Here is a 144179-nt window from a genome sequence, read left to right on the forward strand (position 1 = left end):
TTTAAATGCACCTTGTTCATAATTGCCAACAGTTCGCTAAGCACAAGACGCAATCGACGAGGTGAATCACTGTGTTCAAACTCTAATGTCAGTCCATGCTGAAGCTGTGATACCAGGATGCTCTCTCCACTGCCTCCTCCAAGTTTATGCCTAATAAAGTACAAATGCGTACAATTATGAGAACACTGGCATAAAAATAGCATAAGATTATCTTTTGCTGAAATAATCTACAAAAGAATGTATGAATTCTTTTCATACATTTCATTTTCTGAAATATTATTTAGTTTGCCTATTTCAGGATTTCACAACCTATATAAGACACCAGCTAACAGTTAACACCCATTTACATGAACAGTTGCTCGCTTTTGGATTCACAATGAGCAGGAAAGGACCAAACAACTGTCCAGAATCTGGGGAAATCAATGTAAGCTTAAAAAGCCTCCTGAGTGATTCCAGTAAATACCTCTACTTTTAGGGGAACTTACCCTACCCACTTCCCACTGAGAGCGATTGGCCGAGTCAGTTTAGCATGAATACAACAGTATGTGTAGCCAAACTTCTCTACACAATGTTTTAGCATATGGAATTCTAGAATTTTAACTATAAATAGAAAAGAACTCAGTAAAATGCTCTCCAAAGCTTAGATTCTCAGTCTTTTCTGGGGGAGTGCATCCAATAATAAGTCCTAAAATCTCCAAAAAATATACGATTCCCTCTTCTTTGAGAAATCTGAGTAAATCCCAATCCACACGTTAGATAACACATTACCTAAGCTGCTGTTCTTTGCTGGCATCCTGTTCTAAAGCATGAAAGTCCACTGACAACAACGCAACAATGGAGTTGACAGCTTCCACTCCAGAGAGAAGACGAAGGATGAGTTTTTTATCCTGAGCCCAGCTCTGGCTCTGGTCAGCAGGAGCACAAAGTGCCATTCGCACCAAGCAGGGCAGGAGAAGTCTCAATTCTGGATCACTTAAAGATGCCAACCGAACAACATCCACTTTCTGCATTGCCTCAAAAGCAAAAGGGCTGACAAACTGGAGGCTTGTACACTCAGCCATTACCACTGTTGCTCCTAATGGTAAAAAAAACACAAATGAAAGTAGGCAAATAACTCCTACATGTATGAATGCCCCTCTTTTTAAAAACCCTGAGAAGTGTGGTCTATCTTTAACAGGCCTCTATGTTGGCTGTTTCTGGCACAAGGGAAGGCTCCCTATGTTTCTACTCCCACCTAGAAAATGAAAAAGAAAACAGAGTACATTAATATCTCCTCCAGCCCTCGGGATCTTCTGTTCTAATACTTAGTTTGCAAAGAAGAAATACGAAGTCCAGAGAGATTACATTAACAGACATACAGTGATTACTACTAGCAGCAAAATCCAAGGCTAAACCCTCATCTACTAAATCTCAGTACAAGACTTTCTCCACTGCATCAATCATCTGAGCACCACAGTGCAAATAAAAGTAAATGAGTAGGATAGTTAAGAATGTGTTCCTCCTCCATACCTCTTTAGTTCCTTATGTTTACCCAACAAATGTAAAAAAACTGTTACCCTTCTATTTCCCATCCTCCATGAATCAATAAAAGCACTGCTAAATCTCACTAGGCAGAAGCAATGCCAGACTCAAAGTTCTGTAGGCCCTAACACTATCCTAATGCCCCTGGATTTCCTGGGAAAAAAATTGCTGTGGAGGTGCAATTAGCTATGGGAGAAAGAGGAGATCCACTTGGGCACTTCTCTGTCTTCACTAATCAGAAGCCAAAAAAAAAAGAAAGAAAAAAGGAGGCAGGGAGCAGGTGGCCAATGCCATCCCCTCCAAACCAACACGCTAACAAAATCATGGGTTAACAGAGTCGTGGGCAGAAACGCTACTTTGTTTTTAACGAAGAGGAGCTGGCCTTTTAACACAGGGGCGGGCTGAGGGAGCAGTGGCGCCAAGCAAGACCTGTTTGTGCTCACAGGTCTCGCCCTCAGCCTAACGAGAAGCAACCAGTCCCCCTGGCAGAGAAATGAAAGGCCAGTGACCGACGTGGACCGGGGAATGAGCTGAGGCCTGAGAAACGGAAGTTTCGTACCTCAAGATTTACCCTCCAACCTCCCGGGACTCAACACCGATTCCGCGCCCTAGAGACGGGACACGGTAGAAATCGAGAGCGCGGTCCAAAGTTGGGCCTAGGCGAAAATCCGCGTTCGCCAACCCCAGCTGTGCCCTGAATCGACCCAGGCACCAAAAACCCAGACGCCGGGACCAATGGGGTCGGCAGTGCGATAGGGCTGGATGGGGACGCCGCACAAAGGCAGACGCCGCACTGAAAAGAGGGGAAAGCCGAGAGGACTGTTTCAACCTGCACCCAGCACCTTCATTCATCCCCAGCGTCTGGCTCCCGTCGGCCACCGTACTGGACCGAGAGGAAGGCTGTCTGCAAAGGAAACCCAGAGACGTCCGCGCTGATGCAACGGTGCGCGTGCGCGGTCCCACCTCTTCCTCTCCGCCCCGCGTAACTTCATCCCCGAAGAATTAAAGTGCTGCTTTGGGTTTCTTCTTTCAAAACCTATCACTTTTATCCTTTCCGATTAAATCCTTAAGCTCCTCTGAGCTGCAGTCTCATCATTAAAGGATTTTTGTGGCATTTGAGTGACGTAACGTATGTAAAAGAAACGTTAAAGTTGTTTCTAGTGTCCTTTGACCGGAACACTAATGACTATTTCTATCCTTACCTGTGTCCCCCTAGCACCTAAGTTCTGGAATCCTAGGAATTTTAGGCGAATTTAAAAATCTTTTCCAGATCTTTCGCTCTTGACCTCATACGCTCTCAAGTCACAAGTTAAACATCTGCGTTTCAGGGTTCTATGCCTTCGGGTGCAGGGTTGGGGAATGGGCAAAATGGATGAAGGGGAGTGGGAGGTACAGTCTTGTAGTTGTTGAATGAGTAACTAACTCCGTAGAAATTATAGTCAATTGTATTGTAATAGATGGTAGCTACTTGTACGGTGAGCCTAGAGTATAACATAGAGTTGTCCAGTCACTATATTATACACTTGAAACCAATGTACCATTGTGTGCCAACTGCACTTAAATTTGAACAAAAAATCCAGTCCCATAGACCTTTAGAAAGCGATGGACAGGGTTTCAGGAATTCCCTGGAATCTGCAAAATTGTGAGTGCTTGACACTTCTGGAGAGAGGATCCACAGCTTTCAACAAGCTTTCAAATCTCTTCTAAGCACCCAGAAGAGATTAAAAACTACTAGTCTGTCTATTTTTGTACTGTTTCTAGTTCCTGGTTTCAGCAATGTACATTTAGCACCTTCTGTTTACCGGATACTGTGCTACAAGCTGGAAGCAAAAATATTTTACAGAGAGAACTACAGTTTCATACTATATAGTTTCCAAGGCTTTCAGAGTGATAATCTCCTAATAAAGTCTGCTTTCAACATTAAAAATCAACAAAAGAAGAAAAGAGCTAATGTGTGTTTCAGTGTTTCTCAAACTTCTATCCACCTGACCTACAGTAATACATTTCACATTGTGACCCAGGACACACATGCTCATATATACCCATATTTAAATGGAACAAAATTTTTATGCAATAACATACTACATGCGATACGAACTATTTCATTTCTTTAAATTGCTGGTCACACGGCACACGAATGGCTCAGTTGGTGAAGCATATGACTCTTGATCTTGGGGTTGTTAAATTCGAGTCCCACATTGGGTGTAGAGATTAAAGTTGTTAAAAATTTTTTAAATTTCTGGTCACTACACACTAAAGATTTCAGTCTATTAGGTTACAAATTGTACAATATTGTCATTTTTAATCTGGTATCTATTGAACACTTGCTAGGCACTAGTATTTTATATCTAATTATCTGAAGTAAGTAACAGTCTCTATATTTGTGTGGAAATTGAGACTGAAAGAGGTTAAACAATTTAATCTCCTTGGATGGTCTTTTCACAGGAGGAGCACGAAGAGAATTCAGACTGGTTTGAGGGATGAATAAGAGGAGAATGGGGATGTGAACTAGTGATTTTTAAAAAATCCTTTTATTTATTTCTGAGAGAAAGAGAGACAGCGGGAGCAGGGGAGGGTCAGAGAGACACACAGAATCCAAAACAAGCTCCAGGCTCTGAGCTAGCTGTCAGCACAGAGCCCTACAGGGGGCTCGAACCCACAAACCGTGAGATCATGACCTGAGCCAAAGTCAGACACTTAACCGACTGAGCTACCCAGACACCCCAGTGAACTAAGTTATTTTTAAGATCTCTTCCAACTCAAGGGGCACCTGGGTTACTCTGAGTCCCATGCTCTACCAACTGTGCCACCGAGGTGTCCTACAAAAAAGATGTATTTCATCAACTCTGGTGACTTTTTCACATTTTAACATCTCTGATGTTGCAGTGTCTTAAGATCAGTAATGCTCTGGGGCGCCTGGATGGCTCAGTCAGTTAAGCGTCTGACTTCGGCTCAGGTCATGATCTCACGGTTCGTGGGTTTGAGCCCCGGATCGGGCTCTGTGCTGACAGCTAGCTCAGAGCCTGGAGTCTGTCTTCAGATTCTGTGTCTACCTCTTTCTCTGACCCTGCCCTGCTCATGCTGTCTCTCTCTCTCTCTCAGAAATAAACATTAAAAGAAAACTTTTTTAAAAGATCAGTAACGATCTTTATTTTTTAGTGGTACATATAATGATGTCTTACAATTACTGGTGTTTAGATTCGATGAAACATATTGTGTAGTTCCTATACTTCAAGTCAAAAAAGAACACTCCTTCCTAAGTGAAGTAATTAGTCTCCTCTGACTGACTGACTTTGATTTACCCTTTTCTACTAAACTGTTTTTTAGTTTAGTAGAAGGAAGAGGACAAACAAAAGCAAAGAAAATACAATACTGTGTTTCAAGCACATTAGGTCCTTTTATTTAGATTATTGCCAAGTAAATGAGCTTCAAGAAATTCGAAGACCTAGGTATTTAAAGAAAAACCAATTTTCTTTGGAAATTGACTCACAGAATTTTGGAAGTACAAGGATCTCAGGAGTCACCTAACTCAAGTTTTCTCAACATGGAACTCTTCTTTTTGGACTCTTTTACACTGGCTATCTGCAAAGCAGATCATCTCTTCATTAATTTTATGGGTAAAATACTGAATGGAATTGGGTCCAGCCAAGATTCTATAGTACATTAGAGACATCCCTCCAGGTTGATGGAGACAGCTCCATCAATCAAGCCTTTTTTGGTATGACTGTTCAATTAATTATGGATCATCCCAACTATTGGAACACTTTCCTGCTTTGGGATAAAGTTCATTTTCCTTATGGTGGCACTCGAAAGACAGAGTTTTTCAGTCTGACTTCTTAGCACTGGTTTGGATTCCTGCATTATCTATCCCACCATAATGCCTCTGTTTCAGTCTGTTGGAACTGCTGTTTCCCAAATCCTCCATGCTACTCATGGGCCTTCTCTTCCACTGTTCCTTCAGTCTGAAATCCCTTTATTCTCTTTATGTAGTACCTCCTATGTATCCTTTAAGTCTCACTTCCAGTGTTCCCTCACTAAGAAATCTTTCCCTGACAAACCCCCTATCAAAGTATCCCTCTTCAATGTTCTCAAGGCTCCCTTTACTTCTTACATCATAGCACTTCACATATTGTACTACATTGTTAAAACTTGGTCTCTCCTACCAGAAAGTAAGTACTCGAGGGCAGGAACTACAGTATGGTACTTAATACTAGTTTGTTGAATAAACTGAGACTTCAAGAGGTTCTATATTTTGTCTGAAGTCACCAGCTAAAATGTGGCAAATCTAAGAGCACAAGAATCCTAATCTAGTGATTAACTGTTTCTACTGTGAAAATAGCCTCAAGTAATTAGATTGTACAACCTCATTTGAATTTTTGCAGAACTCAGAATTCAACTAAGTACTATAGTTTGAGGTATTTATCACAAGAAGTCTGTTCACATATTTCAGTGTCCTACTAATGTGCTAGATGTTCTGCTGGATTCTAGATGCATCAGTAAGCAAAACAGACCCAATTTCTGCCATTTATGAGGTCATTTAGTAGGATCAAGTATTCGTACAAACTGTGAAAAACACTGTGAAGACTCCCTATATTATTACAATAAAAGTATATTACTGGGGGGGGGCGCACCTGGGTGACTCAGTCAGTTAACTGACTCTTGATTTCAGTTCCAGTCATAACCTCATGGTTCGTGAGTTCGACCCCCCACATCTGGCTCTGTGCTTTCAGTGCTGAGCTTTGTCTCTCTCTTTGCCCCTCCCCTACTTGCGTTTTCGCTCTCTCAGGATAATAAATAAACTTTAAAAAAAGTATATTACTAGGGGACCTGGTCTGAGACAAGGGTGTATACGGAAAGTGTGAGGGTGTGGAGGAGCCTTAAGGCAAAAATTACCATGGGGCTTTCAAAGAACTCAAATGCCCTAAGAGGCAAGGAGGAAAACACATTCTGAGGCTTGTGGAGAAGGCAGGGGACAGCCATGTTAAGATTTTTGTATTTAGAGCAAGCAGCAGCCATAAAGGGTTTCTGACTACCAAGAAACAAAAAAAAATCACAGGTAATATAAACTGTGAGACAGAATAACTTAAGAAGGTAGAAGTTCCAACAACATACATCTATACGCCTCCTTTTAAAGGATTATTTTAAAACTTTTGCTGGCAAAAACTATTTCAAAATGGACACGATTTTGGGGTTTGTCCTTACTCAGCTTAAGTTTGGACAAAAATATTTTAAATGGCTGCTCATACAAAATATTTTTAATGGAGTGTTCATATCTGAACACTTTGTTTCAAAGACATGTGATCAAAAAAAGTAGGATTGAGCTAAGCTTTAAATATCTGTAGGTAGCTTTGGACTAGAAAACAGATACCAACTGATGAGCCTAAAAGGAATACGTATGTACATATACAATCTTCCTGTTTATTAATCACTAATATGGTTAGAATCTTTTTAAATAAAATACTTCAGATGGAGATATTAAAAGTACAATTAATTTCTGGGTTACCCCTTTGCACTTAAGACAAAAAATACCACTAATTTTTAAGTTTAAAATGGAAATATTTTTAACAGAATGAGACACCACAATGAAGGCTTCATGAATAATTTATTCCATTTGAAGTTTTGTTTTTTGTTTTTTTTTTTTAAAAAGTATAAACCTTTTCATTTCCTCAATCACAATTTGTACAACTCAGTGTTATGGCATTCGGCAGCAATAGTGTTTGTTCCTTATTCTTTTTTTTTGTCACATAAAAAAAAAAAAGCAATTGGACCATATTAAGTGTCACTGCTAAACAACTTTAAAACGCCCCTTCATAAAGTGACCAAGCTATTTTGAGAGAGTTGATGCTGACATGTCCAGTAATGACGTTACAATTTGTAGTTTAAAATCAGTAACTTTAAGGTCCACAAATCCAGTTTACTTTGAAAACTAAAACTATTTTAAAACTTCATGAATACATCAACCTGAGGAGTATTTTAGGTCCCAAATCCAGTTTTTTAATTAATACTCCACAAAAGAGAAAACATATATATGAAAATTTAAACCACAGTTCTGGGCCCATTAAAACGCCAAGAAAAACCGAAGGTTAAGATTTCCAGCTGATTGGATGGGGGAAGGGGGTGAGGGACCAAAAAAAATGTATGTCAAAAACATTTTTCTTTAATTTAGACAAACTAAAATCATATGAGGAAACCCAGACTAAAACATTGCTCATGCAACATTAAATGTATTAATAGACTGGTATGCGATGCCATAGTGGATGAGTAGCAAATTATATGATGCAACAGCATTTAAAAACTTCCTTTTAATGTATTCAATTTGAACATTTTAAATAATGCAACATAGTATTTTGATATTACAGTATTAACATAGTGCTTGATTAAAGATCTGCAAATCTTTGTAGTAACACATTAAGTTAAAAAATTACCTCAGAAGGTAAATATGAAGACGAAAGGAGAATATTTTAATACAGTAATCTGTGCCATACTGACAATTGAGTACGAATACAGCTGAGGATAGTTGACTAAGTAGTAAGAGCTTAATTTTAGTGGTTTAAGAAAAGTTTAGAAAGATTTAAAAATTACAGCTACTTTAAAATTTAAGGATTACATATAAGTACACTTGGTGGCCTTCTGGCCAAACAATAAGGTGTACAGAAATTTATTCATACAGTGTTAATTCACAGTCCTGATAACTGAATGGCTTGCATAAGAAAGTATGGCTAGATGTTTCTTACTGGCTGGAAGCAGACATTATATAACTAATCTTTTTAAATGCCAAAATACTGTACTTCCACCCTGCTTTGTAATGGATAACTGCACAAAAAACAGACATTAGCACTGTAACAAAGAAGTCAAGGTGTTGGTGATCAACTGGTATAAAGTATATATTATTTTGCTTACCATTTAAACAAACAAAAAAAAAACTACCCATACTTGTCTGTGACAGTACATTAGTAAGTCAGATCCATCATCCTGCATAAAAGGCTTAACTTTTTTTCTGAAGTCTCTTGACCTTTTCTAATGGCTATTTAATAATTTTCTATTTAAGTGTGAACTTATATATGAAGGGAAGAAAAAAATCTTATCAGAAAATCTTATATATTTGGGAACTACTTCCTGTTCCCAGATAAAAAGGAATTGTATGCTGGGTTACTTCCTTTATGGCTCCATATAAAAGAAACTGTCAGGGAAAAATTTTCTTAAAATCTATCTTCAAACTGAGGTGTGTTTACTACAAGCTATTAATATTAAACAACTGAGAATATAGCTTTTATTTTTAAAAGTCACTACTGAGCTAAGATTATAAAAAAAGGATACGTTTTATAGAAACTCCAAATAAGCATCTTTTTTCCCTCAAATTTCAGACAAGTTTTTAAAGTATAGAACAAAACATGCCAACATAATCTGTACTGTGCTAGCATAATTTAAAAATGAATGCAGAGATGTGATCTTTAAATTTTAATTTCAAAAATGATGACCCTTGGAATTGCATTATAATTTTGAAGAAGTGATTGAAAACCTTTGTCACCAGTTGTGTGTTCTTTATAGAAAAAACAAGACTTGCTAATGTTTTAATATACACAATCGAAGAAGTTATATTGTTCATAAGAAAGTGATATTTAAGCTAAGCATATAGTATTTACAAAACAAGTTTCAGTCAAAACAAAACAAAACACACTGAATTACAGTTTTGTAAATACAACTGATTTTGTCCTTGTGGAGAATTAGTGAACATACAAATTTGGAATTTTACTAGACTGCTTCCAAGAAAGATTAGGTAGACTTGGTGACTGTGAATTCAAGTCAGCAACACAGGCAGGAAGCTAACTTGGACTCTCTTGTGAGCAGCACTGTAGAAACAACTTTTTAAAGGGGGAAAGCCTGCATAAAAGCATTTATCTTGGCATGTGCAAACAAGAAGGGGGAAAGCTGTATTGAAGGAAGGGGTGAATTAAAGTCCCTAAAATTCAAGTCCCTTCTTTAGGGAGGTGAGATCCTCCTTGGCATATGGCCTGCCTTAATCTGAGCTGTGTTATAGAAAAGTACAGACTCTGGTGTTTGGGACTGCCATCTCCAAACCAAGAAAATTAAATAAATAAAAAAGGCAAAAGGAAACAGGTTAAGTTTAGAAAATGGTTCTTTAACTAGTGGAATAGAGTCTGAATACCAGAATTCACTGAGAATCTATTTACACCACAGTTTGATTGCACACACACACCCATACATATGCATACTCTCACACACATTCCCAATCTTTAATTTAAAAAACAAAAAAAGTCAAACAATCAGAGTGACTGTTCTTAAAATAATTTGTAAAATGCCTAGAGCTGGGCTAAATTTCAACCTTATAGCAGATCCTGAAGATAATTTTCATAATTAATATTCCCATGCCTAGATGTGCCACTGTAAAACTGAAAAAAAACATTTAAGCATGTAACATTAAACACCAAAATTAGTTTAAGCATTCAGTAGCAAATGTTTTTCTTGTAAAACTAAGTTTCTTTCACTGGAAATGGCCTGAAATATTAGTCATAGCCCTAAACCATAGTACAAAATATAACTGAAGAATTCTCATTTTATTCTAAGTTAAACCACCCAACAATATCACTTGTATATTGCCATCATGTTATTCTGTAAAGGTGTGATATATAAAATGCTGTAAGATCCGGTACCTTTTCAATTTATAAACACAGTGAACTTCATTACTGTACATGTACTCTGCAACTACAGCTTAGCTGTAAATCCTCCACACACAATGGTATGGACATTATTTCCCCTCTATCCCCATTAAACTGTACATTGAGACAATACAAATTTACTGTCCCACCCACCCCCTTACAAAAAAATAATACTCTAAAAGCAACCCTACTGCAACTTTTTAATTAAGACGATTACATATATTTTAGACCAATTGCTTTAAAGCAAGAAGGCAGTATAAACCTTCTAGGAAAATTTTTATAAAAGAGGTTAAGAAATATAAGACAATTTATACATTTAAAAACTTACAATAAATAAGAGATGCAGGCATTTTTGAATACTAGATACTATAATCCAATACAAGAACATCTTGATGTTCTGAAGCCATATGTTGAAATTCATTGTTCCTCATGTTTCCTCTCCATGCTTTTAATATTCATTTAACATGACTGGGTACTATGGCTCATTACTTTTCACAAATACTGTGACTGGAAAAAAAAAAGGTTAATTTTGCTACGAAAATGTTATAATACGTTTTGTATGATCAGTCATCATCCTAAAGAGTTCAGTATAGTCAATGAAAAATAGCAGGGTTATAGCCCCTCCCCCCAAGTCAAAACAATATTTGTTGAAGTAATAAGAATTAGACCCCATCACAGATGACTTTCACTGAGAAGATAATTATAACTTAATCTTGCAGTGAAATATCTTTTTTCCTTGTTCTCTTCTTCCACAGTTCCATCCAATGAAGATCACAGCATATTCATGATAAAGTTATATAACTGATTCAGCACCACAAAATGAATTGGGAGACATGAGCGTCTGTCCTGGATTGCAGGGTCACAGGTTAGCCAGGAGAGTGCATTGTACTGTTCCAAAACAAACCTGAAAAGTAAATAAACTATTTAAGTCCCATATGTACTTACACTGTAGATTTTTGGAAAAAGATTCCACCTACAGCATCTAAGATTTAAAGCCACTCTTAAAAATGATAGGAGGTATGGAATAGAGTCCTTGAGGAAATTAAAGAATAATTTTCAAAAAAAAGTATCCTCAAAAGCAGATTACACATGCTAGAAAGAAAAGCACTCATTCTGAATGATGTAATTCATCTAGAAATCCAAGGGTACACAGCTATAAATTATTGACAAATATGAGAAAAATACATAAGGATCATTATATACTCTTTCAAAGTTGCAATGAAGAACCCTTAATGGTATAAAGAGCTATACCTGAGGACATCTGAAGTCTGATTTGAGTCAAGTGGGTGGGAGTGTTTACTGTGAAGCAGCTCGTCAGATTGCACTGAAGGCACGTGGAGGTGCAAAGAGGCCTAAAAAAACAGGTAATGAGTCAGCCAAATGAAAAAGTTCTGTAGGTTTTACCTTATTTTCCAAGGTCTCGTCCTTGATGAAATACATTTTAGACCTATATAATGAATGGGTACCACTATAAAATACTTGTTCTTCTTGCTTAAGTGCATAACTTATATTCAATCTTAATTTTCCTAGGTTCTATTGTTTTTGAGACCACATAATCTTTAAAAAGTTTTTTAATAGTTACTTTAAAAGTTACTTAAAATTATCTATTTTCTGGGTGCCTGGGTGGCTCAGTCAGCTAAGTGACCAACTCTTGATTTCAGCTCAGGTCATGATGTCACAGTTCATGGGATCAAAACCCAAGTCAGGCTCTACACTGACGGTGCAGAGCCTGCTTGGGATTCTTTCTCTCCCTCTTTGCTGCCCCTCCCCTGATTGTTTTCTCTCTCTCCCTCAAAACAAATAAATAAACATTTAAAAAAATAAAGTAAAAAGTAAAAAAAGACGTTTTCTATTTTCTGCATGTAACAGGCCTAGATGTATCAAGTAAATGTTTAAGGAAGCACTAAACTGATAAACCTGAACAGTCTGTCTACAGGTTACACAGAACTTAGACTATGCAAATACACCTAAGTCTAGCACTGAAAAAGTTAACAGGAGTCAGCATATGCAAATATACTACATACAAAGCTACAAATTTTATTTTTTTTTATTTTTTTATTTTTTTAAATTTTACTCATTCTATGTTTTCTTTTCTTTTTTTTCTAGGAGAGAGAGAGACAGCGTGAGCAGGGGAGGGTCAGAGAGAGGGGGAGTCACAGACTGAAACAGGCTCCAGGCTCTGAGCTGGCAGTCAGCACAGAGCCCGATGCGGGGCTCGAACCCATGAACCAAGAGATCATGACCTAAGCGAAAGTCGGACGCTTAACCGACTAAGCCACCCAGGCGCCCCACAAAGCTACACATTTTAAACAAAACTACCTATGGTGGAATTGTAAGCACTCTCATACAGTACACAGAATGCCTTCCTTTGCCCATGCAATTTCATAATGGAGGCTTAATAACAACTGCCACACCCATTTTAGTAAGACAATGAAGAGTGGAAGAAAGGAATGTGGTACTCTCCTTCACACTTCAATTAAAGAAAGTGAATCATTAAGTCTTGCAAAAAAAAGAAAGTGAATCATTTTGTTTACTGAATTAATATATAGAGTGTTAAAAAAACTATGAGAGATGGTGGTATTGACTGCAGAATATTAGGAAACCCCATTCTGTATAATGTAAAAGGTACTATTTTGAATTTAGGTGATCTCTACACTGGAATATATGTTATAAACTCTTGTGTTATATATTCAAGAATATTACCAAAGAAATGTACTTTTTAACTGCCTGTAAACTCTTGATTTATAAGTTATAAACAAGTCCCATATAACAGATCACAACAGATTAAATGAAAATAGTCAGTACCAAAAATTACCATTTAATTTCTAAGATAAAAAAATTTTGTAATCATCTAGGGAACAATCTATTATTTTTTCAAACAAAGAGAAACACATCAGGTGGTTTTATTGCCTATGGTACAGGAAATAAAATGGAATGTATGAAAACAAAAGGTGAACAAAATTATGGTAAATTATGCCTTACCTGGTAATTCAGACCAGAAGTCCTAATCTTGTTACACTGTATCTGAGGGTGAATGCCCACTTTACACTATCCTCTCTGCAAATAAATATTGAGTAGAAAAGAATCTGGATAGTCCCTTGGACTTTTTGTAAAGTGGTGTTTCCTAAAAAAATGTTCCGTGAAACACTAAGATCATGAACTATTAACTGGTGTTACACAATTGCTTTCTTGTGTATTAAAGTAAGTTTGGGAAATAGTAGGTATACAATGTTACTTGCTGCTATTTTTCAGAGACTTTAATGTGCATACATGTATTATAACAACAAAAGGGGGCAGAAAGCATGTGCAACATTTCCCAAAGGACCAAAAAACTCTTTGTTTTATAGAAACACCAAGGACTACTATTTTGCAGAAACACACTTGGGAATATGTTCTTGTAATGAGATCTGTATAGACCACTGTACATATATTGGAAAGAGAAGAAAAGTCATATGATAAAACTTAATTACCTCGGCTGACACTCCCTAAATATATTATTTCATTAACAGTCAATTCAGATCAACAGCTGTTGTATTCTTTTATGTGCTACAGAAGTTCATTGCTTAATCTCAAATGTCACTGACTCAATAATATGTTGGCCAAGAGAATCAAGATTTACTAGCAACAGGCTTAAAAGATAGCAAGCCTATTGGTTCAAGTACCCACTAAAGCACAGTATCCAGCTTTTACCCTACAAGGAAAAATCAACTGGCAAGAAGTTAGGCTAGTATGACTTCTGGAATAAAATCTTCAACTTCTGGTGGGTATATGTAAGAATAAATGAATTAGATCTGAATTTCCTACTTTGGAATAGTGGTAAGCAGTAGCAACAAACTTTGGCTGGATAGGGCTTTCAAATCTCATTTTACCATTTTATGATGTATCTTAACCTTGTTATGCCACTTGCTAATGAACTTGTTTTGATTAAGTAAGTCATTATGGATCTGAGAATCTTAGTACTTGAAACCACTTAGTAGCTCTAATGCAGCAATTTACACAAAGCTAGAAAAAAAATTTTAAGGAGGTAGTAAATGGATCTAAATATCAAATATTCTTACAAAATTATGAATCCTTTAATCCCTCAAATACTGAGGCATAATAGAAATACAGTATGATGTAACTCAAAGAATAACTACATAATCATGAAAGGATCCAGACTGTAATCCTAGTCTACCACCAATTTATGACTACGGACAAATGAGTTTTTCTGAACTTTAATATGCTCACCTAGAAAATGAAAAGGTTATTAGATTAAAAGTAATATAAGTTTTCACCCAGCTCTAACTTCTGTATGTGCAGCTGAAAATAGTAAGAGCAAGGGTCCCAGAAATATGATTTAAGATTAATTAAAACTTCAAACAATATCAATTTAAAAAGTAAAGCTGTTTCATAATTAGATAACTTCTTTGTGATCTTACATTGCAGTGCATTTAAGACCTTAGAAACTTCTATGTTTCTTAAGAATTAAGCCGTCGATTAGCATTATTTAGGAACTGGCATAAAAATGGAAATACCTTAAGAAAAAGGGGACACTGATATTGTGCTTGAGGACATGCTGACCAGAACCAGTCAGGTAACGGACCCGCTTTGGCAGTTGATACAAAGTAACCAAGGGCCAATGGTTGCTGAAGGATATTAGTTACTTCATCATGAGATTCTGTTGACAGTAGCCGATCAGTACCCTGACCCTTTAACAGAGAAAAATTAAAAGTGTGTTAGTTCATTTGATATACTTGGGCACTAAATATACAGAATGGCAATCAGTCTCGTTATCTTATGATGTCAATTTAGAAAAATACTGAAGGATACTGAAAAAAAAAATCAATTGCTATGTACTTGTAAGAAGATCATAATATTAGTACTAAAAGAATGAGTTTTATTTCAAGAGTTGCATAAGGAAATTAATATGCCAACTGTTTAACAAGTTTGTATTATTATGCTGAGTCCATGTTCAGTTTGTGTGTATAAGCCTTTCCAGCCAGCTGAAAAAATATAAAATAGTCAATGAAATTCCTAACTAACACTCCCTCATCTAATTCCTGACCACCACATCTCAATCTAAAAGCTAATTTAAATTAAGCTTTGTTCATCTAACATTATCTATAAACTGTAGTTATATGTATTTTGTAAAGCATTATAGCAACGTCAAGGGACAACTAAGTGATGCTCATATCCTTTAGATTAGTTCATGTATTTCTCAGTATTTACATTAAGGAAATTGTTTAAAAAAATATAATGCAGGGAAGTATTCATTGCCAACATTATCCATGACAGACAAAAAAAAGGAGGGACACCTGGGTGGCTCAATCAGTTAAGTATCCAGATCTTGATTTCAGCCCCAGGTCATGATCTCATTGTTCACAGGATTGAGCCCCATGTTGGGTTCTGGCCTAATGGTGCAGAGCCTGCTTGGGATTCTTGGGATTCTCTCTCCCCTTCTCTCTGCCCCTCCCCTGCTCGCTCTCCTGCACATACTTGCTCTCTCTCAAAATAAACTTTAAAAAGTTTCATCACAAAAAAGAAAAAAAACTTAAATTGTCCAACATTTGGGAATGGCATAACAAATTATGGGAAAACAATGTTTTTTAATGCAGAACCTTCACAGTTCTTTTATGTTTTTATTTATTTTTGAGAGAGAGACAGAGTGTGAGCAGAGGAGGGGCAGAGAGAGAGAGAGAGAGACACAGAGAGAGAGAGAGAGAGGGAAACACAGAATTTGAAGCAGGCTCCAGGCTCTGAGTTGTCAACACAGAGCCCAACACACGGCCTGAATCTACTAACCATGAGATCATGACCTGAGCCGAAGTCAGATGCTTAACTGACTGAGCCACCCAGGCACCCCAGGAAAACAATGTTAAAAAGCTGATTATACTTATTTATACATATTGGAAGCTGTAATATAAATACATGTGAAAGGAAGGGAATTTGATAAAAGTAAATATGGTTTTACTAAAATGATGAGATTTACTGGTGCTCTTCTGTGTGTATGTGTGTGTAGTGTGTATATATATTTTTAATACTCTCACTTTTTTCCAAGATTTTATTTTTAATTAATCTCTGCACCCAATGTGGGGCTCAAACTTACAACCCCAAGATCAAAAGTTGCATGCTCTACCAACTGAAGCAGTTAGGTGCCCCAATAATCTTACTTCTTTCCAACTAAAAAAAAGAAAGGATGCATGGTAAGACGGAGCAAAGATCCTTCCTTATTTTAAAAAGTCAAGCTCTAGGGACACCTGGGTGGCTCAGTCACTTAAGCGTCTGACTTTGGCTCAGATCATGATCTCACGGTTCACAGGTTTGAGCCCCACGTTTGGCTCTGTGCTAAAAGCTCAGAGCCTGAAGCCTGCTTCAGATTCTGTCTCTGTCTGTCTGTCTGTCTGTCTGTCTCTCCCTCTCCCCAGCTCATGTTCTGTCTCTGTCTCTCAATAATGAATATTAAAATTTTTTTTAAAAAAGTCAAGCTCTAAAGAATAAACAATAGGCAAATTCTAAACATATGCATACTATTATAATCAAATAACTATTATATATAATTTCACTCAGATAAAGATGTTACTCAAATGAAGCCCAATTAGTTTTCCGTTCAAACAGAAGTGTTTAGCTGCTTCTAAACACTAAAAATTAGGATGGAGGAAAGAAGAAAGGTGATCCGTGTTTTTTTCTATTCTTATGAGAAAATTAATATTTCTATTATGTTCCTCCTCACAGCCCTGATACGAATGGCAGCTTAGAGCATATAGTATAATCCTCAAATAATCTGGTCTAGCTATACCTGATTAGAAGCTATGGTGAAGTGGAAGAAGGACTAAAGCCAAGAAAACATGAAGTCATGGGCAGCAGAGCCTTAGAGATTCTCTTTATTATCATCAATAGTCAAACTATGGGAAGAGCCCAAATATCCATCGACTGATGAATGAATAAAGAAGATGTGGTATATATATATATATATATATATATATATATATATATACATACAATGAAATATTAGTCATCAAAAAGCATGAAATCCTGCCATTTGCAATGATGTGGACGGAGCTAGAGTGTATTATGCTAAGCAAAATAAGTCAGTCAGAGAAAGACAAACACCATACGGTTTCACTCATATGTGGAATTTAAGAAACAAAACAGATGTTGGGATGCATGGGTGGCTCAGTTGGTTAAGCGTCCAACTTCAGCTCAGGTCATGATCTCACAGTTTGTGGGTTCGAGTCCCACACTGGGCTCTGTACTGACAGCTCAGAGCCTGGAGCCTGCTTAGGATTCTGTTTCTCTCTCTCTCTCGGCCCCTCCCCTGCCCACATTCTGTCTCAAAAATAAACATTAAACAAAAAGAACAAACAAAACAGATGAACATATGGGAGGGGAGAAAAAAAGAGAAAAGGTAAACAAACCCTAAAACATAACAGACTCTTAACAACAGAGAACAAACTGAGGGCTGATGGGAGGGAGGTGAGTGGCGTATGAACTAGATGGTTAATGGGTACACTTGTTATGATGAGCACTATGTGTTGTACGTAAGTGATGAACCACTGAATTCTACTTCTGAAACCAATATTGCACTGTATGTTAACTAGAATTTAAATAAATAAAAATTTGAAGAAAAATATATGCAATTCAAGTATTAACATCTGTAAGACAAAAGTGCATGCAAGTACTATAATTCTCACTTCTTGCTAATTCCCAAGGAAAAATAGTGCTCTATTTCATGTATCAATCCATTACTAAATTAATGAATGACATTTAGATTAAGCTTTTATAACAGGGTTACCTTGCCAGCATCACCTCCATGGGGGTAATGAGATCCTGGAGAATGTACAGGAGACCCCGTTGGAGATGCAGGAAGAATATTGATGATATCAGGGTCAAGATCATCTCCTGTGTCTAACAAATCAAAGATACCCATTCCATCCGCTCCATCTATACAGAAGAAAGAAAAACAAATAAATATTCCACTTTTCACATCCCGTGGTCACTTACAGAAGAGGATTAAAATAATGAATTTTAATCAAAATGGGTTTATTTTAATTAACACCTACTGAATGCCTACCATGTGACAGGTATTATTCCAGGAGCCATATAAACAACTATACATTATAAACAAGCATGTGGTGGTCTGAATAATGCCCTCCCCAAAGACGTCCACATCCTAATCCCAGGAATGTGTGAGTATGTTACCATAAAGAACTTTGCAGATGTGATCAAGCTAAGGATCTTGAGATGGGGAGATTATTCTGGATTATCCAGGTGGGTCCAATGTAATCACATGGGTCCTAATAAGAGGGAGGCAGTAGGGTTAGAGTCAATGAAGGAGGTAAGATGATGCTACACTGCTGCTGCTCAAGACTGAAGACGGGGCCATGAGCAAGAAGTGCAGGTGGTTTCTAGATGTCGGCAAAGGCAAAGAAACAGATTCTCTCTTAGAGCCTCCAATCAGAATCAATCCTGCACACACTCTGACTTTAGCCCAGTTAAGACTAATTTCAGACTTCTGACCTCCAGAACTGTAAGAAAATAAATGTGTATTGTTTAAAGCTACTAAGCACGTGTTAATTTGTTACAACAGCAAGAGCAAACTAATAAAAAACAAACAGCATGCTTGAAAATGTATTTAAAATGAGACTATGTACAATTAAACTCTAATTCTTTATTAACTAAAATATTCAAGTTATTGTATAACACATTAAAAGAAGAGAATAATTAAATACTCCCTACTTGTAACTTTAGAGATGTGCCTTTTCTAAGGTAACTCAGAGCAACAATGGAAATATCATTTATTTTCTCTTCTACTAAAATGTAATCTATTAAGTTCATCTACAAAAGTTATATCCCTACTATGGCAGTTTGTATAAATTACTGTATTATTTTGGCAAATCAACTTATAAAGGAATATAAAATGAGCCACAAAGTCTATGGTCTATGTACAGGTAAATAGCACAGGCAAAACATTTTATAATAAATACTGCCTTTTAAAATAAGTAAATATTTGTGAGATAATTCATAGCACTAGTTCCAGTATCAATAAGATAGAAGAAGGGTTGTATTAGTTTCATACTGCCACTGTAACCAATTACCACAAACTTATTTTTTTAATGTATTATTTATTTTTGAGAGACCGCAAGAAGGGGAGGCACAAAGAGGGGAACAGAGGATTTGTAGTGGGCTCGCACTCGCAGCTGCAAACCCAATGCGAGGCTTGAACTCATGAAGCTCAAGATCATGACCTGAGCCGAAGTCAGATGCCTACGACCCATCCAAGTGCCCCACCACAAACTTAATGACTTAAAATAAAAACACATCTTAAATCTCTATAGTTCTGGGGGCCAGAAATTTAAAATCAGTTTTACTGGGCTGAAATCAAAGTACTGGTTATTAAGCCAAAATCAAGGTACCAGGAGGGCTATGCTCTTTCTGAAGGCTCTAGGGGAAATGGTTTTCTGGTCTTTTCCAGCATCTAGAACTATACTCCGTGCATTCCTTGGGTTGTGGCCCCTTACTTCATCTTCAAGGTCAGCAGCATAGCATCATTTTTCTCTGACTTTGCTTCACTCTGTTTCCATCCCATAGCCTTGTTCTCTATTGTGTATAAGCAAACTTCCTTCTGCCTCCTTCTTGTAAAGATACAGGTGATTGCATTTAGGGCCCACCTGCATAACCCAAGATAACTTCTCCATCTCAAGATCTTTAATCTAATCAACACGTGCAAAGTCTTTTGTGGTCATATAAAGTAACACTCACAGGTTTCATAAACATTTAATTAAAGGATACAGATAGGTCTGGGGAGGAACTCTTCAGCTGAATCAGCCACAATCATCAAGACTTACTTTATATTTTCAGCCCTTTAAAGAATAATTCACCTACCATTGTTGGGATTAAAAGCTAAATCCAAATTTTCAGTGGTATAAGTAGCTGAAGCTACTTGCACAGAAGCAGAAGTAGGGAACACAAGTATATGAGTACATGACGTGTCCTGTGGGGTATTTAGCTGAGATGTCTGCATGTTTAGAGTAGTGCTTCTTCCAAATACAGAACCAGTTGACACAGAATCTGAAAGAGAATTTTTTTTCTTTCAGTAACAGAAGAATCAATCTTACATGATACTTAGAAACACAAGTGCATGAAGAATTAAATTGAACATAAACTAAGGATAGCTAACCTGGCATAATAACAAAAGAGCCTTGGGGTTCCATTGCTACCAAGCAAGCACTGAGAATGCTGGGAGAGTCTGCAGCAGATATACCACACATTCTACACATGTCCTTGAGCCTTTTACTTAGAGACTGCAAGTTTCGACGACTCAGCAAACTGCTCCAATCTGTGGGTATCAATAGTAAAAAAAATAATATCCAAGGTAACAGCATTGTTATCACTCTGCAGAATCAAAGTTAAAACATAATGGGTTTTAAATTAGTGCATCCCTCAAATAGGAATTTGCTGATGTTACTCAACATCATACATTTTAATGTATGTCAACATCAATTCATCTGAACAGATGAGCTGCAATAATAGGCAAAAAGTGGAAAAAACAGAAGACAACAGAAAAAGATAATGGGAATAACACTACCATTAAAGCCAAAATAAAGTAAAATGTCCTTTAAAATTGGAATTAGGCCAATTGTGAACTAGACATATGTGATTCCTCTTTGAAAACACAACAACTAGTTTTTATAACCTCTGCATTTTATTCAGTACATTACCTAGGTGTAGTCTGAACAGTTTATGAATCAAAAGCACAATTTTACCTTTCAATTCTCCATGACCAATCCTTCCTAAGCGGCCAATTACAACTCTCCACGGTAATGAACTCATTTGTACAAGTCCTAAGCACCACTCCCAAAGTTTCTGTAGACCAAACCTTCTAGCAGATCCTTTTTTCCGACGAGCCCTATTATACAGAATACAGGAGACAATTAAGTATTTCTAAAATTCATATGACAACATTCTAAAAGAGCTCAAATCTGTGCAAAACTGGTCTGTTAATTTTAATACTTAACACTTTTTACAGAAGTCCTAAGCAAAAATATACATAAAAATCATAGGTTTGGCAAAAATATTTAACTTAAAATGAAAAGCTGTCCATGAACTATCAAAATTCATTGGAAGCACGGCTCTACACCAGAGACTGACAAACTTTTTCCTTTAAAGGGCCAATGTGTGGGGGCGCCTGGGTGGCTTAGTCGGTTAAGCATCCGACTTTCGCTTAGGTCATGATCTCGCGGTTTGTGGGTTCGAGCCCCGCATTGGGCTCTGTGCTGGCTGCCAGCTCAGAGCCTGGAGCCTATTTCGGAGTCTGTGTCTCCCTCTCTCTCTGGCCCTCCCCTGTTCACGCTGTCTCTCTCTCTCTCCTAGAAATAAAAAAAAATAAAAATTAAAAAAAATAAAGGGCCAATGTGTTAAGCTTTGCAGCCTAGGCCATCAAGATTCTGTTGCAACAATAACTCTGCTGCTGCAGCATGAAAGCAGCCCTAGATAATACTGAAGCAAATAGGTGTGACCAGATTTGGCCCAAAGGCTGTGGTTTGCTAGCCCTTGCTCCATACTTAAGTTGAAGAATATCAAACAAAATACTATACTCCTCAGAACAAACAATGCTGTTGGGTTTTCTCCATATGTGTCCTTTATTAGGCAAGTACATAATGTAAGTACTCTCTGGCTGAGCAATGGTAGCTATGATTGACTGAGAACTTAATACATAGCAAGCATTATGCTAGTCAATTTACATGTAACACCTCATTTCAGCCCAACAACTCTATGAGGCAGATAAAATTATTTTCCCAATTTTATGGAGAAGCTGAAGCTCAGCTGGCTAAAGTAAAGTAATGTTTTCAAGATCACAGAGCCAGTAAGTGGCAGAGTTGGGATTTGAAGCCAGGTTTCTAAAACTCGAGAGTTGGACCTTTTAACCAACTCACTTCTACTTTCAGTGAAATGGCAATACTATCTTTGTACTGGAAAAGTGGTATTAAACTTTCTCTATTATTTCTCATCCTTCACAGATAAGCATACTATTTCCAAAGCTCACTAACTTAGCATTTTAAAAAACCAAATTTGCGGGGTGCCTGGGTGGCTTAGTTGGTTAAGTGTTTGATTCTTGATTTCAACTCAGATCATGATCTCACAGTTCATGGGTATGAGCCCTGCACTGGGCTCTGTGCTGACAGCATGGAGCCTGCTTGAGAATCTCTCTCCTTCTCTCTGTCCCTCCCCGATTTGTACACGCTCACTTGTGCATGCTCTCTCTCTCAAATATAAACAAATTAAAAAAAATAAATTTAATAAAATAAAAAATAAAAATTGTGTCAAGGATATAAGGTATGAAGTATTTCTCTAAGGTTTATTAAGAAATAGTCAATAAAACTTTATAATAACATAAAACTAATGTTTCTACATTCTGCTTCTTCAGCATCACTATAACCTAACACTCGTTAAATATTTCTGCATATAATCAATTTCTGAACTTAAAACTGAACCTTTATATAATAAAAAAATTAATGAAGGACAGAACCAAATCTCAAAATTGAAAATTATTTCATGGACTAGCTTTGAGGTTCTCTTAGACCATGTTCACTAGCCTTGAACCATGTTACTAGAAATGTCTATTAAGTTATAACTTAATATGAGGCTTACCTGTTGTGATCTATTAATTACGACCTTCAGAAATAACTAACCATAAGGGGCAGCACTATCAAAAATAGCCAAAGTATGGAAAGAGCCAAATGTCCATCGACAGATGAATGGATAAAGATGGGTATATACATACACAATGGAGTATTACTTAGCAATCAAATAGAATGAAATTTTGCCATTTGCAACTACGTGGATGAACTAGAAGGTAGTCAGAGAAAGAAAAATACCATATGACTTCACTCATATGAGGACTTGAAGATACAGAACAGATGAACATAAGGGAAGGAAACCAAGAATAATATAAAAACAGGGAGGGGAACAAAACATAAAAGACTCTTAAATACGGAGAACAAAACAGAGAGTTACTGGAGGGGATATGGGAGGGAGGATGGGCTAAATGGCGAAATGGGTAAGGGGCATTAAGGAATCCACTCCTGAAATCACTGTTGCACTATATCTAAATCGATGTAAATTTTAAAAATTTTAATTAAAAAAAAAAAAAAAATTTTGTCAAGAAGAAAAAGAACTAGCCATGATACCTAATTACTACCAAGAAGAATTCTAAAAATAAGGCCACCATTTTCAGAATATACTCTAACATTTAATTTAAAAGGCAAAATTTTCAGGCAACAATTTTATTTTTTTTTTAATTTTTTTTTTTATTTAAAAATTTTTTTTTAATGTTTTATTTCTAGGAGAGAGAGAGAGACAGCGTGAGCAGGGGAGGGTCAGAGAGAGAGGGAGTCACAGACTGAAACAGGCTCCAGGCTCTGAGCTGGCAGTCAGCACAGAGCCCGACGCGGGGCTCGAACCCACGAACCGCGAGATCATGACCTAAGCGAAAGTCGGACGCTTAACCGACTAAGCCACCCAGGCGCCCCTTCAGACAACAATTTTAAATGAAGTTACCTCAGTTAATTAGGAATCATATTTTAGATGGTACATGAGAAAAATAAATGTCCTAGGATGCTTTACTAGATTTTTTTTTTTAATTGCAGAGGCTCTCTCATTCCATGCTTCAAAAATTTCTAGGCTAAAATCATTGCCTCAAACTTTATTGCATAGAATTTAAGTACCTTATTCTCTTCTATGTAACAAAAATCGATTAAAATTATTATTTTTACCTTTTTTAAAATGTTTTATTTTAGAGACAGAGAGACAGAGGTTGAGCAGGGAGGGCAGAAAGAGAGGGAGAAACAGAATCCTTAGTAGGAACCAGGCTCTCAACTGTCAGCACAAAGTCCAATGTGGGGCTTGAGCTCAAATCCATGAACCGTGAGATCATGACCTGAGAGCCGAAGTCAGACACTTAACTGACTGAGCCACCCAGGCACCTTTCGAAATTATTTCTAATGCTCTTAATTGTGAAAAAAATTCACTACCAAAAAGAAAAAAAGTGAAAACCACCCACAATCCCAAAACTTAATGTATATAAACTTCCAAACAGTTTTCTATTCATTGATAATGAAAAACAGTATGTGTGTGAGAGTATTTTTAAATGGATGATATAATGATACACTTAAGGAAACAGAAGTACCTATTTGGGACATCAATGTTAATGATACATGTTTCTAAAAGTTCTCCATATAGATCTGTGCAAGATGCAAGAATCCATCTTTGATCATGTGATAAACAGTAGCCCACAAAAAGAACATTGTATTTCTGTCCAGCTTCTCCAAATGTTTCTCCTAGCTCTGTCTGTTTGTCCTTCACTGGAGCCAGAATAAAAGGTGGTGTATAAAGTCGAATACACTCTGGTCTCTGTAAAATAAAAAATTATGGTACTATTTGGTACTATACATTCAGAAAAATCTTTTATTGAAAATGTAATATATTATCTCTACTCAGTTAAAAGATAATTGTAAAATGAGAAATAAACAGAGGACTGTATTTAGTTTTGTATAAAATCATAAAATGTATAGTCATTCAATAACTTTGGTCATAGAAAACATACTTACATCAGGACTTTTAAGAGCAGTTTCCATGGCTAAACCTGGCCCAAAGCCAGTCAATGTTTTCACATTGGTTGATGTTGGAAGTGGTCTGCGACACTGGGTAAAGGCCGAAAAAGCCAGGGATTTTAAATGCTGGGTATAGATTTGTCTATCTTCGTGTTTCACAGGTTGCAACAGGTACTGACAAGGAACAATCTAAGAATTATAAGCAAATATTACAAAGGTTAAACTTCCAAAAATGAAAAGAACTGTAGGTCTAAATCTCTAAGAACTTCTACTAGAAAATTTAAAACCTAAATAAAACTATGATCTAAAGAATTATATTTTCTTATATAGATTTTTAATAATCAATTTTACTAATAGAGTAAAGTAGAAACTTTAAAATTTCTACATAGCGGTTATATTAATACTGACAATGATTAGTTCTATTATAGTCTATAAAGAAATAATTCAAAATATCTGCAAAGTTAATATCATTATTTTCTACTTTTACTTGAAATCTGTCTTATTTAGAACTCTAGTTTATATAGGCCCATGTTCTAGGGGCACCTGGGTGGCTCAGTCAGTTAAGCATCTGACATCAGCTCAGGTCATGACCTCACAGTTCATGAGTTGGAGCCCCGTGCTGACAGCTCAGAGCCTGGAGCCTGCTTCGGATTCTGTACCTCCCTCTCTCTCTCTCAAAAATAAACAAACATTAAAAAAAAAATTATATAGGCACTTGCTCAAGTCTTCTGTTTAAGCATATGAATTTAAAAATTAGTTTATAAAAGTAACACAAGAGAAATATTTAATGTACTTAAATGCAATCTTTTTATTCTCTATTATTAGTGTGAAAGGATTATAAAGTTTATCTTTATAAACTCCCTAAGATTTCTATTACAATATCACATAAAGTAAAATATAATAGAAGCTGTTTTTTAAAAAAATTTGTAAACAGAATAATCTTTTTGAAACTTCTGTCTACATCAAATTGTTTTATATAAATTCAACTTGCAACATTTACCATTCTTACCTGTACAGAAACAGTACTCTTAATATGAGGAGGAAGAGTCTGGACCATTTCCAGAAAGCATCGTAGTAGCCCCAAAGTCCATACATTAGAAGAATTAGTGCTCTCATCTTTATTTTCATAGGTAAAAGGATCAATTATATAAACAACAATTGCAGGTGGATAAGTGATTGCATGTGAATCACCATCTGTTGGGATGCCCACTTTATCCCGATCCATCGTGCTAAAATTTAAGGTAGAAATATAGTTAGGGAAAAAAGTTGTACTGTACCTTTTTTGAGGTAGTATCAAAAGCAGGTTCTTTTTCCCCCCGAGGAGAAAAGAGTAGTTTATTAGGAAACATAACACAGGATTACAGAGAATACATGTTGTGCAACATTCCCATTCTCTTCTGTATGTTCTAGAAAAGGCTCACCACCCCACAGCTGCCACCTGAGTATGCACTGGAAAAGTCACCTAAGATTTTAAGCCATCAATGTGAGCCACCTCCATAACCACCTCCTTCTTTGAATCTCCTAGTAGACAACATGTATATACCTAAAGTTTTTACATTCTGGAACTGCCCCATCATCTAGAACTCCACTTTCCCTAAAGAAAACATTTTCACTAAACTTTTAAAAATTCATTTGTATTTGTTACACCCTTTAAAGCAGAATGTGATTTGAGCACTATATCTCCACTCACAAAACTTGGTGAGTTACTTCCTGAACAGCTTTACAACACACTTAAGTAGGCTTATAATGTGACTACTCTAAACAATGTCCTTCTTTGGAAAATTAGCCCTATGGATAGTTACTCCGATCAAGTTGGTTCAGTTTAACATCCTAGTTTCTAGAGATGCCTGGCACATATAGTTGGTAACTATAAGGAATAGAAGATTTAAAAAGTAAATTCAGAAGGTGAAAGTGTTTTAACCAATATTTTTTCTTTTAAATATTAAGGTATACCTCAGAACACTTCAGTGACAAAAAAATTTGGTTTTACTAAGGAATCCTCATGATCCCTAAATACTTCATCCTCTCCCTTTTTTCTGGTGGGGGGAGGTGTCAGAGAGCCTCTCTAAAACTTAAGGGACATCGCTTTCTTTCCACTGTGCACATAATTTCATGGTATACAAAGACCATTGCACTAAGAGGTCTTGCATTAAAAATGGGGAAAAAATTCCTAAAAACCACAGACTATCAGAAATGTCAGAGAGCTTAGTGCTTTAATGAGAAATCCAAGAGAAAGATAAATGGGTTGCTAAAGATCACCCTAAAGCACAGCTAGACTAAAAAGAAATCAGGTTTTCAGACTTAGTCAATGTTCTACTACATTTTAGACTATACTAATTCATTTCACACTTCATAATTTTAATGGTGAACAAGCTTTGTTCTTTGATGGTGATGATTTTTAAAACCCCAAATCTTTCTAGATATTCAAGATGAATGGATCAATCTTGGTAATTAGAAGTTCCTTTTACTTACATAAATGAGTCTTTTAACATTGAGCCAAATGCATCTAGGCAGCTGAAAGATACTACCAAATTAAGGCTAACCTAATCTATAAATCAAAAGGGAAGCTCACTCAATACCTCCTTCATAAAAGGAAGAGAGCTGCCTTCATCATTTTTGCACTATAAATAACTCATATGTTTGGAAAGCACTGTATAAGTACTTAATGAACATTATATCCTACTGCTCCCTTTCTAGAGTAAGGAAACATGCTCAGAAAGATTAGACAACTTTCCTAAAGTCAGACAGCCAGAAAATGGCAGAGCTAAGATTCAAATCTTGATTATGACTCTTAGTAAGTTCTGAACAGACTAGTTCAGTAGGGACTACCAAGTCATTGGGAGTGATTTACAAAGGCAAATCTACTTGACCATTATGTCATAGACGAGATTCAAACATCACAGGATGGTTGAACTAAATGGTTCTCAAGGTCTTAATTTCCACCCTGAGATTTTAGGACGCCATGATAAAGACTTTATGAAGAGTCTGCATTATAATTTTTTAAATGTTGATTTATTTTTGGGGCGCCTGGGTGGCTTAGTCGGTTGAGCGTCCGACTTTCGCTTAGGTCATGATCTCGCGGTTCGTGGGTTCGAGCCCCGCGTCGGGCTCTGTGCTGACTGCCAGCTCAGAGCCTGGAGCCTGTTTCAGAGTCTGTGTCTCTCTCTCTCTCTCTGACCCTCCCCTGCTCTCTCTCTCTCTCTCTCTCTCTCCCCTAGAAATAAATAAAAATATTTAAAAAAAAAATGTTGATTTATTTTTGAGAGAGACAGAGCATAAGCAGGGGAGGGACAGAGAGAGAGGGAGACACAGAATCGAAGCAGGCTCCAGGCTCTGATTTGTCAGCACAGTCCCGATGCAGGGTTCCAACTCACAGATTGAGATCATGACCTGAGCCACAGTCAGACACTCAACCCACTGAGCCACCCAGGCACCCCTCTAACGTTTATTTTAGAGAGACAGAGAGAGCTTGCATGCAAGTAGGGGAGGGGTAGAGAGAGAGGGAGACAGAAAATCTGAGGCAGTTCCATGCTGATGGAACAAAGCCTGACATGGGGCTCGAACCCACGAACGGTGAGATCATGACCTGAGCTAAAGTTGGACAATCAACTGACTGAGACAACCAGACACCCCTGCATTATACTTTTATAGATAAAATAATCAACACAACAAAAGCTAAAATTTCAAGGATAAGACCAAAAACCTGTGTTCATTCACAATGAACTATCTTATTTAGACAAGAAGAAACATCATATATTTACATTTCTGCAAAGAATAGTATATATAAAGATACCTTTCAGACACATCAGGATGTGGCTGAGTGGGAAGTGAAGATGACTCTCCAGAAATCCCAGCTGCTTGTAGAGCTGATGACTGTTGCCCTCCTAGCTGGCCATTCTGAACTGTACTCGCTTGTGTAGACATGGATCCTGTAGCACTACTGTTCATACTGCCAAAGGGCGGAAATGAGGGTAGTTTATTTGATGATACTCCACTACTCAAGTTGGAGGATGATGAAGATGAAGTTGAAGTTGTGGTCAAAGTTGAATTAGCTGTGGCAACTGAAGAAGACATGGCAACACCTGAAGTCATTGTCATAGTGCTACTTGCTGCAGATGCTAGGGTGGCAGATGGAGTATTAGCATTTCCAGTATTTGTCATCTGAGGTGGAGTGATCAAAGATTGACTTGTAGGGGCAACTAAATTTGGCTGGGAGAGGAGAGAGCTGTCCAAAGGCTGGGAAGCAAGATAAGGACCTAAAGATAATAAAAACAGGCAGAATATTTAATTTTTTATTTTACTGATTGGTTCTTTTTTTATTCTATGTGAATAATAATCTAGTTGATGCTTTTTTGGTAATTACCCTCCCTTAGTTGCTTGCTCACAGTGCAGCAGATATAAGCTTTTTATTTCCCCCAGAAACTGAAGAAACAAATTTTAAATGGAACTGAAAAAGTAAACCAGCATTTTCATACAAAATAAAAGAAATGGTTCCCATGAAAGTATAACAAAATTATATTTACTAGGCATAATTAATAAAATGAAAATAGTATCTAGCAAATTGTCATCAAACCATTCAAAGGGTTCCTAATATTGACTAAACTGGAAGCTAACTATATATAAATAAAATAGAAAATGTTATCATGGGATTCATATTATAAGGACATCTTAATGACAAGTCAAAGGTAAGTCCATTGATATTTAATTCAACGTTAATTCAAGGGTGTTAAATGCAGTCTTAAATAGATGTCATTTTCTTAGTTCAACAAAAAACTGTTTCTTGGTGTTGTAGACGTAACTACATTTTATCTCTAATCATTAATAAATCTAGAACCTTAATGTAAATAAGCTTAAATAAAAACACGAATTCATCAGATCCTAAAGAAGCAAAGGAAATTGTACCTGCAATTTCTCCTTACCTGATAGAATCCCTATTTTAGGAATCATCAAACTTTCTCTGTAAAGGGTTAGACAGTAAATATTTTGGGTTTCGTGGGTCACACAGTCTCTGTCACAACTATTCAACTCTGATGTTATAGCACAAAAGCAGCCAAACAATATGTAAACAAATGAGCACGGCTGGGTTCCAATGAAAGTTTATTTACAAAAACAGCTGATACACTAAGCTATACTTTGCTACCACTGCTCTTATAAAATAAATGCAAATTCAATACCTAAGTCGTATCTGCAGACTTGTGCATAAAGCTTGAGTTTAGAAAATGCTTCATTGTTACCATCAGCTGCCTGAGAGAACCATTCTGCTACCAACTTTTCTGATAGTTTCTTTGATGCAGTAGATCCAACTCTCATGATCCCATCCGTCAACAGTCGAGAAATAGGTCTATGCTGACCTAGTCGACAAGACTAGAGATATACATAAAGAAAACAGAATTAGTGACTTATTATTGTATTTGAGCACACATTATAAAATAAGGCATTTAAGTTATTTTTTACTTATTTTTAAAAATAATTTTAATATATTTTGTTTGTTTTTATTTAATCTCTACACCCAACATAGGGCTTGAACTCACAAGCCCAAGATCAAGAGTCACATGCTCTAACACCTGAGCCAGCCAGGAGCCCCAAGCATTCAAGTTATTTAAATTAAGCTATAATTGGGGCGCCTGGGTGGCTTAGTTGGTTAAGCATCCGACTTTCACTTAGGTCATGATCTCGCAGTTCGTGAGTTCGAGCCCCGCGTCGGGCTCTGTGCTGACTGCCAGCTCAGAGCCTGGAGCCTGTTTCAGTCTGTGACTCCCTCTCTCTCTGACCCTCCCCTGCTCACGCTGTCTCTCTCTCTCTCTCTCCTAGAAATAAAATTTAAAAAAAAATTAATTTAAAAAAAAATAAATAAAAATAAATTAAGCTATAATTTATAATTAACATTTGGGATAAAAATATCAAGAGTGAAATGGTACCATACATTTCTTTCTCTTTTACATTAGAAATCCAAATTAAACTATCTCCAGTGAAATAAAACATACCTAGATAAGAATGGCACAAAAACCATGTGGTTTGAGGAATGAAAACTGGCAGAATACAGATATAACTGAGCATAAAAATGCATATATACCCCAGTCAAATCAAAATAAAAACTATATATAAAAACTTTATGAATTTCCCAGCTCTCCCTCCAGTTCTTTGGGCCACTGATGTTTGTTATAAGAAGCCTAATATCAAATTAAGTTTGTATTATTAAATTAAGAAAATTTAGGATTTCTTTACTCTTAAGACTTTCAAAGGCTTTAATAACCTAATATAAATAGTAAATCTCTAAAAAAGTAATATAAGGCATAATGTTTCCTCAAAGCTGTTCAATTATGGAACTTTTGTCTGGAGAGACTTTGCAGAACAAGTAACACTCTTTGGGAAATAGTTATTTCTACAAACACACTACAGATGACTTGCAATTAAGTGGAACATTTAAAAAGAACTAAACCAGCACAAACTAACAATTCAGATTGTTAAAGAAATTAAATTTTAAGGACTGGATTTCCAACATTTGTGGGAAAAGAAAGGTATAATGAAGTAATAAGGCTTTCTGTCCTATACCACTTAAAATTTGTAATCACCAAACTCGTGATGGCTACAATAGGAAAATTACAACTTTAAAACGATCAGTCAAGAATTAAAAAAAAAAAAAAAAAAAGACATGGATCATAAAGAAATCTAGCACAGTTTTATTTTATGAAAGTGAGGCCTAGTGTTAGTACCTGAGGTCCTAGAGAATCAGAACTAGAATTTTCATAAGTGTAATTTTTTCCTGGCTACTTAATAATGTTACTCTGTGTTTCAGAAAAAAGATGATCATAAATGGTACATATATGCCCTCGATGATTTCCCCCCAATATAGCGATTTCTGTGACCCACGGCACACATATCCAACAAAGGGTCCAAGTGAAATGCCGTAACGAATACAACTGGCTAGTGTGAGAACTATACAACTAGTCTCACATCATTATTATTCTGTCCCAATCAACTGAAATGGCCCAGTATATTTCATACATAAACATACAAATTATAGTTGTAAAATGCTACCTCTTTTTAAACACCTACCTCATATATTGCAGTGAGGTCTCTAAAAAAGCTTTTGGCTCCATTTAACAGGGCTTCATTTTCTGGACATAATACAACATAGGCTATATCTCTTTGAGATCCATAGGGTTCCAGCATAAGTCTCTCCCAATAAGGGAGTGCAAATGGAGAAAGCACCAGAAAATCATAGTCATAACCCAACAAAAAAGTAGGGATTGGCAGTGGTTCTGGGGATTCATCAGTTCCTAAAATAAGAAAATCAGATTTTAAGAAAATATTTTAAAGCAGTTACAGGTCTTTTTTTTTTTTTTTTTTTATGTTTATTCATTTTTGAGACAGAGAACAAGAAAGAGTAAGCAAGCAAGCAAGCAAGCAAGCTCATGCACAAGTCAGGGAGGAGTGTGGGGGGGAGGGGTCGGGGGTGGGGGGTGCGGAGGAGGGAGTCGGGACAGAGGATCCAAAGTGGGCTCTGTGCTGACAGCAGCGAGCCTGATGCAGGGCTGGAACTCACTGACCATGATATCATGACCTGAGCTGAAGTTGGACACTCAACCAACTAAGACGGGGGTACCTTTTATTTAATACATTTTATTTAAATGTCAAAGTTACTGAAGTTATTATTAGCAGTAAAAATATTTGATGAAAGACAAAAACATATAAAGGCAATGATTGAGACTCTTCCAGAGTTAGGAATTTGCTAAACGGTCTTTGTAAAATATAGGACTTATATCTTCATTTATATGTAAAACACTGGGGCACCTGGGTGGCTCAGTCAGTTGAGTTGACTTCAGCTCAGGTCATGATCTCCTAGTTTGTGACTGAGCCCCATATTGGGATCACTGCTGTCAACACAGGGCCTGCTTCAGATCCTCTGTCCCCCAACTTCTCTCTGCCCCTCCCTTGCTAAAGCTCATGCACTCGCAAAAATAAATAAATTTTAAAAAGTGTAAAAAAATTTACAGTGTAAAAACTTAGAAGTACAAAAAAAAAACATGAAAGAAGAGTTTTATTTTTTATAAATTTGGGCTGGGGAAAGCCTTTCTAAGCATAACATAAAAACGTGTCCATTCAAAAATTGATTAACCTGGGGAGTCTGGGTGGCTCAGCTGACTAAATGTCTGACTCTTGATTTTGACTCAGGTCATAATCCCATGGTCATGGGATGAGCCACATGTGAGGCTCTGTGCTCACAGCACAAAGCCTGCTTGGGATTCTCTTTTTCTTTCTCTCAAAATAAATAAATAAACATTTTTTTAAAAAGCACTGATTATTATAACCACACAAATTTTTAAATTTGGCATAAAAAGTATTATAAAAAAGCCAAATGATAACAATGAATTGGAAGAAAGATGTGCAATGCATATGACAAAAGGTTCATTTCCTTACCATATAAAGGAGACTTATAAGTCCCTAAGAAAATGATCAACAACCTAACAGAAAAATGGGTAAACGATATGAACAAAGTTCAAAGAAACAAATATCTCTTATACATAAAAAGATGCTAAATCTCATTAAGAGATAGCAATTTAAAATGGTGAACAATTACATTTACTATGTATTAGATACTGTTCAAAGTACTTTACATATATTAATTCTTTTAATCTACACAAAAACCATAAGGCAGATACTAATATTAACCTGATTTTTAAAAAGTTTATTTATTTATTTTGAGTGAGAGACAGAGAGAGCGAGAGAGAGAATGAACAGGGGAGGAGCAGAAAGAGGGGAGAGAGAGATTCCCAAGCCGGATCCACGCTCAGCATGGAGTCCAATGTAGCACTTGATCCCACCAACCATGAGATCATGACCTGAGCCGAAATCAAGAGTGGGACACTTAACTAAGGCACCCAGGTGTGCCCCCAAGTATATTTTAAAAGCTCCAATTACTCCCACTGTTCAGAGACAACCTTCACCAGATAGTCCAAGTATTTTTTTTTAAGCTTATTTATTTATTTTGGGAAAGAGACAGAGACAGAGACAGCACAGTGGGGGAGAAGCAGAGAGAGAGAGAGAGGAGGAGAGAGAGAATCCCAAGGAGGCTTCACGCTGCCAGCGCAGAGCCTGACGTGGGGCACACTCATAAAACTGCAAGATCATGACCTAACCCGAAAGCAAGAGTCGGACGCTTAACCAACTGAGGCACCCACACACGCAGATAGTTCAAGTATTTTGAACGTTCTCTTCCTTTATAGATGACCATAAATCTACTGTATAATGCACATTATATATGTTTCTTTAAGATTTTTAAGTAATCTCTACGCCCAATGTGGGGCTTGTACTCACATCCTGAGATCAAGAACCACATACACGTTCCACCTACTGAGCCAGCCAGATGCCTCTCTCTGTGTGTATCACATTGAGTATTCTTTTTTCTACTCTTATAACCAGCATATTTCTGTTTCCTTTTTTTTTAAATGAAGAACTTGGGGTCTATTATTATTATTGCTACTATTATTATTATTTATATTATTGCTATTATTATTAATAGCAATTAATTGCTATTATCCCCTCCATTTGTCCCATTTTTCATTCAATTTCGTAAATTGATAATTTGCAACAAAAGCAGTGTTCATTTTAAAAAATTTTGGCAGTAGGATTCTTTCAAAAATCTTAGATTTCATAAAAGCTTACTGGTCAGTCTAATGTGTATAAATAGATCTAGGTCACTTTCTTCTTCCTGAAGAGGGGTTGGAGAACCTAGTAAATGGAATGTTGGAAATGTTCAAAGTAATGAAGGCTAAGATTAACCACACTGGAATTAAGCGAAGCATAAGTCACAAATATATTTTAAAAAGACAAATGTGCTTATTCCAAATTGGGCACAAAAATGGAGGACTGAAATAAAACCAGTCAATACGCATTACTATAAATTACTTACCATAAGAGCCTCGGCCAGCCATTTTATGAAATTGTTGCCAAGTAAGAGGACCTTGAACTCCCCAAGGCCTTACTGTTCTTTTTTTCTGAATAGCATCCTGAAGAACTGGCTGAAGAGATAGGAGCATTCGAAGTATATCCTGTGAGCACTGCATACTCACATCTACGACCATTAAAAAAGAAAAAAATAAGAATTACTGTTGCCCACACAAAGAACTAATTTTTTTTTATTTTTTATTTTTTATTATTATTTTTTTTAATGTTTTATTTATTTCTAGGAGAGAGAGAGAGACAGCGTGAGCAGGGGAGGGTCAGAGAGAGAGGGAGTCACAGACTGAAACAGGCTCCAGGCTCTGAGCTGGCAGTCAGCACAGAGCCCGACGCGGGGCTCGAACCCACGAACCGCGAGATCATGACCCGAGCGAAAGTCGGACGCTCAACCGACTACGCCACCCGGGCGCCCCAAACTAATTTTTTTTTTAAATGTTTACTTATCTTTGAGAGAGAGAAAGAGCATAGGCCAGGGAGAGGCAGAGAGAGAGGGAGACACAGAATCCTGAGCAGGCTCCAGGCTGTGAGCTGCCAGCACAGAGCCTGACACAGGGCTCAACCCCACAAGCTATGAGATGATGAGGTGAGCTGAAGTCAGATGCTCAACCAACTGAGCTACCCAGGCACCCCAAGAAATAAAAGTTTAAAATAACAGATACATGAAAGAAAATTCAACTTTCATTATTAAGATTAAGCTTCTGTTTGTGCAGAGAATTGTATTAATTTTTGTCTCAAGTGATCTGTAGAAATGGCACTTCTAGGTCCTTACCAAGAACAGACATAATGAAAGTTATTTTAACTCATCTCCATAAAAAAGTTAATCATTAGCACACTAACCTTTTTGCATTTGTTTTCATTGGTTTTGGTGCTCATATGTAGTTTAGCAGAGAGAACTCTACCTCACACTGAAATGAGTTATAAAATGTGGACCTTAATTACTACCACTATGGTAAAATGATCTGATAGAAAAGCCTGTTTACACTGATTAAAATTTAATTTGGAAAGTAGATTACAACAATTCTGAAATACAGAACTTATACAGTAACAGATAACTTGCTCACACTGTAAAAAGTGTTATAATATCCACAGATATTTTATAAACCTAGATTTACAGATTTATAGACTATCACATTATCATGACCTGCACTTCTGACCCACTATCAGAATGGATATGAAAGATGCTGCTCTTAAATGTCAAAAGGCTTTTTATAAAATCACTAAATGTTACTGATATACTTAATCTGCTCCCCTAGTATGTTCAATTGCAGCATTAAACATGTTTGAGTACTTTTACATTAAGTCATTTAATTTTAATTATTATTATTATTATATTATTAAATAATAATAAATTTCTGGCTTCCATCCCTATATCTAGAGTACAGAATTAGAAGTAATTTAATTTCAAATATACTGCTTAATGACCATCATGCTTAAATAAACTATTGTATACACAATAGAATATATAGTCAGTAAAGTAATAACAGAACTATCTGAAATGGACTGATTTACACACTAGCAAATCAATAGCAAGTTATAAAACTATCTATAGAGAATATTTTACACAAATAGTATAAAATACAAATATGTGTATTCACATAAAATGAAGTCTAGAAAAAGTTGCTATTGGCTAAGGTGGTTTGTCATAATCGTATGGGGAACTTTTAAAAAACATGTAGTGCTCAGTTTGTTCTCAGCATTCAAGAGTCTCTCATGGTTTGTGGGGGGGAGGAGGGTGATGGGCATGGAGGAGGGCACTTGTGACGATGAGCACTGGGTGTTATATGGAAACCAGCTTGACAATAAACTATTTGTAAAAATAAACAAACGAATAAATAAAAATAAATTAAAAAAAAAAAAAAGATATGCAGTGCTACCCTAAGAAATTCTGACCTGGGTTTTAGCTCAGGAATTTATACTTTGACTTTAATTCAAAAGATTCTCACGAATACTTTTTCACCCTTTTAGAAAACACATTTATTGAAGACCTACTATGGCCAAGAATTATGCTAGCTGCAAGGAGTATACTGTGTAAATAAAGAATTGAGGAATCTTGTGGGGGAGACTGACATGAGAAAGAATATAACTGTATATAGCGACAAGTGCCAAGTCTCTATTTAGGCTGAAACCTGGCTGCAAAGCAATGATTAAAAGCATATAAAACAATTTTTAAGAGTGATCATGAGGGGCGCCTGGGTGGCTTAGTCGGTTAAGCGTCCGACTTTCGCTTAGGTCACGATCTTGCAGTTCGTGGGTTCGAGCCCCGCATCGGGCTCTGTGCTGACTGCCAGCTCAGAGCCTGGAGCCTGTTTCAGTCTGTGACTCCCTCTCTCTCTGACCCTCCCCTGCTCACACTGTCTCTCTCTCTCTCCTAGAAATAAATAAAACATTGAAAAAAAATAAAAAAAAAAAAAAAAGAGAGATCATGAAGGACAGACACACAGATCAGTAGAAAGAGAACTAAACATCCAGAAATCTCACATTTATGGTCAATTTATTTTTGACAGGGTGTCAAGACAAATTAATGGGGAAAGAATTTAGCAAATGGTTCTAGGACAGGTAGATATCCACATGCAAAAGAATAAAGCTAGACCCCTTCCCTTACACCTAAGACAAAAGTTATTTAGGAATTTATTATACATCTAAATATAAGTGATACAAGTATAAAATTCTTAGAAAAAATGCAGGAATAAATATTCATGACTTAGGATTAGGAAAAGCCTTTTTAGATGTGATGCCAGAAGCACAAGCAACAAGAGAGTATCTATGCTGAATGAACTTCATTAAAGCTAAAATCTTTTCTGCTTCAGGGGCACCTGGGTGGCTCAGTTGGTTAAGCATCCAAATCTTGGTTTCAGCTCAGGTCATGATTTCATGTTTTGTGAGTTCAGGCCCTGTGTCAGGCTCCATGATAACAGTGCGGAGCCTGAAAAGGATTCTGTCCCAAAACTAACAAACTTAAAAAACAAAACAAAACAAAACCTTTCCTACTTCAAAGGATACCATCAAGCAAATGAAAAAAACCACCCAGAGAATAGAAGAAAATATTTGCAAATCATGTATCTGATGAGGGAAATGTATCCAAAACATGTAAAGAACTCTTACAGAGGCACCTGGGTGACTCAGTTGGTTAAGCATCTAACTATGGCTCCGGTCATGCTCCTGTGGTTTGTGGGTTTGAGCCCCGCATCGGGCTCTGTGCTGACAGCTCAGAGCCTGGAGCCTGCTTCGAATTCTGTGTCTCCCTCTCTCTCTCTCTGCCCTGCCCCCTCTCACAAATAAAAACATTTAAAAAATAATATAAAAAATAACTCTTACAACTCAATGATGAAAAGACAAAAAGTCTAATTACAAAATGAACAAAGATTCTGAAAAGACATTTCTCCAAAGATCTACAAATGGACAATGAGCATGTGAAAAGTCATTAGGGAAATGCAAATCAAAGCCACAATGAGATAATATTTGACAATCAATGTGATGACTAATAAAAGAAGACACAAAATGACTAGTGTTAATGAGGATATGGAGAATGTAGAACCCCCACACACTGCTGGTGGGAATGTAAAATGGTGCAGCTGCTTTGGGAAACAGTCTGACAGTTCCTCAAAAGGTAAAACAGAGTTCTATGACCCAGCAAGTCCACTCACGAATAATGCAAACATGTTCACATAAAAACTTGTATACACATGTTCATACCAGCATTATTCACAATAACTAAAGAGTAGAAACACTCCAAATGTCCATCAACAGATGAAAGGATAAATAAAGTGTGGTATACCCAATAAAACAGAATATTATTTGGCAATAAAAAGCAATAAAGGGGTGCCTGGGCTTTCAGCTCAGGTCATGCATGATCTCACGGTTTCTAAGTTTGAGTCCCCATGGGGCTCTAGGCTGACAGTGCAGAGCCTGCTTGGGATTCGTTCTCTCTCTCTGTCCTGCCCCTGCTCATGCTTACTCTCTCTCTCTCAAAATAAATAAATCTTTTTGAAAATTACCCAAAAAAGGTGATTTAAGTGATTTAATGCATGCTACATGAATGATCTTTGAGAACACTATGCTAAGTGAAAGAAATCAATCATAAAAGACTATGGTATATGATTCTATTTATGCAAAATGTACTAAAAAATCTATATAGAGAGAATGTAGTTGAGTAGTAGTTTGGAGGGAACTAAGGGAGTAACCTCCAATAGGTATAGGGTTCCTTTTTATGGTGATGAAAATGTAAAATTGACTGTGGTGATGGCTACACAACTTCGTGAATATATACCTTGCTTTACTGTGTTTCGCAAATATTGCATTTTTTTTTATACGCTGACAGTTTGTAGCAACCCTGCAATGAGCAGGTCTATTGGTGTCATTTTTCCAATAGCATTTCCTTATTTTATGTCTTTGTATCACATTTTGGTAGTTCTCCCAATATTTGAAAGTTTTTCATTATTATTACATTTGTTATGGTGATCTGTGATCCATTAGTGATCTTTGATGTTACTATTATAAATTTTGGGGGGGGGCACCACGAACCATGCTCACGTAAGATGACAAACTTAATAAATGTCATGTGTCTTCTGACTGCTCCACAACTGGATGTTCCCCTCTCCCCCTCTCTTTGGGCCTCTTTATACCCTGAGACACAATAATATTGAAATTAGGCCAGTTAATAACCTTACAGTGGCCACTAAGTATTCAAGTGAATGGTAGAATTGTACTTTAAATCAAAAGCTAGAAATGATTAAACTTAGCGAGGAAAGCATGTTGAAAGCCCACACAGGCTAAAAGCAAGGCCTCTTGTACCAAATAGCCAAGTTGTGAAAGCAAAGGAAAAGTTGAAGAAAATTAAAAGTGCTATTCCAGTGAACACACAAATGATTTTTTAAAAAAAATCAGTCTGTTTGCTGATATGGAGAAAGTTTTAGTGGTCTGGATAGAATACAAGATTTCCTTAAGCCAAAGCCTAATCCAGAGCAAGACCCTAACTTTTTTCAATTCTGTGAAGGCTGAGAGAGGTAAGGAGGCTGCAAAAGAAAAGTCTTAAGCTGGCAGAGGTTGGTTCATTAAGTTTAAGCAAAGAAGCCATCTCTATAACATCAAAGTGCAAGTAAAGCAGTAAGGCTACTTAAGTTAAGGTTGCTACAACAAGTTATCCAGAAGATCTAGCTAAAAAAATTAATGAAGATTGTTACACTAAATAATAGATTTTTCTTTTTTTTAATGTTTACTTATTTATTTACAGAGAGTGAGAGAGCAAGTGCAACTGGGGAGGGCAGCAGAGAGAGAGGGAGAGAGAAAATCCCGAGCAGGCTTCATGCTGTCAGCACAGAGCCCCACACAGGGACACAGGGCTTGATCCCACAATCCATGATATCATGACCTAAGCTGAAATCAAGAGTCAGATGCTTAACTGATTGAGCCATCCAGAGACTCCAAATAATAAAGATTTTTCAATGTAGATGAAACAACTTTCTATTGAAAGAAGATATCATCTAGGGCTTTCATAGCTAGAGAGAAGTTAATGCCAAGCTTTAAAGGACTTTGCTGTCTCTCTTGTTAAGGGCTAATGTGACTGGTGACATTAAGTTGAAGCCAACACTCATTTACCATTCTGAAAATCCTAGGGCCCTTACAAATTAAAGAAAGAAAAAAAAAAAAGAATTATGCTTAATGTTCTCTGCCCTGGCTCTATAAACAGAACAAAGCTTGGATGATAACACATCTGTTTACATCATGATTTACTGAATATTTTAAGTCCACTGCTAAAATCTATTGCTCAGAAAAAAAGATTCCTTTCAAAATATGACTGCTCGGTCTACAGCCATATGACCCTGAACACACCCAATCTCCTCAAAATATGACTGTTCAATGACAATGCGCCTGGTTACCCAAGAGCTCTGATGGAGACATACAATAAGATTAATGTTGTTTTCATCCCCACTAACACAACATCCATCGATTCTGTGGCCCATGGATTAAGGAGCAACTCCAACTTTCAAGTTTTATTTATTTAAGAAATACATTTCATAAAGTTGTAGCTGCCATAGATTGTAATTCCTTTGATGGATCTGGGCAAAGTAACTGAAAAGCTTCTGGAAATGATTCACCATTCTAGATGCCACTTACGAACACTTGTGATTCATGGGAAGAGGTCAAAAAACAACATTAACAGGAGTTTGGAAAAAGCTGATTCCAACCCTCATGGATGACTTCGAAGGATTCAAGACTTCAGTGGAGATGAGGTGGAAACAGAACTAGAATTAGATGTGACTGAATTGCTTGAATTTCTTTATATAACTTTAATGGATGAGAAGTTGCTTCTTATCCAGTGAAGATGTTGTGAAGATTGTTGAAATGACAACAAAGGATTTAGAATACTACATAAACTTCGCTGGTAAAGCAGCAGCAGAATTTGAGGACTGACTCCAATTTTGAAAGAAGTTCCACTGTGGGTAAAATGCTATCAAAGAGCACCTCCTACTACAGAGAAATTGTTCATGAAAAGAAGACTCTAATCAATGTGGCAAATTTCACTGTTGTCTCATTTTAAGAAATTGCCAGAGCTACCTCATTCTTCAGCAACCACCATCCTCCTCAGTCAGCAGTCATCAACAATGAGGCAACCAGCAAAAAGATTTATAACTTGCTGTAAGCTCAGATAATGGTTAGCATTTTTTGGCAATGCAGTATTTTAAAATTAAGGCTATACATTTTTTAGACATAATGCTACTGCACACTTAATAAGACTATAGTGTAGTGTAAATACAATTTTTATATGCACTGGGAAACCAAAATATTCACTTGACTCACTTCATTGTGATATTCGCCTTATTGTGGTAGTCTGGAACCAGATGCACAAAGTTTCCGAGGCATGCCTGCACTAAAAACCATTCCACTGTACACTTTAAATGAGTGAATTGTATGGTATGGCAGTCAATAAAGCTATTGAAATCAGAGTCATCTTGGAGTTTTGTAATGGCAAGTATGGGCAGCAATATGGGTAATTTTTACTTCTTTTTTGCATTGTCTAGATCCTTTCTTTTCAGCAAGTATGCATTTTTAAAATATTATAACAAAGCTTTTTATATCTTGAAAAAAATTAACATCACCATTAAAATACACAAACTGTCGGGGTGCTTGGGTGGCTCAGTCGGTTACGCGTCTGACTCTTGATTTTGGCTCAGGTCATTATCTCACAGTTTGCAAGTTTGAGCCCTATCCTGACAGTTGAGCTCTATGCTGACAGTGTGGAGCCTGCTTGAGATTGTCTCTCTTCCACTCTCACTCTGGCCCTCCCCTGCTTGTACTTTCTCTCTCTCAAAATAAATAAACAAAAAAATATATATATATATACAAACTTGTTTATAGATTTTTAATTCCTTCAAACAAATATTTTTATCCCTTGAACCTCTACTATATGCCAGGCACTATTTTCTAAGTATTTGGGATATATCAACAAGCAAAACAGACAAAAATTCTTGCATTTATAGAGAATTCACATTGGGTAAATTTAATGGAGAGATAACCAATCAATTATACAGTATGTTAGAAGGTAAAACACACACTATCGAAAAAAACAAAAGAAACAAGATGGAGAATGTGGAGAGGGGGTTGCAATTTCATACTGAGAAAATAATATCTGAGAAGATTTCAAGGAGACCAGACAGTTACCCATGTAAATATGTGGGGAAAAGGTGTCCCAGGCAGAGGAAACAATTAGGGCAAAAGTCCTACCTAATGTAGGACTTTTCCTTTCATGATGCTGCTGTAGTTTAATTAAAGTATTCCAATAAATATTACACATTTAGGTTTTACAGCATTGTTTTATACTGAAATGCAAAGGCACTGCTTTTTGTTTTAAATTTTTTTTTAAAGTATTTATTCAAGTAAGCTCTATACCCAATGTGGGGCTTGAACTCATGACCCTGAGATCAAGAGTGGCATGCTCTTCCAATTAAGTCAGCCAGGCATGATTGTTTTGAATTATTTTAACACAAGTTCTTGGGGTGAAATTTATATTAATGGATATAAAGTTTTCAGTTTACATTAATGTTTATAATAACACAAAAAATATCAAGGCTCAATATTCTCTATTATTTGGCAAATAAGTTGGTTCTTTTTTAAGGTGCAACTGGCATAAATTCTTTTTTATTTTTTATTACAGATAATATTGAGATAACATTAGTTTCTAACATATGATATAAAGATTTAATATTTATATATATTGTAAAATGATCACCACAATGCCCCCACAGGCTATGTTCTTAACTACTACCTATGGCTGAAAATAATCCTGCCCTTTTTGTGAACATCTACAACATTCACTTATACCTTTTTCTTTTTTAACTTGGTCCTTGAATTTGATGAGTCATCAAAATATGTCATGAACAAAATATTAACCATTGGTCCATGTATTGCCCTCCTATCTTATATCACAAATCTTCTTTAATAATCTTATGAACAACTATGATCTCATGACCCAAGAACTAGAACATCACCCAAGTGCTTCTCCCTATCCTATCCCTCCCTCAGCTTTTAAAAAGTAACTGCTATCCTGAATTTTATGTGCATCTAAAAAATACATTTAGTTTTGCTTATTTTAAAACCTTGTAGGAGCGCCTGGCTGGCTCAGTCAGTTAAGCGTCTGACATCAGCTCAGGGCATAATCTCACAATTTGTGAGTTCAAGCCCTGTGTTGGGCTCTGTGCTGACAGCTCTGCCTGGAGCCTGCTTCACATTCTGTGTCTCCCTCTCTCTCTGCCCCTCCCCCACTCATGCTCTGTCTCTTTCAAAAATAAACATTAAAAATTAAAAAAAAAAACTTTCTAAAAAGGTATCGTACCATATATAATCTTCTGGGACTTGATCCCTCTCTCTTCCCCTCAATACTAAGATTTATCTATTTGTTACATATAGTTTTATTCATGTTCAGATCTATACATTCTATCTGTACCACTGTAATTATTTATCCATTCTCCTGTGAGTGGGCAGGCATTTAGGATATCTTTACTTCTTTCAACACTGCATTATAGTTTTAGTTCTCTGAGTAGTGCATAAACGATTTAAAAATAGGTTCTTCAATTCTGAAACCAATATTGCACTGTATATGAACTAAAATATTTTTTAAAATAAACAAAATTATTGCGGCATCTGGGTGGCTCAGCAGTTAAGTGTCTGAATTTGGCTCAGGTTATGATCTTGCAGTTCATGGGTTTGAGCTCTGCCTCGGGCTCTGTGCTGACAGCTCAGAGCTTAGAGACTAATTCAAATTTTAAATCTCCCTCTCATGCCCCTCCCCCTGCACACTCTAGCTCAAAAATAAACATTACAAAATTTTAAATAAAATAATAAATGAATAAGTGTAGGGTATCATCATATCTCCCAGAATACTAAGCACACTGTTTTGCATGTTTCAAAAAATGACTGAATTAGCAAATGACACATGGACCAAATAGAGATTATATGGTATATACCATCTTAGAAAAAAGATCCTTAACAAAAACCACATTTTGAAGGAGGCAAATTTTCTGTATTACAGTAAAAAGTTAGAAAACTTAGTGGTATATTGAGACATCTTTTAAAAACTGTTGGGGTGCCTTGGTGGCTCAATCAGTTAAGCGTCTGACTTGATTTTGGCTTAAGTCATGATCTCACACTTTTGTGAGTTCGAGGCCCACCACTGGGGGCTCTGTGCTGACAGTGGGGAGCCTGCTTGGGATTCTCTCTCTTTTCTTTTTGCCCTTCCACACTCCCCACTCTCTCAAAATAAATAAACTTTTGAAAGAACTGTAGTTTGGTTGCTTGGTTGGTTGGGTCTGAAAGTTTAAAAATATCTGGGGGCACCTGGGTGGCTCAGTCAGCCAGTCAGTTAAGCATCCGACTCTTTTTTTTTTTTTTTTTTTAATTTTTTAACGTTTATTTATTTTTGAGACAGAGAGAGACAGAGCACGAGCAGCAGAGGGGTAGAGAGAGAGGGAGACGCAGAATCCGAAACAGACTCCAGGCTCTGAGCTGTCAGCACAGAGGCCGATGTGGGGCCTGAACCCACAGACCGCGAGATCGTGACCTGAGCCGAAGTCGGACGCTTAACCGACTGAGCCACCCAGGCGCCCCAAGCATCCGACTCTTGATTTCAGCTCAGGTCATGATCTTACAGTTTGTGAGTTTGAGACCTGTATCACACACTGCACTGACAGTATGGATGCTGACTGGGACTCTTCCTCTGCTCTCCTCCCACCTGTGCTGTCTCTCAAAATAAAAAAAACTTTTTAAAAATACTGAAAAAAAAAGAAAAATATCGGATTATTTTAATAATAATAATAATGGGAACTTAAATTAATTTAGTACGATGTTTCAAGCACTGTGCCAAGCATGTAATATGAATTAACTCATTAGCTTTTTTTTTTTTTAATTTTCTTGAGTTTATTTATTTTGAGAGAGAGAGAAAGAGCAAGTGAGTGAGTGAACAAGTAGGGAAGAGGCAGTGAGAAGGAGAGACAGAATCTTAAGTAGGTTCCACACCATTAGCACAGAGCCTGATGCATGTCTTAAACTCACAAACCTTCAGATCATGACCTGAGCTGAAATCAAGAGTAGAACACTTAACCAACTGAGCCACCCAGGCGCCCCTAGATCTTTAGAACTCTACACAACTAATATTTGATGTTGTACTTACATAACATCATTTGATGCTGATCATTCTCTCCTTCTCCAAACATTTCTTATACTTACTTGACTTCTAGGACATCCTACTCCCTTGGTTTTCCTCCCGTCTCCTTGATTTCCTATCCTGTATCCTCCCCTTCTACTCCATACCTAAATGTCAGTTCCATCCTCAGACTTCACTCTAGTTACTCTCTACGTTGTTAGATCAGCTCCATAGATTTTCACACTGATAACTTACACTAGAAAATTTTCATCTCTAGCCCCAACCACTCCTGTGAATTTAAAACTTGTATCTCCACATATGTACTTGACCTCCTCCCCCAGTGCTTCCCTCCTCTATAATTAGAGCCATCATTCATCCTGCTGCCTAAGCTCTCCATGATGCCTTATCATTCCTTATATGTATCAGCAAATCCTGTAGGTTCTATTTCCCAAATATACCTAGAACCTACTACTCTTATCTCTACTGCTTCCAATTTTTGATGTTACCATTATCTTATACCATCTTTCTAAATGCCTCCTAACTACTCTATCTGCTTCTTTTTTTTTTTTTTAATCTTTTTTTAATGTTTGTATTTCTAGGAGAGAGAGAGAGAGAGACAGCGTGAGCAGGGGAGGGTCAGAGAGAGAAGGAGTCACAGACTGAAACAGGCTCCAGGCTCTGAGCTGGCAGTCAGCACAGAGCCCAACGCGGGGCTCGAACCCATGAACCGCGAGATCATGACCTAAGCGAAAGTCGGACGCTTAACCGACTAAGCCACCCAGGCGCCCCATATCTGCTTCTATTCTTACCTTCACAACACATAATTGCCAAAATGATCTTTTTATTTTGTTCTTTTTTTAACATTTATTTTATTTTTTGAAAGACAGAGCATGAGCAGGGAAGGGGCAGGGAAAGAGGGAGACACAGAATCTGAAGCAGGCTCCAGGCTCTGCGCTGTCAGTACAAAGCCCGATGCGGGGCTCAAACTCACAACAGTGAGATCATGACTTGAGCCGAAGTTGGACACTTAACTGACTGAGCCACCCAGGTGCCCCAGAATGATCTTTTTAAAAAACAGACAGAAAAAACACCATGTTATTTCTCTGATAAAAACTGACCTATAGCTTCCCATCAGTCTTAGAATAAACTATAAAGGTTTTACATAGTCCATAAGAACCCTACATGATTTTGGTTTTTGGCCAGCTCTTAGATTCCATGTCTGACCAATCTCTCCATCACCCAATCCATTCCAGCAACAACGGTCTCTTTACTGTTCCTCAAACATATTAGCCATACAAAGCCTCTGGGTCTTTGCCCTACCTGAAACATTCTTCCCTTGGTTAGCCACGTGGCTCCATTCCCTCACTTTATGTAGGCTTTTGCTCAAATGCTGTCTCTCGGTAATACTTTTCCTAACCATACATCTAAAATAACCATACACTCCTGGGGCACCTGGCTGGCTCAGTTAGTAGAGCATGTGACTCTTGATCTTGGGATGTGAGTTTAAGCCCCACAATGGGTGCAGAGCTCACTTAAATTAGTTAAATAATTAATTAAAATAAATCACAAAATACCCAAATAAATAAATAAAATAGTGCACTCCTGTCCTTTTCTACTCCTTTCCACTTGCTTTTTCTTCAAAGCCATTCATCACTAACATTATATAATTACTTTTTTGTTTGTTCCACACTAAATTAAATAGGCTCAAAAAAGGCAAGAAGTTTGCTCCGTTTAATGCTGCACTTTTATAAAGGAACAGTGTGCGGCACATATCAGGTGCTCAGTAAATATTTAATGAGTGAAAGAATGTTGAATAAAGCATACAACTAGCAATTTTCTGTTAATTAACATCTGCAAAGTACCTTTTATACTCCTACATAAGTACATAATTACAGACTTATGAGAACTATACTTTTATTGGTGAAATTAAACTAAACTGCTAAGAAATTCTCTTTAAAAATGTCATCCTTAAAGGAATTTTAAGTCAAAATTTTAGTGTCTCTATTAGCTACATGGAAAACTGCCTTTAATACTTTTTCCTACAAAAGAAAAGCAAAGTCCTACAATTAAAGGAAAATAAACAAAAATTATTCCATTAGCATACTTACCATTTCTTTTGGACCAGGGGTGTAAGCATGAACTTTTCACAAGTGCTTCATCAACTTTCCCTCCTGACATGTTATCCATGAACTGACGCCCATGTTCTAATGCAAGGTAGCAGTCATTGCAACAGTCCCGCTCTTCAACACGTACCCAATTACTAATTACACCAATTCTGGGAAAAGGATCTTGGTCTGCTGCTCCAAAGGGTGAAAATAAATTAGTGCACTGATCTTGTAGCAATAGTATCAACTCGTCAGGAAATTTTTCAGATTCCTTTAGTCCTCCATTAACATGTTCAGCAGAAGTAGCCCTGAGAGCTTCAAAACGTTTTTCTGCTTCTTTGCCACATTCTGTGTTGCGTCCTATGATGTCTAGTTCATCTTCAAGAAATAATCCTGAATTGTTTCCAAATTTTCTGTTCATGACAGCACTGAAGCCACAGGTACACCTATACTGTGCTTCCTGCATTGGATCTGGAATGTAAACTCCAACATCGGCACCCTTGATATTCATGTTGCAGACACATATACAGCAACTATCAAAGTTACAGTCTTTAAACAAATTCATAACTGATTCTGAAAGAATGAGGTTTACATAAAGACTGTGTGCTTCAGGGATGGAAGGAACAGTTGCAGGTTCAACAGAGTTAAGGGGTCTGCATGTAGATGGGGTGGAAGCTGGTGAATACAAGTCTGAATTTTCATATTTGACTGAACCTTGAGCACTAGCAGGTCCACCAGCTCGAGGAGTCCTTGGAGTCCTTGGAGTCCTTGGAGTTGGAAACCTAGGTGTAGATGGAGAAGGAAGAATTCCTGCTCCACTGTTACTAGGAGGTGCACTGCTAGGAGGCATCCCAAAAGAAGTATGAGTTTGAGGTGTATAAGCAGGACCATATTCTTGATCAATAGTACTTCCATCACTAGTGTTACCAGAGTAAAAGAAAATCAAACACATATATAAAGGAACATGTTAGTGATATGAAACCAAACAAAAAATGTCCAGTATTTTTCAGTAACATTGATAAATATGAAAGCACAATTAGTGCAAAATTACAAGTATAATTAAAATATATTTCTGGTTAATATATCCACTCTAGGTGACTGCTATAGACTGTGGACCAACCAACTAGTTCCAAATTGTAAATAAAATATGTTTACACTTATCCACACCTAAACATCCACCTTTACTATCTATAGTTCTTGTACTACAAATAACCATATTCCATTGATCCTAAGATGCCACAAAAACAAAAAAAAGACAAAGTATAATGATACTTAAGTTTTCCAATAATTTATCTATACCCAACTAATACCTAATACTTATAATTAAATACCCAACTAATACTAATAATTATAATTTATTATTCAAAAAATAATATTTAGAATCTTCAAAGCCCAGTATCTTTTTTCTAAATACTATCAAAGCAGATACTTCTAGGAAAAAAATTAAAGCCATATAGGCACATCTGTACTATACCGATAACATAAATCTAAATCATACCCTTCTTTGATGAACGGCACTGTAGGCCCTGAGGAAAGCAACTCCAATTTTCCAACAGTCCAACTCTGACGGTAAATACACTCTTCTGGCAATTTGATAGGAGGCAGACATTGGCTTGGGAGACTTTTTAGAGGTGCAAACATGGAACATCCCACCAGAACTTGACAATTTTCAGGCTTATAGACATAAGAAAAATCCTACAATACAAAGACCATGACTTTCAGCATCTTACCTTCCAGGGGAGAAAAAGCTAAAGTGACTCTATCTAGTCTTTTTTCCCCTTTTAACAAAATACTAAAATGTAATATAATTCTATTCTTTTTTTTTTTTTCAGTTTATTTGGGCGGGGGGGGGGTGGTGGTGGTGAGGGAGAGCACGCACACACAAGCAGGAAAGGCACAAGAGGGAGAGAGAAATCCAAGCAAGCTCCATACTATCAGCGCAGAGACTAATGTGAGGCTCAATCTCACAAACTGATAAATCATGACCTAAGTGGAAATCAAGGGCCAGACACTTAACTGACTAAGCTGCCCAGGTGCCTATTATTCTATTCTTAAATGCATTCTTTTTATTTTATTTTATTTCCAGTATAATTAACACACAGTGTTATATCAGTTTCAGATATACAATATAATGATTCAACAATTCCATACATCACCCAGTATTTACCAGCAAACTCTTCTGATAACTATGTTTGTTCTTTATAGTGAAGAGCATTTCTTAGTTTGTCTTTTTTTCCCCTCCCCTTTGCTTATTTGCTTTGTTTCTTAAGTTCCACATAGAAGTGAAATTATATGGAATTTGTCCTTTTCTGACTTATTTCACTTAGCATTACACTCTCTAGTTCCATCCAGGTCACTGCAAATTGCAAGACTTTATTCTTTTTTATGGGTAAATAATATTCCTGTGTCTATTTTCTATCCATTGATCTGTTCAATATCACTCATTATGGCTAGGCAAATCAAAACTACAATGAGAGGGGCATCTGGCTCGCTCAGTTGGTACAGCATGCAACTCTTGATCTCAGAGTTGTGAGTTTAAGCCCCACGTATGGTGTGGTGTTCACTTACAATAAAAAAAAAATTAAAAAAAGAAAATCTATTCTGAGATATCACCTCACAACAGTAAGAATGGCTAAAATCAAAAACACAAGAAACAGGTATTGGTGAGGATATGAAGAAAAAGGAACTCTCTTACACTGCCGGTGGGAATGCAAACTGATGCAGCCACTGTGGAAAACAGTGGTTGGTTCCTAAAAAAGGAACCACAGTCCAGTAATCACACTACTGGGTATTTATTCAAAAATTACAAACACACCAGTTCAAAGGGATACATTCACCCCTGTTTATAGCAGCATTATTTACAATAGCCAAATTATGGAAGCTGCCCAAGAGTTCTTAACTGCATTCTCTGTAGTTTTACTACTATTCAGCCTTAAAATTTGTTAACTACAAAATGAGAATCACGATGACCAGATTTCTTAATATAGCAACAAACTAAATCTATAATAAAATATTGGAAGTTAATTATTTTTCCAAAAATATAAAATACTTACTTTAATTTCAGAAGGTTTTGGGCTACAGAACCCTTCATCAACCTCAATTTTGAACTGTGTTCCAATACTGGAACTATTTCCTTCTAGAACAGTTCCTCCAGGTGTTATATCCATACTACCATATTCTTTATTACTCATATTCATTGGGGAAAATCCCATAATATGCTGTTCTAATGATGGTGGTGTAGGATACATTTTATGAAGATCTGCAGTGCCTATAATTAATAAAACACACATTTTAACACAGGACTAAATAAAAAGAAGTTAATCTGTGTTTAAAAGAAAGGGGTGGGGAATTTTATTCATATTAAAAGTTGCAGATTTATCTACAGCAGATTTGGGAAGCTTACTTATGCAAGATAATGGGTCCAGATTTCCTGTCTTTGATTCCTTACAGCTGGATTTATCATCTGTTCCATTTGCTGACTTTTTAGATCCAGGCTATTAACAAAAACAAAAACACATATTTATCTGAAATTTTAAATGCAATGTGATCCAAGATGGTAATCATTAAGATGTAACTTGAAGGTCGAACCCATTTATCAAATATATTATTTTGAATTTTGCTAAAGTCAAATATTAGATACCAGATACAATTCATAAAGACCTAAAACACATTTTAAACAATCACTGAACCCAGATTAATTTCTCTTTATTTGATAATCCTGCAATTCATAGAGGGAAAAGTTCCTCCAAATAAAATGACCGATACTTTAAGAACACATACAAGAATAATCTACCACTTAAAGCCTATTAAAAAACAAACAAACAAACAATCGGAAACCTGCAATAAGGATTTGTAATACAGAACTGCTTCTTAGTAAAACACACTCCTAAAACATTTGTCCCCTTAAATAAAATGCGTCAAATTTTCCTATATAATCACCTCTCTGAATTCTAATTTATAATTTTACCTTAAGAATCTCCTTCCGCCTATAAAAATGCTGCAACACGTAAAAGAAAGCATACACTTCAGAAAGATCTCATATGACAAGCAAGAGGATCCTTAACTAATGATTAGTTTTAATACATTGAACAAATCAAGTTTTACCATCTCCAATCTGTCACCAATGTTTTTATATCTGACAACATGGTTCAAGTCTCCTTCTAGCCACTTTGTGATAAACATGACAGTTCTAATTACAACCTTCTTACTTCACAATATCCATAGCAGATACATGAATAGTAACAGAGAGAAAGCATAAAAGTTCCAAAGAATTCAGGGATATATTTACCTAGTAAATGGTACCCTCTAAACTACAGTATATTTTGAGATACAGAATGTTGGTTTATGTACAGTATACCTCCCTTATGTCACTTAATTGAAGACATCAAATATGCCTATATGTGTATGTATGTGTATATATACACAAATACATGTGGTATCGAATACAATAGAGAGGATTAAAAGTATGTTATATAAAAAAGTATATATTGTATCGGACAAGAAAGACCAAATGTACTACAGAAGTTTTACAAGCTACCTTTATGCAGGTGAAAATGGAATTCCCTTTTATGATAGTGCAGCACTCAGTTCGTTAATTTGACATTCTAACAAATCGGATTTTAAGCTTTCTTTTATAATCACCTATCTCTGCAAATGGATGTTCAAAATTAAATACTAGTTTTTCTTTCTCTTTCATTATTATAGTATACAGCTGTCTTATAATAATGGTTGTGACGACAAACATATTCAAAAGAAGTGGTATTCTTTAATAAACTGATAAGGGATACAATTTAAACGTTAATTATTTATTATTCTTATTTAAGTGAGTCAATTCTAGGGTCATTTCTTAAATGAGAGGAATAAAGAATAGAAAAATAATTCTGTTTCCTAAAGACTGCAGAAAAAGAATATATTGTAGAGTTCAAATTAATCACACATATCCTTCAAACATAAAAAAATGAAGAAAACACGCTTGGTTTATAGGTGACACTATGCCAAGAATGCTCAAACCTAAGTTTATAAAAAGAAACCAACTAATAAAATTTTATTCCATATTTCCTATTTTTCAGGACCAAAATGTCCTGTTCAAGTCACACATCACTTCTGAAAAATAAGTCTACATAAAATTAAGGAAAAGATATTATAACCTTAGCCATTAATAGAATACTCACTGTTAGTTCATCCTCATCAGAATTGAAGAGATTATCAAGGTCAGTATAAGAAACAGCCAGGTCTGAGTCGTAAATCAAGCTGGTTGATGGAGGGCGGGCATGACTAGTAGGGCGTGGAGCATCTATACATGTCAATCCAAAAAGCAAAATAAAAAACTCCACTATTGACCAAATAAGTATTATTCTATTTATTTAAACTAGATATCTAACTTTAAACCTATAAGGGTATTATGCAATAAGAAACTGTGATTTGCGTGGGGCACTTGGCTGGCTCAGTTGGTTAAGAGTCCAACTTCAGCTCAGGTCATGATCTCACAGTCTATGAGTTTGAGCACCACGTTGGGCTCTGTACTGACAGCTTGGAGCCTGGAGCCTGCTTCAGATTCTGTGTCTCCCCTCTCTCTGCCCCTACCCAGCTCGTGCTGGATCTCTGTCTCTCTCAAAAAAAATAAACACTAAAAAAATATATTTTTTTTAAACCAAAACTGTGATTTACTTAAAATCTAGAAATATTTTTAATGTTTTATTTATTTTTGAGAGAGTGAGAGAGACAGCATGAGCAGGGGAGGGTCAGAGAGACAGGGAGACACAGAATCCGAAACAGGCTCCAGGCTCTGAGCTAGCTGTCAGCACAGAGCCCCACACGGGGCTTGAACCCACGAACCGTGAGATCATGACCTGAGCCGTAGTTGGACACTTAACTGACTGAGCCACCCAGGCGCCCCGAAATTTTTTTCATAGAAATAAAGTTGTAAATAAATGTAGTAACTTCTCTAGGAAACTCATTAAAGGCTACGTAATCCATAACATGGCTAAGTACTCTGATTTTATACACCAAATAAAAAAATATACACTAACAGGACAATAGTACACACACACTTTTATTTTTCTATCTTCCCGAAAGAAGCATAGTACAATGATTAAGTGCCATGGCTCTTGAGGGGCGCCTGGGTGGCTTAGTTGGTTAAGCGTCCGACTTTCGCTTAGGTCATGATCTCGCGATTCGTGGGTTCGAGCCCCACGTCGGGCTCTGTGCTGACTGCCAGCTCAGAGCCTGGAGCCTGTTTCAGTCTGTGACTCCCTCTCTCTCTGACCCTCCCCTGCTCACGCTGTCTCTCTCTCTCTCTCTCCTAGAAATAAAAAACATTGAAAAAAAAAATCTTAAAAAAAAAAGTGCCATGGCTCTTGAGTCAGACAGACTATTCTGAATTTGAATGCCCAACTCCAACACTAACAATATGACCCTGGACAAGTTACTTAACCTCTCTATACCTTAGTAATAGCAAGAATTAAAAAGAAAAGGGTGTAGCTAAAGCACTTTGTCTAGTGCCAGACACTTAAGTACTCAATAAATATTACCTCTTGGCTAAGTTTCATTTTAGTTCTAGAATTTTATTTTCCTTTTTCCTTTTCTTTTTTTTCCCCCCAGTTGTAGGGGCGGAAATATAGGATTACTTAAGAAAAAATACAAATACCAATGGAAGTTAAATTCCTTTTACATTCTCTCACAAGAAAAAAAAATTGCAGTTTGGTGTATAACCTTCTGAAGTATCCTAGGAGTATCAAATAATTTGCAACAGTTCTTACTTTCAGAATGATGAAAGTCACTTTCCAAGTGCCTCTGCATGTTAGTTCTAAAAATTAACTGGAGCAGTTCTGAAATTTGGTGTAAAAAATCATCTAGGAGGGCACCTGGGTGGTTCAGTTGGTTGGGACTTTAGCTCAGGTCATGATCTCACAGTTTGTAGGTTCAAGCCCCACGTAGAGCTCTGTGCTGACAGCTCAGAGCCTGGAGCCTACTTTAGATTCTGTGTCTCCCTCTCTGCCCCTCCCCAACTTGTGCTCTCCCTTTCTCTCTCAAAAATAAATAAACATTTTAAAAAAATCTAAAGGATAACAGTAAATTATATATTTTTTAATAAAAAATCATCTAGGGTACTTTTTAAAAAATATTTCAAAGCTCCACCTCAAAAGATAGCTATAGAATGTGGGAGATGGTCCAAATTTAGAGAAAGCACAAGACAGGAATTACATTCATTACCACATTAATTTTGTAAAAGAAATAATGTGCCACATCTCTCTATTCTAAGCACAAAGAGCACTAGTCAGACACTTTCAAAGTGGTGTCATGGTCACAGTATCCTCACTGCCAAAAGTCCCTACATATAAAACTTGTTTGATAAACATGTGTTAAATTAAAATTTTCAACAACAGTTCTTCTAATTTGAGTGAGAAAGTACAGGACAACAAAACTGCAGTCAAGTCTAATTTGTACGTTTGAGTTTTCAGATCAGAGAGGGACCTTAGGTGATGATGTCTTCAAATCTCCTCATTTTACAGATGAGAACCATTTTTATTTGAGAGGAAGTTCCAACAATTCATTAAAGACTTTCTATCCCCTCAACTTGCTTCTCCCAGAACAAAATATGCAATAAATCCATCTTTTTAAGCTAGGTACCACTGTATGAAACATGAATTATGCAAAAAGGAACACTGTAAGTCAAATAATATCAGATTAGTTTGTAGTAGTTAATTCTGAAATGCAATATTTTGATTAGAAAATAAAAGTTTTACCTTGCTTGATAGATGGACTAAATAATGACATAGCATCTTCATCATGTGATAATACTGTTACACTAGATGGCCCATCTTCTACCTGCAAACAATATTACATATTAGACTGAAATACATAATTGAAATAACAAAATCTTCCAACTACTGAGTAACTGTGTCAAGCATCCTACTAGGTGTTCTACAGACATACTAACTCCCACAATTAATCTATAAATAAGTAGCACGCTCAACTTATAAAAAATAGTTCTAAAGATAACCCAGGAAATATATCTGGTTAAACAGTGGGAGCTGGGATTCCAACTAAATCTGTCAAATTCCAAAGTCCATGTTTTTTCTATAATACCTATAGCCTTCCCAGCTACTACTGTTTTCATATTTATAATAGGACAAAATTTTAAGTACCAGGCACATAGTAAGGCTAAACACTTTGTGAAAGAATTCTCTGTATTAAAATTATTGGATCTTTTTCACAATTTTACAGCTTTCAATTTCCGTATTTTATATTAAAGGCAAAACTTTTTTTGTTTTTTATTTAAAGTTTTTATTTATTTTTGAGAGATGAGAGAGAGAGAAAATGTAGGAAGTACAGGCAGAGAGAGAGGGAGACACAGAATCTGAAGTAGGCTCCAGGCTCTGAGGTGTCAGCACACAGCCCCACACAGGGCTCAAAACCAAGAACCGTGAGATCATGACCTGAGCCAAAGTTGGACACTTAGCTGACTGAGCCACCCAGGCACCCCTAAATATTTTTTTAATTTTTTACCGTTTATTTATTTTTGAGAGACAGAGAAAGACAGAGCATGAGCAGGGGAGGGGCAGAGAAATAGGGAGACATAGAATCCAAAGCAGGCTCCAGGCCCTGAGCTGTCAGTACAGAGCCCAATGCAGGGCTCAAACCCACGAACCATGAGATCATGACCTGAGCCGAAGTCAGGTGCTTGACTGACAGAGCCACCCAGGCACCTCTTAAAGGGTAATATTAGTTTCTAATAAATACTCCTTTATCCTATATTTAATATATTATATCAAGGGGTTCTATAAGCTAACTCACATTCAAAAATATGTAGGTTATAAACTCAGCATTGTGTATTTTATTGTATTCTTGAAAATTTGGAATTCACCTATTTCAGTATATTTTAACTCCGTATTAAAATACTTCATCTACCTAAATATTCTGATTTCAGTATTACAGAAGTTAATGTACTTTCTCCAACCCAGAAACTCTTACAGTAAATAAAAATCTTTTCATTATCAGAGACCGGATATAAAGTCTACAAACTCTTACCTATTTACAAAAAAAATGTTTTCCTAATTTAAAAGGATAAATCCATGCTATTTTATTTTTTTTAATTTTTTTTTTTTATGTTTCATTTATTTCTGAGAGAGAAAGAGAGACAGCATGAGCAGGGGAGGATCAGAGAGAGACGGAAATACAGAATGTGAAACAGGCTCCAGGCTCTGAGCTGGCTGTCAGCACAGAGCCCAATGCGGGCCTTGAACCCAGGAACCATGAGATCATGACCTGAGCCAAAGTCAGACGCCACCCAGGCGCCCCATTCTATTTTATTTTTAAGTTTGTTTGTTTTAAAAATTGGGGCACCTTTCTTTTGAGAAGAAAAAAATTAGAAATGTAATACTATAACCACATTTAACACAGCAGTGTTAAAAAACATCAGCGACCCTTTGGTGTATTATGATTTCTTTTACTCACCTTGTGTTTTTTTGCAGCTTCTCTCTCACTGTTTTGTCTATCTTTCTTATCAGGAAAAAGGAATTCCTCATCTCCTTCAACAAATGCATATGGATCAATTTTAGATTCTTGCTCTGCATCAGATGCTATTGCTGAAAGATACTGATTTTTAATTTGATATTGCTGCACTAATTCATCAGAAACTTTTAAAGGTTTCTTACATTGCACCATTAACCTGCATTAAAAAAAACAAAATTAGAAAATTAATTAATTTTCCATAAAAGCAGAAAAAATTCCAATATGACTTAAGAATTGTAAAGTTTTCAAAATTATTTAGAGATTATCTAAACTGCAATACCTCATTTTACGAATGAAGAAATCAAGGCATTGAGAGGTTACATGATTTACTAAAGCCTCAAATTTAGCAATCAAGAAATTCAGCTACAGTCTAGGTCTCCTATCTACACATTGTTTCCACCAAAATATGTTTTCTTTTGGTAATCTACTCTCTTCCCAAATCCTCACATGCATTAATTTGTCCAAATCCAGTCACTGAAAAAAACTTAAAAAAAAATTTTGAAAGGGACTCTTACATCAAAATTGCTCCAGGACAGGAACTCTCAAAACTGTGGGCTATGTGGTGAGACAAGTCTAGTTTTATACAATTTATACAATGGAAGTGAGTATCTTTTTCCTATTGACATGAGTGGATAAAGTTCTAAAATTATAAGGACCTGATTTGTGTTTCATGAAAACATTATAACTTATTAATTCTGGCAAGAAATTATATAATGGCAAGTGAAGTTTCAGCTCAAGAACCTCAGAGGTTTTTTCTGATCAGATTGGAAAAATCTATTTTTATATCATCAGCCTTATGGTTTCACAGGGTGACTAGAATCAATAAAATGGCAAAGGACAACAAAATGAGAGAGTTGTGAGACAACAGTGAAGTCAGAAAGACAAACTAGTGGAAACTGTCACACCAGAGAAAGCTGAAATCTAAGGTTATGAGAAAGAAGACACAACAGGCTGATCTGCACCACCGGAATCCTGGAAAGCATCAAGACTTTTCTATCTCTGAAGACCAGGGTGCTTGGTGAGTGTGAACACTGAATGATGTTTTTGGTTTGTGGAAGACACTTTTTGACTCCCAAATTCATGTTCTCTATAAGTTTGTAAAGTAGAGATTCCCATGCTGCCAGAAAGTAGTCAGACAAGGGTCAAAATCCTGCAAAGACTATTTCACTCTGAATAAAAACCAAACTCCTTGTAATATCTTACACCAAAGCTTTTCATGACCTTTCTCCTCTTTGCCTCTCCAACTTCATCTGGTTATTCTACTCCTGCCTTTCTCACTCTGCTTCCAAGACCTTCCTTCATGTTCCTCAAAAAGGCCAGACACACTCCTGGCTGTTCCCTTTGTTTGGAGCATTCTTCCTTCAAATACCTGCATGGCTAACTCTGTCAGTTCCTAAAAGTCTTTTTTGAAATGTCACCTTACATAGAAGACCTTATATAATTACAAATGCAAAATGCCCGACTATCTCAACACTGATCCCCCTTGCCCTGCTCTATTTTTCCCTCCATAGCACTTATCTTTTAAAATCTATATAACCTGCTTATATTAATAGTTGTCACTCTCACTAAAACATAAGCACCTAAATGACAGGGATCTTGTCTTTGTTCATGAATTATCCCAAATGCCTAGAACAGTGCCTGATATGTACTCAATAAATAGTAATTAATTTTAAAAAAAGGTACTCAGTATTTCCTAAATGAATACATGAAATCTAAAAACCACATGGGACTGCAATGTTGTAGATGCATTAATAATCCTAAAATACGGGATCTTGTACTTTGAAATAAACCATCTTCATTCATCAGAAAGTGATACTGCTGTCACTTCTCTGTCCTAAATTTAAGACAAAAAAATTTTAAGAGATATAAGATTTGGGAGCAATAAAGGTGAAAGTATTTGTTGTTGGCTTATAAAATCTTTGAATGACAGGATATCATGGCTTTAAATCCATTCACCAAGGCCTAGCACTAGAAGTACTCTACACTCTATAAACTAAGGTTGAAACAGGGACCGTAAAATTTTTTTTTTAAAAACTGGTATTTTCTAAACAAGTATCAGGTCATTGTTATTCCCAATATGGCCCAGATTTATCCCTGAAACTAAAATTCCAAGTCTACAAAAATTTCCTTCCATGTGAATATAGTGCTAACTAGTCAACACGGATATGTTTTACAATTAATTGTTAGAATACTTCTGTTCTATAAATGAATGGACAGATATTTCCTAAAGAGTAGCATTGTACCTACCATATTAGACCAAAACTGTTTGCTCAACTATTAGACACTAACATAAATCTCTCCAAAGTAGTTTCTCTATCTACTTTGACATACATTTTCTTATTCAATAATTAAATTAACCTAATAAGACAGAAAATGAAGAGTATGCGGACTGTGATGTGCAAATTATGCAGAAAGAAATGGTTTGCTAAGGTAACATGGTAGCAAAGTTAAGGCTGGAAAGATTTTAAGTATGCATATTCAAGTAACTATTCATAGGAGAAAAGTGTTAAGATCCCACTCCTCCTCCCTCCCCACCAACCTAAAAGACACTACTACACTGTGTAGAGGTGAATAAAACAACTCTGTTTTTCACATTAAGTTGTCCTCTGGCAGAAGCAGGAACACTGCCACACTGTTTACATAGGTAGTTAAACTAGTGTGCAGTAACATTAAAAGGACCAATGCTCCTGCACAAGGCTCTATTAAGAATAAAAATGAGTAAACCAAATGCGGTGCCTAAAGACAATTTGTTATTTTATTGAATGGTTCTCACAGACATTGGGATATGCAAATAATTTAAATGTCGTCAGTAATATCTTGAGTATCAAGTCACAACATATTTTAAATATAAATTATTTACATTATACATCTTTCTATATTTAAAACTGATAATAGAAAAAACTGTGATTTTTTTTAAAAGATGCCAGATTAAAAACTCAAAGTTATCTCATCACTATCATCATATAGTATATATGTATATATATACATATATATGTATACATATATGTATACATATATATGTATATATATACATATATACTTTTGTGAAACAGGAATAACACCTCTCCTTTTCTAAAATAAACCTCCGCATAGAGTCAAACTACAGAGATAGTTTCAATAGATATAGAGCTAAATACAGACAAACTAGAAGAGAATTAGGTACAGCAATGAACAGAAAGCTTTGCAAAGCCCAAAGCAAATTGAAATTATGTTTGTTATTCATTAACTGTATCTCTTTCCTTTTACTATGATAACAGTAATATTCTGTCCTGAAATATACGTGTAGAGAATTTAACATGGCTTAGAGTAGCACATGCTTTTAGACCTTTATTCAATAAAAATTCTTCCAGACAAGATACAATAGTATTTTAGGATTGACAATTATAGACGGAGATAAAGCTATAGAAGGAAATGTTAGGGAACAAATGAATTTAATAAATATCAAAAATCCTCTATTTTCTTTAATGGTACCTTTCCTGGTACCATGTCCACTATTCAGAATCAATCCTTAAACTGAGTCAAGCTAGCCATAAGAATAGCTTTATTGTATTAAGATATCAAGACTTAAAAGATTTAGATTACAATAAATCAAAACAAGTTTATTTCATCATTGACTCCTATGAAACAAAATAACTAGAAACTATCTTTTAGAGATCAAATAATACACTCAGTAACTGTGAAATATATACAATATAAAAATCAGGTATATCACTAATGCAACATAGGACCCAGTTCTACTGATGAACACTATACTTAAAAGATATCCAGATGTAGCCTTACTATAGAACAAGATATGATAAAATTATGCTCAAGTATAGTTCTTTCTCTGCTTAGGGTTTAGAAATGTTTCCCTCTGAGTCAAAATAGAAGACTATTTTAAGCAATCACAAATACTACTAGAATTAAGTGCTAACCCTTGAAAAATGATTATTTCAAAAACTGTAACATTACTTTGCAGAAACTTTGCTATCTTTAAAACTTATAAAGCTTAAAAGTTTTTTAATTTTTTTTTTTTTGAGAGAGAGAAAGAGGGAGAAAGAGAACACCAGGGTGCCAGTGGGAGAGGTGCAGAGAGAGAGGAACACAGAATCTGAAGCAGGCTCCAGATGAGCTGTCATCAGAGTCTGATGTCGGGCTTGGAACCATGAACCGACTGAGCCACCCAGATACCCCAAAAGCTTAGAAGGTCTTACAAGCCACTATTCTAAAACAGATGCTAGCATTAACCAATAAAGAAACTAAAAATAATTAGAAGCAAAAAGATGTTGCCACAGATGTGTATATCCAGTATGTAGGATATACTATGATCCACCCCAACCTCTCTCTCCCCAAACTAAATTTTTTTTTAATTTTTTATTTATTTCTAGGAGAGAGAGAGACAGCGTGAGCAGGGGAGGGTCAGAGAGAGAGGGAGTCACAGATTGAAACAGGCTCCAGGCTCTGGGCTGGCAGTCAGCACAGAGCCCGATGCAGGGCTCAAACCCACGAACCGCGAGATCATGACCTAAGCGAAAGTCGGACACTTAACCGACTAAGCAAGGCACCCAGGCGCCCCACCCCAAACTAAACTTCTAAGAAATTAGAAACAGAATTTTGCTTTAAAGTAGCTGCTGAAAGCACTGGGTGTTATATGTAAACCAATTTGACAATAAACTAAGGGAAAAAATAAAGTAGTTGCTGAAAAGTCTGGCATCAACTGTGGCACATGGCAGTCTAAGAATAAGGGGAAATGTTTAGAAATGATGTATCCTTTTAGTCTGTACTCGTTAATCAGCCATCACCATCTAAAACTCACTAGAAAAACTAAGAATACTGCTTTCTTTTGTTTATCTACCTATTATGGAAGCACAGTACCACTCTTTAACAGCAATCAATGGAAAACTTCTTTTATTTATACCAAATGGAAAGTGATTTTTCATTTAACATGAATGAAACAAATTTCTCCTCCATCATTCTAAAAAAGCACACCTACAAAATGTTTATTAAAAAAATGTTTCTTTTTAAATTTCTGCTGATAAGATTCTTGCCTATTTCTGTATTATGTATTTACTCCAACTGAGTTAATAGTGTCCTCTCTTAAGCTTCAGATACATGGCCACAAATGCCTCATAGAATCTTTCGGAAGGCTCCTCAAACTGAATTCACAAATTTACATCGTTGAGACACGTGTGGCTCAGTCGGTTGAGCATCTGACTCTTGTCTGATTCTTGATTTAGGCTTAGGAGTTCCAGCCCCGCATCATGCTCTGAGCTAACAGTAAGAAGCCTGCTTGGGATTCTCTCTTCCCCCACCCTACTCACACTTTCTCTCTCTCAAAATAAATAAACTTTAAAAAGATTTTTAAAAAATATTTACAAAGTGTATGTAATACAAATACATATTTAAATTTGTTTAATGTTTATTTATTTTGAGAAAGCATGAGCAGGGGAGAGTCAGAGAGAGTGAGACACAGAATCAAAGCTGGCTCCAGGCTCTGAGCTGTCAGCACAGGGCTCAACACGGGGCTTAAACCCACAAACTGCAACATCATGACCTGAGCCAAAGTAGGACACTCAACCGACTGAGCCACTCAGGCACCCCTACAAGCACATATTTAAAAGTCATGGGGCACCTGGGTGGCTTAGTCGGTTAAGCGTCCGACTTTCGCTTAGGTCATGATCTCGCGGTTCATGGGTTCAAGCCCCACGTCGGGCTCTGTGCTGACTGCCAGCTCAGAGCCCGGAACCTATTTCAGAGTCTGTGTCTCCCTCTCACTCTGACCCTCCCCTACTCATGCGGTCTCTCTCTCTCCTAGAAATAAATAAAAATATTAAAAAAAATAAAAGTCATATTGTACAGTAGGGCACCTGGGTGGCTCAGTTGGTTAAGTGTCCTACTTTGGCTCAGGTCACCAACTCATGGCTTGTGGGTTTGAGCCCCGCATCAGGCTGTGTTGACAGCTCAGAGCCTGGAGCATGCTTTGGATTATGTGTCTCCCTCTCTCTCTGCCCCTTCCTAACCCCTGCACGCTTGCTTGCTCTCTCAGAAAAATAAACATTTAAAAAAATTAAATAAATAAAAAATAAATCATATTGTATACAAAGGCATAGTTCAACATATAAATTTCCCAATCCCTCTCCTTCGAGATAACAGGGGATTAACAATTTCTTGTACTTTAAAAAAAATTATAAAAATTACATAAATCTTAATTTCGTGTAAAGTGAGTAAAAGGGTAGTAGTTTTCCTCCTCTTTCCCTCATAAAATAAATATGCTGGTCTTTAACTCTCCTGTTACTCCCTTACTGTACTATTTACCTACAAAATCCACACATCCCTACAATCTCTAATTTCCTAGGGCCCTGTATCACCTTGTATCTGAGCCATTCAAGAGTCTAAACTGATGTCCTTTCATACATATATATCTCTTCATTTCAAATTATCTTTCAATAATGATACTTGGTTAATATTTCTAAAATCTTTAATTTCCAAAACCCTGTTATTTTACCTACTTCAAAAAAATGTGCAACAGTGCCCCTATCATCTCAAGGAAAATACGTAAGCTCAAAAACAGTATTTTATAAACAATATTTTTTTATTCCATTATATAGCCCTACCCCCCTTTTCAGGTCTCATTTCTCATCATGACATAGCAAACTACTAAGCAACACCATATAATCGATCCATACCAAAGTACATAAAACTTTTGGATCTTCATAAATTAAATTATTCTTCACTCTAGTTCTCCATCCTTAATATATTTTATGTATGCTTCTATCAGAAAATGTGAGTTTCCACTGGATTACAATTTCATTTAGGGCCAGGACCAAATTCATTTTATACTTGAACAATGCCTTACAGCATCCTGAATATTAGAGAAACTTCAGTCTTATTCAAACTGATAAAACAGATATTTGAAGAATAGAAATTTAAAAAAGATAATGTTCCAAAGGATGAAAGAATGCAGGAGTTGCCACAGCTCCCTAATTAACTATCATATATTTAAATACACTTTATAAACTCAAGAGTATGAAAAACAGATAGAAATTTACCAGGAAATTTATTATATAAAGCAATCTAGGCTTCTGACTGGACTATTCTGACTAGAAAAGGTTGGATCATATTCTATCCTTAAACTTCTACAATACTTCTATAAAGAATCCAAGATGGTTGTTTAAATGCCATCAAGAGATGGCATTTATAATTTCATAAAATTTATTTTATGACAGGGGACATCAGCTGAGTGAAGATCCTCATCACATCCTATCTCAAGTAATATTAATGGTATGTACCCGAATCACTAAGTTATCCAAACAAGATACTTTTAACTATGAAAGATCCTTTAACTAGTGTGCCAGTAGCAAACTCCCAGTTGTGACAATCTAAATTGTCTCTTAATGCTGTCAAATGTCACCTGAATGTATGAGTGGGGGAGTAAAAAATTGCCCCAACTGAGAACTAATGCCATATAAGAGAACTACAAGGACATAATCATTCCGATGATTAAAACATAAAACCAAAAAACTTCTAACCTATCAAATATAGAACAATTATATTCTATAAATGTTTTAGTTCTTTTAACAAGCAACTAAACCTGTGACAGTTGAAGTTTTTCCACACTCTAATCTACTACTATAATAAAGGTTTGTATCCAAAAGTACATTGTAACACAATACACATTTTTAGTAACTAGTGTAACTAAACTAAAACATTACTCACGTGAGACACAGAATTAAAAAAAATAAAAAAATAAAAATAAACCCTTTTATTCAGTCTTTTCTTTTCATGAAGCAAAAAAAAAAAAAAAAAAAAAGGTGACCAGGAACAAGTGGAAGCATGTTATTTCCTTAATTTACATAATCATGACCCAGCACCATTCTACTCTGCATGCTACCTTTCAATATTATACTTCTTCTCGTTCTTATTCAATGAGAAAAATGTCAAACAATTTCAAAACAGATTCTAAGGTTAAATTGTATTAACTTTTAAAAAAAGGTTTATTTTTGAGATCAAGTGCGGCACATATGAACAGACAAGCAGGGAACGGGCCGAAAGAGAGGGAAACAGGATCTAAAGCAGGCCCTGAACTGACAGTAAAGAGCCCAATGCAGGACTTCAACTCATGAACCTATGAGATCATGACCTGAGCCAAAGTCGGACACTTAACCACTTAGCCACCCAGGCGCTTTCAAATATATTAACCTTTTTTTAATGTTTGTTTATTTTTGAGAGAAAGCAAGCGAGCACAAGTGGGAGAGGGGCAGAGAGAGAGGGTGGCACAGAATCTGAATCTGAGCCTGATGCAGGGCTCAAACTCACAAACCATGAGATCACGATCTGAGCCAGAAGTCAGATATGTAACCAACTGAGCCACCCTAGCACCCCCTAACTACTAAGAGACCTTCATTTCATTTTACCTACAGATGCTCATGTATACAAGTGCATTATTTAAAGTTATGGCTAGAATTCTTGGATCTTATGAATGTAATGTGACGATAAACTCACCCTTTAAGTTTTTTAAAAAAATTCATAATACCACTTTTCGTCCTTAACCCTACACTTTTTTACACTAAATAAGAAAATATAATCTAGAAAGAAAACAAGTTCTAAAATCATAAAGTAACTGTAGGAACATACTGTTGTTTCATTTATCCAAACTTCTGCTGAATGTCCACTATGGGCATAGAATTGTTGTAGGGATGTTTGTGTCTGTGTGTATATTCTGGAGGAACATAGCAGTAAACAAGACAGAAAGCCCCTGCCTTCATAGCACTCACATTTTAACAGGGAAAAGATCATTAACCAATATGTAATATGATTTCAGATGATACAGGATGATATAAGGAAAAAATGAAAGTAGTGAACAGGTAGGTAGTGATTTGGGGAGTGAAGAAAAGCCATAGGTTAGATAAAATGGTCAAGAAAATAACTCCTAAGAAGGTAACTTTTCAGCAGGACTGAATAAGAAGGGGTGAGATGTTTCCCCCATCTGTAATACAATACTAAAGGCCATTTGGAATGAGCTTTGAAGAAACCTGAAAGCAAACAAGAACTAGACAGGAAACTGGGTAGAGCTTACAGATGAGGAAAAAGGGTTTGGATTTTATTCTAAATGTAAAAGGAAACTGCTGAAGGGTTTTCAGCAAATGAGTAATGCAACATTTAACTTACAACAAAAACTCTACTGTGTAGAGAATATATGTATAGGAGAAGTACAGAAACAAGAAGACCAATAGCAGTTTCAGGCACTAGCTCAGGACTTTTATATTATATCCAGCACAAATAATATTAAGATCTTTTAAGACTTATTTCCAAGATATCATTTGCTTTCAAGAGACTTCCTGTTAAATAAGCTAGTTGTTTTCCATGATCAAAGGGGACCCTGAAGGTCCCTAAATTTCAAATCCAGATTAATTTTAACTAAAAAAAAAACAAAAGCAAAAAAAAAACATACTAGAATACTCTTAAGATTCAAAGAGCCAGATAAGGTACACAGGTTTACTAAGATAATAAGAAATATTGTAAGAGAATAAATCTTTAACAGTAGGGAAAATGAAAGAAAGGCTACAAATGGGACAAACATTTTACTTAGTCTCAGGGAAAATCAAAATCAGTAAAACACAGCAGAGAAAGGTCACGGCCTAGAATATGAAAGAGGGGGTAATGGCAACCTATATAAACAAGAGAACCAAAATGCCCAAAAAACTCAGAGAAGATATGAACCTGTATCTCTACACAGAAATGAAAAGTAACAGTTGAAAATGGAGGAACAAAAGGGTTCCTTTTCTAAAAAAATGAATAAGCTACCTGGTGAAGACCCAAGATCCTCCTCATTCTGCAATTTTAGGCACCAGGTTTCCCCTCCAAAATATCCCAACCATATTATCATAAAGTAGTGTATGAAATTAATACATAGTATAAACTAAACAACCAGCTCCCCCATTCCTTCATTCTAAAATGTGTACAATGAAACAATAATTATATTTCAAAAATGTGATGAGAGAGGTATCTGGTTGCCTCAGTCAGTTAAGTGTCTGACTTCAGCTCAGGTCATGATCTCACAGCTCGTGGGTTCGAGCCCCACATCTGGCTCTGTGCTGACAGCTCACAGCCTGGAGCCTGCTTCAGATTCTGTGTCTCCCTCTCTCTCTCTGCCCCTCCCCCACTCATGTTCTGTTTCTGTCTCAATAATTTAAAAAAAATTTTTTAATAATAAATAAATAGATAAATGTGATGAGAAGCAGCATAGTAAAGAAAAAGATTTTTAAAAAGTTACAGAACATTAAGAAGGGGATACTATTTTCTAACAGCCAGGGGTCACCTGGGTGGCTCATTAGGTTAAATGTCCTGACTTTGGCTCAGGTCAGATCCCATAGTTCACGAGTTTGAGTCCTGGCTTTGGGCTCTGTGCTGACTGCTCAGAGTCTGGAAGCCTGCTTTGGATTCTGTGTCTCCCCCTCTCTCTGCTCCTCCCCTGCTCACACTCTCTCTCAAAAATAAATACACATTTTAAAAAAATTAAATAAACATTAAAAATGCTTTTAATTTAAAAAATTTTTTTAAAGATTTATAGAAAGAAAATGCAAAGAATTGGGGGGGGCAGGGAATGGACTTAAAGACAGGGTATACAGACAATTCACAGAAGAGAAAATCTAAATGCCCAAAGAACACATTAAATGATGCTTAATCTCACTGGGAATCTTGACAACATGTATTAAGACAGTAAGATGACATTCTGCATATAAAAAATTAGCCAAATTGAAGGCTCATAATAACAAATACTGATGAAAATATCATTATCATACTCTGCTGGTTGATGAAGGTGTAAACTGGCATAGCTGGAGAGCCAACTTGGCAATGACCCTTAATGCCCAATGTGGACAAACCCCATGGCTCCGTAATTCCACTTTGAGATGTATTCCCTGGAGAAATCTTACATATGTGCACAAGGAAATGTGTACAAAAAGTTCACTAGAACATCCTATATAACTGGAAAAAACTGAAAGTAACCAAACTGTCTCTCTTTAAGACAGTAGATAAATTATATATATTCATAACAAATGCTATAAAGCAATTAAAATGAATTAATTAGAACTGCATGTATAAAAACACGTACAGAAATGATAAACACCAAATTTAGGACAGAGGCAGGAAGAATGGAGGGAAAAAAAACAGTACATAGGAGTTCTAATGATATTCAAAATCCTTAAGTTGTTTGATGGATAAGTGCTATTATTTTCTCCACTTTTTTGTGACTAAAATATTTCATAATAAAGAGTTTCCCTGAGGAAAAAACACAGTAAAGAAATTATGCAAAACTAGTATTTAAAGGATTTATTATTGTAAATCCTACCCTGAAGCCAATTCTGGAGTTCTAGTATTAAGAGCTTACATCATTTCCACCCTTAAATTATAATAGTGACTATTAGAAAAATACATACTCTGTAACTGATGTTACACTTTCCTGTCCAAAAGGTCCAACTGGATCATCCTTGAATTTATCACTTGGAAGTTGAGGAGGCAAAAACTCTACATCTTTTTTCTTTGGGACCTTGTAATATTTCCAGGCTAGATTAGCTTCATCTTCTTCCAAGTTTACTGCTGTACCAACATATATTGTAGGTTCTACAGCTTCCTGGAACTGAGATGGGAAAGACTGAGATAAACTGTCTATCCTATCTTCCATTGGTTTAGAAGGAACCAACGGATCTGGTGTTGGCATTTGATAAAAATGTTGACTTTGAGGAGTTGAAGGTGTTTTAGTTACTCCTTCATCAACCACATCACACGGGTGAGGACTAAGTGGGGGTGGTTGAGGTGAATTTGCCATTTCGGTGCCATGCATCTGAGGAGTCTTTGCTACATCGTTAGTTCGGATGTTTGAAAATCTCACTTGACTGTCTGGAGCGGAGATCACAAGTCTTTGGCTAGCTGAATCTGCATCCATGCCAACATCATCACTAATAGAAACACGATGGTGAAAAGGAGTCAAGGGGCGTTTCTGTGGTTTTTCACTCTTTTCTTGTTTTTCATTGGTTTTGTGCTTAGGAAGTACTTGTTGTTGCTGACTTAAAGATGGTGCCTGTCCCTGTTGTCCAGGATTTCTTGGTTTGAGATTTTTGTGCCTAAAAAGTTAAAAGAAAGGTTTAATAAAAGGTTTATAGTGTCATTAATACATCAGAGTACACAAGTAAACACTATCACACATTCTATATATCATTCTTTTTTACATATAAATCTAGGAGTAAAATTATTTGAATTTACATGTAAAAAATTACTTTCGAGTACCTGGGTGGCTCAGTTGGTTAAGCATCCAACTTCAGTTCAGGACATGATCTCATGGTTTGTGGGTTCAATCCCCTCATTCAGCTCTGTACTGACAGCTCAGAGCCTGGACCCCCATTCAAATTATGGGTCTCTCTCTGCCCCTCACTCACTTGTGCACGCACTCCCCCCCAGAAAAATAAACATTAAAAAGCAATTTCTAATAAAAAATAATAAAAAATACTTGGTTGAGCAACCTAAAGCTAAGAACTGCAGAATGACTCCTAAGAGCCAATTCTATTCTGCTCTAAATGAGCTATGTGATCAGACAGCCAAAGACGGTTTACTTACATAACCTAAATATTTTAGCATCTGAATCAAGAGACAAAATTCTAGTTAAGGTAAAGTTGGGTTTAAAAAGGTCTGAAATTTATTTATTTATGAATGTACCTGTAAATCAATGGCTTGGCTGAGCTCAGTAATCATCTACAATCCTATAGCAACCATTTAGAAAACTTACTGTATAGAAACGAAGTTAATCATTCTGGATAGCACTGCAACTGACTAATGGGCCCCACACCTTATCTACCTTCCTTCTCCCAAGGCTTACCACTACAGAACGAAATCTGCTAACTAGAAAAAGAAAACAAAATGTCTAAAGAAAATTTTCTCCCTCATAATGGGAAGCAATTTCTAAACTGAAAAACTTAAAACTTATACCTAAAAATCGAGTAATTTTGTTCAGAGTTTAAGATTTCTTTCAGCATAGTAAAAATACTGTGCACTTTGAGATTTCCAAGCTAAACTGGTAGTGATGTATATTTTTTTAACTAAGAAACTAGAAAAAAAAATTTGGATGAATGTGAAGTTAAAACATGTCCCAGGAATGTAAAGTATAACATTCAATAGGAACCAGTATTATTCACTACATTAACAGAAAAGAGAAAAAACATATAATTATCTCAACTAATACATAAAAACATGACAAAATTCAACATATAATTCATCACTAAAAAAGTCAAAAATCAAACACTAATCTTAATCTGATAAAGAACATCTATGAAAAACTACACTAATATCATACTTAATGATGAAAGACTGAATAACTTATCCCTAAAACTGGGAACAAAGCAAGAATACTAACTCAACATTTCTATTCAATAATTTTATCAAAAGTTTAAGCCAATGTAATAAGTCAAGAAAAAGAAAGATTAAAGATTTCAAAGGAAGAAGAAAAATTGTCTTTATTCATGCTAAACATGGTAAGCTTTACAATGAAGAGTCAGGCTGACCACTACCTTCTCCATCTCAACAAATTATTAAAAGTGGAATAACCAGACATGTGTCTTCTGATGTGCAACACAGCACCACCTGTGAAGTGGTTTCATCAAAAATACTGAACCTGAATTCATTAAGCCTCTCAATCAGCCCTGTCCAAAAACACTTTGATGACAGAAATGTTCTATATGTGGCTCCTGAAGACCGGAAATATGGCCAGTGCAACTGAGAAGCTGAATTTTTAACTGTTTTTAAATCCAAATGCTTTAATTTAAAATATCCACTAATGGTTACTAACACTGCTAGGACTAGACAGCACAGCTCTAGAGCTAACTTCCATTTACAGAAATGCAAGAGATAAAGAAATTAACTGACACTAATAGAACAAAATACAATATATGACAAATTTGAGAAATATAGAATATGAGACATTCCACAGGACACCTGACCTAGTTTTCCCAAGCATGCCAATGTCCTAAAAATGGGGTGGGCGATTACAAGAGAGACACAGAAGACTTATCAACCAAGGTTACCCCTTGTCTGGATCCTCGCCAAACAATCAACTACACAGACATTATATTTTTCAAAAAGACATTCTGAAACAATCTGTAGAGGCTATCAGATGATACCAAGAAAATACTATTCTTTTTACTAGGTCTGATAATGGAATTATAGTTCTATAAAAAATATTAACAGAATATTATCAATTAATAACAGAATTAAAATATTAGAGTTGCATACTGAGGTAGGAGTGAAATGATAGTTAAGATTTGCTTTAAAAATCTTCAGCAAGGAGTGCCTGGGTGGCTCAGTCAGCTGAGCTTCCAACTTCGGCTCAGGTCATATCTCACGGTTTGTGGGTTTGATCCCTACATCAGGCTCAGAGCTCAGAGCCTGGAGCCTCCTTTGGATTCTGTGTCTCCCTCTCTCTCTGCTCTTACACTGTTTCTCTCTGTCTCTCAAAAATAAAGTATTATACCTTCACAGTATTATGTAGTAGTATAAACTTAAAAGAAAAAATAGAGGGGCATCTGGGTGGCTCAGTTGGTTAAGCATCCAACTGTTGAACTCAGCTCAGGTGATGATCTCACAGTTTGTGAGTTTGAGTCCCATGGTGCTAACAGCGCAGGGCCTGCTTAGGATTCTGTCTCTCCCTTTCTATCTCTCAAAATATATAAATAAACTTTAAAAAAAAAAAAAGAAAAGAAAAATAGAACGGATTTATATGTGCTAACACAGAAAAATACCCAGGATTACTATTTATCCAAAAAAGCTCCAAAATCTATAAAGAACTTATCAAACTCAACACCTAAATATCAAATAATACAGTGAAGAAATGGACAAAAGACATGAATAGACACTTCTCCAAAGAAGATATCCTGATGTCTAACAGACACATGAAAAAATGTTCAACATCACTCATCATCAGGTAAATACAAATTAAAACCACAATGAGATACCAACTCACATCAGTCAGAATGGCTAAAATGAACAACTCAGGCAACAAATGATGTTGGAGAGGATCTCTTTTGCACTGCTAGTGGGAATGCAAAAACAGAACTACCCTGTGACTCAGCAATTGCACTATTAGGTATGTATCCAAGAGATACAGGTGTGCTGTTTCAAACTCCAATTTTTATAGCAGCGCTATTGGCAATAGCCAAAGTATGGAAAGAGCCCAAATGTCCATCAACGGATGAATGGATAAAGATGTGGTATATATATAAATACACACACACACACACACACACACACACAGGAGTATTATCGGCAATCAAAAAGAATGAGATCTTTCCATTTCCAACTATGTGGATGTAACCAGAGAGAATTATGCTAAGTGAAATTATTCGGTCAGAAGAAGAGTATCGTATGACTTCACTCATATATGGAATTTAAGATACAAAACAGATGAACATAAGGGAAGAGAAGCAAAAATAATATAAAAACAAGGAGAGGGACAAAGTATAATAACTCTTAAATAAAGAAAACAAACTGAGGGGGCGCCTGGGTGGCTTAGTCGGTTAAGCGTCCGACTTTCGCTTGGGTCATGATCTCACGGTTCNCTTTTAACATTTCCTGCAATGTGGGTCTGCTAATAATAAATTCTTTCAGCTTTTTAAGTCTGACAATGCCTTCATTTTGCCTTTTTTTTTTTCAGTATAGCTTTACTGAGATATAATTCATACAAGACAATTCATCCTCTCAAAGTACACAATCCAATGGTTTTTGGTAATTACATTATTTATCTTTAAAATTGTAGTGGGGCGCCTGGGTGGCTTAGTCAGTTAAGCGTCCGACTTTCGCTTAGGTCATGATCTCACGGTTTGTGGGTTCGAGCCCCGTGTCGGGCTCTGTGCTGACTGCCAGCTCAGAGCCTGGAGCCTGTTTCAGAGTCTGTCACTCCCTCTCTCTCTGACCCTCCCCTGCTCACGCTCTCTCTCTCTCCTAGAAATAAATAAAACATTAAAAAAAAATTTTTTTAAAAAGAAAACAAACTGAGGGTTGCTGGAGGAGTTGTGGGTGGGAGGATGGGCTAAATGGATGAGGGGCATTAAGGAAAACACTTGCTGGGGATGAGCACTGGGTGTTACACATAGGGGATGAATTACTGCAATCTACTCCTAAAATCATTATTGCACTATATACTAACTAACTTTGATATAAATTAAAAACTAAACCAAAAATAAAATTAAAAAAAAAAGCACCAAGTTGCAGAACAGCATACATAGCAGAATGCCATTTGTATGAAAAGAAAGTAGATAGGCAGATCCTAAGTACATAGGAGCAAGAACTCACAGCTTTTATTTCATGTGATTATTTGAATTTTTAAATAGCATAAAAATACTTTTAAATAGCATTTAAAAATGAGCAGTTGGTTATTCCAATGTAGGAATAATCCCTTTGCTGATCATCCTCTTTGAATACTTTCAATGACAAGAATCACATTACTTTCTAAGGAAATGCATCCCCCCATTCACTGTAAAAAAGAGAAACTTTTTTTTTGAGAGGGAGAGAGGGAGAAATTTGGGGAGGGGCAGAGAGAGAGAGAATCTCAAACAGGCTCCATGCTCAATGTGGAGCCTAAAGCAGGGCTCAATCTCAGAACCCTGAGATCATGACCTGTGGTGAAATCAAGAGTCAGATGCTCCACCTACTGAGCCACCCAGGCAATCTAGAATAATCCTTTTAGATGAATCAAGTTCAATAAAATGTTAAAATTTTTAAAAATTTTCAGTAAAATAGGTCTAGATGAAGCAAATGTAGTAAGTAAATATGGATGGCTGATATACAGGAGAGCACTGTCCAACTTTCTTACTTCTCTGCAAATCTGAAATTTTTCACAACAGATAAGGTAGAACTAAAATGCAAAAAGTAACGAAATGGAAAATAACTGGAGCAAGATTGAACTGTCCTAAGGTCCTTCTCTGTTCCATAAAGAATGCAGAGATACAAAAATTAGCTTTAGACTTCACAGAAAGCAAATGAGATATTAACAAGAATTAAAATAGAGTAACTACTCAGCCAGCTAAAAGAAAAAAAGAAGATAGTCAACAATAACAGCAGGAAAGGGAAAGGAGAGCAAAGGAAAAATTAGGCGATAGGGGAAGCAGAATAAGGAGGTGGGAGTAAGCAGGCATTATGACAGTTATTATTCAAATATTTTAGTGTCTACCACAAAAGTCCTCAAAGTATGGTCCGTGAACTCTTTTAGGGTTGTATGGGGTCCAAACCACCATCAAAATAGCATAAAACATTATTTGCCTTTTTCATAATGTTGATATTTAACAATGTTACAAAAGCAATGGACAGTAAAATTTTTGGCAACAGATCTCAAATCAAGGCAGTGGTACTATTAGTAGTAGTACTTTGTTCTTTACCACCATATACTCAATTTTTTGAAAAGTCATTTTCACTTAAGAATGTCCTTCAAGGCACCTGGGTAGCTCAATCAGCTGGCCATCCAACTTTGGCTCAGGTCATGATCTGGTGGTTTGTGAGTTCAAGCCCTGTATCAGGCTCTGTGCTGACAGCTCAAAGCCCGGAGCTGCTTTGGATTCTGTCTCTCTCTCTCTCTCAAAAATAAACATTAAAAAAGTTTTTTTAAATTAAAAAACAAAAACAAAAATAGAACGTCGTTCAAGAGGGGACCCTGTGTGGCTCAGTCAGTTAAGCGTTCTGACTTCAGCTCAGGTCATGATCTTGCAGTTCATGGGCTTCAGCCCCACATCAGTCTCTGTTCTGACAGCTCAGAACTTGAAGCCTGCTTCGGATTTTGTGTCTCCCTCCATCTCTGACCCTCCTGGGCTCATACTCTGTTTCTCTCGAAAATAAAAAATAAAAACAGTAAAAAAAATTGTTTTAAAGAATGTCCTTCAAGACACTAAGAATGATTTTTTAGTAAGTTTCAATCTCTGCATACACCGCTATTTTTTTTTTAATATTTATTTTTGACAGAGAGACAGAGTGTGAGTGGGGGAGGGGCAGAGAGAGAGAGGAAGACACAGAAACTGAAGCAGGCTCCAGGCTCTGAGCTGTCAGCACAGAGCCTGACATGAAGCTCAAACTCATGAACTATGAGATCATGACTTGAGCTGAAGTCAGACACTCAGCCGAGACACCCAGGCGCCCCTGCATACACAGCTTTTCATATTCTATCTAAAAAGACTTGGGGTGCCTGGCTGGCTCAGTTCGTAGAGCATGCAACTCTTGATCTCAGGGTCATGAATTCTAATCTCATAATGGGTATGGAGTTTATTTAAAGAATAAAAACTCAAAAAAGAAGTACATAAAAAGATTTCTGCTACATATTATAAATGTTTATTTTTAGTTTTCCTTTTGAGAGAGAGATCATAAGCTGGGAAGGGACAGAGGATCCGAAGCAACTCCATAATGACAGCAAGAGAGCCCTATGCAGGGTCCAAACTCATAAACCGTGACATCACAACCTTAGCCAAAGTTGGATGCTCAACCAACTAAGCCACCTAGGTGCCCCTCTGCTACATATTATAAAACAATGGCTGATTTATGGAAAAGCCTTTATATAAATGAGTTGTAAGCTTAAACAGCCTTTTTAATGGAACACTGTTTTCTTTCTTTTTTACTAATATTTTTTCCTCCCCAACTTTTTAAAAATTTTTTAATGTTTACTTATCTTTGAGAGAGAGAGTGTGTGAGAGCGCAAGCAGGAGAGGGGCAGAGAGAGGGAGACACAGAATCTGAAGCAGGCTCCAAGCTCTGAGCTGTCAGCACATAGTCTGACATAGGGCTTTAACTCACAAACCGTGAGATCACGACCTAAGCTCAAGTCGGATGTGTAACTGACTGAGCGACCCAGGAGCCGCAATGTAACACTATTTTCACGGAGCAGTGCCTAGATGGCCAGGTGATTAAGTATCTGATTCTTGATTTTGGCTCAGGTTGTAATCTCCCGGTTGGTTAGTTTGAGCCCTGCACTAGGATGTGCGCTGACAATGCGGAACCTGCTTGGGATTCTCTCTCCCTCTGCCCCCTCCCCACCCCGCCCCACACTCTGTCTCTCTCTTTCTTGCTCTCAAAATAACTAAAAAAAAGAGAAAAACAAAAAACACAACAATAATTGATAAGCCTCAGTTACCTAGATTTGATTATTTGGCAGACTTGGTTATTTGGGTCTCAAAATGAATAAAATGAGTGTCATTTTAAGGAAGAATAATGAAATGTGAGCTTTTATGCAAGCTTTTGAATTTGGAAAATTGTATCTGACAGTAAGCTTCACAGCTTCCCATACTGAAAAGATTTTTCTGGTGGGATCATTGGTGATACTAATGAATGCAATTTTTTTTAACGCCACAAAACAAAATGTGCCAACACACAGAGGATCTGCATAATGCCATGAATTGGTATTTTCCAAATGATAAATGATGTTACAAAATCATTCATAAGTAAAAGATCCATTCAGTTATGCAGTACAAGAATTTAATTAATATGGCTTCAGATTACACATTAAAACTAACCTTTAAGAAACTACCAATTGTGAAATTTTGGTGTAGTATCAAAGAATATCCACAATTACCTGAAAAAGTACTAAAATACTGTTGCCTTTTCCAAATGCATAGCTATGTGAGCCTGGATTTTCTTCATGTAGTTCAACTAAGACAATATACACAAAAGGTTGATTGTAGAAGCATTGGAGAATCCAGATTATCCTCTATTAAGTTCAACATTGAAAAGATTTGCAAAACTGTTAAAACAGTGCCACTCTTCTAATTTTTGTTTTGGAAAATATAGTTGATTTCTATAGAAGTATTTTATTTATGTTAATATGTACTGGGTTTGTTGTTTTTTAAATAAATTTAATAGAGCTTTAAAATTTTGCTAAAATAGGAGTGCCTGGGTGGCTCAGTCGGTAAGCATCCGACTTTTGTCTCAGGTCCCAATCTCAGGTTCATGGATTCGAGCCCCATTATCAGGCTCTGTGCTGACAGCTCAGAGCCTGGAGCCTGCTTCAGATTCTGTGTATCCCTGTCTCTTTGCCCCTCCCCTGCTTGCACTCTTTCAAAAATAAATAAAAACACTAAATTTTTTTTTTATTTTGCTAAAATAGACATACATATATGTAATCCACATAAATAAAAGCACTTTGGGTCCTCAATAATTTTTGAGACCACAGATGAGTGATGAGACCAAAAGTTTAAGAACTGATCAAGTTATACAAGGCATTATTAATGAGAGATAATATCTCCAATAACCTGAGGTGAATTGTATTCCAAGTATATAAGGGATGCAAAAGGGATACAGCCATAGATTCATTTACCCTTCCATAAGGGTAAGAAACTATTAATTTGGGACAAGAAAGTATTGATTTGGGACATACACTAATAGAAGTAACTCTCTAAAATTTTGGTAACATTAAGTCACAACCCCTTTCTTCTATATAGACAGTTTCCTTAAAGCTTGTCTCCTTTAAAGAAAGCAACTGAATTTCATAATAGAACTCAACCAATTTGGGGAACTGCCCTAAAAAAGAAGTTGTGTTTTTAAAGCAAAATCCAACAGAATGATCCCTTTAGATTTTTTCCTATTGATTAAATGTCCTAGTATTTCAGTGTTAACATTTGGAATTTATTGTATCACTTTATATTTATATAGCTTGTCAAATGCTTATTTTCTCAAGAACATTCTACCAGACTAAAGCTTAATTTCAATAAAAAAGTGAAAATTGACAACTGAAGCAATCTTACGCTTTTCACTTACTATAAGAAAAAATATAATTTTGAGGACAGTTCTCAGATCAGTGAAAGCACAAGAAAAAACAGCACTCCTATATGTAAAAAGTGGGAGTAACAGTGGTAGAATCTTCTTGAATTTACAAAAGTATTTATAGCCTCCTCTCCACCAACTTTGTATCACATCACCCACTTCATTTCTTTCCTTCCTAGCACTGCATCACTCCTAAAGTTTTTAAAAAGATCAAAAAATCTGTTTTTTAGAGTATTATCTTTCCCATTAATGTATAGGCTTTGTAATAGCAGGAGCTTTGCTTACTAGTGTATCTGAGCCTAAGACATCTCCTATCACAGAACAAGTGTTCAAAAAAGTCTAAATAATTAATAGTCAAAGAATTATTATTTTTATAAAAGTAAACACAAAAATATTTTGGAAAAAACCTATTTGTCCATCAAACCTGAATGATTAAGAACAGTATGGGGTACCTTCCGTTCAGTAAAATACCAAGAAGTTCTTAAAAATAATATGGCAGATCTACAAGTAACTAGAATGGAAAGACCTAAGGCACATTAAGTGAAAAATATAAGCTGTCAAATACATCAGTATTGTTATCTGTGTGTTGAGAGAAAAACACATACACATACAAAACAACAGAAAAACCATGGAAAGATAATACCTTATTGGTAAGTAGTCAATTCTAGGAAGAGAGAATAGAGAGATTAAGAGTGGTCATGGGTAACTTCTGCTCTACTTATACAATTTAAATTTCTTCAAATCACATATACTAATGCAAATTGCTTATATAACTATTCAATTTTTTTAAAAATCAACTTCTAAGAGAAAGTCAACATATCAACCAGGATCCAGTCCTGTCCTACACAGGAAATTCACTACAGATAATCAGTTACAAAAAAAGAGGAAAGCACGGCAAATCACACACTACCAACAGCCGAGAGTTTCTATGACTTCTAGGACTAAAAGGACAGTAAAACGAAAATAGTATCTATCACCAGATCAAAGAAACCTGGGATGGTGTTACAACCTTAGTGTGATCTGCTCAGTGGACCACAGAAGAAGAGACTATTAATGGGACACAGAACTACTAGACTTGGCTCAAAGAAGAGTAGGGAAATATGCCAGCTTCTTTCCTCATCTCATCAACCAATCTTTTGTTAGTGCCTACCTTAGCCAAATCCAGAAAGCAAGTGGGCCTAGTCAAATCATCACTTTAAACTTACACAATGTTATCTGTCAATTATAGCTCGATACAGCTGGGGGCAAAAACACAGAAAACACACATAAAAAGCAAAAGAGCCTAGGAAACACAATCCCCTGTGATATAGAACAAGTATGGAAAAGGCAGGGATAGATCTGACAGCAAACTGGCTGACTAGCAAGCCCAGCCAGTTGTCAATATGTGCCCTACTTCCTATATTTTATGGCAGCATATGATACTCACATATGGTGGCTCAAAGTCTATTTTAAGTATTATTGAAGAATTAAACAAGAGAATCTGATTTGAGGGAAGTGGAGGGGAATTAAAATTACAAAATACAACAGTGGGGGGAGGGAAGTAAAAGATTAAAAACACTTATTTCCTAGAGGGGCAAATTTACCAAAATAAGTCATATAGATTATACAAAATTTCATTATATCAAATCCCCCTATGCCTGGGAGGAATTTCTGGAAATATGAGACAAAGTTAAGTTTTCAGGAATTAAAGGTCAGCTTAGAGACCAGGAATTAAATTTAAACTTAGACTTACCAATATGCATTTTCAGTGTCTTCTTCTAAAACCATTTTTAAAAAATGTTTATTTTGAGAGTATATGTGAGTGTGGGAAGGGGAGAGAGAGAGAGAGAGAGAAAGAGAGAGAGAATTCCAAGCTGACTCCACACTGTCAGTGCAGAGCATGACGCGGGGCTTGATCCCACAACCATGAGATTAAGACCTGAGCTGAAATCAAGAGTCAGATGCTTAACTGACTGAGCCACCCAGGTGCCCCATCCTAAAACCATTTTAGACAAATATACCTAAAACCTACATGTTAAAAAAAGAATAAAACAAAAGTCTAGGTTAGCAACTAAAAAAGAATTGCTTTTTGATAAAAATGCCAATATATGAAAAGAAAAGCCTAATTTCATTTAAGCATCCTACTGGTCTTAGACCAGAAACTGGCAAACTTTTTCTGTGAAGGACCAGATGGCAAATATTTTAGGCTCCAGAGGCCATATAGTCTGTGTTGCAGCTATTCAATTCTGTGAAAGGAGCCATAGCTGACATGTAAATGAACAGATGTGGCTCTGTTCCAATAAATCTTTATGGACATTAAAATTTGACTTTCATGTAAGTTTCACATGCACAAATTATTCTTTGATTTTTTTTTTTCCAACTATTTAAAATGTACAAGTCACTTTCAGCTCACAGGCCATAGGATAAGATAACAGGCCATGAGCCAAATGTGACCAATGGATCACAGTTTACTGATCTCTGGTCTCAGACAAATATGTCATGGAGCTCTACATTTTAAGACTAGATTTGGGTCTCCCCTGCCCAAGTGGCTGCGGTATTTAACCATTTTAAACTGTTAAACAAGAACTAATCTACCCATATTTTTATTACAATCTATCAGCAAAAGAGAAAAGTTTTTAAGAAAGTTGTCAGACATTAAATTATAGTTTCTAATCCAAAGAATCTTATGTAAATACATTTAATCTACACAAAAACATAGCAGAGCACTTCAGAGTCTGTCACAGTATTCAAACAGAGCTAATTTAAGAAAAACCTTGGCCCTAACATACAGGTATTCAATTCCTTTGGCTCACATCTGTGACAAGAGAGTGGCCAACTATTAGCTCACAGGTTCTGGTAAGAGATGTCAATGCCATTATTTTTTTTTTTTTTTACAAGATGCAAAAGCATATCTTTCATTTTAGAATAAATTAATAAACTCCAGGCAATATAATACAAATGCCTCAGATAACCATATCTCATCAAAATCTCCAATATATAAATACAATTGCCAAAAGAATTCCAAGTTCATCCATTCTTCTACCAATCTTTAACAAATGTAGTCTGTTAGAAAGCTTGTATTTTTATAGTACAGCTCCAGTCCCTTGCAGAATCGTATTTTCTGATCTTATTTCAGCATTTCACCTATAATTTGCCCAAAAGGATGTTATAAGAAATTGCTGCACAAAACCCAATACCATATTTACTATAAACAGGATTATAGAAACTTTCATCTAGTATTATCACCTTTTTTATGAGAATCCACGGGAGAAATTTCTCCAGCCGAGTGCCATCTATGAACTCTTTTCAAGAGACTTCTGTGCCTTTTACCTTATAGATACTACATATACCATAATCCAGTATAAAATTCTCTTTTATTTAGCTGTAAAACCAAGCCTTCACAGTTCACCTTTCGTAACTGTAAGGACTATGGCATACATTTGTATGTACTTGCAAAATCAGTTCCAAATCATTAATTTTTTTTTTCTCCCCGAAGTTTCTTTTGAAAACAATCCTAACACAGTGTTTAGGTAAGCTAGCTCAAATTGAGACGTAAGTATAAAGTAGAATTAGAAGCTGCTGCACACACATATACAAGCATCAATCAACTGGGGATGGGGGAGGGAACTACCTCAAACAGCTGCAATTTGTTCTTTGTGTGGCTTCAACAAAATCCCAGGATGCTATTTTATCAGGTATCTCTTCTTCAGACAGACCACCTGATGAAGCTGAATATTTCCTCCTAAGATGTGAAATTATAAAATTCTTTAGAATTCATAGTTTCCTATAACCATGAATGAAGCATTAAAATCGAATTTTTAAAAATCAATTTTTTACATTAAAGCCACAAATGACTGTTTATACTTTAAACATCTCCTATTTAGAAACTACCAACATGCAATTTTTAAACTTGAAAATGAAAACACATACTTGTTCTGTGCTCTGTTCATATTGCATTCTTGCCAAACTCTATCCACCACATGATTTGCTAATTTTCTGGGTATTTTCCCACCATGGTGGCTAGTACTATCAGAGTTGAAGCCATCAGATACTGAAGAAAATTTGACCCACTTCTGGGCTGACTGAGGATCAACTGAAAACAAACCAAAAAGAATAGGCTATAGGAAAATAAAAGTAGATTTAAAGTAACATTATTGGAGTGTGTTGGGGTGTGGGTTTTTTTTTTTTTTTTTTGGCTTGTTAACTTGTGATACAACCTACTCCACTGTTATCTGATATGCCTACTTATATTTTGAGGCAAAAAAGCATGTTCCTTTATTTAAAACACAGAAAGTGAAAAATCCTAACAGAGGATGTAAACTTGATGGTAGTGTTGTATCAATGTTGACTTCCTGACTTAGAGTATTAAATGGTAGTTATATAGGAGAGTGTTCCTATGTTTGGGAAATACAGAGTACTTAGGCGTAATGGGGCATCATGTCTGTAGCTTATTCTCAAATGGTTCACAAAAAGACATTATCATTGGATAATGAATGTGTACATCTAGAAAGGGTGATGGAACAAATGCTTACAGTATGGGAACCTAAATGAGGGAGTTCTTTGTATTGTACATGCAAATGCTTCCGTAAGTCTCAAATTACTTCAAAACAATTTTTAAGTCTTGATGTATTCAAAATAACAGATTTATAACTAGTGCTAATTAAACAGATCAGTACAATACCTGTTTGGACTTCCTCAGGAGATGTAGGTGGTGTAAGAGTAACTGAAGACATAGCAGGATCTCTTGTGGAAGCAGGCACTTGGTGGACACCCAAGCAAGAAGCTGAACAATGAGAGGACCCCACAGAGCTAGGAGTGGGAATGTCTGACTGAGGGACTAGAACAAAGCATGCCGGGTAGACCATTCGGACACCAGCTGAAAGGAAAAAATGATGGGCAAGAATCACCACTGTGATTGTAGTGGGATTAGTTTCATTGAAAAGTACTATAATGGAAAAATACATATAATATGATCACAAAATGTTTAAATAAAATTAAAATATATTTAATATATTTTTAAAAATATATGCTCCTTTTAGCATAAAATTTTTCTGGAAGAAACCAGGAGAAGCTCTTAATACCTTCAATGCTTACCTTCAGAGAGAGAAGAAAGCAGCTTTCTCTTTTCATTTTTGGATTTTCTAACCATGAGTGTATATTACTTTTAAATCTTTATTTGCAAATTTGACAAATTATAATGTGTATTACTTTCAAAGAATTTTTAAGTTCAGGGGTGCCTGAGTCGCTCAGTCCGCTGAGCGTCCAACTTCGGCTCAGGTCATGATCTCACAGCTTGTGGTTTCAAGCCCCACGTCAGGCTCTGTGCTGACAGCTCAGAGCATGCTTTGGATCCCCTGTCTCCCTGTCTCTGCCCCACCTCCACTTGCACTCTGTCTCTCTCTCTCTTCCTCTCAAAGATAAAATAAACATTAAAAAAAATTAAAATTAAAAAAAATTTTTAAAGAATTTTTAAGTTTAAAAAAAGGTATTCTGGGCACTCAGTTATGGACCAGGGGCACACGGGTGGCTTGTTCAGTCAAGCTTCTGACTTCGGTTCAGGTCGTGATCTCATGGTTCATGAGATCAAGCCCCATGTCAGGCTCTGCACTGACAGCATGGAGGCTGCTTTAGATTCTCTATCTCCCTCTCTCTCTGCCTCCCCGACTTGTTCTCTCTCAAAAATAAATATTAAAAAAAAAACAAGAATTATGGGCCATATTCTGCTTTCTTCTTTATATACCTCTTTTTATGAAAACCTAATATGTTTATGCTTTGTTTCTGGTTTTGTAACAACTACTCTGGTAGAAATGTATTTACTGAAATTGAATAATGGTATTCTTTTTATTAAAAAACCTCAAATAAGGCAATCTTCATATATATAACATTCCCATATGATTCCATTAAATATTGTTGCAGATTCTAATACTAATTATCTGCTCAATTATACATTCCCCACAACCTCCCATCTACACCCCATTGTTAGGCCTGGCTGTGTGACCTGCATGTGATATAGACCAGATCCCAACATAGCTTTAAATGTGCTGGCAATATTAGTACAGCCTCTCTGTTTTCTGTCCTTTGCCGCAAGATTAGCATATCCCAAACATAGTTTACTTTGTTAGTCTGGGTCCCTGAATAAGAAGACACAGAGTAGAGCCCATATGAAAAAAACTGGGAAGAGCAGATAAAAGCCACAAGATCTTTACTTACGTTTTCTACGTTTTAAAAGTTATCAGAGTCAACAGTTTTAAGAAATGAGAAAATACTACATAACACAGGTTGTCATCTTTCCAGCTTCAAATGTTATTCACAATTATTTTCTTCCCACCTGTAGCAAGCTTACCTCTAGGTGGAATATGTTTCCTTGTCCCAATGACTTTGGCATGGCAAAGTGACTAGTTCTGTCTAATGGAGTGTGAAGAAATGAAATGTAACATACATATCATCCTAGCAGAAGCTTTAAATACACTTAAATGGTTACACTCAGTCCTTATTATTTCTTTGTTCTTGTATGAACAGCATGTCCCAGATACTAGGTATTCACTGAACCTAGGTTGCAGAATGAGAAGATACAAGGAGCCAAACCACAACCAAGCTCCAGCCTTTACGTAATGTGAGGAGAAAATAAAGGAGAAATAAATGTTTAATGTTGAAAGCCACTGAGGGATTAGAATTGTTCATTATTCAACAAAATCTAACTAATACATACAGTCACATATTTTCCCCTTAGAATTAATATTCAGAATCCATACCAACAAGAACTTCTACTGCAGCTAAAGAATCATCTTCCCAATCCATATCTTCCTGTTTTTCTTCAGACAACTCCTTTAAGCAAGATGAGATAGGATAGAATTGTTTCCATTCACCAATCAATTTTTTTGTAGCTGAATCAGACATCTTGAATGCTTGTCCTGTGAGTGTGCCATTTAGTCCAAATGGGCTTAAGATTACTAGAAACCGAAGAGACACGAAGTAAGTAACTGAAGACTGTTACATCAAATAAGATCACACCGAATAGCTTGACAAGTAATTATGCAATTCTAAAAAAGAAAAGGAAACCCAAAATGATCATTCTAGAGAAAAATTAATTCATTATACTTCATTATAGTGAAGATAAAGTACAATACTGAATTTATTATAAAATCTTAAAATTCTGTTCACTCAAAAATCTCACATGGAAAGAATTTCAATATGAGCTGGGGACATATGTATATCCTTCAACTTCTCTTGATTTCCAGTAAGAAAGAGCAATTTGAGAAAAAAACTGTGTGCATGTGTGCATGTATATACTTATTATATACTGCCACGTAAATTTTAAAAAAGCAAATACTGGGTTCAGAATTAAAACAAGAACACATTGCCAGTCCTTAAAAAATAAATCAGCAATCTTGTATAAATATTATTAAAGTCGCTGTGTACGAAGGTTAAAAATGGTTTATGTGACTGCACACACAAGAGGACTTTGAAAACATGAACATGCTTTTTAAAACATAAATGCTATTTAAAAGAATACTTTAAAATACCCTACCATTCATGTACAGAATTTTTTAAATAATATTTTTATTAAAAAACTTATTTCATTTACTTAAAACTCTAATAGGGAAGAAGAAAATAAACTACATTAGAATTATCAGTAGGCTAAAGATTCAGGGGAAATCTCATTAATACCAAAATTTAAGATTATTAATTGCAATAAGAATTTTCCTGAAACAAATGAAATATCTAAGCCAATAAAATAATCTACCTTGAAATGGGCTATTAGACTGCTGAGCAAGGGTGATATGCTCTTCGCTAAGAAGGTATACAGGTTGATGTTGGTTAATTTCCACACTGGTACAAACATTGCTGTCTCCATGCAAGAAAAAGGTGAAAGAGCAGGACAAGTGTTCACTAATAGAGAAGAAAAAGTTATATTTTAGTGATGATTAATAGCCAAAAAAATAAGTTAACTTGCTTTTCTTTATTAATAAGTTATACTACAAAAATGCACATTCTCTTTAACCTAGAAACTCTACTTCATCATCTGAAGGGGAAAAATAACAAAATCACAGATATGAGGCAAGATTTAGTTTTAAGAAATGTTCTTCACAGCACTGTTTATAGCAGAAAAAGCTGTAAATAAAGGAATCAGTAAACAAGTTAGGTACATCCACACATACCATTATAGTATAGCCACCAAAATAAGTATAGGTGGAGTAAAAGTGGAGTGAGTTAAATGGAAAGGGTAGGCTACCAAAATGGTATAGTCTCAATTTTTTAAAAAACAAAAGGTTCCCTTGGTGAAAAAAAAAAAAATCTAGGCGTGCAACAGAAGGATGACCTATTTTTTATCTTTGTATTTTTTTTCTCTTCCATATAAGAAATTAAATACAACTATATTTTCTCATTTTATTATTTCTGAAACTGGGCTGCATACCATTAGTCAAGCATTTTTTTTAATGTTTTATTTATTTATTTCTGAGAGAGAGAGCATAAACAGGGGAGGGTCAGAGAGAGGGAGACACAGAGTCTGAAACAGGCTCCAGGCTCTGAGCTGGCAGTCAGCACAGAGCCTGAAGCGGGGCTCGAACCCACGAGCCATGAGATCATGACCTGAGCCGAAGCCGGACACTTAACCAACTGAGCCACCCAGGCGGCCCCCTATTAGTCAAGCATTTAATGTACTGCCCTCCCCTGATTCCCAATAAGGTATTTTAAAGCAATGATGGGTCTTACAGTTGAAGGTATCCTAGAATCAAAGTTGTATGCAGAGCATCTTATGAAATTTAGATATGGCTGGGAAAATCAAAGCTCCCAAGAGGAAAGCAATGTATCCTTATGATAAAATTTAGGAAGGACAAATGGCCCAGAAGACTGTACATTAAGAATAATCTACTTTTCTTATCTCTTCTCCACACATTTATCTTAAGAATTTGTCTTAAAGAACCAGTTTTTTAAAAAATATAACCATTAATAAACTAAAAGCCTATCGGAGATAGTAATTCAAGCCCTCTTGAATTAATTCTGGAGAAGTCAAGGACACAACAATTTTTTTTTTAGTGTTTTATTTATTTCTAGGAGAGAGAGAGAGAGAGACAGCGTGAGCAGGGGAGGGTCAGAGAGAGAGGGAGTCACAGACTGAAACAGGCTCCAGGCTCTGAGCTGGCAGTCAGCACAGAGCCTGACGTGGGGCTCGAACCCACGAACCGCGAAATCATGACCTGAGCGAAAGTCGGACGCTTAACCGACTAAGCCACCCAGGCGCCCCATTTTTTTTTTTTAATGTTTTATTTATTTCTGAGAGAGAGACAGCATGAGTAGGGGAGAGTCAGAGAGGGAGACACAGAATCCGAAAGAGGCTCCAGGCTCTGAGCTAGCTGTCAGCACAGAGCCCGAAACGAGGCTCGAACCCACGAACCGTAAGATCATGACCTGAGCCGAAGTTGGACACTTAACCAACTGAGCCACCCAGGAGCCCCATGGACACAATAAATTAAGTTATAATAAAAGTAATTATATACCTAACGAAAGTCGGAAAATAAGTCAGAAAGGTGAAGAGTAACGGACAGCTGAGAGTTTCTTCATTTTATATATATACATCAGGGAGGCAAAAGATAATATAACTAATAAAGCAAATTATCTTTCCTGGTAAAGAATCAATAGACTCTATCTAAAGTTGGTTAATCAAGACCTAGAGGAATAAGCATCTCTGGAATTATAGCAGTAACCACCAGAAATAGTAAGCAAAAAAGCTAAACCACAAAAAATAGAAAACTAAACCTGATTACTTCTAGGGAATGGGACTAGAGCAATTAAACACAGATCTTTAAGTTTCCAAAATTCCTAATACCATTCTGTACTATTTTAATCATGTTACTTTTACCTTCTTAAAATTATGAATTTTACAGTAATGATTACTGTATCTTTCTCCACCTCAGTAGCTTCTGTTGTTTTTTATTTAAGAAAACATATTTGGAATAACTTTAAATTTACAGAAAAGTTGCAAAGGTATCACAGAGAGCTCCTGTATACCATTTACACAGTTTGCCCTAAAGTGAAACATTTTACATAATCATGCTAAGTTTGTCAAACAAGTAATTAACACTGGTACATTAATTCCAGTCTTTATTTGGATTTCACTAGATATTCCACTTACGGTATTTTTCTGTTTCAGGATCCAATCCAAGATACCAACTGCATTTAATCCCCCTACTCTGCCTTACTGAGACATTATTGATAAAGCCAAACAGTTTTTTAACAGGAAATAAAACTGCCTGAACTATTTTAATAAACATACTAAGCTTGTTTCTCATCTGATTGAAAAACTAATCCTACTGCAACATCTACTGGTTGAGTAATTACAAAGCCTACAGACATTTGCTTTGGAATAAGAGTAAAATCTAAAATAATCACCAAAAGAAGGACTTAACTAATAACTTTAAGAACTGTCCATCCAAAAGCAAACCATTACTAATGCCAATTTAGAGTAAACTCAATTTTAGGGGTACCTGGGTGGCTCAGTCAGTTGGACATCCAACTTCAGCCTAGGTCATGATCTCACCATTCCTGGGTTTGAGCCCTGCGTTGGGCTTTGCACTGACAGCCTAGAGCCTGTTTCAGATATTCTCTCTCTCTCTCTCCCTCTCTCTCTCTCCCTCTCTCTCTCTCTCTGCCCCTTCCCTGTTCATGCTCTCTCTCTCTCAAAAATAAATAAACATTAAAAAAAATTTTTAATGAAATAAAGTAAACTCAATTATATTATTGCTTTCCAGCAGTATTTTCCAAGAGTAGTAAGGTACCTATACTGTAAAACAGACAAAATACCTACCCAAACATAAACTTAACTCCAAATACTTAAAGCAAAATGTATACACACAACCACATTCAAAAGAACTCTGCATTAAACTTAGTTAACTATTCAGATCTAAATGCACTAAGCTACCAAGTAAAATCAAGTATTATTCCTTTATTCAACAAATATTTTATGGCTAAGCACATGACACTATTTAATTACAGTTATGGTAAGTGCTATAAAAAACAGGTACAGGATGCTATGAGAAGGTCTTAAGACCTAGATAATGAAAATAAACTTTAATTCCTAAGCAGAAAACAATCAACTTGGTACCCTGGATAACAACAGAAAAGTTATTCTTATGCTTCATGGTAAGTTACATCATGGCACCTATTTCTTCTCCAACCTCATCTCTTTACTAGTCTTCCTTTAATACTTTTCCTTCTCCCTCAACAGGCCTCTCTGCAGTTCCTTATACATACCAGGCCTTTGTACCTACTGTTACTCAATCTGAAACACTCTACATATCTACATTCACCTTTATTAGATTTTTTTATTCAGATATCTCATAAGTGCAATCTTCACTGATCATCCTAGTTTACACTGACCCATAATTCCTCTTCTAGGGTTGGTTTGTTTGGCTAAATAATCACAATATAATGTGTTACACAGTTTATTTCTTACAGTCATCCCAGAAGGTAAGCTCTATTGGGGGAAGAATCTGTCTCCTTTGTTCAATGCTGTATCCTCAGCTTTCAGAATAGGTCCTTAACACATAGTAGGAATGCACTAAATACTGTAGGATAAATTCTTTATCTGAACTACTTATTTCTTTTTTAAAAATAATTATTTTGAAGGCGTAAGAGAGCATGTGCATGTGAGGGAGGGGCAAAGAGAGAGGGAGAGAGAGAATCCTAAACAGGCTCCACACTGTCGGCTCAGAGCCCAAAACGGACCAACTTGAACCAAAATCAAGAGTCAGAAGCTTACCAGATTGAGACAGCCAGCCACCCTCTGAATTACTTATTTCTAATCAAACATTCCTTATCAAGTCTGTATCTATATAGTTGTCCAAGCCAGAAATGTAAATCACCCTAAACTTTTCTTTTTTCCTAAACTCCCTATAATTAACTAATCCATCAGCAATCCCTACTGATTTTAGGTCTGGTAAGTATCTATGATTTGTCAATTGTCTTTTTAAGGTCTGAATAACTATTAAAATCTCTCATTTATCTTCTTGCATTCTAATGCTGCCAGCAATCTTTCTAAAAATTAATTCTGATCATGTAACTGGTAGGCTCAAAATCAATGGTTCCCCAATGCCTTAAGGACTGAAACAACAACCTTAGCACAGACTTTATTCCCTTCAGAATCCGATCCTTGCCTAATTCTCCAGGCAGAGGTATTTAATCCACTAAGTACCCCTCCTTTGTTACCACAAATTCCTCCCCACTTAATCATTCTCCAACACTCCTTTAAACATCATCTCTGTGTTCCTGAATAGTCTATGCTTATCATAGTATTTATTATAACACTACTATTATTTATTCAACTAACTGAACTCCCTGCCAGGTTGCAAATTCCTCGATAAAAAAAAATTCTAACTTTAATATTGGTAGAAAATTGAGTTATTGGTCCCAATTCTTCACCTCCTTTCATTTCTTTAATCATGGTAAAAAAAAACCACAACATAAAATTTATCATCTTAACCATTTTTAAGTGTGCTGTTCAGTAATGTTAAATATATTCATATCATTTTGAAACAGATCTCCAGAACGTTTCATCATGTAAATCTGAAATTACACCCATTAAACAACAATTCCCTCTTTTTATATCATCCCAGGCCCTGGCAACCACCATTCTACTTTCTGCTTCTACAAATTTGACTGCTTTTTTTTCTAAGTAGGCTCCCCTTTGCAGTGTGAAGACCAGTGCAGGGCTTAAACTCATAATTCTGAGATCAAGACCTGAGCTGAGATCAAGAGTTGCATGCTTTGGGGCGCCTGGGTGGCTTAGTCGGTTAAGCGTCCGACTTTCGCTTAGGTCATGATCTCGCGGTTTGTGGGTTCGAGCCCCGCGTCGGGCTCTGTGCTGACTGCCAGCTCAGAGCCTGGAGCCTGTTTCAGAGTCTGTGTCTCCCTCTCTCTGACCCTCCCCTGCTCACGCTGTCTCTCTCTCTCCTAGAAATAAATAAAAATATTTTAAAAATATTAAAAAAAAAAAAGAGTTGCATGCTTAACCAAGTAAGCCACCCAGGCACCCAAAATCGGACTACTTTAGATCTACCTCATGTAAGTAGACTCATATGGTTTCTGTCTTTATGACTGGCTTTTTTCACTTAGCATAATATCCTGAAGGTCGATCCATGGTGTAGCATGTGACAGGATTTCTTTCCTTTTACATGCTGAATAAAAATCCACTGTGTACATAACACATTTGCTTAACCATTCATCCATCAATGGACATTTGGGTTGTTTCTACCTCTTGGCTATTGGGAATAGTGCTGCTATGAACACAGGTGTGCAAATCTCAAGATCCTGCTTTCCTATAGTCATCAAGACAGTATGGTACTAGCACAAAAACAGACATACAGATCATTGGAAAACAACAGAAAACCCAGAAAGGACCCACAACTATATGGTCAACTAATCTTCGACAAAGCAGAAAAGAATATCCAATGGAAAAAAGTCTCTTCAACAAAAGCTGTTGGGATAACTGGGCAACAACGTACAGAAGAATGAAAATGGATCCCTTTCTTATACCATTCACAAAAATAAATTCAAAATGGATGAAAGACCTAAATATGAAACAGGAAACCATCAAAATCCTAGAGAACACAGGCAACAATCTCTTTGACAATGGCCATAACTATTTCTTACTAGACACATCTACAGAGGCAAGTGACACAAAAGCAAAAATGAACTACTGGGAGTTCATCAAAATAAAAAAGCCTTTGCACAGCAAAGAAAATAATCAACAAAACTAAAAGGTAACATTACAGAATGGGAGGAGATATTTGCAAACAATATACTGGATAAAGGGTTACTATCCAAAATCTATAAAGAACTCATCAAACTTAATACTTAAAAAAACAAATAATCCTGTTAAGAAATAGTCAGAACAGGGCACTTGGGTGGCTCAGTTATTATGCATCTGGCTTTGGCTCAGGTCATGATCTCACAGTTCATAAGTTTAAGTCTCACATCAGATGAACTCGAGCCCCACTTCAGGTGAGCCTTGCTTCTCTCCCCGCCCCCCTCACCCCCCCCAAGACTCTCTCTCTCTGCCCCTCACTCACTTACGCTCTCTCTCTCAAAAAAAAAAAAAAAGGGCAGAGCACATCAACAGACATTTTCCCATAAAAGACATACAAATGGCTAACAGACACATGAAAAGATGCTCAACATCACTCATCATCAGGGAAATACAAATCAAAACTAGAATGAGTATCATTTCACACCCATCAGAGTGGCTAAAATCAACAACTCTGGAAACAACAGATGCTGGCAAGGATGCAGAGAAAGGCAAACCCTCTTACACTATTGGTGGGAACGTATACTGGGGCAGCCACCCTGGAAAACAATACGGAGGTTCCTCAAAAAGTTAAAAATAGAACTATCCTACAACCTAGCAATGGCACTACTAGGTATTTACCCAAAGGACACAAAATACTAATTCAGAAGACATGCCCCAATGTTTACAGCAGCATTAACAACAATAACCAAACTATGGAACAAACCCAAATATCTATCTACTGATGGATAAAAATATGGTTCATACATATATACGATGGTAAGTTACTCAGACGTTAAAAAAAATGAAATCTTGCCATTTGCAATGATGTGGAGTTAGAGTGTGTTATGCTAAATGAACTAAATCAGTCAGTGAAAGACAAATACCATATGATTTCACTCTTATGCAGAATTTAAGAAACAAAACAGATGAACACAGGGGGGGAAAAAAGGGAGACAAAACATAAAATACACTCTTAGCTACAGAGAACAAACTGAGGGTTGCTGGAGGGGAGGTCGGTCGGGGGGATGAGCTAAATGGCTGATGGGTATTAAGGAGGGCACTTGTAGTGATGAGCACTGGGTATTATATGTAAGTGAGAAATCACTATATTATACTCCTGAAATAAATATTACACTATATTAACTAACTAGAATTTAAATAAAATCTTAAAAAAGAAAACAAAAGACAAACAAAAAAGATCCTGCTTTCCAACATCTTAGAAGTAGGATCACTGGATCACAGAATAGTTCAATTTTTAATTTTTTGAGGAACTTCTGTAAGGTTTTCCATAGCAGTTGTGGCATTTTTCAATCCCACCAACAGTGCACCAAGGGTTTCTATCTCTCTATCCTCACTAACGTTTGTTACTTTTCTTTTCTTTTCTTTTTTTATAGTAGCCATCCTAGAAGATGTGAGGTGGTATCTCACTGTGGTTCTGACTTGCATTTCTGATTGTATGCTGATCATCTTTTTTTTTTTAATAGTTTGTCAGGTTGGTTTCCATATAACACCCAGTGCTCATCCCCAAGTGTCTTTTTTTTTTTTAATGTGCTTATTGGCCATCTGTATTCTTTGTGAAGAAATGTCTTTCCAAGTCTTTTGCCCATTTTTAAATTGTGTTACTTGACTTTTTGTTGTTGAGTTGTAGTTCTTTATACATGCTGGATATTAACGCCTTATCTACGATTTGCAAACATTTTCTCCCAATCCATAAATTGCCTTTTCACTGATTATGTCCTCTGATGCATAAAGGTACTTAAGTTTGATATAGTTCGAGTTATCTATATTTGCTTTTGTTGCCTATGCTTTTGATATCATAACCAAGAAATTATTAGCAAATCTAAAGTCAAAAAGCTTTCTCCCTACTTTCTTCTGCAAGTTTTACTGTTTTAGGTCTTATTTAGATTTTAATCCCTTTTTGAGTTCATTTTTTGAAATAGTGTAAGATAAAGGCCAACTTCATTCTTTTACATGTGGATACTAAGTTTTCCCAACAGCATTTATTGAAGAGACTGTCTTTTCCCCACTGAGTGGTACTGCCACCCTTGTCAAAATTTCTGGACTTTCTATTCCATTGTTTTACATGTCTGTGTGCTAGTACCACATTGCTCTTTTTTTGTTTTTAATTTTTTGTTTTAACATTTATTTATTTTTGAGAGACAGAGACAGGGCACGAGCCAATGAGGGGCAGAGAGAGAGAGGGAAATACAGAATCCAAAGCAGGCTCCAGGCTCCAAGCTGTCAGCACAGAGCCCGACACAGATCTCAAACTCACAAACTGAGATCATGACCTGAGCTGAAGTCAGATGTTTAACTCACTGAGCCATTCAGGCGCCCCAGTATCACACTGTTTTGATTACTATAGCTTTGCAATATGTTTTGCTCACCGTCTTTTTTAGTTGTCGTTTTTAAAAATTTAATTTTTAAGAAATCTTTAAACCCAACGTGGGGCTCAAACTCACAACCACAAGATCAAGAGTCACATGCCTCACCAACTAAGCCAGCCAGGCACCCCACTCTTTTATCCAGGCTCTTTGGTGTAACATTGTAGTTACTCTCATTAGAGGTGAAATATACTTCCCCAACCTTGACTCAGACTTGCTTTGTACTTGCTTTGGCCAAGCTTTGTACAAGCTTTGGCAGAGCTTAAAACATGCATATACAGTCTGGATTGCTCTCCAGTGCTTCTTTCATTGCCATGAGAATTATATAAAATACACCTCTACCAAACCTATAGTTCACAGTATGGACTAGATTGGCTAACCCTTAGCTGATGAGCAGACATATTAATGAAAACATAGAACTGATGTTACAGCTCCATGTTTTGGGGGTGGTTTGTTACACGGCAATGGCCAATACAGAAATTGGAACCAAAAGTGAGATGCTACCATGACAGAAATCTAAATATGTGACACTGGCTTTAGGACCACATTAGCAAGGAACATGACACTGAAAAGTGATGAAGGAAATTATAGGGGGCTGGGAAAATGGTGACCCATGTTATATAATGGAGAAATACATCATAGAACTGTTGCCTGAAATAATCTAGAAGACAGAAAATGTACCTAATGAATTTACAGAGTTGAGAGAACAGATCAAGTCAAAATGTAATTTGATTGTTACTAGCTATACTTCATAAGGTACTAAAAGACAGAGATAAACTAAAAAAAAAAAAAAACTTGATGGTCTGCAAACATAATTTACAGAGAATACAGACAACTCAGAAACTGTAGGCTAGAAAATAAAACTATTTCTCAACAAAGTGATGGTGTGGCCTATATATAACCCAGCTTCAAGGAAAAGACCAGATAAAGAGGATGATTCTAATACCCTTTGTTAAAAATACATAGATTCTTGATACCAGCTGAAACATTAAGATTTTCAAATATTACTCCTAGGCCTCCATACATTTTCCTCAAAGAACGTATCTAAAGTAAACAAGTATATATGCAATATTTTGTTACTATATGTGGAAATACATATATAACCATATTTGTACTTTTCTTTCTCTGAATGTCCTCTTTTTTGACACAGTTCTTCTATAATTGTTAAGGTTGAGTAACACAGCATATAATTTCTAAGTAGCATTTTTGTCTTAGCCAACCACTAATGTTTAATTTCTGAGAGAGATTGGCCCGTTTTATGTATTGACATAAAACAGGCAGATAATTCTCAAAGCATTTCTCTCTCTAAACAATAAAAAAAAGGATATGACAATTTAAAACAAGACAAATGCTAAAAAAAAAAAAAAGTCTTAAGAAAATTCATATTCGAGGGAACCTGGGTGGCTCAGTCAGTTAAGCGTCCGACTTCGGCTCAGGTCATGATCTCGCAGTTTGTGGGTTCAAGCGCCACATGGGGCTCTGTGTTGACGGCTAGCTCAGAGCCTGGAGCCTGTTTCAGATTCTGTGTCTCCCTCTGTCTCTGCCCCTCCCCCACTCATGTTCTGTCTCTCTCTGTCTCAAAAATAAACTATAAAAAAATTTTTTAATAAAAATAAAAAATAAAATTCATATTCAACTAGAGTGACTGTATATTTTTATACCATTACCAGTTTTTTTTTTTTTTTTTTGGGTTTTTTTTTTTAATTTTCTTAATGCTCATTTAGTTTTGATAGAAAGAGGAATGGGGGGAGGAGGGGCAGAGAGAGGGGGAGACACAGAATCTGAAGCAGGCTCCAGGCTCTGAGCTAGATGTCAGCACAGAGCCCGACACGGAGCTCGACTCCACGAACCATGAGATCATGACCTAAGCCGAAGCCAGACACCCAACCGACTGAGTCACCCAGGCGCTCCTTAAGGATCAATTATTTTATAAAAATGATTATGAATACTATGTGCTTATTCAGTAACTGAATAGCAAATTTTAAAACCTGAACTGCAAATACTTTCAAAAACATTTGCAAGTATAAGCAACAACCTAAAACAGTCTTATGTTCTTTATCTTTAAAAGACAAAGCAGCTAGAAAACTTGAATTTTATATCCTCCTATTTCCTGTTTTTAATCAGTGAAGTATAGGGCACTTGGGTGGCTCAGTCAGTTGAGTGTCTGAATTCGGCTTAGGTCTTGATCTCTCAGTTAGTGAGTTTGAGACCCACATCAGGCTCGCTGCTGTCAGTGCAGAGCCTGCTTCGGATCCTCATTCCCCTTCTCTTTCTGCCCCTGCTCTGCTTGTGCTCTCTCTCTCCCAAAATATATAAATATTAAAAAAATTTAGGAAAAAAATCAGGTAAGTATAGTTCTCAAAAATATAGTTTGACATTTCATTTCATATGTAAATATTAAATGAGAAAAAAAAGGAAACTCAAAATTCATTTCCGTCATGACATAAAAGGCAAATAATGTGACTCAAGTTTTTCCTAAAAAGATTACTACAATCTGGAAAACACTTTTTAAAAAGTACATTACTTATATTCTATTAAATATTATTTAGGAAAATACATGTAATCTGGTATATACAAACACCATGGTCCATAAAATGAAGGCCCAATATAGGCTTTCCATTATGTACAATGAGTACTTGACCATCTTAACCTTTAAATCAGAAAAACTTATTTGATGTAAAGAAATTTGTCTCCAAGGGTTTTGTAAAAACCCAACATTTCAATATACAAAACAAGTGACCAATCTCTCAGCTGCCACTATTTATCTGGACTGCCCTACTTATCAGCAGCTCTCCATTCCAGATGCTTATGATTAAAGAAAAATATCACTTCCTATGTTTCTAGTATAGTCTGATCTAATTCTAATATAAAATGATTTAAAATAAATCAAATATGTGAATACAGGAGAAAAAACTAACCATTCTTAACATGAGATAAAATTTCTAAAATTCTAAATTTATGTAATTGTATTCTAAAATTCTAAAGCTTCTAATTTCTAAAATTATAAAGTTTCTAAAATTAAAGCCAATATTCTAGTCAGAAAATATTATAGGACAAAAAATGTTACACAATACTACCATATTAAATGCAGAATGGCTCTTCTTTCAAGGAGAGGTTATTATTTATAACATCACCTAAAACATTTTTTGCACTTAGCAGTTAGAAAAAAGGGAGTTAAACATGTGTAACTACAATGAGAATCCATGGTGGGACACCTGGGTGGCTCAGTTGGTTGAGCATCCAACTCTTGATATCAGCTAGAGTCACAATCCCACCATCACAGGATCGAGCCTTGCCAGGCTCCGTGCTGAGCATGGAGCCTGCCTGAGATCCTTTCTCCCTCTGCGCCTCTCCCCCACTCGCTCATGCACTTTCTCTCTCTCTGAAATTAAAAAAAAAAAAAAAAAAAAAAAAAAAAAAAAAAAAAAAAAAAAAAAAAAAAAAAAAAAAAAAAAAAAAAAAAAAAAAAAGGCTCCAAAGTACTGCTAGCTACTATAGTTACTGCAGAGAACACCTTGTTTGTAGGAGCTAATTTAGTAATAACCAAAAGAAAAAGATGAGTGAAGCAAAATTTTACAAATGAAACCGGAATAATCTGTTGTAGGACAAATAATAAACATTCTTCATTTAAGTACTGAAATTAAACAAAAGTTTATCTGTATGACAGAAAATGAGGGGCGCCTGGGTGGCTTAGTCAGTTAAGCCTTCAGACCTTGGCTCAGGTCATGATCTCACAGTTCGTGGGTTTGAGCCCCGCATCAGGCTCTGTGCTGACAGCTCAGAGCCTGGAGCCTGCTTCAGATTCTGTGTCACTCTCTCTCTGCTCCTCCCCTGCTCGTGCTTGCTCTTGCTCTCCAAAATAAAAAACATTTAAAAATTAAAAAAAAGAAGAAAATGAAAATATGCTTATCAACAGCTGTTCTAAGAATAAGAACAGTTTAATACGTACACTGTTTTAAGAGGTGCTGTATCTCATTTATTTTTAGTACTTCTGTTAGGTAGGTACAGAAGATGATATTCCACTTTACTAGTTGGGAATTCAAAGCACAAGGAAGTTAACGGGCTTGTTTTTAAATCATAAAACTAGTTAAACGCAATGTTGACTTAAAACCCTAGTCATGCTAACAGAAAATTTTAAGTGGGCAAAGGACTTAAAACAGGACTTCTAATACTCCAAAGAAGACATACAAATGGCCACCAACCTCATGAAAAGAAGCTCAACATCACTCAACATTAAGGAAAAACAAATCAAATCTATGGGATACCATTTCAACTCTAGGATGCTATTATTAAATAAAACACTTTAGAAAAGAAGTATCGCCTTTGGGGATGAGCACTGAGTGTTATGTAGAAACTAATTTGACAATAAACTATTTGTAAAAAAAAAAAAAAAAAAAAAAAAAAAAGAATCGGTGAGGATGTAGAAAAATTGGAATCCTCCTAGTGAGAATGTAAAATGGTACAGCTGCTATGAAAATGTATGTGAATTCCTTCAAAAAAAAATTTTTAGGGGCACCTGGGTGGCTCAGTCAGTTAAGCGTCCGACTTCGGCTTAGGTCATGACCTCACAGTTCGTGGGTTCGAGCCCCGCGTCGGGCTCTGTGCTGATAGCTAGTTCAGAGCCTGAAGCCTGCTTCGGATTCTGTATCTCCCTCTCTCTCTGACCCTCCCTTGTTCACATTGTGTGTGTCTCTCTCTCTCTCAGAAATAAATTTAAACAATTGTTAACTTTAAAAAAAAATTAAAAATCACAGAATTACTATATGATCCAACAATTCTACTTCTAGGTATATTCCCAGAGGAAGGAGAAGCAGGGACTTGAACAGATATTTGCACACCAATATACATAGCATTATTCACAACAGACAAAAAGTGGGGAAAAAAACCAATCATCCACTATCAGATGAATGGATAAACGATATGTGGAATAAAAAATACAATGGAGTATTATTCATCCTTAAAAAGAAATGAAATTGTGGTGCATACTACAAGGATAAAAACCTGAGGACATTATGCTAAGTGAAATAAGCCAGAAAACGACAAATACTATATAATTCCACTTACATAAGGTAACTAAAACAGCCAAATTCATAGAGACACAAAGTAGATCAGTGGTTACCAGCAACTAGGAGGAGGGGACTGTATAAGGAGTTATTAAAGGACAGATTTTCAATTTGGGATGATGAAAAGGTTCTGTAAATAATGGTGACAGTTGCACAACGTGAATATACTTGATGCCACTGAACTATACCCTGAAAAACGGTTAAAATGGTAAATTTGTTGTGTCTATTTTACCACAATAAAAAAAACTAGTTACCCCAATTCCTAGATTTTTATTCCATTAATCTAATAGTTTCCAAACCTTTTATTACAATCAAGAGAGCTTTTAAAAATTCCAAGACCAGGCCATACTCCCAGGTTAAAACACAGGCACATCTCTATTTTTTTAAACATTCAAGGTTATTCCACATCCAGACAAGTTTGGCTACTGCATTAATCTAGATTTCTGGAGCTCTCATGGTACTTTTTTTAATTTCTTAAATTTATAAGTATAACTCTAACATCAGGTATGCCAAACATATCTCTATGAGCAAGAGATCTTTATCAAAATCCAAAGGATAATACTTTATCTGTGAATTTTGGATAAACTTCTGCTCACTTAGTAAACACTTTACTTACACTATACAGTAAAGAATACTTAGAAAGCAATAATACTCTGGTTTACATCCTCAGGTGCTCTGCAACTACTCTTTATATGCTTTTATTTCTCCAATATAAAAAATTTGCAAGGAGGCACCTGGGTGATTCAGTTAAGTGTTCAACTCTTGGTTTCAGCTCACGGCATGATCTCACAGCTTGTGAGTTTGAGCCCTGCGTCCAGCTCTGTGCTAACAGTACAGAAGAAGCTTGCTTGGGATTCTCCTCTCCCTCTCTATCTGCCCCTCCCCTGTTCACACTCTGTCTCTCAAAATAAACTTAAAAAAAAGAGAGAGAGAGAGAAAAGAAATTTGTAAATATTCTGTTTTACTATTACCTATCACTTCAAAAAGATGCAGATACAGGGGCGCCTGGGTGGCTCAATCGGTTAAATGTCCGACTTCGGCTCAGGCCATGATCTCATGGTTTGTGGGTTCAAGCCCCGCGTCGGGCTCTGTGCTGACAGCCAGCTCAGAGCCTGGAACCTGTTTCAGATTCTTTATCTCCCTCTCTCTCTGTCCCTCCCCTGCTCATGCTCTGTCTCTCTCTGAAATAAATAAAAAAAAACATTTAAAAAATTAAAAAAAAAAAAAAGATCCAGATACAGAAAAGTGGTCTACAGGGTCCACGGTCTGTCTCATTTTTCATGCTCTATAATCTAACTCCAATACTAGAAAGCTGTATGACCCTAGATAAGGTATTTATCCTCTCTGTGCTTCAGGTTTAGCAGCTGGAAAACTGAAGTAATAACAGAGTTGTTTTAAGAAGTGAGTTAATACATGTTAAGTCCTAATTCTGAACACAACCTGGCCAGTTCTGCTGGTAGTTTTTCACTACCTCCTCCCTTGTAGAAAGAAAAAGCTTCCGTATTATTCATATCTAAAGCCAATAGTTGAAAAGGATAGATTTATGGGAGTCTATGGTAATAATCATATAAGAATTGATAGTAAAAAAAAAAAAAAGCTTAACAGAGAGAAAAAAGGGAACAAGTCTTTCTTAGCACTTAAATTTTCTCATAAATATTTCTGGAAAGCATGAGAATGTAGAAAACTGACCATGCAAGTCCTAATGACTGAACCATTAAAGAAATTTCATGAGTCATAAGTACTATTATATCATCACTTAAGATTTCAAAAAATAAGATGAATAATCTTGATGAGACATTAATGATAGACCAACACAGACAGGCTGCAGAGAGGAGGAAAAAAAAAAAAAAAGACAGCCAACTATATGCCCAACTGGGAAAATAGTAGGTACTTTGAGATAGACGAGGTTTCCCACATCACTGAGATTCTCAGATTTTAACATACAATTCCAAGACGGTTCAGAAGACCAGATAAAAAAATATCTTTTATCAATAAACACTAAACCAAGCTCAGCTGGGCTAACAGTCCTGGAACGGTACTGCTAATGCAACAGCTAATATATACACGTGACTACTGAACACTTGAAATGTCCCCAGTCCAAGCTGAGATGTACTCTAATTATAAAATATACATTAAACTTCAAAAACGTATTTAAGAAAAGTAAAATATCTCAATATTCTTTGCATGATTAATTATATGCCAAAATGATATTTTAGATGAGTTAAATATATTAAAATTGATTTCACCTGGTTTTTGTTTTTACCTTTTTTAACATGTCTACTAGAAGATTTAAAGTTACATTTGTGGCTCACAAAATTTCTACTGGACAAAATTACCTTCGAATGCAGGAAGAAAGAAAATAAGTCCTTAGAAAACATAACAGTAATAGCTCTTATCTTACCTAGAAGTTCAAGTTTTCAGAGGATTTGAGAGACCCAATCAAAGGACATCCTAAAGCTATATAAAATGGCTGCTAATATATCTCCAAATGAAACTTAAATCTTGTATTGTTTATATTTATTAAAATATTAGAAATAAAGTGACTGTGTAGAAACCACAGATATAGTAAAGATAAACAATTTTATGGGTGAAATTTAAAGTATGTTCTTTCATGTATCATCTTAACAAAATCTTGACCAACTAATTTAGGAAAGCTCCTAAAGTATTATTTTAATTATAACTGTAAAGGCTCTGGTATAAACAACACTATCCGAAAGAACTTTCTGCTATGATGGAAATTCTCTATTTAATCTACATTACCCAATACAATAGCCACTAGTCACAGAAGCACTTGATGTATGGCTAGTGAAATTGAGAAACTGAATTGTAATTTTATTTCAATTAACTGAAATTTAAATAGCCACCATCGGCTAGTGGCTTCTATCTTGAACAGCATGGCCTCAAAATTTCTTTAAAAGAAAAAAAATAGGGATTGTATTTCCTTATTTTGCCCTAATATTCTAGTTACAATTAACTCTGTACAAATACTTAGGGATATACTCTCCATCCTGTGAACTTTTTTGCCTGCTTCACCCCACAAAACCAAAATATCTTTCTGTAAACCAGGCTTTCTATGCTAACACTTAACCCTTAATTCCAGAACCCAAAGTAACGGCTTAGAACAGACAGAACAGACACTTGATCCCATCTCCTTTGTTATATCCAGAAAAGGTTTATTCTATTTATATATACACACATACATATATGAGATATATATTATAGATATATCTGTATATCTATATCTATCTATAGATCTTTCCTATACTGCCTTTTAAAATTGAAGTTAAAAAGGGGCACGTGGGTGGCTCAGTCAGTTGAGCGTCAGACTTCAGCTCAGGTCATGATTGGGCTCTGTGCTGATAGCCAGCTGAGAGCCTGAAGCCTGTTTTCAGATTCTGTGTCTCCCTCTCTCTCTGTTCCTCCCCTGCTCGTACTGTCTCTCTCTCAAAAAATAAATAAAAAAACAAAAAACAAATTTTAATTGAAGTTAAAGATATCTTACATAGTACAGTAAAAATCTCAAAGTAGATTTACCAACCGAATATATTTTTGCATAGAAAATAATTATATGGCTACATCTGTAGTTGAGAGAACACAGTAAAATTAAAGTATATATTAAATGTTCCCTATTAACTTACTTCTCTCCTCTACAATCTCAACTGCCATTTAGCAGACTCCTATGTGAATACATACCGTAAGACATTGGACTAATAGTCTTTTTGTAAAGTTTATTTATTTTGAGATAGAGCGAGAGCACATGCAAGTGTAAGAGGAGCAGAGAGAGAATCCCAAGCAGGCTCCACACACTCAGCATGGAGTCCAAAGCAGGGCTCAAACTCCTAGGGCTTGAACTCACGTACCATGAGATCATGACCTGAGCAAATGAAGAGTCAGACACTTAACTGACTGAGCCACCCAGGTGCTCCAGGACTAGCAGTCTTAAAAAAAATACTAATAACCTTCTACTCTGTGTACCTTCCTACAAGCATTTAAAACTCTTACTGGGGCACCTGTAATGTTAGTAAGTCACTGGTACTTATTACATCCATTTGCCTGTGCTTTCACTAGCAAACACAGCGACTGTCATCTGATTTAGTCCCCTACACTATAGAAGATACATAAACTGTTAAGACAAAACACTGGTCATTCTTTTAATAATACCTGAAGGTGGCAGATTTAAAAGTAATTCTTTTCAGTTTCTTTGTGTTAATTACCCTTAGAGCTTCTTAAATTTCTGTGGTTAATTACCCATAACAGTTGAGGGGTTCTTTACAGCTAACCTAGCTATACCACTTGATTTAATTTCATTTCCTGTCTGAATCCCTGAAGACTGTTACAGTTAATCAGATAATTAGCTATACTGAAATCCAGATTATTAGAAGATGAAAATCTATATGTAAGGGGCATAAAAGGAGAAAGAATAAAGAAAAGGTCAGAAACATTATTTTCTCCTTTGTTCAAATCAAACCAGTTTTCACAGTACCAATTTCCTTCCTTAACAATTGTGTTAAATCTTTTTAAGAATGTTTATACAAGCTTAACAAAAAGTGAACTGATCAGTAAACAAAAATAGTATATATGATCTTTAATGGATTAGCTTCATAATGGGCTAGACATGCACTAACTTATAATCTAATCTTTATCTACCTTCCCAATTATCATTCTACTGAATTCACTGGAACATAGTAGTAGTCCCAAACCAGAATTTAAAGCAGTTGATAAGACTTATATGCTTTTCTTCTACTTGTTTTTCCTTTTTAATGTTTATTTTTGAGAGAGAGAGAGAGAGAGAAAAGAGACAGAGAGGGGGAGAGAGAGAGAGAGAGAGAGAGAGCAAGCACACATGCGCATGCATGCAGGGGAGGGGTAGAGAGAGAGGGAGACACAGAATCCAAAGCAGGCTCCATGCTCCAAGCTGTCAGCATGGAGCCTGATGCAGGGCTTCAACTCATGAACCGTGAGATCATGACCTAAGCCAAAGTCAGACATTCAACCAACAGAGGCACCCTGGTACCACTCTACTTGCTTTTCTAAAAGGAGGGGAGATGGCAGGTAAGTTCCTATGAAAAAAGATTTGACGAACAGCATTTATCCTTCCTAGATAAAATCCGTTTTGTTCCACAACTATCCTTCAAGAGTAATTCAAAACAGTATATACTATTGCTGATACCACTCCACTAACAAAACACAATTTGAATTTAGTCCCCCTTCTCAATGGGTCAGGCACCTAGGTGGCTCAGTCAGTTGAGTGTCTGGCTTCAGCTCAGGTCATGATCTCATGGTTCGTGGGGTCAAGTCCTGCATCAGGTTCACTGCTGTCAGCACAAAGCCCACTCTGGATCCTCTGTCTCTGCCAACCCCCCACCCCCCGCCCCGTCCCTCCCCCACTCATGCCCTTTCTCATAAACTAACTTGAAAAAATAAGTAAATAAAAAATAAATGGGTCAATGCACAGGAAAACACTAGGGCTCAATTACAAGATTAAATAACAAGTAGAATCTACTGGACTTACGGGAATCTCCAATATGAAAAGTTCTATTTTCTATTAATAATATAGCCCATTAAGAGAGTTTCTTTCATGAAGAGAAATAAAGATACTTCCAGTATCTTACATGGCTCATCGAACACATTCATTTACCTCTACTTCTCTGTGAAACACCCTCCACACAGATAGTAAAAGGCAGGAGCACAAAAAGAATGGTAGGGGTGAAGGCAACAAACAAAAAGTGGTCACAAAATTTGGTGAGCCAGCAAGCAAAAGCAAAAATAGTAACTAACTTATTAGTAAATAAGGGCTAAGGGAAGATACCAAGATAAAACTGAATTAAACACACAGAATCTCAAATCCCAGAGAGGTGCGAAAGTTGGAAGAAAATGGTAGATCTTTGAAGGTGGATGCATGGTGTAACTAAAAAGAGAAAGAATGAAAGTTCAACTTGACAATAAACTATTAAAAAAAAAAAAAAAAGAATGAAAGTTCAAATGATGGCTCCTAGACCTACTTCTCCATCCTGTAGACAGGCTCTTTACATCTTTCCAGATAGGTAGAAAACCCAGTTCACTCTGAATTGGATGAAACAGAGGGACTCTGCACTTAGAGATACTAGATACAGCTGAAATGATGTATTCAAAAGAGGACTTAAGTGAAAATCTAAATACAAGTATAGTATTTCCTCAACATAAATATACAACTACAGCCCCCTTTCCCCAGTAGGTTCCCTAAACATCGACAGCCAAGCTTATACTCTCTATTTAGGATACTAAAGGACTCCTCTGGGAAAGTGATTAACTTAAAATGAGGGTAGGGAGGGACACATACAGATAGACAAGCAACAGGCACTCAATAAAATGACCAGGTCCCCCGACCAGTCACCCTACTAAAGCATGCAATTTCATAGTTACTCACGTACAAAATTTCCAATTGACGTTTTAGTGCCCAGAAGTCTCAAGAGTAGAAAAGGAGGTAATTTAGATATTCAGGATCCCCAAATATTATTTGTATTCCCTTCCTAGCAAACTACTAGTGCATGGGCACTACCAAAATAGTTAAGACAAAAAAAAGCAAACAGGAAATCTAGGAAATAAGGGAAAAGGAATTCCTAAGATGACTGCTGTGAAACAAGCATAGTATAGAACAACCAGTCCAAATTGGAATAGAAGAAGGAAGGGCTCAGAGATTTTTTTTTTTTAATATTTACTTTGAGAGAGAGAGAGAGAGAGAACGTGAGGGCACATGGGGGAGGGGCAGAAAGAGAGGGAGAGAGAGAGAGGCTCTGTGCTCTCTAGCAGGCTCTGTGCTGTCGGCGCAGAGCCCAATAAGGGACCCGAACCCATGAACTGTGAGATCATAACCTGAGCTGAAATCTAGAGTTGGATGTTTAACAATAGGAGCCACCCAAGTGCCCCTTAAATAGATATTAACTAACAGGAGAAGGGTGCCTGGGTGGCTCGGTTGGTTGAGTGTCCAACTCCTGATTTCGGCCTCGGTCAGGATCCTAGGGCCATGGGATCAAGCACCAGGTCAGGCTCTGCACTGTGCGGAACCTGCTTAAGATTCTCACTCTCTCCCTTTGCCCCTCTCCCTGGCTCATGCTCTCTAAAAACAAATTTGCAAACAACAACAACGAACACAGAGGGCATCCTGGGTGACTCAGTTGGTTAAGTGTCCAACTCTTGGTTTCAGCTTCAGGTTCATGATCTCACAGTCTGGGAGTTCAAGCCCTGTGTCAGGCTCTGCACTGATGGTGCCTGGGATCCTCTCTCCCTTTCTCTCTGTCCCTCCCCAGGTCATGTGTGCACTCTCACATTCTTTCTCTCTCTGTTCTCTCTCTCTCTCTCAAAAATAAATAAACTTAATAAGAGAGAGAGAGGGAAAGAAAAAAGAAACTAATAGATTACAAAAACTACTTAAAGAAAGGGAGGGAAGATTTGTACTTCTGGTAGATAGTCTGGGAATGAATCACACATCAGTGCATAGATCAAAGATCAGCAAACTTTATCTGAAAAAGAGAGAATAAATATTTTAGGCTACATATTTTAGGTTTTGTGGGTCATCTATCTCTCTATTCGGCTGTGCTGTAGCGTGCAGGCAGGCATAAAATAATCCATAAATGAATGAGCATAGCTGTGTTACAATAAATTTTATTTACAAAAACAGGTGGCAGGCTATATTTACCCTGTGGAGTAAGTAGTTCACCAACTCCTGACATAGATAATTAAGTGAAAAAAGAAATGATCATCAACACTGAGGAAAACAAAAAGACAGAAAATGGAATATAATCCTAATATACTGTTTGGCTTGGCTACAAACAATATTTATATAAATCATAATAGGTACTGTTTTTTATGAACTCTTGTAATCTTATTGGCAAGATAAGAAAGAAATGAAGTGAGAAGAGCACATACAAGTATGCCAATGTCCAAGGGATTGAGATGGGGGAGGAGTATAAAGCAACTAAACCATCAATACAGAGTCAATAAATTAACCTTGAATGACTAAAAACTCAAGAATAAAGCATGTTATTTGCTTTTAAATTTTTAAATAGGTAAATTAAAAGAAAGTTAAAAGAATTAAAAAGGAATGCGTATAAGGAGCACTTCTAGGAGTTGGGGCTCAGAATCACGGCTTTTCATCATTTGAGATCTCAGTAATCTGCTTGACTTCTTAAAACTGTATTAATGTGTTTGGTGAACATTGCTAATTACCAGCCTGTATTTCCCCTTCTTCTAATTGCCTACCTAATGTCTATCTCTATTTCTTCTAATTAGAAACCTTATTTTGTTCCGAGTGGCAATGCTCCCACATAAAAATATTTTTATTCTCAGGATAGCCAACGTTGGCTCAAGTCTCTAGGAAGGAACCTATTTACTGATCCAAGGAACACCCATTCTTGATTCTTCCCTTCCTCTTCCTGCCTGAATTCACTGTGAGTGAAATCCAGAGGTACATCACCCACTGGGACCGTGTGGATGAAAGCCAAAGACTAAAAATGACATTAAAGTCCAGGGAACCTGAGTCCTTGAAGACATTGAACAGAAGCACCAGTTTTGAACTATATACCTCCAGATTTCTTGCTATCAAGAAAAATCAATTTCTACATAAGCCAAGTGGTTAAGTCTTCTGTCTTTGGTAACTGAATTCATTCTAACCTGTACAATGAATTTTTTTTTTTTTAAGAGGTTCATTCTATTTTGTTTGTTTGTTTTTTATTATTTTTATTTATTTCTAGGATAGAGAGAGACAGCGTGAACAGGGGAAGGTCAGAGAGAGAAGGAGATACAGACTCTGAAACAGGCTCCAGGCTCTGAGCTGGCAGTCAGCACAGAGCCCGATGCGGGGCTCGAACCCACGAACTGTGAGATCATGACCTAAGCGAAAGTCGGACGCTTAACCGACTAAGCCACCCAGGCGCCCTGACAATGAATTTTTTTTTGTTGATAATAAGGGTTTATGTTCATTTTCAAAGATGAAAACATATAAGAGCCTAATTTGTCCGGGTTTATCTACCCATCCGTTCTATTAAAAGACTAAAAGGGCGCCTGGGTGGCTAAGTCGGTAAAGCGTCCGACTTCAGCTCAGGTCATGATCTCACAGTTCATGGGTTCGAGCCTTGCATCGAGCTCTGTGCTGACAGGTAGTTCAGAGCCTGGAGACTGTTTCAGATTCTATATCTCCTCCTCTCTCTGACCTTCCCCTGCTCACATGGTCTGTCTCTCTCTCAGAAATAAATAAAACATTAAAAATTTTTTTTTAAAATAAAAGACTAAAAAGACAAGTTTTAAAGAACATTAAAAAAAGATGTGCACATAACACATAAAAGATGGCATCTCTACAATGATACAACATAACCAAATGTTTACTTCATATCCTCACATCTTTCAGGAAAAACTAAAAAATTTCCTTTTCTCTTCTCTCACATTCCATCTTAGCACTGTTTCATCTCTTAAAGCCTCACTAATTTAACAACTGCTTGGGACCAAAACTTCTAACAGACTGTGTCTCATATGATTTAAATCACAGAGAACTGTAGCAACCTAAAGCTTTTACATGCACAGGAAAAGTAGGTATCTTAAAAGTCTTCTGTGCCTCTACCTACTTTATAAATTAGTGTCATAAATTTGCATAATTCAAAGTTCAAGAAAATTACAAACACTCTAAGACTAAATAGGTCTTATATAGAAAAGCACAAATTTAAATTACTTTAAAGCAAAATGAGAAGTTTGGGAATGAGAAGGGCTAACTCAATCCAAAGCATAACTACAGATCACTATCTTTTACAAGCATTAGTATTACTTAATTTTAACAGAGTACTGTGAATATACTTGCACTAGTATAGTACTAAAATAAGCACTGTTCATTGCTTAAGCCTCTGCTTTCATCCCACATTTTTTCTATCATCCCAAATAAAATTTTAGGCCACTATACAGAACCACAGCCTAGTCCCATTTCAAGAAAACTCTTAAAATATGTAAAAAAAAAAAAAAAGGGCGAAGTGGTCAAAGAATATCACATATTTATAATACTTTGCCAAAATTAACCTCCTTCATATGTCTATAAGATAACTTGTTTTACTCCACATTTTCTGTAAAGCTATAAAAATTAACAAACCTAAAGAAATGTTAAGTAAGAGTTTAAATAAAATAGCTTACCTTTTATTTATAGGTTTTTCATCTTTTTCATAAGGCTTTACAAACCACTTGCCAATGCGTACAAAGTTCCGGTTCATTAAACACCGCTCCAACAGATTGTGAACTGCTTTAAAAAGCAGAGTACGACATTCATAGGAAAGTCCATTCTCCCACACTCCATCTTCCTCTTCTGAAAGAGAAATGAAAGAAACAAAAAGTAAAGTAGTGGCACTATATCTACTGAGAGCCAAATTAGAAGTAGTACAATTTAAACTCTCAATTCATAAACCCCACTACTACTTAGTACCTTAAACCTACCACACCTCTGAATATTGAGCTACCATCACTTCAATATATCTCTAGACATTAAGATATCAGGTTTCAAAGTTACTCCATAAGGAATAAAATGCCTAAGTGCCATATATTCTATTAAAGTACCTAAAAATTATTTTCTCACTGCATAAAAAAGCAATGACGTAATGCAAACATACTGATTTGGTTTCTGTATTCATGAAAAGGCCATTTGTATAAACTGGGATTTATTAAAGACGTATATCTGAGATGCCAATTTCTAAGCTGGCTTACTTGTTAGTTACCTTGCCCTAATTCCTCTATTCATTCAGCTTGCCAAAGAAATTAGCCAGTTAATAATTAACCCAGAACATTTTATGTTCATCAGCATTCTAATCCAAGACTCAACTATAAAAATAAGTAATAAATAAAAAGGAAGCTTTTGGCACAGAGCCTAACAAACAACGCATTATTAGCCACCTTAGGTCTCATTTCAAATAAATGATTCCCATGATTAATATTCAGTATAGGATCCTCTACTAGTGGAAGAAATTTTAAAATATAAAAACCTAAATTTTGGGACGCCTGGGTGGCTCAGTCGGTTAAGCGTCCGACTTCAGCTCAGGTCATGGTCTCACGGTTGGTGGGTTCAAGCCCCGCATCAGGCTCTGTGCTGACAGCTAGCTCAGAGCCTGGAGCCTGCTTCAGATTCTGTATCTCCCTCTCTCTCTGGCCCTCCCCTGCTCACGCTGTCTTGCTCTCTCTCAGAAATGAAACATTAAAAAAAATTTTTAAAAACCTCAATTTTAAATAGCACTTATGATAGTTATAACTACTCTCACTAACATTAGTTAGCAGCCTCAGCTTTGCCAGCTCACCTATTAACCACTCCAAGTTAACTTATCAAAAAATGTTAACATAGTTATTTCAAGATAAGTCTAAATATAGTTTAACAAAAATGTATTACTCTATCCCTTTCATACCTTTAACAAAGCATCAAATAAATCCTCCTACAAATTGTACCTGAGCTTTTAACTTATTTTGTTTCAAATATAATTTAGTATCATTTCATAGCCTATATACCTTTATAAACATTTTATAAATATGGATCATCTTTCAATATACGTAAAAAATACATGATAAAACCTTAATTCAACACTAAAAATGTCTATACTCACAGAAAAATAATAAACTATGATGCTTTTGAATAAAAGCAGATGCCTGTGTTTAGAGGGACACATGATTGACATTCATAACCTACACAATAAGTCGGGAGAATGAACATTAACTAAAAAGCAGATGATGATAGTGGACTTTAACTGCACCAGAAATTTGTGTCACTACAAAGTTAATGTTGATTTTATGTTGTTCTTTAAAGTGTTTCCTAAATTAGTCAAGTCTTTCAAGACAATTAATTATTTTTCCAAAAAGGTAAACTTTAAAAAAAAAATGAGGAAAGCTTTAGAAAATGAAAGCTGGAATGATTTAAATCATTAATATTAAAGATAAAAGGTTTTCACATTCTATTATAGACAACCATATATATGTACATATACATATATGTGTGTGCATATATATATACATGTAGATACACATATATATCCACTTAAAGCCAAAACTTCACGAGTTTCACTTTATTAAAGAAAATGGTAAACTAAAAGAGAAGTGGCACACAGGGACTTCAATTTAATTATTTAAGGGTCTAGATCACAAGTATATTTGTGAGTTGCTGAGAGAAAAAAAATAAATTTTAATCAATATGCTTTCAGCCTAATCAGATTCTGTCATTTCAAAATTAAATAGTCACATTAAAAGTTTTACCTCAAATTATGATTTATGATTACTAAAAATATGCATATTTTTCATTCCAAGAAAGTTATCCTGGGAGTATCTCCCAGTTCTTCACTTCTTTGTAATCTATTAGTATATTTTTATTGCCATTAACCTCAAAAATCCTTACCTTCTGAGAAGCACAATGGTTATAACATTTGTTCTACACAAGAAACCTTTACCAAAACCTTTTTAACTAGTTCTAAATTCAAAAGCCAAAGACCTAAGACATAGAATTACCATTACATATCAGAGTTGTGCAGTTACTATAAACTTCAAATATCAAAAAATTATTCACTTAAAACTTGAGAATAAATTTGCCTTCTTCCAAAAAAGTAAATAAAAAAAGTCTTTGGAATAGTAAAAGATTTAATACAATAATCTATATACACTTTTCTTTTCTTAGAGCAAGAGCAGGAGAGAGGGACAGAGAGAGAGAATCCTAAACAGGCTCCACGCTCAACATAGACCCTGACACAAACATAGACTCTGACACAGGGCTTAATCCCAGGTCCCTGGGATTATGACCTGTGCTGAAATCAAGACTTGGACACTCAACTGACTGAGGCACCCAGGCACCCCTATGTACATTTTTTTTTTTTTACATAAAATTCAGTTACACCTGAAGTTAAATGATTTAAGAATACTAAATATAGTTTAGAAAATTAATCAGTATTAATTTTCAAGCATCTCTCTCCTTACTCTAAATTTTAATCTAGGGAAACTCAGGTGAGCTTAATGCTTTTATCTAGAGAAACTGAAGTGAATTTAATCTTCATTTTACATCATGCCCTCAAACGCCCACAATTTTCATTAACACTACATGGGAGTCAGGCATAAAACAAATTTAAACTTAGGTAACAGTCACCTGTTAGAATTTTCTAAGCCAACAAATATCTTACGTATATCTTCACCTATACGTCAAGTAACTAAGCAACTATTACACTAAAGTAACATAATTTTTCACCACTGAGGAAATAAATCCTAATAACACTCAGTGAAAAGCCTAAAGGTTTTTTGCTTTGGGGGTGGGGGTGGGATCACACAGAAATAAGAGCCTACTGAGCAAAGCTTCTAATAACCTGATGTTATAATAACTATAGTAAAAATACTTCTCTACATGTTGTATTCAGACATGAAAAGTGAAATGGTACAACCAACCCACCCAAGCCAATGATCTGCACCTCTAACACTAATTAAAACAAGCTTATGAATCTCAACACTAGTATTACAATGGGCAAGGAAGGTAGAGGGGAACACATGGCAAATCTTTACCTAGCTCTTTTGAATTTAATCAACCATAGCCTAATGGAAAAAGTCTGCTTAATGCATTTAAATAAATGTTTTTCCTCCTCTTATATCTATATTCGCAGAGAAAATAGGTTCAATTTTGTTTATAATACTTTTCCATTAGAACTTTTAGCATTAGAGTTCTTCATCATCATTACTTGAAAAATTTTTACAAAGTATCTATTTGAAAAAAAGATAATAGAGGTTCAAATGCTAAATCTGATTACCATGAAATATTTTTTTCCCTGAGAATAGACTACAGTGATGATAAACTATGTGACAGATCATCAAAATAATTCTGAGTGGTGGGGTGCCTGGCTGGCTCAGTCAGTAAACAGACATATGACTCTTGATCTGGGGGTTGTGAATTCAAGCCCCACATTGGGTGAAGAGATTACTTAAAATCTTTAAAAATAATAATTCTGAGTGGAGAAAAAATGGAAAAACAAACAAACAAACAAACCAAATGAGCTGATACACCTAATACCTAATAGTCAACATTTTTCTCAAAACTGACATCTTTAGGGGTGCCTGGGTGGCTCAGTCAGTTAAGCGTCCTACTTTAGCTCAGGTCATGATCTCAGGGTCTATGGGTTCGAGCCCTGCATCGGGCTCTGTGCTGACAGCGCAGAGCCTGGAGCCTGTTTCAGATTCTGTGTCTCCCTCTCTCTCTGCCTCAAAAATAAATGTTTAAAAAAAAAAAAAAAGAAAAAAAATTTTAAATGGATAAATTAAATTTTAAAAAACTGACATCTTTAAACATCTCCACAGAAATAAACCAGTAAAAAGGAAATCTTTTCCTAAACAATTTTGCCAAGCTATTAAAATGCAACATACACAAATGAATAATGAGCAGGTCAAAATAATGATGGTAGAAAATACTATCTGAAAAAAAAATGTCCTAAAAGAGTAAAGAGAAATGTTTAAATCTCTAATTCAGTGTTTGTCTTGAATTGCCCATTCACAGCCATTCATTCAACAAATATTACTGAGAGCCTTAAGCTGGCAGCAGCATTGATCTACGGCAAAACCTGAAAAGCTCTGGTTTAAATACCCTTGTACATGTTGATGATTATCGTTGATATGAAGATTTAAAAAATATGGTTTCTTGCTCAAAACAAACAGTACACAGAAAAAATATGACAAACAAAACTGTTCCTAGAAGACAAGTCAATAAAAAAGCTGGGTCACAAGTAAATTATGGAAGAAAATAAAAGTGAATTAACTCTCTTCAGGATAGCTGGAAAACAAAATTTTTTAGACACTAGAATCCTATACTTCACAGCTGTTTATCTATTTGTTAATCCTGTTAAAGGTGCCACTCAAGGTTAAATTCCACTATACTTAATATCCTTCAATAAAAGAATCTAAAATTAAATTCTAAAACTAACGAATGGCCCATTTAGTTTGACAGTATTATGATGAAATTCTTGTATAATGAAAAGTATTTGGACACATTGCTAAAATCCCATATATACACCACAGGAGCCAGAAAAAGAATAACAAATATTTTTAGCCCTGAGTTTTTTTTTAGTTCTCAAGGTATCAAGTTTTCTCAAAGTCTCATCACATTCTAGCTTACTATAATTTTTTTTAACAGATGTAAACCTCAGGAGAGGTTTTATTTTTATTCTTTTATTTAAGGGAAAGACTGAAAGCCAATAAAGTCAGCAATAAAATTCAAAAATTAGTGAAGGCACAAAAGAAGAATACCCAGAAAATTCTTCTCCTTCAAGGACACACTAATGGTAAGAAAACAATCTTGCTTTGATGCAAACTCATAGCACACTTAAAAGAACCAATCAGTCCTGCCCACTATAGATAGGACTTGTGACCAGGGGAATTAACCTAAAATGCTTCCAGCACCAGTTTTATACTTCTATCACACAACCACTAAATGAGGTTTGCTACCAATGTTAAAACAAGAAACTAACAACAACAAAAAACAAAACAAAACAAAAAAATCAAGGCTGTAATCAGAGAGGAATTTTGTTCCTAATCCTTCTATCAAAACATACTGATGATAATGATTCAACAATCCATTCTCTCAGAGGAAACAGAGCAAAAAGTTAAAAAAAATAATAATATTACACAGAAGTTTTTGGCTTTGGGATTCAAAGAATATCCTGAACAAATGTCTTTCTGGAATACTACAGTTAGGCCGATACTAGTTAGCACAAATCCTAACCCAAAACTCATTAATTAGGTCTTTGCAAATTACTAAAAACAGTATTGACTACTGCTACAAAACAAATAACTGAGGATTTAAAGTATCAAATTAGATTTCGTTTGCTATGACAGATTTTTACCAATTAGCAATAAGATGAGTTTACATTCTATTTCTATACCTCATCTACACTTGAAAAGTGACCAAACACATGCTACACAGGCAAAATTTAAAATGCACCATAGAACCTGATCAGACTCTTCAGAAATATCAAGATTATAAAAATAAGAGAAGTCTGAGAAAATATCACAGTCTAGAACAGCCTAAGGAAACAGGACAACTAAATGTAGTATCCTGGACGAGACATAGCATAGAAAAAAACACTTCAGGTAAAAATAAAGGAAACCCAAATAATGTACAGACTTTAGTTAATGCTACTGTATCACTATCAGTTCATTAGTTGTGAAAAATGTTAACAATATATAAGATATTCGTAATAAAAGCTAGATGAGGATTATACAGGAACTTTCTATACTATCTTTGCAAATTTTATGCAAAAGTATTTTTAAATTAAGAGTTTTTTTTAAAAAATACACTAAGGATGACACAAAAGAAGGGAGTCAGGCAAAGGCAATTCTGTACTTTTATAACTGAATATTTCAGTTAATAAGAAAAACAGAATTCTAATCTTTGCAAAACAGAATGCTTTCCCTGCTTTCCCCACCAAGTAGAGAAATATCACCATAATCACAAACATTTCAGTAACAAGATGTCATAGGTGCTGAACCAAACAGAAGGGCACTGCCTGTGCCTGCAAAAAGCAAGCTCAAACTAAATTAACCAGCTTTTTAGTTACCACCTGGGTCCTTCCGGTTCCCCTTTCCTCAGTGCTACACCTCCACTTGGAACTCAGGATTGCCTCCTGCAGCTGATGCCACCCCTACTGTCCAGCTGCTCTCTTCTCAGGGGAGCTTAAGAGAAGGGAATAGAGTGCCACAGATGGGAAGAAATGAAAAAGGGGTTAGCTAGAGAGACAGAGGCAGACTAATTATCCCAAAAGGGAGGCAGACGGTGTCCCTGGAGCAAAGAAAAGGGCTAGACAAATATACTCCATCTGAAAAGACCTTATTATTCTTTAAGATATGTCTGATTTAAGTAACAACATTCTAAAGTAAATGACAAGTTGGGGGGAGAAATAGCTAAAACATTACATAAATACCAATGACTACACACACTACAAAATAGACTTTGGAACAGTAATTGTGATTATACATACCACTCCTAATATATTTTGCTTTACTATTTCAATTGCTTTCTCTCTGATAAGTTTTTTAACGTTAATTACTATTCAATGGCATTCAGCAAAATCTAACAATTAAAACCTAATCTTCCAAAAATTATATTCATTTACTATCAAGATCAATATTTTAAACTACAGGTAATACCAGTTTTTTAAATTATGCTATAAAGTAAAATTAAACTACAGAAGCAGTTTTTTAAACTATAGCCCAGTTTTAGGAGGAAACATTTAACATGAAATTTAGGGGAGAAAAAAAATCCATACAGTATTTTCACATATACATCACAACAGCTTACGTTTTTAACTTTAATAGGCTTAACTTTCAAAACATTAGTCCTACTACGGTAAAACTAAATACCTCACACCTGTAAAATAATCTTTGATTCCACAAAATGTATTATATGGAATCTGGGGTGAGGGGGATCATCTGTTCAGATGCTCTGCCAATTTTACTAAACTAAAATCCCCAAGTCAGCATTATAGTTTATCAACAACTAGTTTATACCTATAGTTCATAAACATCATTAAAATAGTCTCCAAACATTTTAGTAAGTGGTTTTTATGACCACTTAAAATAAAGATTAAAATAACTCTAGCATACCAAAGTCAATGGAAGAAAAAGGAAGTTGGCAAGCTTAGCGTTTGGCATGACAATTGAAAAGTATCATCTTGCTGATGCCATAAAGATTAATTTCATATCCTGATATATATGTATATATCATATATTTGTGCATATACATATATAAACACATCACTTTACATATTTAGAATTACACTGCATACTTAGAACTAAAAACTAATCTCTCCAGTAGGGATCTTATTAGGAAAGCTGAAAAATCTGGAAACATTTATCATAAAAGAACTGCAATCACTCTCAAATGTAAGGATTAGCACTGAAGGCTTTGTTCATTAGAAGGTAAAGGCGACTTTCAAAACAAATGCAACACATACATTCCTACAGAAAAGTTAGTCTTGCTAAGGGCTTATTTGAGAAAGCCACCTGGATTACATTACATCCAAAAATAAAATAGGTCTTACAGGTCAAATGGACACTAATAGAAACTTCAGAGTACTCAATTTCAAATAATGCTTTTTTTTTTTTTAAGTTATCTAAAAGTCCTAAATTTACGGTCAAGAATCATTACCAAACATCTCGCTGAAGGGGTTGGCATCTTGCATGCAAATAACTAGTCATTTACATTCCTATCATCAAAGATTCAGTTAACATTAATTCTTACGGTCAAAGTAAGGAAAAAACATCAGTGATTACTGTAAGAGCGCTATAGTTTCTCCTTCTAAAGTAACATTTAATCCTAAAAGTCACAAGAATAGACAGAAGTAAATTTACTGATACATTTATAATAAAATTATTTCTTTGTAACTTTTTAGATTATGACCCCATGTTCTATAAAAGCTAGACAAGTTGGCACTAGTCTCATCTTAATGATAGTCTTTGATGAAACAGTATCTAAAAGAATCACTCTCCAAAAATAACACAATTAACATATGCTTTCATCCGTTAATATAGCAACAATTAACAATAACTAAATATGTACCTGAAAAAAACACATGAGAAAGTTACAACATTTCTAGATACCCCTACAACTATCTGCATATTCATACAGTAGATAGCAGTGGCAAAATTGACTCAAATGGTTAGTTACATATGCCTCAAATGACTGTTAGGAACTTTATGCTCCCCCCATTCCATTTTTCTTAGGTAATGTAACATATCTTCCCTGTGCCCTATCTGCAAAAAGTTCATGAGGAATCTAGGTGGTGAAAGAACAAAGTTATTCGAGACTAAAATATAAGTAAAATAAAATAACCACAGTGAAATAAGCTAAATTTTTATCTGGCTTCATACCTAATAGTGTTTCTCTCTCTCACACACACACACACACACACACACACACACACACACACCTCAATTTGTAATATAAATGATTTTTAGGAAAAGTATACAATGTTGCTGTATCATTACTTAGAAATGATAAGTTGCTTTCACCTGACAAGTCATGGTGAATAAGGTCTGCAAAATTGGGGTCTTCACCCCACCAAAATATCCACAATTCTCTTCTTCCAGGTCTTTGATCTCGCCGCCAAACACCAAGTACATCTGCCTTAAGGCAGCGACTAAAACTGCTCAAAATGGGGTCTTCCTCTGTCACCGGAAACAGAATAGGGGCAGAAGTTGGGCCTTGCCATACATATCTTTTCCATTTAATTCCCGTCAAGTCAGCCTAAAGAAAAGAAAACATGATCTATTATTACACATTCACTCAAAGACAAAAGTACTCACTTTTAAAGTCCCTTCTTCCATTAAGACATTACAATTTTTCAATATATACTTAAGATATTAAAGCAGACTGACTAAAAAAAATGTTTAAGTGAATAAAAATTTAAGAAACAGTTAAGTAATTAACACTGACCTGTCACTGAATAGCTATAAATATTGTGTCCCAAAGAGAAACAAAAGAAATGTAATAATGTTTAATATAAACAGGTACTTTAATACTGCACACTTAGTAAACATTTCCTAAGTTCAGTTCCAATTGGTCACACTTGTAACAGAAAATTAATTTTTAAAGACTCATCATCCCATGTTTACAGAAGTGATGCCTCTAATGAAAAGAAATGTGAACTATAACTGAAAAAAATTATTGTTAGCTCTTCATATATTCCTTTTAGAAAAAGTGAAATAGGTGCTCACAAAGAACTGTCAGATTTGTAGTAGTCTATTTTCAAAGAACCTGAACCTAAAAGCACCAAAAATAGACAAGACAGGGAAGACAGAAACGTAAAACCTGCCGTTGTTTTACTGCATCTTTAGAGATGCTGATTAATGGACACTGTACAAGAAAACATTTTATAAAAGAGAAGGGCACTAGAAATCCCTTTTTGGCATGGTGAAAGAATTGGACAGAGGAAATTCAGTAATTCTTTACAGCACTTAAAGGTGTAAAGCCTAAGGTGCCGAAAATGAAACTGCTGATACATGACTGGCAGTTTACACTTGCCAACGAGTTGTGCTCCGCCCACTCAGTTCACTTACCTATCACATTCTCTCTCAATATTTCTCAGAGCACAGAAAATACGAAAAAAGAAAGTCACTGAAACTTTAAACCACGGATGAAGCTAAGCTACTGCCCAATTGAGGACTAAATATTTGCAACAGTTGGTACTTTTCAAAGTCTTAACAGTTGGATGTTCCCAGAACTGGGCCAACCTATAACAATTGTCATTCTTGCATCCGGCTTCCCTAGGCTTTTCAATAAAACGAGGAGCAGCCTGCTCAAAGCATTCTACAAATACAAGCAAAACAGACAAATACAAAAAAATTTAGTGCAAAATCATGACACCTCCTCCACTAGTCCGTTTCACTCTCACACAAATATAATGTTGTAATAAAAGCAAGATGGCTAGAAATTGTCAAAATGGTAAACTGTTTTCAAAGTTTAAAGAGAAAACATGTGAAATGGTATCTACTGGTTTTTACACAGGGATCTGAACTCATCGAAGGAAGAAACTAATCTTCTGCTGGATTGACTCATTAGAACGTAAAACGAAAATAAGATATTTAGTATCTAAGTTCCGGTGTACTGTTTATTGGGGGAAACCAAACTACCAGAGTGAGGCATAAAGGCACTGGGAGTATGAGCAGTAATGCAAAGTGTGAAAAAGGATACATGATCAATAAGGAGAAAAGCAATAGTTAAACGAGAAACACAGGGAAACGTGAGTGTCCAGCCAGATAAGAAGCACAAGTTGAAGGCAGGACTACGGGGAGGAAGAGTCAGAAACAAGGGGGTAAAAAAAAAAAAAAAAGCCAGCACTCCTACACCAGAGCCCAGGATGGTGGGTGAGAGAACGCTTCCCGGGGTTGGTGCGGAGCTTGGCCGCCACGCCGACTCCGGCTGGGCCTAGCCTGGGGACTCGGGCATCTGGATCAGACCCGGACCCCCTCCCCCACGGCCCAAGGGCGCACCTCGCGGCCCCCTCCCCCACCGCCCCGTTCGCCGGGGCCTCTGCCCGCGGCCCGGGCACTCACCAGGCAGAACAGGTTACAGTGACAATCTTCCAGGCTGGCCCCGTTCGGCACGAAGGAGGAACTCATCGTCCCTCACAGCAGCCGCCGCCGGCGCCACAACCCACCATCCGCCATTACCGCCGCCTCCGACCAGAGAGAGAAACACAGACACCGGGGAGGGCGGGGGGGTGGTGGTTGGGGGAGCGGTGGAAGAGGAGGCCGCCGGGCCGCCCGCCCTCCCCACCCGCCCCCCCGCCGCCGCGAGCAGCCCCCGCCGCCCGGCCGGCACCTAGCCGCCCGGGGCCCAGCGCCGGCGGGAGGGCCGCGCCGCGCTCGCCCCGCGGGCTGGACTGCAGCCGCCGCGGAGCCCGCGGACGCTCGTCCCTCTCCGGGGGACAGAGGAGATATGTGCCCCTTCCACCGGAAAAAATAATAAATTACACAATAAATAATTAAAATCGAGTCCGAGAGGGCAAAGCACAAGCCCTGGAGGCTGCTCCCGGGCGGGGATGCGCCCGTAGAGGGGCAGGAAGGGCAAGAACCGGGAGAGAAGCCCAGGCCCCCGGCCCGGCAGCGGCGATGTCCTTAAGCCCAGAATCTCTTCAGCGGCGGAGGTGGTGGCGGCGTCTGCGGGCTGAGACCATTCTGTGGCTGTGTCTTCGTGTTGTCCCTGGGCCAAGCCGGCCTAACGTCTGCTCTACTGCGGCCTCACCGCCCGGACGCCGTAGTCTCCCCCATTTTGTGGGCCCAGCGGGCGGTGTTTTTCCCCCTTTAATCCGAATTCACGGGTTTTCCCTTCGCTTTAATGGCGGCCACAGGGACCAGCTCGCCCTCTCTGCTCGCCCATTGGCCGCCTTGAGGTCACGTGGACCCGGGCTCCGTGGGGAGGAGGAGAGAGAAGGGAGTGAGAGAGGGCCGGGAAGCTTTCGGCGGAGGCGGTGAGCCCTGGGGACCGGACAACCAGCTGGCGGCCACTAAGATAGCGCCACCTGCTGGGTGCCCCAGCCAGTGTAAGATGACCCGGGGCCTAGGCCCTAACTTGCTCCTTGCTGGGAATTAGTGCAAGAGGGCTCACATCACAAATCTGAGAATTACATGGAAATCACGTCCTGAGAGAAAGTGTTGCAAAAATTCCCAGGCATCTCATTTTTTCCAGGGGGCCACTGAGGTGCTTCGCAAACCTCTGAGCTTGGGAGTCAGACTATCTGAGATAGAACTTGCACACTGAAAACTTTTGATATTAAGAAAGAAATGTGTAAGAAACAATATAGTCTTATTGTTAATAGTCTGGGAGTTAGAGCCACATTGCTTGGGTCCAAACCTTGAGCAGGTCACCTCTTTGTGTCTCAGTTTCCTCACTTGTAAAATGGGGGAAAAGTAGCCCCTATCTCATAGGACTGTTGTGATAATTAATCCAAATAAAGCAGGTAATCCAGTACCTGAAATAGATATGCACTGCTAAGAGTTATCTATTATTGTTGTCATCATTACCTCATAAGATTATTGTGAGGAGTTGGTGAACCAGTCAGTGTATGTAAAGTGCCCACTAGTATAATCTCTGTGAGAACTAGAACTTTGTTTTGCTTGGCGCTGTATCGCTAGGGCTTAAAATCAGTTTCCTAGAACACAGTAGGTTCTTGATATTTGCAAATCTGCAAATCAATGAATGGTAAGAAGTGAGAAGTAAGAGGTTAGTTCCCTTCCCTATAAAATACTCAGTTCTTTACTAGATTACACTTCAGTATAATAGTTTAAACATTTCCCCTAAGATTTTCTCTCTCCCTGATTGGGGTGGGGTGGGATAAGAGAGGGAAGGGAAGAATGGAGGGAGAGGTAAAGGTGAATCAAAAGTTAGGGGGTGGCACAAAAACAGACATTCAGATCAATGGAACAGAATAGAGAACCCAGAAACGGACCCACAAACGTATGGCCAACTCATCATTGACAAAGCAAGAAAGAATATCCAATGGAACAAAACAGTCTCTTCAGCAAGTGGTGTTGGAAAAACTGGACAGCAACATGAAGAAAAATGAACCTGGACCACTTTCTTAAGCCATACACAAAAATAAACTCAAAATGGATGAAAGCCCTAAACATAGGACAGGAAACCATCAGAATCTAAAGGAGAAAGCAGGCAAAAACCTCTTTGTCCTTGGTTGCAGCAACTTCTTACTCAACACGTCTCTGGAGGCAAGGGAAACGAAAGCAAAAATGAACTACTGGGACCTCATCAAAATAAAAAGCTTCTGTACTACAATCAGCAAAACTAAAGGGCAACCAACAGAATGGGAGAAGATATTTCCAAACAACGTGTCAGATAAGGGGGTAGAATCCAAAATCTATAAAGAACTTACCAAACTCAACACCCAAAAAACAAATAATCCAGTGACGAAATGGGCAAAAGACATGACTAGACACTTCTCCAAAGAAGACATCCAGATGGCCAACCGACACATGAAAAAAATGCTCAACATCACTCGTCATCAGGGAAATACAAATCAAAACCATAATGAGATACCACCTCACACCTGTCAGAATGGCTAATATTGGGGCGCCTGGGTGGCTCAGTCGGTTAAACGTCCGACTTCGGCTCAGGTCATGATCTCATGGTTTATGAGTTCCAGCCCCGCGTCGGGCTCTGTGCTGACAGCTCAGAGCCTGGAGCCTGCTTCTGATACTGTCTTCCTCTCTCTCTACTCCTTCCCTACTCATGTTCTGTCTCTCCCTCTCAAAAATAAATAAACATTAAAAATTAAAAAAAAAAGAATGGCTAATGAACAACTCAGGCAATGACAGATGTTGGCGAGGATGCGGAGAAAGAGGATCTGTTTTGCACTGCTGGTGGGAATGCAAACTGGTGCAGCCACTCTGGAAAACAGTATGGAGGGTCCTTGAAATATTTCAAATAGAATGACCCACCAATTGCACTACTACATATTCATCCAAGGGATAAAGGTATGCTGTTTCTTAATTTTTTTTTAACATTTATTCATTATTGAGAGAGAGATAGACTGCGAGTGGGGGAGGGGCAGAGAGAGAGAGACACAGAGCCTGAAGCGGGGCTCGAACTCACGAGCGGTGAGATCTTGACCTGAGCCGAAGTTGGACGCTTAACCGACTGAGCCACCCAGGCACACCAGGTATGCTGTTTCGAAGGGGCACATGCACCCCAATGTTTACAGCAGCACTATCAACAATAGCCTAAGTATGGAAAAAGCCCAAAAGTCTATTGATGGATGAATGGATAAAGAAGACGTGGTATATATATACAATGGAGTATTACTTGGCAACCAAAAAGAATGAAATCTTGCCATTTGCAACTACGTGGATGGAACTAGAGGGTATCATGCTAAGCGAAATGAGTCAGTCAGAGAAAGACAAATATCATATGACTTCACTCATATGAGGACCTTAAGATACAAAATGGATGAACATAAGGGAAGGGAAGCAAAAGTAATATAAAAACAGGAAGGGGGACAAAACGTAAGAGACTCTTAAATATGGAGAACAAACAGCGTTACTGGAGGGATTATGAGAGGGGGGATGGGCGAAACCGGTAAGAGGCATTAAGGAATCTACTCCTGAAATCACTGTTGCACTATATGCTAACTTGGATGTAAATTTAAAAAATAAATTTTTAAAAAAGGGGGTGCCTGGGTGGCTCAGTTGGTTGAGCTTCCAACTCTTGATTTGGACTCAGGTCATGATTTCATGGTCAAACGATCCAGCCTCACATGGCTCGCTCTGTGCTGGGAGTGGAGGCTGCTTAAGATTCTCTCTTTCTCATCTTGATTATGAAAGTTGAACTTTCTTTCATGTATTTGTCATCTTAAAATTTTATTTTTGGGGGCACCTGGGTGGTTCAGTGAGTTAAGCATCTGACTTGGACTCAGATCATGATCTGGGGGTTTGTGGGTTTGAGCCCGCATCAGGCTGTGCTGACAGCTCAGAGCCTGGAGCTTGCTTCAGATTCTGTGTCTCCCTCTCTCTCTGCCCCTCCATCGCTCATTCTCTGTCTCTCTCTCTCTGACTCTCAAAAATAAATATTAAAAAAAATTTTAAGATTCTCTCCCTTTTCCTTTGCCCCTTCCCCATTCACACATGTGCTTGTGCACACTCTCAAAGAAAAAAAAAAGGGGGGGGGCGGAGGGGAAAGCCTTTTTTCTTGAGTTAGGATTTACCATAATTTTACATCATAATTGCCTTTGTAATATAAATAGTGGGCTCTTCCATGTCACTTCTTCAGCTGTGAAGCATTCTTTATTCACCCGTTCATCTATGATGATTAAGAGCCCAAATCGTAAAGCCCAAAGCCTGTAGAAAGAGTCTGCCTCTTACTAGTTGATCTTGGATTAATTTTTACTTCAAATGAAATAAATTCCTCTTACTCTCCGTTTTGGTATTGTAAAATGAAGATAATAAAAGTATTTTTCAGGCCATGTGGCTGGCTGAGTCAGTTAAGCATCCAACTTCCTGATTTGGGCTCAGGTCATAATCTCATGTCTCATGGGATCAAGTCGTGCACAGGCTCTGCTCTGAAAGTACAGAGCCTACTTGGGATTCTCTCTCTCTTTCTCTCTGCCCCTCCCAGAATGCCCCACCCCCCAAAAAATAAATAAGTAAACTTTAAAAAAAAAAAAAGTACTTTTCTCCTAAAGTACCTGGTGAATGACATAGTGTAGGTATAGGGCTTGCCACAGTGCTTACTAGATGTTAGCTATTAAAACACTTTAAAAAATCATTATTGACCGCCTGTGGGCTCAAATGAGTGTGTTCCTGGTCTTTGCTATGCCTGGGATACAAATATGAATAAGATACCTGCCTGTCCTTCAGGATTCCTGAAAAGAGGCAATAAAGGAAGTATTTCACACAGAATCAGATAAAATACAAAGGAAGTGATTGCTTGAATAAATAAGGTATGTATCAACTATGGCACAATAGGAGAGGAGCACCAAAATCAGAGAAGGCGTCTTAAAGTAGGTAGCATTTGAAATCAGATTTAAAGGATAAAATGAATTCTTATAAAGCCCTTTGAAGCAGTTAAATCGTATTAAGCCCAATTCAGATCCAAAGGCCACATATCAAAGTCAATTATACAACCAAGACTAATTGAATCCAGGAGCTCAAATTAGCTGAAGTCCACATCCTTTCTGAGTGCCAGCACCAGGGAGACAGCAATTCCAGACCCCATAAGGTAAGAAGGCCTCTCCACATCTCTTTTTCCCTGATAGAATCCTCCCATCTTTTGGCACTCTAAAATATCCTCCCCCACCTTTTATTTTATCCACAACACAGCCATCCTCTTTGGAAGTCTTGTCCTTCTTTGCTTAGGCCCCAACTCCAGCACCTTCTTCAGGTCTCCAGAGGCAGGTAGAATCTCCCTGAAACATTTGCAAAGTAACATTTGTTTGACCTTTCATTTGAATATCAGTCTTGTCAAAAAGAAGAGAGAGGAGATAAAAGAAGACAACCCAGGGGAAAATGTCCCAGAGAGGATCATAAAAGGAGCAAGACAGAGAGTGAGGGGTGAAAAAGCAAAAGAGAGAAACTGAGAGAAAATGGAGAAACAAAGTGGAGGAAAGGGACACCAAATATGAGAGGAATGGAAACATCATGGGGAGAAAAGATCAATACCAGCACATAGAGAACATGTCAGTAACCCCTACCTTCTCCTAAAATGTGATTTTGTGTAGTTTTAAAAGTAATGGAAATAAAACAATGTATGCACATTGTCAAAAGTTTGGAAGATACAGAAAAGTGTAAAGATGAAAAAATTTTAAGTGTACATTATTTTTAAAAATGTCCATAACATCACCATTCATAATCAACCATCTTTAACATTCAGACATTTTTCCTTCCGAGACTTGTCCTTATATACATACATATATCCTATATGGTTGAAGTCATACTACTTATACATTTTACTACACATATTAACTATCTAGTATATGTCAGGTCATGTATGGACAAGGCATCAGATATACAAGGAGCTCATAATCTTGCAAGATATGGCAATTGGATGGTTGGACCAACTAGCATCAAAACTCCACACTGTTCCTGCTAGCTCCCTAATTTCCCATTTACTCATTAGTAAAATGTGTATGCAATAATACCACCCAAATGTTAGTGTTGTTGTGACAAAGGAGATAATCTAAGTAAAATAGGAGAGCCAATCAGGAATGCTAAAGTGAAAGTGAGACAGTTGTCTTGGGTTGCTAATCACCTATTGTCCTTGATGCTTTGAAATGTAGATTTGCTCAATTATCTACATTTAAAATTGTTCTTTAACTCCTTCGCCCTTTTACAGACTCAATTCTGAGGATAGTGGATGTCCCTGGCCTCCAGGACAGGTGACAGATAACATCATCTAAGACAAAGTCTAAGAAAGGACAATGTTGGACCTTAGGACTAATGTTTCCCACCTGTTCTGAAAAATCCCAGGGTCTAGAGCAGAGCTATCCAATGGAAATGTAATGTTAGCTAAAGAAGTAATTAAAAATTTTCAGTAGCCACATTAAAAAAGATAAAAAGAAGAAATAGATGAAACTAATTTTAATTATATATTTATCCCAAGGTAACAGAAATATTACAATTTCACATGTAATCAATATAAAAAATTATGAGACTCCTAGGTGGCTCAGCTAATTGAGCATCTGACTTTGGCTCAGGTCATGATCTCACTCGTGGGTTTGAGCCCCACGTCAGGCTCAGTGCTGATGGCTCAGAGCCTGGAGCCTGCTTCGGATTTTGTGTCACCCTCTCTCTCTGCCTCTCCGCTGGTCACACTCTGTCTCTCTCTCAAAATAAATAAACATTAAAAAATTTTTTTAAATTATTGAGATAGTTTGCCTTTCTTTTTTTTTTTTTTTAACAAACCTCTCAAAATCTATGTGTATTTTCTCTTACAGCAAATTTCATTTCACAATAGCCACATACCAAATGCCCAATAGCCACACGTGGTTAGTGGCTACTATGTTGGGTGATACGTGTCTATAGAGTCAAAAGCTATAAACTAAGGACCAAGTAAGCTGTGGAGTGAGTGGCCTTGAGCCTGGGGACAATATTGATTTTCCTAAGGTCATGTTAATGGTTTAATGTTGTACTTAATCCAATTTATTTTTTTAAAAAGGCTGAGTGAATGCACAGACACTACTTTGTTGAATATAGAAATAAACAATGTAAATCAGCAAGTTGAGCCAATTAAGAAAACATTTCAGTTCTAAGTGCCAAATATTCTAAACTGTCTCAAAAATTGGACTGACTTGCCATTTTTCTCAGTAGTGTAGTATCTGCTCTCAAACACAAGTTACTCAATAAATGTATTATTTTAATATTAAATTTGAAGTCATTTCTCCCTAATTTCCTCACTTTGAAATTTGGTTTGTAATCAGATATCTCCTTCCCCCATCTTCATTTTACTTGAGCTGGTCATTTGACTGCTCTGGATCTGTTTTCTCAATTATGAAATATTGGATTAAATAATTGCTATGATTTAACACTTCAAATTTAACACAATATATGTCAGGCACTGTGCTAAGTATTTTGCATTAATTATTATCTTTTCCACAAGCTTCTGAGATAAGTGCTATATTATCCCACTTTTCCAGATTGAGATACTGAGGTTTAGAGAATAACTTGCCCAAGATCTATCTCTAAAAGTATGCTAAGGGAGCCTAATCCATAGTGAAGGGCTCAAGAGAAATTTCCTGGAGGGGCAGTTGAAACTAAATCTTTTTTTTTTTTTTTTTTATTGCACTTCGCTTTATTGCACTTTGCAGATACTGCATTTTTTACAAATTGAAGGGTTGTGGCAACACTGTGTTGAGAAAGTCTGTCAGCACCATTTTTTTAATTGAAGTATAATTGACACACAATGTTACATTAGTTTCAGGTGTACATCATAGTGATTCCACAAGTTTATGCATCGTGCCATGCTTAACCACAAGTCAAAGCTCCCATCTATCACACCAACATTCTTCCAACAACTGCTCACTTTCTGTTTCTATGTCACATTTTAGTAATTCTCATAAGATTTCAAATGTTTTTATTATTATATTTGAATTGCTGCACTCTCAAGGGAAATCTTTAATGAATAAGGAGTTGCTTCTTTTTTTTTTTATGTAAGAATTTTTTTTTTACATGTATTTCTTTTTTTTTTTTTTTACAAATAGTTTATTGTCAAATTAGTTTCTACATAACACTCAGTGCTCATCCCCAAAGTGCCCTCCTTCATGCCCATTCCCCCCTCCCCCCCACATCCATCAGTCCTCAGTTTTTGTCAGCATTCAAGAATCTCTCATGGTTTGCCTCTCTCCCTTTCCCCCACCATTTCCGCCCTTCTTCTCCCCCTTGGTCCTCCGTCAAGTTCCTCCTAATCCTCCTATACGTGCAAACATATGGTATTTGTCCTTCTCTGCCTGACTTATTTCGCTCAGCATAACACCCTCAAGGTCCATCCATGTTGCTACACATGGCCAGATTTCATTGTTTCTCATTGCCATGTAGTATTCCATGGTATAGATAAACCACATCTTCTTGATCCATTCATCTGTTGATGGACACTTAGGCTCTTTCCATGTTTTAGCTATTGTGGAGAGTGCTGCTATGAACATTGGGGTACATGTGCTCCTATGCCTCAGCATTTCTGTATCCCTTGGGTAAATTCCTAGCAGTGCTATTGCTGGGTCATAAGGGAGTTCTATTGTTAGTCAGTTGAAACTAAATCTTGAAGGATGAGTTAAGTTGAGCTAGGAAAAGATTCAGGTGAAAGGGGAAGGAGAGGGACAGAAGGAAGGGATGGGGAGGAGATGGATGGGGGATGAATGAAAAGCTTAGTGTTGGTAATTGGTAAGAAAAAATCTGGCTGAAGAAGTAACCCCAAGGCCAAATTATGAAGAGTGTGGCTTTCATCCAGAAGAGAATGAGTAACCACTGAAAAACTTTAAACATGAGAGTACAGAGCTAAGATTTTTTTTTAGAAGCAAGATGCCAGGAGACTTGTTCTGGGCATTATGGAAATCCAGTCAGGAAGTGAAGAGGCCTGAACTAATTAAGAGAAGCTTATCTAAAAACATCCTTTCTGTTCACATTTATTCCCTCTATTAAGGCATCAGCAAGGAAGATAGGGAACTAGAGGAAATCACTTTTGCAAAATGCTTAGCATTCCTTTCTTACTGAGCAATGATTTTTCTCAGAGTAGCCAAAGTTGAGAGAGGAGACAAGTGCCATTCTCTGAAACTACTCCTCCTACTAAAAAGTTCCACACAGGACTTTGGTCTCACAGAATAATTATTCCTACCCAGGTAAAACCCAGGTTGCAATTTTATTGTTCTCTTCCCCCAAGGATAGGTTCATAAGAATTCAGAAGATGTAATGAAGCAATAAAATGGGAAGATTATTCTAGGATTATTCTAACGTGTAGAACTTTCATGTATGTAAGGGATTTAATAGTAACATAGATGAAAGTAATAGTTTAATACCATTTCTACTACTAGCTTTGACATTCATTCACTTGTTCATTCAATTAATATCTATTGATATTTTCAATGAGAAAGGTTTTGTGCTAGGTACTATAATGATGGGGCAATATGCGATAGTACATCAGAAACAGATTTGATTCTGAAGAAACTCTTAATTCTCAGACAATAAGATAACATTAAATAACTGTGAGTTGTGTTTGAAAATGCCTAAAATGGGTGTAGATCAAATATTATGGAATTGAAAGTAGGTGGGGGTCTCCCCAAGTAATGAGGAACGAAAGGTTAATGGAGCAAAACTTTGCATTTAAAGTGGGTAGTAACTTATATATAAGGTTTGGACTTGCAGAGATTTGGGGAAGAGCAATTTAGGCCACTGTTTCCCAAAGTGTACTTTGAAAACAAGGTTCTGAAGAACATTGGAAATTCCATGAAAAAGTTCTTGGTTGTGCTGGTAACTTGCCTATTTGTTCTCAAATTGATTTCCTTCTCTCCCTCTGCCACATTTTGCATTTTAAGAAGTTGCTCCTTACAAATGACAATTCTCAGGCTCTCATCAATTTTCTTGTGGTTTGGTTTGGCCAATGAAAGCAAGGGCGGCAGATGAGGGGCCATGGAGAAACTAGGTCTTTCCTTCTCCTTGTGCTTCAGGCAGTGTCTCCAGTACTGGCTGCATCCTCTTGGGGACTCCAACTACAGATGGACAGCTCCTCTCTCTCAGTGGACCCACCTTCTACTGAGTAGTCTTAGCTCTTGGACCATCTACTGATGCATATTGAAATACCTTGAAACTTCACAGCTTAAAACAACAAATGTTTTATTATCTCACATAATTCCTGAGGTTTAGTAATCTGAGAGTAACTTAGCCAGGTGATTCTGGCTCAAGGTCTCTCATGAGGTTGCAGTCAATTCGTTGGCTGGGGCTACAGTTATCTCAAGGCCAGGGTAGGATTGAAGAGTTCACTTCCAAGTTCACTCACACGGTTGTTGGCCGGACACAGCTCCCAGCTGGCCATTGGCCAGACTTCAGTATTTTGCCAGGTGGCCTCCCAGAACTGCATACAACATGGCAGCTTGTTCTTCCAAGAGGAAGTTATCCAAGAGATAGACATACCAGAATAGAAGTGCAGTGTTTTTAATAACCTAATCTCAGAAGTAACATACCACCAGAAGATTAAAGTTCTGCCACTTGCTATTGGTAACACAGACTAACTGTGATCAGTGCAGGAAAGGCACACCTGTGTGTGAATACCAAGAGGCAAGGATAGTTGAGGGCTATCTTGAAGCCTGGTCCATCCTCTGGTCCCCAATGATTAATATCCTCTCAAATATAAAATACACTTACTTTCTCCCAAAGTCACCAAAGTCTCTTACAGCATCAGCTTGAAGTCAGCATGTCATCATCTAAATCAAGTCCCAGTACAATTGAGGCTCCCAGTACAGTTGAGGCTTCCTTAAGTATAGCTCCTTGAGTACAGTTCCTTTCCCCTCCATGGAGCTGAAACAACAAACTAAGAGCCCTCCATTCACCCAACATACAATGGTGACACAGGCTTAACAGGGTAACTGCTTATGGATATTCCCACTCAAAAAGAAAGAGAATGGTAGGCACAGAGGAATCACTGGTTCACTGTAATTCCTAAATGCAGCTGAACAAATGTTGAAAGTTCCTTAATTAAGTCTCAAGATCTGGGAATAATTCTCCCTGACTCTGAGCTTCATGTCCTGGTTCTGACATCAGAGTTATCCTTCCTTTTTCATGAAAGATAGCCCATGTTTATAGCTGAGGAGTTTTTTCAGCCCTCTTGTTGCCAGTACAAGTTTTTAGAGTCTAAAGGCCTTTTTAAATTTTGTATTATCTTTATAAATTTTGGTCCAAGATGGCAATGTTTCCACATACACACTTCCTTTAAAATTTGTATGAGTTTTCTGTGAATCTTATTGGAGCCCACTCCATTAGACAAAAGGTACATCTACAAATACCTTTCTACTGAGATGGCTGAGGGATAATGACCGTAAGCTTCCCAAATGCTTTATCACTTTATTGAGAGACTGTGAGATACGCCTTTAATCTTAGAGGACCTCTTGTCTGACTGAATGGTCCTCTGACACACACCTTAAATCTTTCTGAGACTTTCTTTGAAAAAAGGTTTTACAGTCACACTACTGGCTTCGTCTTTGGACTGTGTTTTACTGACAATGCCCTGGATTTGATCTTTGCTCAGAAGCTGTGTCTTTTTTTTTAAATTTCGGTTTATTCTTGAGAGAGGAAAAGAGATGGAGAGACAGAGAGACAGAGAGCATGAATGGGGGAGGGGCACAGTGAGAGAGGGAGACACAGAATCTGAAGCAGGTTGTAGGTGCCAAGCTGTCAGCACAGAGCCCGAGGCGGAGCTCAACCTCACAAATCACCATTATCATGACCTGAGCTGAAGTCCGATGTTCAACCGACTGAGCCACCCAGGCGCCCCCTCAGAAGCTTTATCTTAATTTTAGTATTGTTTACCATTCAGAGAGGCTGAGACTTTTCAAAAACAGCAAATTCTGTCTCCTTTTTGTTTAACAGTTCTTTATTTTACCTCTCCTCTCTCACATGTTACTACAGAGGAAAGATTTGCTTGAAAATCTGTTTTGCTAGATCACTCAGTCCATTAGACACATTTTCTACCTTTCAGTTGCGGTATGGCAGGCAATGGTGTTGCCGAACTTTATGCTCCTGTATAATAACGTCCCCTTTCCTCTAGTATCCAATAACATAACCTAATTTTCTTGCAAGCCTTCACCTGCAGCCATATCAAACATATGATATGATACCTCTGTTAACAGTTTCTTCAAGTAGTTTAGACTTTCACTAACACCATCTCCAAAGTTCACTGCCCAATTTCAGTTACTTTTAAAAACATTTTTTTAACGTTTATTCATTTTTTGAGAGACAGAGTGTGAGCGGAGGGAGGGGCAAAGAGAGAGGGAGACACAGAATCCAAAGCAGGCTCTGAACTGACAGCACAGAGCCCATGTGGTGGGGGGTGGGGGGCTCTAACTCAATGACTGTGAAATCATGACCTGAGCCGAAGTCGGATGCTTAACCTACTGAGCCACCCAGGCGCCCCCCCCCTCCATTTTTTAAAAACATTTATTCATTTTTTGAGAGATAGAGAGAGACAGAGCATGAGTGGGAGGAGGCCAAAGTTATTTCTGCGTTTTAGGATTTTGTTATAGCAGAATCCCACTTCTAGGTAGCAATAAGTACATTAGTTATCTATTCCTATGTAACATATTATTCTGAAGCTTAGCAGTTGAAAACAACAAATATTTATTACCTCACACACTTTTTGAAGATCAGGAGTGCGGGACCTGGCTTAGTTAGGGCTCATGGCTAGGGCTCAGGGTTTCTCAAGAGGATGTAATCAGTCAAGATGTCTGCTAGAACTGCAGTTTATCTCAAGGCTTAACTGGGACTGGAGAATCCACCAAAAAATGTATTACCACATCTGGGCAACATTATTTCCTCCCTTAGTCTGTAGAGTCTGAGGGGTACTATCTCCCTCATATTGCCCATCTGTGGGTTGTCCCACTATTACCCTTTGAATTTCTCTAAAAATTTTAAAACTAGTTCCTCATGTTAGATTCCCTGGATTGAATTCCCTGGCATAGGTGCTGTTTTCTGTTCTGGATCTTGATTCATATGTTAGTCAATGAAGTTTTGTTGAGCTGAACAAAGTTTTGTTTGAGGCGAACATACTTCTTTACTATGGGATTTTCAGAGCTTTTAATATGTTAAATACATTGTCAATCTCTCTGAGGAAGCTACAACACACAGCATTTCCTAAATTCTTTTCATCACAAACCCTACCTTTGTTTTGTTTTGTTTTTACATGCACCTTATAGCTAGGATGCAAAAACCATGATTTAGAAACATCATAGATCAATTTGACTGAAACAGTAAGCTTGTGAATGAAAGCAGTAGAAAACAAGGTGAGAAAAGGGTGTAGGCTGAATCACATATGGTGAGGTGTTTGAACTTGATCCTATAGACATTGGGGAGTCATTGACGGTTGCCTCCTGTTAGGTAAAAAGTTAAAATTGTTGAGCTAAACTGTTTAATCATAACAGTACCCTTTATTTTTTTTTTTATATGCAGAATTACCTAGTACAATTAGTGAAACAGAGAAAAGAGAATTACATGTTAACCATTTTTCTTTCTACTGCCTTTACCTTCTGTTTAAAAAGGTTGAAGAAACTTGGCCCAAACTTTAGGTGTCTCATCTTGTTTGGCTTATGTTTTCAATATGATAGATGAATTTGGAAAAAAAAAAATGGGGAAGCCCTCAGGAGGAAAGAAAAATGCTTCAACACACTCCTCTAAAAAACAGCTTTGCAGAGATGTTAAAAGATAGAGAAATTCTTTTGAAAAGAATTAGTGATAAGAAAAGAAGATGGAAGTATATCTCAGGGAAATAATAAACTACTAATTAGGAAGAGAATAGACATCTTTTCAGAAAAGCAGTATTTAAATGGTAATGTGTACATGAGTTACCTATTTCTGTAAAGCCAAATTATCCCCAAACACTTATTATCTCTCATAGTTTCTGTGGCTGTTTGGTTCTAGATTAGAGAGTCTCATGAGGTGAAGTCATATGGTGGTTGTGACTACAGTCATCTAAAGGCCTGACTTAGGCTATTAGATGTGCTTCCTTGGTGGCCCATTCACATGAATGGCAAGTTAGTGCTAGCTACCAGCAGGAGGCCTCAGTTTCTCTTCACATAGGTAGGTTTACAGGGGTCCTTGAATTCATGGTGGCTGACATGCCCCCAGAGCAAGGGATTTAAGGGACCAAGGGAAAAATTACACTGCCTTTTATTGTCTAGCCTCAGAAGGCCTACGTTGTCACTTCTATAGCAATCTATTTGTCACACAAATCATCCCTGATTCAATGTAGGAGGGGAACACCAAGATCACTCTAGGTTATCTTGGAGGCTGGCTACCATAGTGTATGTTCTATCTTTTTAGATTCGTCTGTTACATAGTTTATCTGTTTACCTTCGTCTGTTAATAGTCTTTCCCTCAACAAAACTCTTTCAAAATAGTTACAACTTGGGTAGCCAAATTATGTCTACCATACTGAAAACATCACATTATCTGGTCAAATTTGAAAGAATTTCAGTGCAAGTTCAGCCTGTCTCCTGGATTTCTGTTTTCAAAGATATGTATGGGATTACCTATTGCAAAAGTTAAGCAAATCAGGAATCTCTCAAGAACAAAAATTTATCCAAAGGCTGAAAATTCATCACTGATGAAGAAAAGTAGTTTATGATACCAGTTATTTTATTCCTCTGTTCACCATCAACAAATTCATCTTTTTGAGGGGAGGGGAGCAGGTATATACAATATCTGACATGCTTGATTTTAGAAGGCCTCTTTTTAAAGAAAAAAAAAGACATGGAAATTATATATATAATAAGTAACTTTTTTCTTTAAAGAGCCCAAACTGCCTTCATTCAAAATCTGTATTTTTTAATGAGGAATAGATAAGTTACTTAAAGTATATGACCAGAAGAAATGTTATGTTTTAATTAATAAAAAGACTTACATTCTTCTCATAGGAACAACTTGACCTTTAGATAGTTCTCTGTGAGACTATTCCAAAGATAAACTATTGCCCTTTCCCTCAATGATCTACCAAATAGAGGCAGTATGGTATATTAAAAGCATCAACTTCGGAATTAAAAATTTGTATCCTTGCTCTCCTGGCTGTGTGACCTTGGGCAAGTTAGCAAACTTCTCCAAATCTCTGTTTGCTACTCTGTAAAATGGGGGTAATAACTAAATTGAAGATTAGATGATATAATATAGTACTTAGCAAAGTGCCTGTTAGAGTGACAGCTCAATGAATGATAATGACTATCAACAGTTTGGGCAAACAAAGAAAGAAGTTTACCTTTCAGTCTTCAGGTCTTATCTACTCCTAACACTACAAAATATCTGTGATTAGTGATTTTTTTAATTCTTTTTTTTTTTTTAATTTATTTATGAGAGGGTTAGAGGGGCAGAGATAGAGGAAGACTGAAGATTCGAAGCTGGCTCTGCTTCTGTGCTGACAGCAGCAAGCCTAATGTGGGGCTCGAACTCACAATCATCCCCTGAGCTGAAACCAAGAGTCAGGTGCTTAACCAACTGAGCCACCCAGGTACTTCTGATTAAGGATATTTTTTAAGTCTTTATTTTAATTCTAGTTTGATAACACAGTACTATATTAGTTTCAGGTGTACAATATACTGATTCAGCACTTCCACTTATTACCTGGTGCTCATCACAAGTGCACTTCTTAATCCCCATCACCTCTTTAACCCACCCTCCCACCTCCTCCCCTCTGGTAACCATCAGTTTGTTCTCTGTAATTAAGAGTCTGTGTCTTGATTTGTCTTTCTATTATTTTTTCCTTTGCTTCTTTGTTTTGTTTGTTTCTTTTTTTTAAATTTTAAATGTTTATTTTTGAGAGAAAGAGAGAGAGAGACTACAGGGAACGGGCACAGAGAGAGAGGGAGAGGGAGACACAGAATCCGATGCGGGCTCCAGGCTCTGAGCTGCCAGAACAGTGCTTGATGCAGGGCTCACAAACTCACAAACTCCAGGACCATGCTCTGAGCTGAAGTCTGACACTTAACTGACTGAGCCACCCAGGTACCACTGTTTGTTTTATTTCTTAAATTCAACCTATGAGTGAAATCATATGGAATTTTCTTTCTCTAACTGACTTACTTCACTTAGCATTATATTCTCTAGCTCTATCCATTTTGTTGCAAATGACAAGATTTCATTTTTTTTTACTGTTGAATAAAAATATATATACATATCACATATTTTTTTGTCTATTCATCAATTGATGGATACTTGGGCTGCTTCTATATCTTGGCTATTGTAAATACTGCTGCTATAAACATAGGGGTACACGTATCCGTTTGAATTAGTGTTCTTGTATTCTTTGGGTAAGTAGCCAGCAGTCTGACTGCTGGATTATAAGGTAGTTCTATTTGTAACTATTTGAGGAATTTCCATACTGTTTTCCACAGTGGCTATACAAGTTTGCATTCCCACCTAACAGTGCATGAGGGTTCCTTTTTCTCCATATCCTCGCCAACACTTGCTGTTTCGTGTGTTTTTTATTTTAGCCATTCTGACAGGTGTGAGATGATATCTCATTGTAGTTTTAATTTGCATTTCCTTGACTATAATTGGTGATGAGCATCTTTTCTTGTGTCTGTTGGCCATCTGTCTGTTTTTGGAGAAATGTCTGTTCATGTCTTCTACCCATTTTTTAATTAGATCATTTGTTTTTTTTGGGGGGTATTGAGTTTTATAAGTTCAGTATGTATTTTGAATATTCTCAACTCTGTAAGTTGCCTTGTAGTTGTGCTGATTGTTTCCTTCATTGTGCTGAAGCTTTTAATTTTGATATAGTCCCAGTGGTTTATTTTTGCGTTTGTTTCCCTAGTCTCAGGAGACGTATTGTGATTGGTGATTTTAAAATGTTGAAGTGAAGGAACTACAAAAATAACAGTGATTAAAAAGTTTAATTTATGGTTGCGTTGCTCCTTACTTTTGAGTTTTCTCTGGATGCAAAGCAGTCCATTCAATCATAATTCAATGAACTAGACATTTTTAAAAAAAACTTTTTCTCATAATAATGACCCTCAAGAAAAAGAAGACACTGCAACACCACAAAGTGATCATCAGATTATATATCTGGGCTTAATTTCCCCAAAACTGGACTTTGGAAAATAAAAGTGATAAATCTGAAGACATTTTGAGAAATATTAAATAAACTTTGAGGTAATCACCTTTGTAAGACTCTTTCCCTTTATTTTCTAGATGGAAAGGGGAGAAGAATAATGCTTTATGAAATCTCCCTGTATCTTCAAATGCAGAATAGCCATAACCAAAAAGATGAATTATAAAGAATAATCAAGAATCTAAATTTGTACATAATTTGATTCAGTACTAAGTGCGTTTGACAAGTTTTGATGCAAAACTATTTCATACTTTGCATGCATTTATAGCTTAACCATTTTATATACTTTAAAAAACTTAAATAAGGATAACAGAGGGGCGTGTGGGTGGCTCAGTCAGTTAAGCCTCTGACTTCGGCTCAGGTCATGACTTGAGGTTTGTGGGTTTGAGCCCTACATTGAGCCTGCTTCAGATTCTGTGTCTCCCTCTCTCTGCCCCTCCTCTACTCACACTCTCTCTCACAAAAATAAATAAATAAACATATTTAAAAAAAAAAAGAATAGCACTTAGAAAACACAAAATGAGCCCAGGTCCACTTTTAAAAAAAGAAAATATAAGTAAACCAGATTAAGAATATGATTTTTAAAAACATAATTTACAAAGCAGCTGCAGATATTTATTGTTAAAAACAGTTAATACAAAGTATTAATATTGGCTTTTCTTCCTTTGTGCAACTCAGTGATGATTCATCAAGGACCACAGCCTATATGGATATAATGTAATGCCACATAGCTACTAAAAATGACAAGAGCCTCACTTATGTCCATACATGGAAACGTGTGCAGAGTAATAAAAAAAAAGAAGAGAAGAGATACAAAGTAGCATACTTTGATACTCTGATTAAGCTATGTAAAAATATATGTCTATATACTGTGGTACAGTAGAAAGGACAGTGGGAATCAGAAGAGCTGTATCCTAGTTGTGATACTTGGTTGGGTATTGATGTCTGAGCAATTTATCTGCTTGTTCTCAGTTTCTTCATCCATGAAATGGAGAATTTGATCTAGAGTCAGTCTATATGGAAGGCCATTCTCAGTGCCAAAGTTCAGTGATTCCATAGTTCACAAGGAGTGACAGAGATACAGTTTATCACTTAGCACCTTCTTTCCCATAAGGTTGTTTAGGTTAATAATAATTTTAAAAAGATACCACATATTTTTAGTAAGACATAGGAGGAACATAATATTAATCAAGAAATTAGATTCAGTGACAAATAAATACACTATTTTCTTTAAACTTTGCAGGAGCTCCTGGGTGGCTCAGTGAACTGATTAAGCCTCCAACTCTTGATTTTGGCTGAAGTCATGATCTCACAGTTCATGAGATCAAGCCCCACGTTGGGCTCTGTGCTGACAGCATGGAGCCTGCTTAGGATTCCCTCTCTCTCTCTCTCTCTCTCTCTCTCTCTCTGCTCCTCCTCTGCTCATACTCTCTCTCAAAAATAAATTAATAAACATTTTTTAAAAATTAAAAAACATAAGCTTTGCTTAAAAAATTACTAGGAAGTCACTGAAGGTTTTGAAGTAAAAAGGTGACATGATAAGAGTAGTATTTTAAACCAGGTATGTATCTTATGCTGAATAAAAGAGTAAGTGAAAATTATATTGAATCTTATACCACCTTTTCTGGTACATTTCTATGGCTTTGTAGCTTCAGACTAATTTAGCACCAAAAGTCCTTATAGACCCTCCTGCTGTATTTCTGATAAAATTAACGTAAGAAATTATTCCTGGGGCACCTGTGTGGCTCAGTCGCTTAAGCCTCTTACTTTGGCCCAGGTCATGACCTCATGGTTTGTGGGTTTGAGCCCCGCATCAGGCTCTGTGCTGACAGCTCAGAGCCTGGAGCCTGCTTCAGAATCTGTATCTTCCTCTCTCTCTGCCTCTCCCCTGCTCCTCCCTGCTCACACTCTGTCTCTCTCTCAAAAATAAATACACTTAAAAAAATTTTTTTAAAAGAAATTATTCTTATGACTGCCCCCCTTTCAGACTACTAGTAAAGTATTTCCTCATACATTTTTCTCCCCTTCTGTTCAGAAATTCTTCTTTCTTTGATACAATGAAGCTAGAAGAGAGAGATGCTTATCTGTGCTTCATTTTTGGTTCTTTCTGTATTACTTGTGTCCAGATATTTGATTATTAGTTTGATACAATGGCTAAATGTATCTATTAGCTCTTCTTTTGCAACTTCAGTTTACAAGCTTGGCTGAAGTTAAATGGTACCAAACACCTCTCTCAGAGCCACTGTGAGATGGGACAGAAGTGAGGATCAGAACCAGGGAGGAGAGCTCACAAGGTGAAAAATTAGCAATGCTCTCTATCCCAATATCTCTGTGGTTTTTACTGGATTTAGAACTACTTGCCTCAGCCATGGGGCTCAACACTGCTCTCTCTGAACAGCAATACTTGAATCTGCTTCCCTTAAAAGTAATAGCATTTCACATTTGCAGAGCACTTAAGAGTTTACAAGATGCTTTTTAACCCCATGATCTTACTTCAATCTTATTTAATCTCTTAATTCTCATGCAGGTTATTACAAGGTTTTCTAGGAGAACCAATGGGAAAACTCAAGTAAGATGTGGGAAAAGGAAGCTAACTAAACGGTAAGACCATAATCATGGTAAGACCAAAGCTGGTGTGTGTGTGTGTGTGTGTTGGTTTTTTGTGTTTTTGTGTTTTGTTTTTTTTTTAAGAGAGAAAGAGTGCATATATGTGCACACAGAGGAGGGGCAGAGGGAGAAGGAGAGAGACTCTTAAGCAGGCAACATGTCCAGTGCTCAGCATGGAGCCCGAGGTGGGCTTTATCTCATGATCATAAGGTCATGACCTGAGCCGAACTCAAGAGTTGGATGTTTAACTGACTGAGCCACCCAAAAGTTGTTTTGGCTGAGACCAAAGTTGTTTTGACTGGTGCACGTTCTTCGTTCCGGATAGAGTTGATTTGTTACAGTCTATGAGCTGGTGTTCTCCTTTGTCCTCTGCTGTCTGGCTCATCCACAATTAGTTGTGTTGGAAGGCTGATGCTACTCCAAAAGGCATGTAGGTTCTACTTGTCTCTCTCAGTCTAGTTGGTACCTGGCTCTGTCTTCCTTGCAAACTGGAAGGCAGCTATGCTCACCACTATACCACCAATGCTGCTCTCTTCCTTGCAAACTGGAGACTGGTAGCTCTTTGTCTCATTTCCACCCTCCAGGTAATCTCTCTATTAGTTTGGCCTTATCGCCTGTTGGGGGGTCTGCTGCTGCCTAAGAAATAAATGATTCTTCCCTTTGTTCTGACATCTCTAAATTATTTTTCCTATTCTCCTAACCTCAGACTATTTCTATCTTTTCTTTTTGTTATTTTTGTTTTTCTGATACCTCCTACAACTGTACATGTTAATTCTCTTTTCACCTTGTATGCAGACAGCAGATAATCTGTTCTGTCCCACTATCTCACCTACTTTCTTGGGTATTAATCACTCAGGTGCCCTGGAGAACTGTGACTTCCCAAAGTTATCTCATTACAATTTTACCAAGGCCAACCCAATACCATAGGGACCCTGGTAATAAAATAATGATAACAATTACCATTATTGAGTACTTACTGACATGTACTTCAGGCAATTTACATAAATGATTTTATTTAATCCTCCACACAAACCTATGAGGTCACATTTGAGCAGATAGGCCAGCAGAGGCTTTATTTGTATGACTATAAAGAAAACCACATACAAAAGATAGTGACTGAATATGTTGGAGTATATGACTAGTTCTATACACCAAGACCCCCAAGCTCTCAGGACACACTCAATGGAGATTTGTATCATATGTAGAAAAAACTTACTCTAGGTGGAGAGAGAGGTAAATCCTGGTATATGTTTACTAAATCTAAAGACTGCAAATAAAACCTAATATTTCTTATGGAAGTCAGTTACATTGGTGGCCCTCAGATCAACCATACCTCCTGGCATTTACACTCTTATGTAGTTCCTTCTCTCAGGGCTCAGTCTATGACTTGTTTTTATGAATAGAATGCAATAGAAGGGCACCTGGGTGGCTCAGTCAATTAAGTATCCAACTTAGGCTCAGGTTGTGAACTCACAGTTTGTGAGTTTGAGCCCCACGTTGGGCTCTCTGCTGTCAGCACAGAGCCTGCTTCAGATCCCCTGTCCCCCTCTGTCACTGCCCCTTCCTCCCCCACCTACATGTGTGCACATGCTTTCTCTCTCTCAAAAATAAACTTTTAAAAAATAATTAAAAAAAAAAAAGAATGGAATATGGTAGAAGTGACACTCTGCCAGTTTCAGGCCTAAGCATTAAGAATGTATGGCACCTTCTACTTTTGTGCTTTTAGGAACTCTGAGTCACTATTTGATAAGTTTACATGGAGAGGGAAAAGCCCTGAGACTACATGGTAGGAAAGAGAGGTCTCTCCTTGCCAGCATCCCAGTAGAGTCTGGCCACCCAGACATGCCCAGTGAGATGTCAGATACATGAGTGAAGCCATCCTGGAGATTTCCAGCCTCAGATGCCATCTGACTGCAGCCATGTGAGATTCCCAAAGGAGACCAGGAGAACTGACCAGCAGAGCACCAAACAGTCAACCTGTACAATCATGAGAAATTAGAAAACAAAAATGAAAACAAAAGATTGCTGTTTTAAGCCATAAGATTTTAGAGTGGTTTATTAAGCAGTAATAAATAACCAAAATACTCCTAAGATTAATAATGTTAAAGGTTATAGTTAGTTTGAAGTCCGATTAGATAATATTTGGTCAAGAGGCTTAAGAATACTAGATCCTACCTTAGACCACAGCCACCCCCATCCCTCCACTAAGGTCTGGAGGAAGAAATATATACAGGAGACAGTGGCAAAAGAAAACAACACTTGAATTTTAGCTAGGCTTGCTCTCTCTGATCAGGTGGTCTGAGGTCACATGTCTAGAGCTGGAGGCTTACAGGGCCTTTTTCAAGGGTAAAATTAAAAATATTTAGCCACCAGGGCTCAGTTGGTTGAGCCCCTGACTTTGGCTCAGGTCATGATCTCATGGTTCATGGGTTTGAGCCCCACATCGGGTTTTGAGCTGACATGGCAGAGCTGGCTTCAGATTCTCTGTCTCCCCCTCTCTCTGCCCCTCCCCTGCTAATGCTCACACTTTCTTTCTCTCTCTCTCTCAAAAATAAACATTAAAAAATTATAAAATATAGCTCTCAGGAAAGCCAAGAACTTGCCTAATCAAAATGGACACTAGCTGAAACAGGCTGTGCCTTCACAGTGTACCTACAACCTGGCTCTTCCCTCTTTCTAAGCCTGAGGGCAAGATCTGGGTTAAAGTGTCACTCAGTTCCTATGAGGGCAAGGAGAGAAGAGCCCAGAGGGATCCATATCCATATGTGATCTGAGCACATCAAGCAAGATCTTGACTGCTGGAAAAAATGACCCGGTCAATGTCTTGGAATCTAACCAACCAGATTAGCCACTTCTGCCAGGGAGATTAGGGGAAAATTAAGGGTGATAAGAATGAAATTTTGGAAGTGTCTCCTTCCCTATACCTTTACATATTACCTTATTTAATCTTCACATTAACTCTGGAAGGTAGGTATTTTTCTTGCCATATCACTCATGAAAAAATTAAGTATCAGAGAGGTTGAATGACTTGTTTGAGGTTACACAGTAAGTAGAGGGAATTGCAGGCGTGGGTTGGAGGAGGTTGATAAGGAGAGATGATTTTTTTTTAAATTTTTATTTATTTCAGAGAGAGAGAGAGAGAGTTTGAGCACAGGAGGGGCAGAGAGAGAGGGAGACACAGAATCTGAAGCAGGCCCCAGGCTCCAAGCTGTCAGCATAGAGCCCAATGTGGGGCTCGAACTCACGAGCCATGAGATCATGCAAGACCTGAGCTGAAGTCTGATGCTTAGCCAACTGAGCCACTCAGGTGCCCCAGGAGAGATGATTTTTGACCATGGCACATCATGAAGTCACTTACATTGTCATCTCAATTGTTTTCTGTTCAAGTGAAAAACAAACTCAAATGAAAGTGCTGTTCTGTTAGAGGCACCCAAGAAAACAGGGCCCAAAGTCACCCTTTTTTGTGGCTTGATTACAGAACAGGTGGGAAGAAGGCATCTCCTTCTTCTTCAGCAAATCCAGCTGTGGTTGGTGATATGAGTCAGTGAATAGCCACTCAGAAATGCATGTGAGACCTGCCCTCCCCCCATATATCCTTGAGAGATACATAACGGACCTGAGGCCCAGAAGGCTGCCTTGTAGAGGTTGCTACTGTCCACATTATCCAGTTGTACTGTCAAACTAGAGTGGCCCAGAGAATGTCTGCTATACAAACATTACATCTCTGACAGAAAACTCTATATTTGTTCCACCCCCACATGTACCATTCAAGTTCCCAGAAGTTTGCAATTATCCTCAAAAGATGTTTCCAGACAAGGCTTACTCAGCTTTGGTTTTCAGTAGGATAAGATTATTTTGTTTTGTTTTGTTTTCATTTTTAAAAAACTTGGCTGACCATTCTCATTCCACCCTAGGCTGGTGTATAAAAGCCAGTCATGAACCACATATCTGTTCCCATTCACTTTTACCTGCTTGTTCTTTCTCTCTTAACCCTGGATTCTTGGCCCTATATGCCAATTTAATATCTGTGTCACTCTTTTTGTCAACCTCACTTCATTCTCTGCTGGATTATACTGTTTCCTTTAGCCTGGCTGGACTTTGAACTCTTGCCCAGCTTTCAGTTATACTAGTTCTTCTGGCTTGGTCTCTTATATTGATTTAGCTGAGCATCTTCATACTAATCCCCAGTATTACAGAATTCCACCAGTCAACTACACCTGGGCAGCATGTATTGTCTAAGCCCTGTGCCTGGGAAAGAAAACTGACAAAAACAATGGCAGAAGACAGAGAAAAATTG

General features: G+C 36.8%; 2 protein-coding genes across 3 annotated transcripts in view; both read right to left on the reverse strand.

The window, feature by feature from the left end:
- Positions 1-2461, reverse strand: part of INTS2 (integrator complex subunit 2) — a 53871-nt gene extending 51410 nt beyond the window's left edge. Inside the window, exons 1-3 of one of the 2 annotated variants that reach the window (XM_039247336.1) lie at positions 2081-2461; positions 769-1075; positions 12-150 (exon numbers count right to left, since the gene is read on the reverse strand). In XM_039247336.1, coding sequence (XP_039103267.1) covers positions 12-150; positions 769-1061 — 432 coding nt within the window. In that variant the 5' untranslated portion in view covers positions 1062-1075; positions 2081-2461. The remainder of the gene's footprint in view (positions 1-11; positions 151-768; positions 1076-2080) is intronic. The other variant, XM_039247335.1, reaches the window with a different exon arrangement.
- A 4689-nt stretch (positions 2462-7150) lies between these two features.
- On the reverse strand, positions 7151-120254 carry MED13 (mediator complex subunit 13). Its single transcript, XM_039247318.1, has 30 exons — positions 120031-120254; positions 117988-118222; positions 109123-109291; positions 85485-85630; positions 84493-84690; positions 82422-82616; positions 81671-81833; positions 81372-81482; positions 68422-69105; positions 56948-57161; positions 55237-55318; positions 52663-52784; positions 50895-50985; positions 50545-50759; positions 48990-49186; positions 47495-48408; positions 34701-34862; positions 31844-32067; positions 29962-30151; positions 28581-29043; positions 25797-26016; positions 24785-24976; positions 24364-24587; positions 20942-21084; positions 20356-20514; positions 20061-20246; positions 17971-18119; positions 14714-14887; positions 11451-11551; positions 7151-11103 (listed from the first exon to the last, which is right to left on the reverse strand). Exons 1-30 carry the CDS (start codon positions 120094-120096, stop codon positions 10971-10973), a joined length of 6522 nt encoding a protein of 2173 aa, XP_039103249.1. The 5' UTR covers positions 120097-120254; the 3' UTR covers positions 7151-10970.
- Positions 120255-144179: the final 23925 nt, after the last annotated feature.

The sequence above is a fragment of the Hyaena hyaena genome, unplaced genomic scaffold (genome assembly GCF_003009895.1).
Source record: "Hyaena hyaena isolate Hyena2069 unplaced genomic scaffold, ASM300989v1 scaffold_298, whole genome shotgun sequence".
In the NCBI taxonomy this organism is placed as follows: domain Eukaryota; kingdom Metazoa; phylum Chordata; class Mammalia; order Carnivora; family Hyaenidae; genus Hyaena; species Hyaena hyaena.

Excerpts from the sequence above, each read along its gene's own strand:
- MED13 (XM_039247318.1), bottom strand. The coding sequence starts at position 120,096 with ATGAGTTCCTCCTTCGTGCCGAACGGGGCCAGCCTGGAAGATTGTCAC. Across the intron at positions 50,760-50,894 it reads GGACCCATTATCTTGCATAA|GCACTGCAGATCTTCATAAA; the intron begins GTAAGCTTCCCA and ends TATTAATTATAG. Across the intron at positions 11,104-11,450 it reads CAGACTTCAGATGTCCTCAG|GTTTGTTTTGGAACAGTACA; the intron begins GTATAGCTCTTT and ends TTTACTTTTCAG.